Genomic DNA, 113,681 nt, shown 5'->3' on the forward strand with positions numbered 1-113,681 from the left:
AAGGTCACTCCATAAAGGTCATGCCTTATTTTACCTTGCCTTGAAGACCTACCGTTTTTAACCCATGGAAAACACTAGAAGTTTTACAAGGGGAAACTATCCAGTGTTGTAGCTAAAGTAGTTAGTAGAGGGTATTGACGGAAAACAGTAACGATAGAAATCCATCATGGTCTAAGCAACATTCCAACACACGTAGCCTTTACAGCCAACTTTCCTAGGAAATGGTCCCCTGTAAGTGTCACTTTCCAGATGTAGCCCCCTATAAGGATTTACTAAGGGGGGGTGGGGTCAAAGGGGAGAAGGTGGTGAAATTTTCTGGTTGAGGTGGGGAGGAGGGAGCTCTTCCTTTTCGTTGGGTCTAACTTAAGAAGTTAAAGGGCTAATCTGGGGAGCCAAAGGAGTCATAGGTTCCCCTTCTTTTAAGGATGTTTGAGGTGTCCTCAGTATGTAAAGGGGCCAGGGTAGACCTGACTAGATCCCACATAGTAAGGGAAGGAAGGGAAATCTATTTACCTTGTCTATGGCAACATTTCGAGCTCTTTCCAATTCTCTCCCATACTTCTAAATCTAAAGTTCCCCAGTCAGGGAACCACAGGTTGTGTTTAACAACCTCTAACAAACCCTGAAGTTGGTCTTCCATTACAAAGGCCCTGCTCACCTTAAGGAGCGATTTCTCATTTATAGTAGCCCTGTTAGCCTTTAAAAAAAGTTGCTCTAAGGAGCGCCTGGGTGGCTCAGTCCTTAAGCCTCTGACTTCAGCCTCAGGTCAGGATCCCCAGGTCCTGGGATTCAGCCTGCATCGGGCTCCCTGCTGGGGGGCAGGCTGCCTCTCCCTCTCCTACTCCCCTGCTTGTGTTCCCTCTCTCACTGTGTCTCTCTCTGTCAAATAAATAAAATCTTAAGTAATTAAATAAAATTTGCTTTAAAATCTTAATATATGGTCTCTCTTTGAGAGAGAGGTTTTTCCCCATATCTGGAATTCTTAGAAACAGTTTAATTCCATAAAAAATACTCAAGCCTGAAACTTCCCCAAACTCGGCCATGAGCTGATGCCAACTTACTACATGCAGACTTTTCGCTTTTGGGCGATCAGCATGGCATCTGTCGCAAAACGGTCATGTTGGGGTCACCACTTGCTGGGGATGGTCAGCAATCCCTGTTCCGATGGATGGAAGATTACTCCAAACTTTGCTGTGAAAGAGAGAAGGCAAGGGGGTCAACACTCAAAAATGAAGACCAATTATTGTTTTAATTTTAATTTGAAGGTGGCCAGTAATACTCAAAATCAAATACTACTTATAGGGTAATTAATAACTATGAAATGAGTCTGAGAAGGGGTACAAGGCTTGAGGACTAGAACTACAACACTTAGAGTTAAAAAAAAAAACACATGGAGTATTGGTTGCTTGAATAAGCAGTTGAAGCATCTATATTCTTTAAAAGCATTAATTCAGACTTGAGTTGGGTTTTAAAGAATAGTTGGACTGTGGGGAAAGTGAATGGCAATGTGGCCTGTTGCAGTCCAATGACAGCAAGCAGTGCCCAGGCTCAGGGTCTTGTGGACGGGAAAACATTGATAGGTAAGGCGGGGCCAGTCATGGAAGAGCTGTGAATGGAACAATGAAAATGGAGGACTGCAATAGAGCTATTATAGGATTTTAGTGTGGGAGTCACACAAAAAAAGTGAATATTTTCAGATGATTACCATGGCAGTAATTTGCAGGATTGGCTTGAGGGACAAACTCAGTGTGGGAGACAGAAGGCAGTAAAAGAGGAAGGGTCTTGAAAGTGATGTGCATTATCTTTATCATGTTATTTTTCAGATAGAATAAAGCTGTCTGAAGAAGATAGATTGCAAATATTCAGAAAGGTTTCCAAATGACTGTGAAGAATTATAAAGTACTGTTGGGTAAGTCAGAGAGCTCTGTGAAGTTTAAATTAAGTGCCTTGTCTGGATTAATCAGAGACCACCTCCTCAGTTTCCAATAGGACATCCTTGGCTGTGGGAGGATGCAGAGGAAGAGAGGCAATGACGACTGACTAGTATAGTCCTATTTGACTTGTTGAATGGAATAAAGTAGATAATTAAGTAAAATGAGGGCATGTAGGATGACAGATAACTAGTACAACATTCAGCTAATAACTTAGGAGGAATACATTAGGCATTTCACAGCTGTTGCTGCTTTTCCTTTCTTCTTCTTGGCAGGTGGCTTGGTATTGGGAGGAGGGAAGGTTGCAGGGGATACATTACCCTGGTAATAACTACAAACCACATAAAACCTCTTCAAAGAGAATTATTTCTTCAATCAAAAACAAAAGGTCATGGGGTGCCTGGGTGGCTCAGTGGGTTAAAGCCTCTGCCTTCGGGTCAGGTCGTGATCCCAGGGTCCTGGGATCCAGCCCCGCATCGCATCGGGCTCTCTGCTCAGCAGGGAGCCTGCTTTCCCCTCTCTCTCTGCCTGCCTCTCTGCCTACTTGTGATCTCTGTCAAAAAAAAAAAAAAAAGGTCAGTTTTATTCTGTTTGTTTGTTTGTTTGTTTGTTTCTTTAGCGCAAGGTAAGGAGTTACTGCTTCTCTGTTCTTCACCTCTCTCCCCACTCCACCTCCACTACTGGGATCTGGCTCATGGCTTTCTTTCTATTATACACAACCTACCCAATAGAAGCATTCAACTTTAGAACTGTAAGGTGTTTTTGGGGCACCTGGGTGTCTCAGCCATTAAGCGTCTGCCTTTGGCTCAGGTCCTGGGGTGGAGCCCCACATTAGGATCCCTGCTCAGTGGGAAGCTTACTCCTCCCTTTCCCACTCCACCTGTGTTCCGTCTCTGGCTGTCTCTCTCTCCTGTCAAATAAATAAAATCTTAAAAAAAAACAAAAAAAAACAAAAGGACCCATAAGGTGTTTAGAGTCAGCAGAAGAGATCAAGGGCACTCCTACTTTCCATCTCGTCCCCTAGGTTTACAAAGCCTTAAAACCAGAGTCGTAAGTATTTGTCATCAACATGGTGCTTAGCACTCTGCCTTGTATTATGCTATTTTTTCACTTGTTTTCCCAACCTTTTTTTTTTTTTTTTTAAGATTTTTATTTATTTGACAGAGAAACAGTGAGAGAGGGAACACAAGCAGGGGGAGTAAGAGAGGAAGAGGCACACCTCCTGCTGAGCAGGGAGCCCGATGTAGGGCTCCATCCCACGACCTTATGATCCCGACCCAAGCCCAAGGCAGACACTTAAAGACTGAGCCACCCAGGTACCCCTTGTCTTCCCATCCTCAGCAAATTCTGAGTTATCTGACAAAGGGACTGATAATTCTTCCTGTATCTTCTACTTCTACCCCATCCAGCTAAGGAATGAACTGCTTGAAAATAGAAATGGCCTCTTTTTTTTTTTTTTTTTAAATACAGAGAGAGAGATCACAAGTAGGCAGAGAGGCAGGTGGGGGTGGGAGCAGGCTCCCTGCTGAGCAGAGAGCCCGATGTGGGGCTCGATCCCAAGACCCTGAGATCATGACCTGAGCCCAAAGCAGAGGCTTAACCCACTGAGCCACCCAGGTACCCCCGGAAATGGCCTCTTAAGTACTTCTCTTGCATCAAATACAGTGCTGGTTAATAAGTAGGTCATGACAAAGATCATGTGGTAAAACAAATTTCTGGTAAAATGAAAATAAGTAGGTTTCATTAACATTTTATAGATATTTTTATTCTATGAGAACAATGAGTAAGAAAACATGTTAGTGTTGTTAAAAAAACAAAATTCAACTGAGTAAATCTTAAGATCTAATTGACTTCATTCAATGATTCATGAATCGGGCAGCAGCCTATCTAGCATATAAAAAGAAACTCCAGAGAGTTACGGGAAGGAAAGGTTTTCAAAGGCAGAGGAGAGGTGAGATAAGGAAGACATAAATGGGGGGTGGGGGTGGGGAAAGATTATTTCAGGAAAGGTCACCTTCCTGTGGAGGACAAAATAGTCTATTAGGTGGATTACCTCACTGGTGCAGATCAGGAAATTTCAGATGGACTGGTTAAGATTACACTCCTGGGGGAGAATGAAACTGCAATCAGGTTAAATATTAAGTTTCAGTTTGGTAGTGTGGGCTCAGCACAGGTGATTCCATTTGGGGCCTGCTGTCTCTCTCTCTTTTTAAAGATTTTATTTATTTGTCAGAGGGAGAGAGAGCGCACGAGTGAGCACAAGCAGGCAGAGGGAGAGGGAGCAGCAGACTCCCCATTAAGCACGGAGCCCAATGCAGGGCTCTTAAGACCTGAACTGAAAGCAGATGCTTAATCGACTGAACCACCCAGGGACCCCACTTTGTCTCTTTTATGTCTGATTATTTCTGTTTACTTAAGTTAGTAGTTACATTAATTATAGGTCAACCAAGCCTCTGGTCCCTCTGAGTAAATGCTATATATAATATATAATAGAGAAAGTGTGTCCTGAGAAAATAACAATTTCTCCTGATAAATAGAAGTTACTGATTAATACAAATTTCAAACACTCTCTGTAAGGCCTTAGGATATGTAGCAAGCAAGGGAATACAGAGTAGTAAGAATTAGATCCTTCAGGGTGCTTGGGTAGCTCAATTGGTTATTCCTTAATCATCTGCCCTCGGCTCAGGTCCTGATCCCAGAGTTCTATGCTCTATGCTTGGTGGGAGTCTGCTTCTCCCTCTCCCTCTGCTCCTCCCCCTGCTCATGCCTGTGCACACTTGCTCCCACATTCGCTCGCATGCGTCTCTCTTTCTCTCTGGCTTGCTCTCTTTCAAATAAATAAAATTTTAAAAGGAATTAAACTCTGCCATCAAAAAACTTACCATCCAAAACCAGACAAAGCCCAGAGATAGTAAAAGGAAGGAAATAGTAAAGATCAATGTGTTTACAGACGTATAGATGAAAGGAACAGAATAGAAAACCCAGCAATAATCCCACACTTAGATGGTCAATTAGTCTGTGACAAAGGAGGCAAGAATATACAATGGGGAAAAACAATCTCTTCAATAAATGGTGTTAGGAAAACTGGACAGCTACATGCAAAAGAATGAAACTGGACCACTTACACTCTACTTACACAAAAATACACTAAAATGGATTAATGATATAAATGTGAGACTCCTGGAAGAAAATATAGGCAGTAATCTCTTTGACATCAGCTTGAGCAAGGTATTTATGGATAATGTCTCTTCAGAGAAGGGAAACAAAAGCAAAAATAAACTATTGGTAGTAAAATAAGAAAATAAGAAAACTTTTGCACAAAATAAGAAAACTTTTGCACAGCAAAGGAAACCATCAACAAAAGGAAAAGCAATGAATGGGAGGAGATATTTGCAAAACATATATCCAATAAGAAGTTAACATTCAGGGGCGCCTGGGTGGCTCAGTGGGTTAAGGCCTCTGCCTTCGGCTCGGGTCGTGATCCCAGGGTCCTGGGATCGAGCCCCACATTGGGCTCTCTGCTCAGCGGGGAGCCTGCTTCCCTTCCTCTCTCTCTCTGCTCACCTCTCTGCCTACTTGTGATCTCTGCCTGTCAAATAAATAAATAAAATCTTTAAAAAAAAAAGTTAACATTCAAAATATATATAAAGAACTTACACAGCAGCATGCCTTGCTGGCTCAGGCAGTAGAGCAGGTGATCTCAGGGTTATGAGTTCAAACCCTTATTGCTCTAGGAGCACACTTAATTAAAAAAACAAAAAACAGGGGCATCTGGGTGGCTCAGTCAGTTAAGTGTCTGCCTTCAGCTCAGGTCATGATCCCAGGTCCTGGGATCAAGTCCCACATTGGGCTCCCTGCTCAGCAGGGAGTCTGCTACTCCCTTTCCCTCTGCCCCTCCATCCACTCATGCTCTCTGTCTCTCTCTCAAATAAATAAAATCTTAAGAGGAAAAAAAAAAACCCAGGAAACAAAAAACACTTAAATAGCTCAACACTAAAAAGCAAATAATCCAATTAAAAATGGGCAGAGAGGGGCACCTGGGTGGCTCAGTTGTTAAGCGTCTGCCTTCGGCTCCTGTCATGATCCCAGAGTCCTGGGATCAAGCCCTGAATCCGGCTCCCTGCTCCACAGGAGGTCTGCTTCTCCCCCTCCCACTCCCTCTGCTGTGTTCCCTCTCTTGCTGTGTCTCTCTCTGCCAAATAAATAAATAAAATCTTAAAAAAAAAAAAAAAAAGGGCAGAGGACCTAAATAGCTATTTTCCCAAAGACATACAGGTGGCCAACAGACATGAAAAGTTGCCCAACATCACTAATCATCAGGGAAAAGCAAATGAAAAGCACAATGAGATATCACCTCACATCCGTCAGAATGACTAAAATCAAAAACACAAGAAATAAGAAATGTTGCTGGAAATGCGGAGAGAAAAGAACCCTTGTGGCCTGATGGGGGAAATGTAAATTTGGGGAGGGCAGGGAATGTAAATTTTGGGGGCAATCACTGTGGAAAAGAGTATGGGTGTACCTTAAAAAATTAAAAATAGAAATACCATATGATCCAGTGATTCCATCACTGGCTATTTACTCAGAGAAAACAAAAACACTAATGAGAAAAAATATATGCACCTCTGTATTTATTGCAGCATTATTTATAATGGCCAAGATATGGAAGCAACGTAACTGTTCATCAACAGATAAATGGATAAAGATGATATATATCTTTATATACACACAATGGAATATTTCTAAGCCATTAAAAAGAAGGAGATCTTGCCATGTACAACATGCATGGGCCTGGAGGGTATTATACTAAGTGAAATACATCAGACAGAGAAGGCAAATGCCATATGATTTCATTTATATGTGGTATCTAAAAAATAAAACAAAAAAACAGACTTATAAATACAGAGAACTGGTGGTTGCCAGAGGGGGAGAGAATGGGTGGGATAGGTGAAATAAGGAGAAAGGGATTAAGAGGTACAGACTTCCAGTTGTAAAAGACATAAGCCACAAATCTGAAAAGCATAGCATAGTGAATACAGCCTATTATACTATAATAACATTGTATGGTAACTACACTTATCGTGGGTAATGAGCATAGCATAATGTATTAGAAGTGTCGAATCACTAGGTTATACACCTGAAACTAACATAAAATTGTCGACTATACTTCAATAAGCATTGTTTTATAAAAACCTTACCATCCAGGAAGAGAGATGAATGTAATATTAACTATAGAGCTGTGAGGTTCCAATGCAATGTGGCAATTGAGCGAGGCATTAATAATTTGGAGGATGATTACTTGCTCAAAGTTGACAATTTGGAAAATACAGAAAAGCACAAGCAAAAAAAAAAAAAAGCCACATCTAAAGAAAACAAAAAGCACCTGTAATTCTCCTGCAAAGAGAGAACCACTATTAATATTTTGGGGTTTTTTTCACATGCTTTTGTTTTTGCATTTCAAGTTAGCTTAAAAGCAATACATACATATGGCAAAATATATATATATATATATATATCCGTAAAAAAAGGCATACCACTTAAAAAGGTTAAAGATCCGCTCCCCAAAAGTAGGTCGAAATAAATTTCTAGGCCAAGATGGAGTCCTTCCTGCCAGGTATCACGTCGGAAAACCAAACTTTGGCCTTCTTTAAATTCTTCTTGACCGGAAACAGTATATGCTGTCAGCCAATCCCCAAAAGCTACGTCAACGCTGGGCTCCAAATTTATTTCCTTGTTCCTTGACCTTTCTAAATAAGGTCAGATGTGCGACTCCAGCCCTGTTTCTGAGTTGCTGCGTCTACTTCTATGTAAAAGTCGCTGTTGCCCAAACACCCTCTAGTAGAGGGCTCCATTGCTTCTGAGGCACGGTATTCTCCCAATCCGTGATTATTTTCCCTCAAAGGAAGGACATCAAGCTAGTTACGAAATTGTTTTGTCGTTTGACAGGTAATAACTTCGTTGTGAGTCTATCTGCAATTAAAACTGCATTCACATGTCTGTTTACCCCTTAAAATGGTTACAGGTGTAATCACATTATTAGGTGTCCTGCATCTTCCTTTCGTCAACCGCACAAAGGAATCTCTCTCCTTAGAAGAGATGGACCTATTTCTTACTGCGTTCAGGGCTGCTACACCACAAGCGTAGGGACTGGGCAGGTGGTGACCCCAGCCGGCAGGCCATTTTGGGCGGCGGGGTGGTGGTGGGGAGACAGAGGGGTAAGCCAGTTTGGTTGGTATGTAGGGTATCAGCAGGATGACTCGAGGCCAGAGGGTGGGCATAGTATTCCAAACCAGCACTTGAGATTCCCTTTACTTCTTGTACTGGAAAAGAAAAAGGAAGCTGATTTGGGTAAGGAATGGATTGTCTGAAGAAGAGCTTGAGAGGCTGACTGACGAAGGGAGCTGTCCAGGAGGGAGCTGACATTTGAGTCTAGAACTGAGAAGGGACCTAGGTCGGAGAAACTGTAGGGTTGGTCAGTTTTCTGCAGCCTGATCTTCACTGTTCCCTCCCCTCTCTAAGAGAAGTCCTCCCTTTAGCTAAGTCCGGCGGAGGAACCTTTTTTTCCTAGGCCCGGGGGTAGGGCAGGTCCTTGGAGCCGGCTACCTAACAAAATCCTTCAGTCCTTCCCCGCCCCCGCGCCGCGGGAATTCTGAGATCTGGGCGGGCCTTCTGCTAGGCGCTCTAAGGAGCAGGGATAGGGGAATATAGCCGCCAATCAGACCACCCGGATACCCGGATGTGAAGCGGTGCGCGATACAAAGGCGAGTTACCACCCAGCGCTTCGTCAGGTACAGTGACCAATAAGCACTTCTCGGGTGATAAATGACAGGAAAAGTAGCCATTTACAAACTAGTTTCTCTCACGCATGTGGAAATTCTCTTGCTTAGTCTAACCCACTACTGATTGTGATTGGGCAGAATTGTGAAGAGCGGTAGAACTGTCTAATTAGAAGCGGGAGCGAGAAAAGTCGCAGCCAATAGCACGAGTCTCGGGAGCGGGGAGGGGTCTAGGCCTTCGCCTCGGCGGCGGAGGAGACGCGGGGGCCATTTTGTGAAGAGACGAAGACTGAGCTGTGTGGCTGGGTCGTCGACCTCGAGCAGCAGTTGGCTTCTCCACGTAGAACCCGGGAGTAGGAGATTCAGAATCGAATCTCTTCTCCCTTCCCCCTCCTGGTAAGTGGAGGGGGCAGAAGCAGGGCAGGCGCTGGGTTCCTCGGCGAGCGCGAGGGGGTGTGGGAGAGAAGACGAGGGAACCCTACCCTCGGTAGAGTAACCAGGCCTCCATTTATTCTCTTTGCGTTGGGGCGTTAGGTTTTATGCCGGAGAGAGTTTTATAGGCCTCAGCCTTTGCGCAGATTTAACCTAGTGTCCTCTAGGCCACGATCGGAAGGGAAAACGTCCTTTTCCTTTTTCGCCCTTTTTCTGTGTTAACGGCTGCTTTCCTTTCTTTTTCTACGACCATGAGGACTCCGAGAGAGAGATGAAAGGCAAGATCGAGATGCTCACTAATACAGTTGGAAGTTCACGTAGCGCTGATGCCTTCTGTTAAATTTAAAAATTGGGCGGGGGATGGGTAAGGGTTACCAAGTAGATAATTGTACCGCGAGCCTCTAAATTCCGGAGCGTACCGCAGGGCATAAGAGCAGTAAATAAAACAATAGATTTAATATTTTACTGATTACTTTTTATTTTACATCTCTTTGAGCAACGGCGGACCTCGAAGTACTTATTTTCAGTTCTGTTTTTTAAAAATATATTGTAATCTCATTTACATATTAACAGTAATAATTAAAGCTGGCTTACTTTTTATCTGCAGGTTACAAATCACTTGAAATATATAAGTTAGTGGAACTTTGCTTGAGGTAGGTACTACTATCTTTCTCAGGAACTGAGAGGCACAAGAGTGTCGGTTGCCAGGGTCATAATAAATTAGTAGCGGAACTACTAAGGAATTTGACTCTACTACGTTAGTCAAGTGGTTTACGTAGCTGTTGGAATAGTAGGTATTGATAGTACTGTATTTGAATCTTTGCAAGAACCTAATCACGGCAGTCATTCCAGTGAAAACTGGAAATTCCCGAACTGCACTTGGGAAAAATACTTAATTACGAGATTGGCAGTTATTAATTTAACATTCTGATATAAACTTAAAGTTTGACTTTCAGGATATTCTGGCATTGATTTTCTAAAATACCTGTTTAAAAGGTATGTAGTTAACGCATACTTTTTATTAAGAAGGTATTATTGTGCCCACTATTTGCTGAGTCCTGAAGCTTATGAAAAATGTTAAGTTTGTAACAATTGCATAGGTGTTTCTAAGTAGTATCACATTGACTTATCCAAGAAATCGCTTTTTTTTTTTTTTTTTTGGGATACTTGGGGAGGGGAAGATTTCTTTTTCATAGTGTGTTCTCTCCCAAAAACTGTTAGCAAAGTTTAAACCAATACTGCAGGATAAATTCATCCCTTAGGAAACCGAGAGAAGGTAAAAGTACTTTTATATGGAATAGTTAATGCATTTGTCGATTTCCTCACCATGTGGCTAATGTAATAGGGATTAAAAGGTTTGCTCTTCAGAAAAAATATAAACGTGTATATTACATGGGCTTAAAACTAAAGTTTATCACTACAGAACTGTTAGAAATGAGATCAGGGCAGTGATTAGTTAAGATTTAAGTCATAAACATAATAAAAATATGGTTAGTAAATAAAGAGGAATATAAGAAATTATTTAATAACAATTGGTAAAAACTGAAATTAATTGAAGGGCACTGTTCTTTCCTTGACCTGTGAGAAATACGGGTTTCTTGGGAACAACATGTACCAAGGAAACAGCTTCTCTGAGTTACTATCCATCTGGAAAGATTGGACCTCAGAATTAATGTCTGAAACAGTTTTAGAGGTGTTTTCAGATAGGTTTTAATAGCATTTTCACGTCGCTAAGAAGGAAGGATTTAAGGAGGATGACTAAGTTGCAGCTCTTCTGACCTTTTTGTGTTCCCCATGCTGGTTGCAGTGGAATGTTGGTTCCATAGAAAGTTGGTTGCTATTCCTTCTGTAGAGAATTTAAACATTCCTTAAATTTGTGTTTAGGTCTTTAGTGGGTTTCAGCATGCAGTTTTGTTTTGGATGGAATTGCTGTAAGAACAAACAAGGAATGAATCCAGAATAGTTAATCTAATAATAAAGATTATATTAAGTAGTCATTATCTAAGATGTTGACTTGCGAGTGACAGTTGAAAGAATCTTGGCTTAAAAGTTCAGAAAACTGTATTCTCATCTTCTCGCCCCCGTTACTGTATTAGGTAAATCAGCCAACCGTTATGGATTTCAGTTTTATACTTAGATGGGGGTTTAGACATCTTACCTATTTTCTTAATTTCTGCTCAAGTCATTTGTTGTCAGAAGGCTGGAAAGTGTACCGAAAGTTCTATTAAAAGCCGTTTTTATATATTAATGATTGTATTGTCTTAATTAGTCTTGAAGTAGCTGTGATTGTCATGGAGAACATCATTTGCTCATGCTTAATATGTATATTCAGATTAGGCTCAGGGAAGATGATGGTTTTTACATGTTAGATTTATTACAGGATTGACAAGTGAGAACCAGCACTATTGGATGTAGCATAACTGCACGTGTCATCAGATACTAGGAAGTTGGGGCTTAAAGGGTGGGAAAAGGATTATTACAGGGTTTTTTCATTCTCTTGGTGCATTTACTGTAAGTCAGGATGTTCCTGGATCTACGTTATACCACTCTTACCTATGGGATAGAGGCTCCGCATTAACCTCTCATAGTGGTTCTTAAATGTGAACCAACAGTAGAATCGGTAAGGGGAATGAATAGTTAAAATAGATTATTGGGCTGCACCAGCAGAGTTTCTAATTAAGTCTGGTGTGGGCCTCGGAAATTTGCATTTCTAATAAGTGCCACTTGGTGCTGGTTGGCAACCCTCACTTCAAGAATAGTGCTTTAGAAGAAGGGATCCAAACCTCCCAGAGGTTTGACGAAGTATAATTTAGGTATACTGTTAATTGCAAAGCATTTTAATTAGGCACTAAAATTGTTTAGTCTTTTTTATGAGGTGGTAGCTCATCAGTTTAACATAACTTTTTAGAAGACCTCTTCTTAGAAGACCTCTTCGTGACTTTCAGAAACAGATGCTTCTTTTCATATTAATTTCTTGGTGAGCGTTTGTCTTGTGACGTCTGTGCAGAGGATTTATTTGTAGATGAGCCACAAAAGTTACTTAATACACCCTGGAGATTTTGAGTACTGGGTTCAAGCTGTGACTTAAGTAAGAAAATTGAAAGTTTCACCATAACTGGACATCACAAACACTGCTGTAGATACAATACTCAACTATATACCTTTTCTACAACTTTTAATTTTGTACACTTTTTTAAAAGATTTTATTTTTTAAAAGATTTTATTTATTTGATGGAGAGAGACACAACGAGAGAGGCAGCACAAGCAGGGAGAGTGGGAGAGGGAGAAGCAGTCTTCGCACAGAGCAGGGAGTCTGAATGCCAGGTTCTTTCCCAGGACCCCTGGGATCATAATGAGCTGAAGGCAGATGCTTAACAACTGAGCCACCCAGGTGCCCCAAAGATTTTATTTTTAAGAAGTCCCTATGCCCACTGTGGGCCTCAAACCCACAACCCTGAGATAAAGAGTCCCACACTCCTCTAACTGAGCCATCCAGGTACTTGTATAGTTTGTACATTTTAACACATCAATCCAAGTGTAAAACTAATTTGCAGGTTAACACTTAAACTGGTCTGCTACTTGGAAAAAATTTATAGTTAAAATTTTAGAGGTTTAGTACTTGTTCTGTTGATGTAGTCATTCACACATAATTGACTCAAGGAACACTTTTTAATTTTAATTTTTTGAAGGTTTGGTTTGGTTTTTTAAGAGGGATAAGGGCAGAGGGTGTGGGGGAGAATCTTAAACAGGCCCCGTGGCCAACGTAAGGGCTTGAGCTCATCGTGACCTGAGCTGAAATCAAGAGTCAGATGCCTAACCGATAGCTACTCAGGCGCCCCTGACCCCCCTCCCCCACCCGCGCCCTCCCCCACCCACTTTTTGAAGTAAGCTCTACACCTAATGTGGGGCTTGAACTCATGGCTCTGAGATCAAGAGTCACATGCTCTACCAACTGAGCAAGCTAGGTCCCCCTAGTTACTGACATTTGTAAAGGAGATTAAAACCATTTGGCGGAGTATTGAAATGTGAGGGCGATGATTTCCTTATTTTCTCAAAAAACCTATAATCTAATTGCAAATCTTTCAGCTGATGAAATGGCCAATCTATCATGCATGTTATTTTTTAGTGTGGTGGTGTGTGAGATTCTTAGAGTTTGTATCTTGAGATTAGCTACATATACTAGCTTATAAACAGACCACAGAAACAAATGCATTAAGGACCATAATTTTCACTTACTTTATGATATTAAATATTCAGTAACTCTAGTAATCTTTTCTCCTTCATTTGGTTTTTCATTCTGTCACTGGAATGATGAGCTCCTTACTAAATTTTATGATGTGCTCCTTATTTAAACATCTTCCCCTATAGAACCTGTCACGTCTTGTTTTGATGATATACAGGTTTTGAGAATAGATGTCATCTCTAGTATGTATCTTCATGATAGACCATTCCCCTTAATAATTTTGATACTTGACATTTGCTCACTTCTTCATCCCTGTTGGCCTGGTTTTTCTATAATTTCTTTGTCCAAGCTGCTGATTATCAAGATAAATGTTCGTAGATTTTTGTTTTTAAGACCCTTGTGGGAATATAGGCATATATTTAGTAAATTTTTTGTCACCTACTGATAAAGAATTGTGAAGACAGTCACTGGTAGAGGTGATGGTTTTATAGAGGCTTTCCCTTCCCAGTGTAATGTTAATGCTTTACCAAAATGTGTTACATGCAGTGGACAGATATTTCTGTCTTGGGGGTTTAGGGCACAACATTTCTGAGGAACTCTGACTCAATCTGTCCCTTCTCCTTTCACAGGGCAGCAAGGCGAACCCCATCCCTACTCACTGGAGCTCAGCTTTGATTTTTAACCTCCCTTCCCCACCCTTCCAGAACACACACATTCCCATTCCAAAACTGATTTTATAAAGACATTTTAAACATAATGATGCAACTTGGTGTGCACTACTGAAAATTTACAGGTGTTTTTTTTTTAATTGTTTCCAAAACGGGACTTGGATTTAAGATGTAATTTTTAAAATTTCTATTTCTATTTTTTCTGCAGCAGTTGGGTTAGAGGAGGAGGAGCCTTTTAGCCTCTCATAAACTGACCTCTCTACTTCCTCGTGTATTTTTAAGATTGATTGATGATGTGGAAAGGGCTTTGCTTGTCTGCTACTGAGAACTTTACCCTTGCGGTTTTTGTGGAAACTGCTTTTGGAAAAAGAAAAGAAATGAACTTTACTGACTTGACATTTTTGCACCTCCCGTTTTTCTAATCTGGGCTATTTTTATTTTTGTTTTTTTACAGTGAGATTTTTTTGATCTTCAGCTACAGTAAGTTATTCCAATTTTTTTTTTACATTTTTCCTGACTTTCCGCTGATTTCCTTTTTATTGTTGTTACTAGTTACTATTATTATTATTATTATTATTATACTTAATGATGGTGATGATGATGATGATAATGACACTGATGATTTTTAACCGGATTAAAATCGAGTTTTTCTGAATGTTCATAAGAATTTCTCCGGCCTCCTGATTGACTTTGGAGTTTTGCATCTTGGGAGAGAAAGTGAAGGCATTAGCATTTTTAAGTGGATTGATCACATAAACCTTTTCTCTCCCAACCCCACCCTTGCCCTCATCCCCTCCCCCAGGCTCGAAAGAATTTTACTGGCTGTTAAGTCTGTGACCTTATTTTTCCTGATCTTTAACTTAACTGTTTAAGAGCATCTCTGGACGTCTGTATTTTTAATTTTTTATTTTTGTTTTTTTTATTTTTAATCTTTCATTTGTTAAATTTTTAAACTGTGCTGCAATAAAATGTGTGTGGTACTACTTAACACCTATGATGGTGATGGCATTTTCCCAGAAAGCCATTTTCCTCCTGTTACCCTTGAAATCCCATCCTGCTTTTCCTGTACACTACTACCCCTCACAAACCACAAGCTGCAGCAACATGGATGCCCAGCCTGGAACAGCAGCAGCCAGGATGACCTGGAGCCAGGGGGGCCTTCGGAACAGATGCACACCCTTCCCGGGTGATGGTAAGAGGTGTGAGGTCCACTTGGTTTCATTGCAGAGACTAGGAAATACACCCATTTAAGTCTAGTTGATACGGTGTAGGTGATAGCTTTTGGAAATGTTTGGGTTAAGATTTTTTTTTTTTTTTTAATCTCAAGAGATGTTCCCCAAGGGATGCCAGCTCAGTTTTTTAAAAGCTGATGGAATTATGAGGTTGTAACTAACTTGGGCTGACAATTTTTGATAATTGGAAAGAGGAGCTGAAGTTTACATATACTTCAGAATGAAAATGGTTTGTCTTAAATAGCAACAAGACAAGGACATCGTAGGTGGGTTTATTCTTAGATTGTTGCAAATGAGTAAAAATTTTGTTATTCAGAATAAGCTTCCTTGGGTTTGTGACAATAGTTTTTTGATTGTATTCCATTTAGGCTATTCTTACTGAAATTTAACATGAATCAAACCACAAGAAACATCCTGTAATAACTAAAACGCTATTTTCCTGGGAGGATTTTTGTTTTGCTTTGTTCTAAGGATAGGTAGATTCTTAATCTCAAAAAGCAGTGAAACTTTTTTAATCTGTATCCAAATAGGAAAGATACAGAGTTGATCTCTTTTTCAGTGATAACTTGTGGCCCAGCAAATGTTAGGGAATGTGTTCTCTAGAGTAACAAAAGAATGAGGATCTAAAGAACTCAGAATTTAGCAACCTGTAGTATTTTATTTTAAAGATTTATTCATCCATTTTAGAGGGCGGGGGCAAAGGGGGAGAGAGTCCCAAGCGGACTCCACACTTGAGTGCAGGGTTTGCAAGCATAACCTGAAACCAAGAGTTGAATGCCCAGCCAGCTGTGCCACTCAGGCATCCTACAACCTCTAGTATATTACTGACTACAGTGGAATATTGTGGTAACTCACTATAGAATTGCTGTAGTAGATTTCGAGCTGAGGGAAAAAGTAAAATGATCTTTAAAGGCGTATTCAGTGCTGTGTATTGCTAGGATTAATCACATATTTCTGTTTTTCTTGTACTAAAAATAAAATCCAGTTAAAAAGTGAACACTGAAGGCATCCTCAAAACAGAATGGGAGAAAGTGATATAGAATATTCTGAGGTTATCTAGGAGAGGAATGGAAAATTTCTGTTATAGGTCCAAGTATTATTGATGTCCTCTGTTAAATGAAAGCTATTTTTCCTGTTACTCTTCTGTCATTGTGTGGCTCCTGTTCACTGTCAGTCCCTCGTTAATCTTACAAATTCTTGTGGGTCATGTTCTGTTTTGCGGAGATACAAAAAGGTGTGGTAGTTTTTCAGGGACTTAGAACGTTGTGAGGGAGACAGATGAGTAAGACAATGTCATGGTGTGATTAGAGGTAAACATAGAACTTATAGAAGCATGTAAAAATGAGTACCTGAATGACTCTTAAAAGGGCAGGAAGTGCTTCTAAGGGAGAGGGGACTGAACTGAACCTTAGAATTAAGACCAGATTATAAAAATTTAATTTAAAAAGATTTTTATTTATTTATTTACTTGACAGATCATAAGTAGGCAGAGAGGCGGGCAGAGAGAGAGGGGAAACAGGCTCCCTGCTGAACAGAGAGCCTGATGTGGGGCTTGATCCCAGGACTGAGATTATGACGAGGCTTAACCCACTGAGCCACCCAGGCGTCCCTAGATTGTAAAAATTTTAATGCCACGTTAAGGAGGTTGTATTTTATCCAAAAACTGTTGGTGAGTATTGAAAGGTTCTAAACCAAGGGAGTGAGATCAGTTTTCAATTTTGGAAATGTCATTCTCTTGGTGTGGAAATGGAGAACTAAGATTGGAGGTAGGTGATAAGGAACGTCGTAAAATACACAGAAAAATAATGAGCTGGCCTGGTCAAAAGCATTGGTTTTGGAACTAGGGACGAGCTTACAAATGTAGGAGGATTTGGTGGTTCGTGTGATAACGAGGAGCAAGGATTTCAGCATGACTCCCAGGATAGATGTTGGGTAAACAAAGGGAGCAAATTAGGGTAAGACTGGAGAAAGCAGTTTAAACAATTGGTTTTTGAGATGCTCCTGGAACATTTAAGTAGAGATTTTATTCATTAGACATCTGAGTGCTCCCCTGTCCTGTCGGGTATTACAGATCATTGAGAGGAGAAATAGAATGACAAAGAGCACTGTCCAATCTAGAAGGAAAAGAACAGAGTAAGGTTATAGGAAGGGAACCAAATTTAGAATATGGAGGTGGGAGGGGAGGGTACTGCCAGTGAAATGACCTTGAATTGATGTTGAAATTAAGATCCAAAGTGGATTATCCTACTTGAAAGTACAGGTAATGGGGGGAAATCTTGGCCTCAGAGCAAAAATTACTACTGGAGAATAGGCACCAAGGATGCATAGAATAAGACACAGAGTTGGAAAGATAAGGGAAGTGGTTAGCAAGCTTGGTGTACTGGTGGTCCTTGTAGGGTCCTTGTTTAATATCTAGATTGTCTGGGAACAAAAGAAATCCTTTGAAGGACATTGGAGAACGCTTGAGATCCTATTTGGAATTTCCTTCTGTCTGTTGTCTGGGGAATGAGGACAAAGTTTAAGGAAGACACTGAAAGACCTATCTGGGTAGGTCACTATCTTTTAATCCCTCCTAGGCCTGGGGATACTCACCCAGTTTTTTCAAATGAGTTTTGTGTGTGTATTAATGGGCAGATATAATTAGTTTGAAGAGGACAGGTTGATCAGACACTAGGATACTGATTACTTCTCTTAACACCCCATTGGGTAAGACATAATATGATTACTTCCCTGTTTGAAAGGAAAAATGAAGTAGACCCTTCCTTTTGGAAGTAATAATCTGAACACCTTACTGAGTATATGTCCGTCATTGTTAATGTTCTTGTAACTTCTTAATCATCATAACCTTTGTGTATTATCATTAGTGTAATGGAGATGAGAGCACTGAAACACAATTTTAAAAATTTGCTCAAAGTTAGACATACCTAATAAATGGTGACACATGGAGTCAACCCAGGCAGTTAAGTCTACAGATTTTAATTCTTAATCATATTAGATTGACTGTTCTTTACTTGACATAGATCTTCATTTGGAGTACAGTTACCCCTCCCCTGAAAAAAGAAACTGCTTTGGATGACCACAACTTTTTTTTTTTTTCCAAGTTTGTTCTTTCTTATTTATTGGTCAGAGAGAGAGATTGAGCACAAGCAGGCAGAGCGGCAGGCAGAGGCAGAGAGAGAGAGAAGCAGGCTCCCTGCTGAGCAAGGAGCCCAGTGCGGGGCTCCACCTCAGGACCCTGGGATCATGACCTCAGCCAAAAGCAGCGGCCCAACTGACTGAGCCACCCAGGTGTCCCTGGACTTCTAGAAATTTTTTTTTTAAAGATTTTATTTATTTATTTGACAGAGATCACAAGTAGGCAGAGAGAGAGAGGGAAGCAGGCTCCCCGCTGAGCAGAGAGCCTGATTTGGGACTCCATCCCAGGACCCTGAGATTATGACCTGAGCTGAAGGCAGCGGCTTAACCCGCTGAGCCACCCAGGCGCCCTGGACTTACATTTTTAAAGAGTATGCAACTAAATACCATCATTAAAATATTAAATATTTAGTTCTTAATCACTTTAAATGAAAATCGAGAGTCCTAAGTAGTAAATTAGATAGATACAGCTTTGTGGTATAATTTTATAAAATGTTTGGATGTGATCATGTTTCAGGGAAGTAAACACATTTTAAAAGTGAGTTTTAGTTGAAGAAATAACTGTATTTGTGGTTTAAAAAAAAAACACATCCCACAGTGGTGTATTGCCACATCTAGCAGTCTTTTTTTCAGTCCTCTTCACACTCGACCAGTTGGTGTGATTTAACCAGTTGAGCCACTTTGCTCCTTGAAACATTTTTTATATAGTTTTTAGGTTTTTATTTGTTTCTGGCTTATTCTTCCACTCTATTGGAGTACTCTGTGTTCAGTCTTCCCATTTCTCTTTTTACTCAAACTCCCTGTGTTACTTCATTCGGTCAGATGATTTTCTATACCATCTAAGCTAATGATTCTCATGCTTGCATCACCAGACTTAACTTGGAATGACATGACAGTCTGTCTAGTTACCTAGCTGACTGCACCCCTGAATGTGAACTATATCAATTTAAAAGTCCCAGATGGGGCTCCTGCTGTTCTCTCAAACCAGTGTTGCCAGTTGCAGTTAATGAAACTCCGGTTTTTATGTCATATAGTCAGACTTCCGTTAGCTGTCCTTGTCTTTTTTTTCTCCTAGACCTCACCTTCGGGCTTGGTGGAGTATCCTGTCAGGGCTTCCTTTAAAATACAAGTATTGATCACACTGCCATGGCTTGGTCCAGTTTCAAGCTGCAGTTGTCTCTTGTGCATTATTGGGATAGGTTTAGGTTTCTTTTACCCCTTTCCACCGGTGTGTGGTAGCTAGATTGGTCCTGCTCAAATGTAATGTTGGAAAAACGTACTGATTAAAGGATTTGCCGCTTGAAACTCAGTAGCTCCCTATTTTCAGTATTAAAATTCACTGTGATAGGGCACCTGGGTGGCTCAGTGGGTTAAAGCCTCTGCCTTCCGGCTCGGGTCATGATCCCAGGGTCCTGAGATAGAGCCCCGCATTGGGCGTTCTGCTCAGCAGGGAACCTGCTTTCTCCTCTCTCTCTCTCTCTGCCTGCCTCTCTCCCTATTTGTGATCTGTCAAATACATAAATAAAATCTTAAAAAAAAATTCACTGTGATTTAAAAAAATATCCTACATGGTCTGTTGTGCTTCTCCTCCCTTACTAGTTGTATACATACAGTATATTCTGCTCTATCACATTGCCTCCTTACTGAGTCTTGAATGCTAGATGGTCCTTTCTCAGAGCCTTGGAATTTTCTTCCCCAAGACATTCCTAAGTTTAGGTTTCTCATTTCATTTAGGTTCTTAACTCAAAGGTCATGGCCTCACTGATATTTTCCAAACTCACTTAGACCTTCAAGCTTCCACATCCCCACTGGGTACTGTGGTGCTTTTCTCCGGCACACATAGAAGTTTATCATCTGTGTAAAGGTATAGGGAAATATTTTGAAAGATACAGGTAAAACAATATTGTTAGGGTTGGAGGGAAGCTTGCTGTGTGTGTTGAAAACAGCTTTAAGATAGGTTTGGCGGTGGTGGAAGGAATCAGGTTTTCATTTGAGAGCATAGGCTATTGTGCTGCTTATGATGGGGCTGTAGACAACATTTGGAAGAACTTTTATCTTTTTTTTTTTTTTTGAACTTTTATCTTTTTAAAAAAATAACTCTTTCTTGAGTATGCGTGTATAGGCTTTCCAAAAAGTCATTCATATGTACAGCACGTAACATTCAAGTGGAAAAAATTTTTTTTACTTAATGTGAACATAACATAAAATTAGTAGAAATCTGAACATTTAAATAGCTACATATATTGCATTCTTTTCCAGTATTTTACTTAAATAGAACTATTTTGGGCCCTTATGTTTTTCCCATTTTCCCCTTTGATACATAATTGAACAGTCTGACAAATAAAATTTTGTAGATTACCTTGTTTTATTTTTAGATCTGTGTATGCATATATTTGGTGCTGTTTTCATTTTATTGTGAAAAATTCCCAGAGGAGTATAATTTCCATGAAATTGTCCAGCTTTAATAGTCCTTTGGTAATCTTGTTCCATCTGTACCTGGATCTGTCCTCTCAGCTTTGTTATTGAAGCAAATCCTTTATATATTTCATCTGTAGATCTTTCAGTATGTATTTTTGAAAGATAAGGACTTAGAAATAAAATCATTGTCAAAAAAATATTTAAGACCCTAAAATACTACTGTGGGGGCTGAAAAAGGCATTCCCCAATTGTGTTTCATTTTTGTGGGAGTGTTAACAAGGATGGTTGATTTTTGCTTGGTCCTTTCTGGATTTTGAGAAGTTCCTTTATTAGACAGAAGTTTTGTTTTTTTTAATTTGAGAGACTCTTGCCATGTTTATTCTCATTGGTGATAAAATTGAGGTCAGGGTAGCAAAAGATGGGATTCCTCTCTGTATATTTTACTGTTAATACTCAGATTTAGGTATATTCCTATGTTCTAGCTGCTTAGATCTGAGTGATGGAGAATGTTGTAAATTTAAGTTGGATTTCCTTATTAAAATAATTTCTTTACACAAAATAATTTCCTCTACTGGTCCAAGATCTTTTATTTACAATTTAGAAATGTAAAAATTTATGGAAAATTTTTTTCTTTAGTTTGACAATTCGGTGACAAGCCTGATGTCAGTTGATGTAAGATTATTTATAGTCTATTACATTAAATGACTGTGATTATGCATATGATTGGAGAAATGCTAATATATTTTATTTGACAGCTGTGTGTTTCCCCAGATCCCACTGGGGTGTAACACAACAAAAAAGGCATAGTATTATCTTGGTAAATTGTGTGAAAAATCCTGATTTTTCCAAACACATATCTCCATGATAGACTTTAAAAAGCATATTTTGTTGGAACTCAGAGATAATTAAATCTTCTGTCAGTAAGTATTGTTGACCTTTGCTATTCAGAATATGGTCTGTGCTCCAGCAGCAACAACAGCAGCAGCAGCAGCAGCATCATCATCATCATCATCATCTGGAAGCTTCATAGAAATACAGAATTTCAGTGCTCTCTTCTAGAACTGTGCTGGGTACAGTAAAGAGAAACAGGTCTAGACTACTTGCACTCCTTTTTTAATCGCTTGCTTGTGACTTAGAAATTTTAATGGGCTTTTTGGCAAGAGTTTTTGGTGTTTGGGGGGAAAGTTGAGGATCATGGTGTGGCTCCATTTTGTGTAAATTTGAAATAATACAATGTAAAAAGTAACTATTTTATGTGTAAGATTTGAACTAATGAACTCCCCAAATTATAAATGAGGGTGAGAATCAACTAATTTCAAACAGGCAGAATGGGCAAATGGTTATACCACTTAAACTAGTTATTGAAATAAATACATCTGAAATAGATATATTTTGAATTATCACAGCTCTTAGGGAAATGATACATCTCGTATAATATGACCACTCTATTTTTGGTGGTAAATGATAACTGAAGAGAGTAATATTTTAAAAACGTAATTTTGCAGGTCCGTGTAGATGAATTTCTGTATACCTTCCACCTAGATTGCCATAGTTTCATTTTCTTTCATTGTTACTTGCTAAACCATTTGAAGGAAATTCTGCTTTAAGACAGACCCCTAAAAGTTAAAAGCATGAATCTCAAGTATAAGGATAGTGTTCTTACTAGGGGTTTATACAAATTAAATTGGATTCTCAGTCACAAAAGAATTTTAGTTAATACTAGAAATAGTAAGTCCTTCTTGTATCTTTACTTATTTTTTAAAGATTTTATTTATTTATTTGACAGAGATCACAAGTACGCAGAGCAACAGGCAGAGAGACGGGGGGAAGCAGGCTCCCCACCAAGCAGAGAGCCCAGTGTGGGGCTCTATCCCAGGACCCTGAGATCATGACCTGAGCCGAAGGCAGAGGCTTAACCCACTGAGCCACCCAGGCGCCCTTCTTTTTACTTACTATTTTTGTATATTGCATATGTTCTTGATGTTTTAGTTCCCAGCTGAGATTTATTGACCTTACTGAAGTAATTTTGAAATGTTGATCTTAATTCTTTCCCTGTAAAAAGGGGAAAGAATTTTTTTTAAGATTTTGAGAGAGCATGAGCAAGCAAGGAGGAAACAAGTGGGAGGAGGGGCTGAGGGAGAGAGAGGCAAACTCCCTGCTGCTGAGAGAGTGTCTCTCCCAGGGTCAAGATCTGAGCCTAAGGCAGACCCTTAAATGACTGAGCCGCCCCAGGTGCTCCATAAATATTTCTAATGCTTGTTTGATACTTGAAGATTTGGGGACCTCTTGTTTTAAAATGGCTTAAAATGTTCCCAAAGTAAGTCGATGTTTGTCAAGGGGAGTTATCTATTCTATAGATATAGAATATCTATAGATATTGCTGCTCTGGTTAAGAATATGATAGGCTTATTTCCAACAACATGAATGGAACTAGAGGGTATTACACAGAGCGAAGTAAGTCAGTCAGAGAAAGACAATTATCATCATATGATCTCCCTGATAGAAGAAATTTGAGAGACAGAGTGGGAGGTTTGGAGGGTAGGGAAGGAAAAAACGGAACAAAATGGGATGGGGCGGGAGACAAACCGTAAGAGACTCTTAGTCTCACAAAAACAAAACGGGGGGGTTGCTGGGGGGGGTATGGAGAGGATGGTTGGGTTATGGACATTGGGGAGGATATGTGATAAGGTGAGTGCTGTGAAGTGTGTAAGCCTGACGATTCACAGACCTGTACCCCTGGGGCAAATAATAACATGTTAGTAAAAATAATTAAAAATTTAAAAATATGATAGGCTTCTAAAATGCTGGATTTTTTTTTTTTTAAGATTTTATTTTTCTTTTTGACAGATTGTGAGAGAGCACAAGCAGAGGGGGAGGGAGTCCAGTGCGATGCAGGGCTGGATTCCAGAACTCTGGGGTCATAACCTGAGCCAAAGGCAGGCACTTAATCACCCAGGCACCACTCCCCCTTTTTAATTTTCATGTAATTTTTGCGTGCAGTTTGGGGCTCTCCCCAACAAGATCGAGAGTCATGTAACCCAGGCAGCCAGCGGCCCCCCTCCTTTTAAGTCTGGTAGAACACTCTGAAGCACACAAATAACATTTTTCTTTTTTTTTTTTTTAATATTTTATTTATTTATTTGACAGAGATCACAGTAGGCAGAGGGGCAGGTAGAGAGAGGGGGAAGCAGGCTCCCTGCTGAGCAGAGAGCCCAATGCGGGGCTTGATCCCAGCACCCTGAGATCATGACCTGAGCTGAAGGCAAAGGCTTAACCGTTACTCTGAACCACCCAGGCACCCCAACAAATAACATTTTTTAATAATGACAGTTGATTATGAAGGTTGAGACTAGAGAATTGTCTTGTATTTGTTGGGACTAACAATGAGAGGCCCCAAATTTAGAAACACAATATCCAGTGGAAAATTGGTCTAGAGATGCCCATTTTCTTGAGTTTACAGTTTTGAATTGCTCTGGTGGAAGGGAAGCACTCAACCTTTCCAACTTCTGTTTAGGGAGTTACAGAAATCTTTGCTGATTGTAGGCCAAGTGGTGTATCACAATCATTAAATCTCTAGCATTAAGCTATCTTTGCAAAATAAAATTATGAAAGCAGTATGGTTTGAGGAAAATTACTTAAAAATGTAAAAATACTACTGCATCCTGAGATAGCTTACACATAATTTAAATAACAGTTGACAGTTAAACAGCACGGGTTTGAACTTTATGAGTCCACTTAGGTGGGTTTTTAAAGATCAAATACAGTACAGTAAAGTATATTTTCCTAATGATTTTAACAATTTTTGTTGTTGTAAGAATGTAGTATATAATCTACAAAATATGTATTAACTGTTACTGGTAAAGTTTCTGGGGAGTCAAGTTACATGTGGGTTTATTTTTGGTGGCACAGTGGGGAGGTTAGTGCCCATAGCTCCTTATGTTGTTCAGGGGTCAGCTATATACTATGTATGTTGCTTAACATCTTGAACATCTCTCAGTGTCAATACATTGTCATTTTTTTTTTTAAGATTTTTATTTATTTATTTGACAGACAGATCACAAGTAGGCAGAGAGGCAGGCAGAGAGAGAAGGGAGGAAGCAGGCTCCCTGCTGAGCAGAGAGCGGGATGTGGGGCTCGATCCCAGGACGATGGGATCATGACCTGAGCCGAAGGCAGCGGCTTTAACCACTGAGCCACCCAGGCGCCCCAATACATTGTCATTTTAAAATAATTGTTGCTGCTTGTATTCAGTTGGATTGATGCACTGAAGTTGATTTAGCCAGTCCCATATAGAAGTCCAATTACTGTGAAAGTATGGTACCAATTTGTAGAAATAATATGTAAAAGTTACTATTTTAATTTAAAATGTTTATCCTTGTTTGGTAAGTGAAGTATTATAATTGGTTTAATTTGTATTTCTGTTACAGTGATGTTGAATTCTTAAAAACTCTGTGGATCTTTAGTATTATTTGCGAATAACCTGTATGCATCCGTGGCCCTTTTTTTTGTTGTTGGTATTTACCAGTAATAGTAAATGATGTAGTAATAGCAGCAGCTGCAGCAGCAATACTTGATATGTGCCAGGCACCATGTCAGTGTTTTCTGTACTTCATTTATGCCTGTGAGACAATTACTGTCAATGATACTTATTTTACAGTTGGAGAGTCTGGTTTTTGAAGGGATTGGCTTCCCAGAGGGTAGTGTACACTGTTCAGAGGGGTTGAGCTTAAAATTGAAACAAGTCTGCTTGACCCCAAAGTCTCAGCTCTTAAATCATTAGGTTGTATTACTATTTTCATGCATTTTTGTATACATTATTAAGAACTTGAATTGTGAACATTTGTATTGCAGACATCAAGGGTTTTTTTGTTTTTGTCTTCGTGTTTTTGTCTTTCAGTTTTTTGTTTTTGTACTTTAGTGTGGTGATGTGTTGAAAAAAAATTTTTTAAAGTTTTTTTTTAATTTATTTGGCAGAGATCACAAGTAGGCAGAGAGGCAGGCAGCAGGGCGGGGGGAGCAGGTTCCTCGCTGAGCAGAGAGCCCGATGTGGGGCTCGATCCCAGGACCCTGGGATCATGACCTGAGCTGAAGGCAGAGGCTTTAACCCACTGAGCCACCCAGGCGCCCCGAATTTTTATGTTCTATTTAGGAAGTTCGCATTAGTCACAATTTTAGGCAAAGTTTGGTCATGGTGGGTATGGGTTGAATTTGTGGGGGTAGGTATTTTCCTTTGTGGTTTAAAATTATTTTTTTGAAAAAGGCTTTACCTAAATTTTGTTTTGCAGTTTTTTGAGTTACTAACTCGGGTCCTGCTCAAAACTAAACCAGAGTAGGGCTTTTCAGTATAGAGGAAATAAGCAAAAGGACTTACCAGTTGGGACTGACTTTGTTGGTTGTCATTGTTTTGAAACTAGTACATAACATGAAAACAATTTTGAAGGAAAATTGGATTAAACTTTAAAATGAGGGCAAGACTCAGTATGGTGAACAAATCAGTGAAGAATACATAATTGTAAGAGGTTGTTAATAAAATACTTAACAAAATCAAAATTTGAAACTTCTTCAGGCTGGAACTAGGTAGAGGATGAAATGGTATCTGAAATGTAAAGCTCTGTACTAAATGTAAAGAAAACTAACAAAGTTGTCCCAGTATGGGAAGTTAGCATTATATTAATAAATGTTTAAGAATTAGGGGTTTTACTTAGTGAATTCTGCATGTGTTGACAATGCGAAAGTTATCAGAAACAGTAGCATCTGAATAGCATCCAGAGTGTGTTCCATTCTTGAAAGAGCAACCAAATTTGGACTCGTACTGTGTTCAAAGGGACATTGACAGATTAAATTGTATTTGTTACAAGGCACCAGTTTTATTTTCATGGAAGATGGCGAGGATAGGGAGTAGTTTGAATAAGATAATTTAGGTTAAGAAGAAAATTAATTTTAATGGTAATGAATGGGCATTGAAGGAGGGAACTAAAGGAAGAAATTCATTAAAAGGCAGTTAAGTTTTAGAATTGAATAACATGAATTCCTTGATTTTGGTGGCAGTTCTCAAGAGGCTAGATTATCGTTTTTTTTTAAGATTTTATTTATTTGACAGAGATAAAGAGCGAGAGAAGGAACACAAACAGCGGGAGAGGGAGAAGCAGGCTTCCTGCTGAGCAGGTAGCCTGATGATGGGCTCCATTCCAGGACCCTAGGATCATGACCTGCGCCAAAGGCATACGCTTTCAATGACTGAGCCATCCAGGCGCCCCAAGAGGCTAGATTATTAGTGAGCAAGGATGTTGTAAGGGGATTTTAACATCCTTTGAAGAACTGCAGAGTGGTTGAACTACTTGATTTGGTTTTTCCCTCTTTAAGATTCTGGGAATTTTTTTTTTTTTGAGATTTTATTTATTTATTTGACATCACACAGAAGGGTTTGGAAAAGCAGGTTCAGTGAGCAGGGAGCCCAATGTGGGGCTCGATCCCACAACCCTGGGATCATGACCTGAGCCAAAGGCAGATGCTTAATGACTGAGCCATCCAGGTGCCCCTCTGCGAATATTTTCTTAAAGACCTTCACTTTAAAATTTTTGTCGGGGCACCTGGGTGGCTCAGTGGGTTTAAAAGCCTCTGTCTTCGGCTCGGGTCATGATCCCAGAATCCTGGGATCCAGCCCCGCATCAGGCTCTCTGCTCAGTTGGAGAGCCTGCTTCCTCCTCCCTCTCTCTGCCTGCCTCTCTGCCTACTTGTAATCTCTCTCTCTCTCTGTCAAATAAACAAAATCTTAAAAAAAAATTTCTTTTTGTCATTATATTACCCATTTATACTTGGGTAGGAACAGTCTTCTATAAAAATGCTTATTAAGAGATCCTTGAAGGAAATGCATATACAAAACAATATTTTTCTTGAGCACTATTTAATATTTTGGTGTTTTGGTTCATCTCTATCTTATACCTGTACACCTGTATTTTTTAAAAATTTTTTTTTTTAAGATTTTTTATTATTTGACAGATCACAAGTAGGCAGAGAGGCAGGCAGAGAGAGAGGAGGAAGCAGGCTCCCCGCTGAGCAGAGAGCCCGATGTGGGGCTCGATCCCAGGACGCTGGGATCATGACCCGAGCCGAAGGCAGAGGCTTAAACCACTGAGCCACCCAGGCGCCCCCTGTACACCTGTATTTTTGATGAATTTTTAGCAGTATGGAGTCTTTACCATATGTAGTTTTAGAGCGTGTTATAAACATTCTTCACTTCGTTTTCTACAATATGTTTTAAGTGGTTATGTAGTGTTTTTTATTAAAAGGGATTTACAGAGTTTACAGATGCTCAAGAGTTTTCTGTTTCAATTCCAAACATAGGATAACCTGAAATTTAACATTGCCAGTTGCTTAATTAATGCAAGTATGTAGGCCCAGCCGTTGTTTGGCACTTTTTAAGAATTTTCAAAGGAACCTAGAGAAATACGTACTGGTTTACTTCTCGTTTGTTTACTTAGTTATAGCAGTGGGAGTGCCATATCTTTTCACCCCATTGGACGATCATTCTTAAATTAGCAAATCTGATAGAAAGTAAGATATACTGGTGTATATCTTTTTTCTGTGTGTTGTTACAGGAGCTTTAAAAAACTTTGGAATAGGTAATACTACATATGTAAAATAAACCGTCCATGTTCCAGCCTTTTTGTTCTGGTAGCTGCTGTGTAGATTACTATGTTTGCTCTCCATATGTGTGGTGTGGTTTTGCCCTTGAATAGTTTCAGGCATGATATTTCACTTAAGAACTTGATGCTTGCATCTCCTCTAAGAATAAAGATAATCTATATTAACGAAATTACCAAGCCAGTGAAATTTAGTAACACTGATTCAATATTCTCTTGTATACAGTCCATGATAAAATTCCGTCACCAAAAAAATGTTTGCAATCAGTTCAGTCAAGGTTCAAAGGTTCACACATTGCTTTCTTAATCTAGAAAAGGTTTCTACTTTGTATGCATTTTTCCCTATGTGCAGGTTCAGATATTTTACCAAGGATATTGCACAGGTGATGTGTTTTTCTTATTTTTGTCACACCAGGAGGCATGTAATGTCAGATCAGTTGGTTTAAGTGGTGGCATTTATGTTTCCGTTTCAAAAGTACATTTTTTCCCTTTATAGTCAGTATTTTGGGTAATATTTTGAGATCATATAAATCTTGTTTTCTGCCCTTGTTGGGGAGAAAAGCTTGATGCTTTCCCTCAGTGATTTTAGCATACATCGACAGTTATCTGAATTACCATTTTTCTTTTATTTTTTTATTTTTAAAGATTTTATTATTTGACAGACACAGCAAGAGCAGGAACACAAGCAGGGGGAGTGGGAGAGGGAGAAGCAGGCTTCCCACTGAGCAGGGATTCAAATGTGGGGCTCCATCCAAGGATCCTGGGATCACAACCTGAGCTGAAGACAGACACTGAACGACTGAGCCACCCAGGGGCCCCTGTCTAAATTACCTCTTAAATTAAAATTTTTGGCGTTTATGATCTATTTGTTTTGCATTTCCTGACTGTTTTTTCCTGTTCGTATTTGTTGGGACTGTTGCACATTTTCTGTTGTTCAGATTTTGGCAACTGTGTATGTAATTTTTTACATTTAAGTTTTGATCCATCTATAATTTATTTTGGTTACTGAATTACTTTTTTTTTTAAAGATTTATTTATTTGTTTGACAGATCACAAGTAGGCAGAGAGGCAGGCAGAGAGAGGGGAAAGGAAGCAGGCTCGCTGCTGGGCAGAGAGCCCGACGTGGGGCTCGATCCCAGGACCCTGGGACCATGACCTGAGCCAAAGGCAGAGGCTTTAACCCACTGAGCCACCCAGGTGCCCCACTGAATTACATTTTTTGAGAGTTTCTTTGGTTTTTAATAGTTATGGGCTACCATTTATTGAACTATTTATTTTTCTCTGTAATTTGTAGTATCTTGAATATTCTCTTAGTTTTAATTCTTAGGCATAGTAGTTAGAATAGCTTATCAAAAAAATGACCAGCTTTGGGGGAACCTGGTTCAGTTGGCTAAGTGTCAGACTCTTGATCTCACCTCAGGTCTTGATCTTGGGATCATTAATTCAAGGCCTGTGTTGGTATCCACGCTGGGTGTGGAACCTACCTAGAAGAATAAATAAGTAAAAATAAAAATGGCCCACTTAGGTTTTTGTGTCCTGAAAATGTCCTTAAAAGTACCATCATATGCTGTTTGCTCAGTGTTAGTATTCTTGACCTTGAGATCATACCTGTTTTGAAGAACAAAGAGTTTTGGGTGTGGAGCAGATTAAAGTACACTGTTTTTGCAGACACATGGACAGTTCATTGTTAGCTAGAGGGAAATAATTGATGGAATGCACTAAAGATAACAGGTAGAGAACAAATGAGGGCCAGATAGAGTAATGTGAATGTAAATGGGCAAAATAGGAACTTAAGTTTGTTAAAGACAAGTAACTTAGTTCAGTAGAAGGGGAATTTTATAGTGTCCAAAAGGTACTGAAACTTTGACAGATTGTGAAAGGCAGTATGAAAGAAAACTAGCTTATCTTTAAAAAAAATTGCCAACTCGTTGCTGCCATCTAGTGATACTTTGCTTTCTGAATTCACAGAAAGTTGGGAAGTAACAGTCATTTGGTAGTTGAATTTGATTCACATTGAATGTATAGGCTAGTTAGGGGTAGAAATAAAAATTCTGAGGTAGATTTCTGCGTTTTCTTGTCTGAGGCAGGTTATTTCCCTTGTGTTCTATTAGTATGATTTTGACATTTCATAAGCCATACAGATGTGTTTGATTTTTTTTCTTTCTGGGCTAATAGATAATGTGATATGAGTAAGTATAACTGTGAGTAGCCTAGGTGAATAGGGTGAGCAGGTAGAGCATTGGCTGAAATTTCAGTAGAAACATCTTTGGCTTATTACCTGTTTTCTCTGATGGTTTTTTTGTTTGTAGTAAATGTGCCTAAATATAATGAACACAGTCTGAATAGTGGCACTGTTTTGTCAAATACTTGTCTTTTCAATCCATTTCCACTAAAGGTGGAGTTACACTGCTCTGCAAATAAAGGCAAGGAAGCTAAAGGCTTAATTCTAGTTATAAATTGATTTTGGCCCCATCAAAACGTAGTTTTGGACTATTTGAGTTCTGTACCACTCGTAATTATCAAGTAGTGCAGTTTGCCTCTCCCACCTTACTGCACCTTTTTCCAGCAGAATTTACGTGATATTTAATGCTAACTTAAGAGAAACAGTGTACTTGTTACAGTTCCCAACCTTTAGCTAGATTGAAAATCCAAGATAGGTTTGTCTCAAGAGGGCAAAGAATCAGGATAGCATGATCTTCAGAATGAACAGTTAAAAATAAAATTTTGAGAGGTTTGCTTGCATTCCGAGCAGATGTAGATTTTGTTTTATTTATTTCTTGGTTTTAGGATGTAAATAGAATGGCAGAAATGGAAATAGAAACATTTCTTTAAAAAAAACCAAAAACTGTCAGAATGAACAAGCAGAGGGAGAAGTAGGCTCCCTGCTGAGCAAGGAGCCCACTGTGGGATTTAATCCCGGATGACTCGATCTGAAGGCAGACACTTAACCACCTCAGCCACCCAGGCACCCTGAAAATCTCTTGGTTTTGCTTTAACATAAAGTCTGTGATTAGATGCATAGATCCTTTGGTCTAATAAGGCAATAAAGGTAACTGAGTATTCTTAGTTTTGATTTCTTAACCAGATATAAGACATGCGTTAGCGATCCTTTGGTGGTAAAAATCACGGGATAAGGGGCGCATGGGTGGCTTAGTTAAGTGTCCAGCTATTTAGTTCAGTTCAAATCTTGATGTCAGGGTCATGAGTTCATGCCCCATGTTTTTTAAAAAGGTGGGATGAAAATATATGTATATATAAATATAAAATACATAGTATAGCACCTGTGTCCGTATGTACCTAGGGACTACAGTTTTGAGTGCTACCACCCAAATAACCTTAAGGAAAATGTTGATTTCATTCCATTTTATTTTATTGTGTTCAGATTCTGCTTTTCTGGAAACCAGATCCACTTAATCATCGGTAGTGAATTAAATGGGAAGCACAGTTTCCATGGAACATAATATTTCAGAAATCTACCCTCCTTTTTTTTTTTAAAAAGATTTATACTGGGTTTTTTGTTTTGTTTTATTTTTGAGAGAGAGAGAGAATGAGTTGGGGAGGGCCAGTGGGAGAGGGAGACACAGAATTTCTAGTAGACTGAACACCCAGTGTGGAGCCAGACATGGGGCTAGATTTCACAATCCTGAGATCATGACCTGAGCTGAAATCAAAGAGTCGGAAGCCTAACTGACTGAGCCACCCATGTGCCCCAGAAATTTACTCTCTTGATATTACTCTTGGAAAACAATTTTAGGAAAGAAATTTTTTTTTTATTCTGTGTACTTTTCTTTACTTGGATATTTAAAAAGAATGAATTTGACTCCCCCCCCGGGTATCTGGCTGGCTCAGTTGATAGAAAAGGCGACTTGATCTCTGGGCTGAGTTGAGGTCCCACATTGGGTATAGAGATTACGTACACACATAATTACATAAACCTTTAGAAAAGGGTTTTTCTTTTTTTTTTTTAAAGTTTTTTTTTTTAATTTATTTGTCAGAGAGAGCGAGCGAGCACAGGTAGAGGCAGAGGGAGAAGCAGGCACCCCACCAAGCAAGGAGCCCGATGTGGGACTCGATCCCAGGACGCTGGGATCATGACCTGAGCCGAAGGCAACTGCTTAACCAACTGAGCCGCCCAGGCGTCCCTAGAAAAGGGTTTTTCTATTAACACCTGAAACTAATATAACACTGTATATTAACTGGAATTAACAAAAACTTTAAAACATTTTCTCTGAGAAAACGTTAAAAAGGATGTGACTGGACTAATTTCATCTGTGAGGAAATTTGGAGTATTTAGAATGTGCCAGAAATGTCCGGTTGTGGAATTTATAAACTGATTGATAAGGATTAACCAAATTTTAAACTGCAAACATTTTTTTAAGGATTTGTCTGTTTTAGAGACAGCTTGCTTATGCATGCACAGGGAGAGGGGGAAGAGAGAGAATCCTAAGCTCCGAGTCAGGGGAGTCTATCCCACAAGGTCATGACCAGAGCTGAAACTGAGTCAGACACTCAACCAGCTAAGCCACCCAGGCACCCATTGACTTAAAACATTTAATCATAATTCCCACATTATTGAAAGTGATTTGCAGTTATTTATTTTTTTATATAGTAATCTTTACTCACAACCTGGAGCTCAGACTCACAACCCTGAGATCAAGACTCATATGTTCTTCTTACTGAGGCAGCTGGGTGCCCCTAAGTGATTTGTGGATAAAGACTGCAGTTGTTGGTAGTAAGAATACCAAATTATTAAAAATTAAAAATGAGTTTAGAATGTAATATGCTGCAGCGCTATGTAAGGTAAAAAGCAAAAAATAAAGTATGTGGAATTGTACTGAGAGTATGAAATTGTGGAAAATCCAGACTGGGAAACTTCAGGTCAAATACCCTGTATTTTCCAAGCAATAAATTTGAATTTAAAGGGGTGCCTAAAAATAAAAAAAAAAAAAAAAAAAAAAAAATAAAGGGGTGCCTAGGTGGCTCAGTTGGTTAAGTGTCTGCCTTCGGCTCAGGTGGTGATCTCCCGGTTCTTGGATGGAGCCCCACATCTGACTCCCTGCTCAGCGGGGAGACTCCCTCTGCCCTTCGCACCCACTTGCACTCTCACACAAATAATAAAATTTTTTAAAGTGGTGACTACAAAGAATAGTAGTTACTTTGGGGGTTTGGAAAGGTTTAAAGAATGGTATGCTGCACTGGGGCTCTGAGTTAGTTTTGAGATTGTGGAGACTAAGCCACTCTGGCATCTTGAGACATTTTTGTTACAGTACCTTGTACTCATGTATTCTTGGAGCAGGGAAAAAAACCCTTCCTGTTTCAACTGCTTTTCTTAAAATTGGCTCCCTTGGCTTTCCACTAAATGGGTATTTGGGGATTCTTCCATTTCTAGGTCTTTCTGGTTCTCCTGCAGTGGTAGATAACCATGCACATGTGGGTTGTTGGCTTCCCTTTTACCAGCTTGCATTATGGCATTTTGATTGGGGTACCTGGGCACCCAAGTTTATCTAGTTGCTTTTATGTGGGGATTCAGAAAGGTTCAAAAACTATGATGATGTTGTTTTGTTCTGGGAAATCCAGGGGTTCCCCCCTGCCTTACTTTCTTTGCATTTAGGATACTGACTATTTTATATCCACCCCCCCCACCCCCCAAAAAAAACCAGATTTCAGAGGTAGGGTGAAATGTGACCTGAGTTCATTTGGTGTAAAATTTGGGGAAATATGTTCCCTCTTCGGGGCGCCTGGGTGGCTCATTGGGTTGGGGCCTCTGCCTTCGGCTCGGGTCATGATCCCAGGGTCCTGGGGTCGAGCCCCGCGTCGGGCTCTCTGTTCGGCTGGGAGACTGCTTTCCTCCTCTGTCTGCTTGCCTCTCTACCTACCTGTGATCTCTGTCTGTCAAATAAATAAATAAAATCTTCAAAAAAAAATGTTCCCTCTTCAATAGTTTTTTTTTTTTTTAACGATTTTTAAAATTTATTTGACAGACAGAGATCACAAGTAGGTAGAGGCAGGCAGAGAGGGAAGAGGAAGCAGGCTCCCTGCTGAGCAGAGAGCCCGATGGGGGGGCTCGATCCCAGGGTTCTGGGATCATGACCCGAGCCGAAGGCAGAGGCTTTAACCCACTGAGCCACCCAGGCGTCCCCCTCTTCAATAGTTTTTAAACAGTGGTATCATTAAAAATAATCATCCTCATTAAACTGTGAGGAATTCTGCTCTTCATGTTTTTTCTCGTAAGTAGCCTTGGTACCTAGTACTTTCCAGATACTCAGTAAATGTCCAGTGAAAAAATGTATTAATTTGTAGTAGTTTATTCTTTAGAAGATGTGTTCCTTGGAACAGGATTAATGGACCTTTGTGGGTTCACTCGTCTTTATTGTTGCTCATACCTTGATTAAATCCTTAGTATGTGCATTAAATCCTTTAGCCAAGCTTTTGAGGTTGAGGTCATTATTACTTTTCTGTTAACTCAGGATTCTTATAGCAAATTTAGTAACCACATACAATTGGAGAAAATAGATAAAATTATATACTTAAATTCAGAGATGGCACCTTTTTACTTGTGTATCTGGATGTTTCTTTATCAGCCTTTCCAAATGGAGTTCCATGGGTGTTAATCCTTAATATCCTAAGGCATTCTTTATATGTAATAAATTGTCTGCTTCTAGATTGGTTCTAGCTATGTACCATCTTTGTAAAAAGTGAGAAGATAATCATTTAAATCCACTTCTGTTCTGTGGTTCCAAGGAGTGTATTTGAAGGGGACATTACTGTCAGTTTGTTTTACACTCTTGTTCAGTATGCTGATGGCATGTAGGAAGAACCATTCTCTTCCCCAACAGGTAATTGCTAATTAAATCTAGGAAGATTTTTCCTTTTAGTTACTATTGTTTACTGTAATATGTAGAATATGTTTATTTTTTGTGAAAATAATTGTAGAAAACTGGCTTGAGTTCTCCCCTCTTAGAATAATAGCAAACCTTAATAACCAGCAGTAATATTTGAAACCAGTTAGTCCTTTCAGTAGGTTTCTGTTTTTGGTGTTCTGAGGAGGCTTTCTGGGACTTGGAGTTGAAAGAGTGTTGGTGACTCTGTGCCATTGTTTGGTAAATTCTTATTGCTTAGTCTAAGAAAAATTAACTATTGTTTATAAAGCTATAATTCAGAAACCAAAATCAAGTAAAGACTTTAATTTTCGAAAGGCTAGGAGGGAAAAGTGGTTGTTAACAGCTTTAAAAATCAGTACTACTTGTGAAATGAGTAGTATTTTAAGGATCAGAATATTAGTGATCTATATAAATGATGTTATGCTACCTGTTTTGTTACACACATATATGTATATATAGAAAATATTTTTACGTAATCCATGAACTAGTTTGTCATTCTTCTGGGGATTGGAAAAATAGCGTACTAGATACTCATCTGATGTGAGTTTCAAAGGGATGAATGGAAAATAAATTAATCTTAAGAATGGTACTCTGAATCTAATGTGGGACCATCTTAAACTGTTTTAAGTTTGGTAGTTGGAGTGGGAAGGGGCAACAGATACAAACCCTAAAAGAATGTCAAAATGTTTCTACTTGAAAAAACCTAAGGTGATAGAACATGAATCTCCTTGTAATTATAATGTGACTGAACCTTCATATACATTTTTTTTAAAAAAGATAATTTTTGTTTTGAAACAGTTTGAGGAAAGTTGTACTCTTCTTAGTTCTCCTGGTCCTCTCTTGATTCATGCAGTGTTCTATGTGCTAGTTTTATCATCATCACCATCTAGTATTACAAATATCCCATCTGTATTTTCTAGATCATCACATAAAAAGTAGATCGAGTCATTGCATTCTATAAAATGATGTATTGTTACTTAAGATATCTCTGGCATATTATGAATCATTTAATGTACCTGGAAATAAATATTTCCAGAGTGAATGATTTGGGTCTCTATATTGCCTTAGTATAATAAAGTTAATTATATTTGAAGGGCAGAGGGTCTATTGTCCACATTTATCTAGCTAAAGAATGGTTTATGGGCAGAAATTGGAGTTTTGTATATCTTTGGAATAGGTGAGACTCATTTTAATAACAGCAATGTGTAAGAAGGTGGATTTCTTGATATATGGCAGGAAATGGTTAGGTTAGTATGACAAGGAAGATTAAAATTATGAGAAGTTCATAGTAGAGAGCTTAAGGTATTCTAATTTACTTGAGGACTTAAGAACAGAGAGGGCTCACTTGAATAATGCCCTTAATTGTATTGCTAGTTGTCTTTGAAGAGCACCCCCCCCCACCCCACAGTCCCTTGAAATGATAGTCTGGCACTGCTGGAATAGACTAGGGACGATGGAACTGAATTTGTATAAGGGTGCATATATTCAGGAGCTCTCCTCTCTAAAATAGTAATATACTTTCCTCTGTGAGAGCCGTTTAAGCTGAGTGATAGTCTAGTCACAGTGTTCAAAATAGTAGAAAGTTTTATCAAGGAGTATTTTGGTTCTAATCTCTTTTTTTAACCTGAATGCATTTTTTTTTCCATCCAGTTTTTCACCTTTGTGAGGAACCTTAACATCAAAGAAAATGGCCAGCAATGTTACCAACAAGACAGATCCTCGCTCCATGAACTCCCGTGTATTCATTGGGAATCTTAATACTCTTGTGGTCAAGAAATCTGATGTGGAGGCGATCTTCTCGAAATACGGCAAAATTGTGGGTTGCTCTGTTCATAAGGGCTTTGCCTTTGTTCAGTATGTTAATGAGAGAAATGCCCGGGCTGCTGTGGCAGGAGAGGATGGCAGAATGATTGCTGGCCAGGTTTTAGGTAAGATCTGGATTGGATTTCTTCGTTGACTGTTTAATTCAGATATGAGTTTTTCTGTTCATGCTTCTGTTTTTCTCCCTTTCCATTAAGCTAAGTTGAAAAAAATGTTAAGTTTATAGTTGTAATTGGCTAAATAAGGACTTCACTCCTTTCTGTGTAGCAGAGACTGGATAACCAGTTGGTGGTCTTGAATAAGGTCAGGAGAATAGGAATGACATTACATAAGGTACAGTGGCTGCCCTAAATAGCTGTCCTTCCGCTCACAGTAGAATGGGCAAAGTCAATATAGCTTAGTCACTCCTGGGCTGTGGAGTCAGATTGCTTGGCACAGCTGTGTTTTGGACAGTCTACATAACTTGGCTGAGCCTTCTCATCCATTAAAATGGAGGTATAGTATGTCAGTCTATTACCTGTTCTCTTCCCCACCCCCCCCCACGACCAAAGATTATTTATTTGGCAGAGAGACTCAGGGAGAGTGGGAGAGGGAGAAGCAGGCTTCGTGTGGAACAGGAAGCCCAATGCTGGGCTCCATCCCAGGACCCTAGGATCATGACCAGAGCCGAAGGCAGACACGTAAACCACTGAGCCACCCAGGCACCTCCAGTCTGTTATCTGTTCTTACCTGAGATAATAGTACTTAGATGTTACCAAGAATTTGGATTAATTAGGATGTTTCATGAGAAGCTTCTAGTGTAAGTCCAGCATGTTACGCTCAATAAAAGGTGCTTAATGTTCATGTGTTTTAGCATTAACAGTACAAACTGGTTTTGTTTTTGGTCTCAGTTTCACCAGTAAGGGGTCTCCTGATCTACCATGTTCAAATATTTGAGAATGAGGTCTGAGCTTAGAGTACATAAGATGTTCCTGATGGTTGTAGAATTTAATCTCCATGAATAATTTTGACTGCTTATCCATTGCTAAGATTTGCTGTCAGAATCATAGTTAATTTTATATAGCTTATTTTTTTTTTAAGATTTTATTTATTTATTTGACAGAGATCACAAGCAGGCAGAGAGAGGGGGGAGCAGGCTCCCTGCTGAGCAGAGAGCCCGATGTGGGGCTCCATCCCAGGACTCTGGGATCATGACCTAAGCCAAAGGCAGAGGCTTTAACCCACTGAGCCACCCAGGCACCCCTATATAGCTTATATTTTTCTGTGTGTGAATATTAGGGAAGCTGAAGGGTTTGTAAGACAAAAGTCTGTTTCTTTTGTCCTTTATGAATAAAAGGGAATAAGCACACACAGACATCTTGAGTGCCACAGAATGGCTAGTTCCATTGTTGATAATGTATTGTTTAGCGGTTAAACAAAATTACCTGCTTTAGATTTATAATGTTTACAGTAATTCATAATTACATGAGACTTTTTAGGGGCGCCTGGGTGGCTCAGTCGTTTAAGTGTCCACCTTGCCTGTGGCTCAGATGATCGAGCCCTGCTTGTGTCCCTTTCTTTACTGTGTGTCTCTCTCTCTGTCAAATAAATAAAAAGACTTAGTTTTCTGAAGATTCCTGTGGTGGCTTATTTAAATTTTCATATTGTTTTCAACATTATCAAGAGTTTGTATTCAGGTTGTTGTTGTTGTTTTTTTAGTTTTTTCTTTTTAAAGATTTTATTTATTTATTTGACAGAGATCACAAGTAGGCAGAGAGGCAGGCAGAGAGAGAGGAGGAAGCAGGTTCCCTGCCGAGCAGGGAGCCCGATGCAGAGCTCGATCCCAGGACCCTGAGATCAGGACCTGAGCCGAAGGCAGAGGCTTTAACCCACTGAGCCACCCAGGCGCGCACTTGTTTTTTTGTTTTTTTAAATGCATAGTGTTCAAGTTGAATTCCACCTTAAATGTTTTATTTTCTACCTGGCTTTCTCTCTTCAGGATGCTGTGAATTTTTTTCCCCTTAAGTGTTTCCATGTTGGTGTTTCCTTACAGTACTACACAGAACTTAAAGCATTTCATAATGATTGTAGCATTTAATAAATACTTCCTATATAACATGATTTATTGTAAAGTTTCAACTGTTTTTGTTACTGTTTTTAAATAAGTGACAGCTCCATTCTTGGAGTAAACAGCATTATTCTTAATATCAGGAGCAGCTCTCTTTTTTTAAAGATGTTATTTTAAAGTTTTAGTTTTTAATTTTTTTTATTTGACACAGCACGAGAAGGGGGAGCAGCAGGGAGAGGGAGAAGTAGGCTTCCAGCTGAGCAGGGAGCCAGATGTAGGGCTCTATTCCAGGACCTTGGGATCATGATCTGAGTTGAAGGCAGACGCTTAACTGACTGAGTCACCCAGGCACCTTCTTTTTTTATTTTAGAGAGGGGTGGGGCTGGAGAGAAAGGGGGAAAATCTCAAGTAGACTCCCCACCTGAGCACAGAGCCTGATGGCCTTTGGGGCTTCATCTCACAACCCTGAGATCATAACCTGAGCCAAAACCAGCAGTTGGATGCTTAACCGACTGAGCCACCCAGCTTTTTAGACTGTTTTGAATGTTTGGTTACTGTTTCTCAGTGGCTCTTTTCGTAAAGAGCTCTCTCATTCTAGAATAAAAGTATTTTGTAATTTGTAAACACTTCTTAAATGCTAACTATTTTTAAAAATCCCAACCATACCTCATTGGGATGGAAAAATATTTTAAGTTAGAGAACCTTGTAAACCTTGACATTGAAGATCCATGGAATAGTTGTAATTGGAGAATACATAAGAAATTTTCATACCTATTTGTCCTATATCCAAAGTACAAGAAAACACATGTGTAAAACTTTGGCATCTGTAAAATGGCTACATCATAAAATGAAGTCAGGGTTTTTCATGATACTTTTTTTTTTTTTTTAACTGTCTTGGAAATTTACTAACACAAAAGTAGAGAAATTTAGTGAGTTTGTAAGTACATCTCATCTTGTTAAATGCCAATATTTAATCATGTTTTCATCTATTTTATTGGTTTTCTTTTAAATTTCGTTAGAATAATTCTGACTTCATATATCCAGCAGATAAGAACTTTAAACAAAATGTAAACCACACTGCTCTTATCACATAAACACAATAATTCCTTAATACCATTCAATCCATGTTTAGATTTCTTTATTATTTCAGACTTTTTTTAATAACTTGCTTTATTCAGATCAAGATCCAGTCCATGTCCACATATGCATTTGATTAATTGCCCCTTAGATGTCTTGAAGTTTTGAGTTTCCCCATCCCTTCCTTTCCTATTTAAAAAATTTGTGACCTTTAATTTGTTACTGATTTGATTATTTGTTCATTTAATTTGTTCTTCTCTACCTCTGTTTTGTGTAATACTGCCAGATCTAGAGCAGCACTGTCCAGTAGAAATGTAAATGTGTATACTTCAAACACATCTGAATTCAGACTTGTGGCTAGCAGCTCACTATATTGGACGTGCAGATCTAGAAGCTTGATTCAATTCAGATTCCATTTATTTTTGGTGAAAACGTTATGTGAATAATGTTAATGTATTTTATATTATATCACACCTTAACATGGTTGCCCATTTTTAGTACTGTTAAGGATAATTTGTGGGTTCAGGTTTTACATCTTGATCCACCTGTGATAGTTTGCCATCAATTTTCCACCTTACTGGTGATGATCCTTTGATGATCATTGATGAGGTGTTTTATAAGGGGTTGCAAAAGAGTAGATTTCTAATTTCCTTCTGCTTAACTTTTCTGAAAGGAACAACTCATTAATATTTGCTTTTTCTGAAATACCATTCATGTTGGAAAGACCAGATAAATTTTTTTCAAAAACTCTTCAATATTTTAGCTTGAGGGGCGGGCAGCAAAGCATGGCTTATTGAGCGATAGCAAAGTGATAGTACAAAGCTCCCAAGGAGGGAAGGGACCCTGAAGAGGTTCCCCAAGTGTGTGTTTTTTTGTTTGTTTTTTTTGAAGTTCTACAAGCTCTACACCCAACATGGGTCTTGAACTCAAAACCCCTAGATCAAGAGTCGCATGCTGTACAGACTGAGCCAGACAGGTGCCTCCATGATGTTAATATTTCTAATAATTTAAATTGGTGTGTGTTAATACATTACTTATCCTTCTTTAGAGCTCAGAATATTTCATCTGCGACCAGTGTATCTTGTGTCCTTGAGACCTTTGTTTTTTGTTTTTTTTTTTAAGATTTTATTTACTTGACAGAAATCACAAGTAGGCAAAGAGGCAGGTGGGGGGAGGGGGAGAGCAGGCTCCTAACCAGGTAGAGAGCCCAATGCAGGGTTCGATCCCAGGACCCTGAGATAATGACCAGAGCTGAAGGCAGAAACCCAACCCACTGAGCAACCCAGGCTCCCTGAGATCTTAGTTTTATAATAATTTCATTGCATCCTTGCTTTCTGGCATCACAAGATACTCCAAGTCTTCTGATGTATTTCTTGACCTAAACCTATTTGCCACTTAGTAAAATAATGGGAATTACCTGGAAGCCACAGTCTGTACACCAGGGAGTGTTAATTACTGATTTTTAATAGTTTTTGTCTAGTTTCAGTAAGCAGAATAGGAAGCACTTTTTTTAAGAAAACAAAACAATTTTACATGTGCTTAGTCCCACAGTTTCAAAATAACCACGCCTGTTTGGTTTTTTACAAAAATTAAGATTACTAAGTACTTTTTTAGATTTGAGATATCCTTTTCTGGATATTGACTCAGTACTACAGTTTAGGACACATGGAATAATTCTTCTGTAAGATTGTGTAATCAGGGCACTTAGGTGGCTCAGTTGGTTGAGCATCTGCCCAGGGTCCTGGGGTCCAGTCAGGCATCTGGCTTTCTGCTTAGCAGGAGTCTGCTTTTCCCTCTCACTACTCCCTGCTCATTCTCTTGTCTCTCAAATAGATAAATAAATTATCTTCAGGAAAAGGTGGGGGAGGTTGTGATCAACTTGATATATAATCTCGTTCTGTTTTTATTTTAGAATTGCGTTGTTTTTTCTGTTTAGTTTTTGTTTTGTTTTTTTTTTTAAAGAGAAGGAGGTAGAGGTGAGGAAAACTGTCTGGAACCTACTCAGATAAAAACAAGTCAACTGTAAAGGCAAGGTTGTTCTTAACATTAGGTGCTAAAAATTGGAAATGATTTAGTGAACCAGAAACTCTTCAGATTCTTCATTAATGTAATGATGTTCGGCAGATAGTGTACTAAAAGTCTTTTTCAGTTGGTCATTTGATGAACTAAGTTTTGGAGAGCTGGTTTTTGAGAAATGGAATCTTGTTAGAATAAGGAAGAGGGGGCGCCTGGGTGGCTCAGTGGGTTAAAGCCTCTGCCTTCAGCTCAGGTCATGATCTCAGGGTCCTGGGATTGAGCCCCACATCGGGCTCTCTGCTCAGCGGGAAGCCTGCTTCTCCCTCTCTCTCTCTGCCTGCCTCTCTGCCTACTTGTGATCTCTGTCTGTCAAAAAAATAAATAAAATCTAAAAAAAAAAAAAAAAGAAGAAGGAAGAAATCGTGAATTCTTTTGTTTGGTTGTAGGACTATAGCTGGTCATGTTGGAATAGGTGTTTTTACGTTTATGGAACCTAGGACTTTGTCTTTGTTCCCTTAATTCCCTTTTCTTGGTTTGTGTGTGTATGTGTGTGTCTGTGCGCACACAGAGACACGTGCACGCACAAATGTGTATGTAAAAGTTATTGAGCAATTGGCTGAATAGTATTCCTAAACTATTATTCAGCTTTTTTTTTTTTAAATTTTATTTATTTATTTGATAGAGATCACAAGTAGGCAGAGAGAGAGGAAGGGAAGCAGGCAGGCTCCTTGCTGAACAGAGAGCCCGACGTGGGGCTTCAATCCCAGGACCCCAGGATGACCTGAGCCAAAGGCAGAGGCTTTAACCCACTGAGCCACCCAGGCGCCCCTATTATTCAACTTTTACAGCTGATCCTATTTATAAGGAGAATGAAAATTCACTTTTGGGGATAATTTAAGGGTATCCTACTCATAATAATTCGTGAATTGCTATGTATTTTATATCTCTGAGGTCATTCATTCATTCCTAATATATGCTCTTAGTGGTGAGAGTTTCATTTTATTGGGAACTGAGGGTAGAAGGTACTAAAGACAAATGATCATGTCTTATATATAATAAGTGTATATATGTCTTATACATAATGAATACCTTTTTGTTACAGAACAGAGGACAAAGGATTGAAAAATTAAGTCCTAGCCTTGTAAAAATTCATGAGCCCTTTTTACATAAGAAAAGATGGGACATCATGTTCAGTCTTTCTTGATTTATATACTACTTACACATCTTAAAACTGTAGTTTAAGATGCTACACTACCCCTACAGGATTGTCGTTAAAGTTTTTGTCTTTATTTTTCTTTTTTCAGATATTAATCTGGCTGCAGAGCCAAAAGTGAACCGAGGAAAAGCAGGTGTGAAACGATCTGCAGCGGAGATGTACGGGTCAGTACCAGAACACCCTTCTCCGTCCCCTCTACTCAGGTCCGGAACTTTATTATTTATAACTGCATTGTGTCCATCAGTGGGCATCTTCTCTATCTGTTTTCTGGATGTGGGGAGGGTTAACTATAGTATGTTTTATCTGTGTAAAAATGATGCTTTATTAATTTTGTATTAGTATACCTCCTTTTCGCCCATTTCCCAGAGAATTGTTAGAATTCCCTGAGATTTTTTTATTTACTAAAGAGCAGTTTGGTATTTTTAACATACAGTGAAATCTTTGGAGAGGAGTTGTTTAGTTTGTAAGAATTGGGAAATATGAAAGGGAAGGAGAAAAGCATAAGAATATTTGGTTTACTGTTGTACTTTTCAGTGTTCTTATATTAGTGTTATGTTTTATGTTGGAATTGTAGCAGATCTGTGCCTAAATTTGCAAATTAGCTGCTGCATGTCCAGTGGCTTCTAAGATGATTGGAATTTTAGTGATTTGTTGCTTAAATGATTGGGAATTATTCCATGCTAATCTCTTGATCTGTTTGTTATGGTTGGTTTTGCATGGTTTTTTGTTTTTGTTTTTCCCATCTGCTATTGTGAATTTATATCAACAGCTCCAAATTAATCCTCTTTGGTATTTATTTTTCAGCTCCTCTTTTGACTTGGACTATGACTTTCAACGAGATTATTATGACAGGTATGTTAAAGGTGTTTTGTCTTGTCTAACCATTTATTTTTTTTTCTGATGTATAATGAACATTCTCTTATAATGAACAACAAAGATGTTTTCGAGGTACCCCCTTTATAAACATAATGGAAAATACCATCCTGCAAATGGTCAGGGGTAGGCTAGGGTGGGTGACATTTCTGTTGATTGCAAAGAGTCAGTTTATATATTGTCAGGGCATACAGGAACACGTCTAGTATTTTGTTTGCGTTTGTATGCCAACTAAAAGTAAGGACTGACTTGTCAAATGATAAAATAGGACTTAAGTAGCATTTCCATGTTCTCTTCATTAATTCCTTATTGTATACTTGCCATTGGGCTTTGCATTGTAGGGCATTACAGCAAAACTACTTAAAAAAAGATCCTAAGTCTCTATTGAGCAAACCAACTAATACAAAATAGGATACAATAAGCATACATAAATGAATTAAAAATGTAAATTGCTCTAGGGGTTATAAAGTGTTGAAGACTTGCAGATTGGCGGTGGTGGTTAACACCATTCTAGAAGGCAAGGTGGTTGGAACAGTGGTTGATACGTGTCTGTGCGTGTGCACGCATGCACGCACGCACCTTCAGAAGAGCATTAGTATTCGTTGAGAAATAAAATCAGGAAGGTGTGTGGATAGGGCTACGTTATGGATGGTTATGAATTATAGATTTACACATGATAATAGGAACTAGTTACTGGGGAATGACAATACACAGAAGATACTAGTATTATATTGGCATTCGGATAACATTAATCTTAATGAACATTAAGGAGATACTAAGTTTATTTGGTTTCCTGCTTTTTAAATAATGCATTATATGGAAGTATATGGAGTGTACTCCTACACTGGACTTAACCTAGTATGAATTTTCCTTTGCTCTTTTTCATTTTAGGTTTTCAGTATTCCAGCCATTAGTATGGTGTTAATATATATAAGAGTTTCAGTTAGATCAATTTCTGCTTTGGAAATAAAAGTAATAGCTTTCTTGATTAGGGAATTTTTTCCCAAAAGAAAAATTTTTGAACTGAGTGGATTAGTCATGCCAAGGGATTTGGGTAATGAAATCAGGTCGGTCAGTAAAAACTATGAGTAAAGACCTGAACATAAATACTTTCTGTATATTTTTTGTGTTTGAGACAGATATGGACTGCAGCAAGCTAGTCATTAATAGGCCAAAAAAATAAGACTAGAAAAATAGTTTGGGCCTGCATTGTTAAGGTCTTTGAATGCCATATTAAGGTTGTGTGATTTGAGTATTCTTCATGCATCATAAGAATGGTTATTTCATTTGTCCTTAGAGATTTCTTCACATTTTTGTGTCTATTAGTCTGAATACATATCTTGAAAACTATGCTGATTCTCATATTTTGAAAATATTAAGGTATTTAAAAACTGAGAACAGATCTGGGCATCTCTTTGCTAATGAAAATGTGATCATTGGGTGAGTGACTGGAAGCTCCTGAAACTTACGTTTATCTGAGGCAACTGCCCTTTACGCTCAACTCTCTGCTTAGGAAAATACTCAGTGCTCAGCTGTAGCTCTAAGAATCCTTGTACACATGGTCTAGGTAGATTCTTGAGTGTTGGTACATATATATATATATTTTTTAAAGCTTCTGAAGAAATTCGATGTCAGAGTCAAGAATCAATCATTAATAAGGGATGAGGAAGTAGTTTTATTTCTGTAATTCTTATCCTATTTCGTTGTCCATGGCTCCCTTTAGAAAAATTGTAGTACATTTATATATATTTATACACAATAGAAATAATTTGGGGGTGTACCTTGAACTGGAATGGAAGAAACCTCCTGTTTTAAATTGAGTGTATAGAGATTTTTAACATGTACAATCCTACCTTTTTCATGAGAAGAGCCATCTAAAGTTTCAGTTGTCCTGTTGAGGCAGCAAAACTTAACAACCATCCCTACCATCATCCCACTATTAGTTCAGAAAAGATTGTTTTTGAGTCAGGACTTATCAAAGGGTTAACTGAAAAGAGATGTAAACAGGAAGAAATAGTGAAGAAATTTTAGATATTTGCAGAAATACCTTCAAATTTCTTGCCACTGCTCTTTGATCCTAAAAGTTGGTGGCAGTGCCACTACTGGCCTTACTCTTGAGTTTTTCAAAAAGAGGAAAGTGAATACCTTTAGTTAGTCTGATGGTATTGCTTGATTTTATGGAGGGTCAGTGATAAGTAATGTCTTTCTCCTTCCATTCTAATCTCAGCCAATAGAAAGAGACTTTTTATTTTTTTTAAGATTTTTACTTTTTATTTGACAAGTAGGCAGAGAGGCAGGCAGAGAGAAGGGGGGGAAGCAGGCTCCCTGCTGAGCAGAGAGCCAGATGCGAGGCTCAGTCCTAGGACCCTGAGATCATGACCTGAGCCGAAGGCAGAGACTTAACCCATTGAGCCCCCCAGGCGCCCCTAGAAAGACACTTGTGATAACCAAGCAACCTGGCAGTAGTGGGTAAAGAACCGATTCAAGTGTATCACTGAGGTCTATAGTAGGAAAATGAACATACTTAGTTAAAAATAAAACTAAATCAGGAAAATTGCATTAGTTTCTGCTTAGAAGTCATTCTAAACATACTTTATTTGCAAGGTTAAGACTTTTACTGTCTTAGTTGCTAACATAGTGATCCTAAATCAACTGTGTTGGATTCCTTATTAAAACAGAATGGAACATTGGCTCTAAGATGAGCTGAAAGCTCTGGGTCTTCCTGTGTAAATGGTGTTAAATCAGTATCTGCCTAATCCCTTCAGTCATACCCTTAAGAACAAAGAATTCACATAAATGTTTCAAGACATAAATTTGGCATTTCTTTAGGGTTTTGTTGTTGTGTTTTTATTTTTGTTTGTTTTAGATTTTATTAGCCTGCATGAGCTGGGGAAGGAGGAGAAGCAGCAGACTCCTGCTGAGCATGGAGCCTGATGCAGCATGATGACTGGCTCCATCCCAGGACCCAGGTCATTACCTGAGCCAAAGTGAGACACTTGACTGACTGAGCCACCCAGGAACCCCTAGATCATTTCATTATTATCTAGCTTTCTTCTACTTATTCTTATGGTAGAGAGGCAGCTGATACGGAACGTGGAAAAGAACAATTGAATCTGAAGACCTCAAAGTTAGCAAAGAAGCTTATGACCAAAGTCATGTAATCACGGTTTTCTTATCTCTAAAATGGAAATAATGCCTACTAAGAGAGTGGCTATGAAGACTAAAGGAAACATGAAAGATAAATTACATTATAAGGGCGTCTGGTGGCTCAGTGGGTTAAGCGTCTGCCTTCACCTCAGGTCATGATCTGAGGTCCTGGGATCACGCTTCATGTTCGGTTTCTGCCCCTTCCCCCCTACTTGTGCTGTCTGTCTCTCAAATAAATAGAATCTTTAAAAACATTTTCTTGAAAATTGCATTATAAATATAACCACCCCCAAATGTTACAACTATTTACAACCAATGAAGACAATGAGGATTCATTCCTATTTATTATCAAGATCTTCATATTTCTTACATGTTAAATTCGCTGGAAGTTATACTTCTGATTTTATTAATCCTATTAACACTGGTGTATATCATTTTGTTGACACGTACCAAAATGAAGGGACTTGTGGATACCCCACCAGTTCTCTTTGCAGAAAACTAACCTGTAGCATAACTGAAGTTCTTTATGTGTGACAGCAGTCTTACCAGCTAATGTGTAGTGAAATGAACAATGGTTAGTGTTTGTTTTCTAGACACCTTAATTTTTTTTTAAGATTTTATATGTTTATTTAACAGAGATTGCAAGTAGGCAGAGAGGCAGGTTGGTGTGGGGGGAGCAGGCTCCCTGCGGAGCAGAGAGCCCTATATGGGGGCCTCAGTCACAGGACCCTGGGATGATGACCTGAGTGGAAGGCAGAGGCTTTAACCCATTGAGCCACCCAGGTGCCCCAGCTTAATTATTTTTTTTAGTGTCTTCTAAAATATCTCAATTTAAATATATATAAAAGAGAACAGTGTAAGGGCACCTAGGTGGCTCAGTCAGTTAAGCATCTGACTCTTCATTTTGGCTCAGATACTGATCTCAGTGTTCTGAGATTGAGTCCCTGCTTGGGCTTCACACTGGGTGTGAAGCCTGCCTAAGATTCTCTCACTTGCACCCCCCACCCCCCTTTGCAAAAAAAAGAATAGTGCAGAGTAAAAGATGAAAAGACTGCTTTTATAAACATAATCCCAGTACCATTTATACTTAAAATAATATTTCTTAATCTCATCTGTTTTCCACAGATTTGATTCTGTGGGTTACATTTTTGTGTATTTTAGCATGTTTCTCTGCCACCTGTATTTTCTCTGATCTGCTAGATAGATTTGCAGGCTTGATGAGATTTCAGGATCTGTTTTCTTTTTTTTCCCTTTCCATTAGGGATGAGGGAACAGGGCTTAAGGGAAACAAGAGCAGAATACTTCATAAAGGCATTATGCATTTTAGTCATCATTAGTCTGATTTTTGACAGAAATTTTAAGGATGCAGGAAGCTTTGGGTATTTTATAAGGAGAAACACTTTAGATATCGGGAAGTAGGTAATTAACTGTTCTTTTAGGAGAATTAGAATGACTTGTATTTTTGTTTGGGGATGAGTGGGCATTTCTGATCAAGTCCCAAGGATTGTAAATACTTTACCTTTAAAACTGGAGGATGATTGGGGTGCCTGAGTGGCTCAGTGGGTTAAAGCCTCTGCCTTCAGCTCAGGTCATGATCCCAGGGTCCTGGGACTGAGGCCCCACATCGGGCTCTCTGCTCAGCAGGGAGCCTGCTTCCCCCTCTCTCTCTGCCTGCCTCTGCCTGCTTGTGATTTCTGTCTGACAAATAAATAAGTAAAATTGAAAAAACAAAACAAAACACTGGAGGGTAATCTAATGTTAAGACTTAAACAAGTCACTTATATTTATATGTTGTCTACTGAGAGGACAATGGTATCAGATTCTGTAGCTTTATGCTACATCCTGCACTGATTTTAATTCAGGGTATGGGTGGAAAATTTAAAACTGTTACCTGTGATCATTTAAGATTACCATAGTTTGTGGGTTTCTTTCTTTCTTTTTTTTTTTTTTTTAAGATTTTATTTATTTATTTGAGAGAAAAAGAGAGCAAGAGAGGAAGAAGCAGACTTCCCTGCCGAGCAAGGAGCCCAGTATGGGACTCTGATCCTCGGACTCCAGGATCATGACCTGAGTCAAAGGCAGTCACTTAACAAACTGAGCCACCCAGGTGCCAAAATTACCATAGTTTGAGAGGATTCTCAGTACATGTTGTACCAGGAATGGTGCTGTTCTTCCAAAATTAAATAAATGTATTTGTTAATATCTTAGCATTATTACAGTGACCAGATTTTGCATTTTAATGATGGAAAAGTCCAAATGATTATTACTAGGTTTTTTCCATAAGTTACTTTTTTCACTGATTACCTGAATTTAGGCCTGTCTTTTGTTTTTGTTCTTAAGGCCATTCCTAATTTTAGAGTTGTTAGAAGTTTTGGGGATGAATTTTAATAATTGCTGATATATGTGGAACTACCATTTTAGGTATATTCATATCTGACAGACATACGGTCTCTCTGTTTCACATATACTGTAAACTAAGATTCATTAATCAAAACATTTTATTCTGATAAGATATAGCCCCAAAAGTAGTTTTTTGTTCAGTGATGACTATTCATGGACATCTATGTATAAAACCAGGGGATTTGCATAAGTCATGTCTGTGTGTGACAACATTACTGTTTGTTGATGTTGAAAGTGAAAACTTGAAAGCTTCTGACAGAGATCCAATTTCAGTTGTCCTATTGAGAATCTTGTTGCTTCTAGGAACATTGTTGCTAAAAGACTTCTTGTGTGAGCAGTTGCCTTGAAATGCTTAAAGTGATTTCTTTTTCCAAATCCTTAAAATTTATTTCTAATTTATTTACAGTCTCTTTGCGCATTGAGTTTTAGTCATTCACTTTTGAAATGATGGATCATTAGAAAGCTGTATGTGCTCTTGTGCCAGAAGTATTGTAATAAAAATATTTAGCACATTGCGGGAGAGACACGGGCATTAAAGCTCTGGGTTTTTTTGTTGTTGTTGTTGTTTTGTTTTTGTTTTTTTTTGAGGGATCTTAACCTTTAAAGCAAAATTGAAAGTTCTTAAGTATGCTGACATATGCATGGTATACAAGTGTTTAGTATTTGTGGCAATATTTATATAAACATTTAGGGTCTCTTTTAAGTATAAAACTATCCATTTTTAGAAAAATACTGAAATGTTATGGGTTGTTTTTTTTTTAAGATTTTATTTATTTATTTGATAGATCACAAGTAGGCAGAGAGGCAGGCAGAGAGAGGGGGAAGCAGGCTTCCCGCTGAGCAGAGAGCCTGATGCGGGGCTCGATCCCAGGACCCTGAGATCCTGACCTGAGCTGAAGGCAGAGGCTTAACCCTCTGAGCCACCCAGGCGTCCCAGTGCTGTGGGTTTTAATCAGTTATGGTCCCACTTTTCTTTCCCTTACAAGGTAACCCGTGAAGTTGTTCTGAAATTACATAATGATAATGGTCGCATAAATTTGTGTACACATTCAAAGGGTTTATTATGTGGTATGTGAATCATATGTCAGTTTAAATTAAAAAAACTGTGCTCAGCTGTGGACAGGCAAGTAATTCTTAGTCATTCTTCTATTGAGAACTTGGGAGCACAGGAAACATAAGTGTCTAGTTACTAGATTTGACAGTAGGCAATAATATGAAAGCTTAGACATGATAAACACCTGATAAACAGATGATGGTTCAAAAAGATCCTGATTTTGGGACGCCTGGGTGGCTCAGTCGATTAAGTGGCTGCCTTCGGCTCCGGTCATGATCCCAGCGTCTTGGGGTCGAGTCCCACATCGGGCTCCTTGCTGGGCAGGGAACCCGCTTCTCCCTCTGCTTCTGCCTGCCAGTTCACCTGCCTATGCATGCTCGCTCTCTCTTACAAATAAATAAAAAAATTTTTTTTTTAAGATTTTATTTATTTATTTGACAGATCACAAGTACGCAGAGAGGCAGGCAGAGAGGAAGGGAAGCAGGTTCCCTGCTGAGCAGAGAGCCGGATCCCAGGACCCTGAGATCATGACCTAAGCCAAAGGCAGAGGCTTTAACCCACTGAGCCACCCAGGCGCCCCAAATGAATAAAAAATCTTTAAAAATAAGTGACTGGACTGTAAAAATTCTTCCTTTAGAGCTTTTTCAGAGTGCTGTTAACTATTCCATATCTAAGTAAATATGCCAGCGCACCATGAATATAAAGAATAGAATACATCAACTCACATAACCAGATACAGTATGTGTATGACAAGCTGTATCTTATCTAATGAAGAAACTGTTGTATCAAGCACTGTATGATAACAGTGAAGAACTTGATGTGGAATTAATATCCTATCGGCTGTTATGTTCCCTTTATTGTACAGGATTGTGTCATAGGAGAATGAGTCATGTTTTCTTTTGTGGAGCTCTGAGCTCTTGTAAGATTTAAAGAGCCCCTAGGTAGTTTCACAAAGTGCTATATTTCAACTTGCTTTTGATACTAAGGAGGAGGTTTTGCCACAGATAGGATAGAGGTACAGTATTGTTAATACATCTGGTTGTATTTGGGGTAGCATCCAGCTGTAATTGGAAAAGAGTGTTGGTTGGGTGCCTGGGTGGCTCAGTTGGTTAAGCATCTGCCTTCAGCTCAGGTTGTGATCCTAGGGTCCTGGGATCAAGCCCCATATCAGACTCCCTACTCAGTGGGGAGCCTGCTTCTCCCGCTCACTCTGCCCCTCCCCCTGCTTGTGCGTGCTCTCTCTCTCTCTGTCAAATGAATAAATAAAATCTTTTAAAAAAGAGGAAAGATTGTTGGTTGTAAAGGGCTTTGTGTATGGCATGTTAGGCATATGTCCCATAGGCAGATATAACTTAGAAACTGCTTCATGGCTAGAAAAGAGAAATTGGAAGGAAAAAAGATGTATTAAGTAGTTAACATTGTAAATGTTGGAATGGAGAGTAGGTACAGGAATTTCTGAGGTAGACTGATCTTGGTGTAAATTACTGAGTTATTAGGAGAGTAAGTGTTTTGTAGGGAGAACATTATGTGGTATAGCTTAGATTTTTTTTTTCATCTTTCATGACTAAGATCATACTAGTAAAGGTTACATGAAAGGGAGTTTTAGAGGGTTTGAGTTGTTTGAAGTTTGGGGAAAAATGTTGATGCTTCTCTTACATCTCTTTTCTAGGAAGGTATCCTGGTAGACAGTGGAGAAAAGTAGTTGAGGTGAAGTACAGTGGTGGAGAGCTAGCTCTCCATTGAAATGCAAGACAAGTGAAAGAGGCTAGCCATCCTACTAAACTACTATTTAAGCACTTACTTTGTTCTAGGCCCACAAAGTTTTAGGTTTTGGATTAATTACATAAACAGTGAGTATAGATTGAAGCTCCTCCCCCCCTCATGTTACTGGACTTAGTGGGGCTCTCATCTTGTCCTCCTCTTTCCATTTTTCTGATATTCCTGAGTAGCAGTGGACCTGAAGGAAAAACCCATGAAGTATTTAGGTTTTGAAGAATTGGGTGAGACCCATCTGCTTGGAAAGGCACGTGATTCAGATCAGCAGGGTTCTTAGCTACTTGCCTTTGTAGGTGTCATTTTAAGCATAAGGTGAAATTTTGCATTTGCTCTGAGCCCCTCTTTATTTTTTGCATTGAAATCTGATGATTGCTAGGAGGATTTAATTGAGGGCATGTTTAGTACAAATATACTTTCAATATAAACCTGGTTATTATTGACTTAAAATTTTGACACCACATTCTTTATTTCACTTAGCATTCATTTTGGGCTGTTTAGTGTGTGTCCGTGTCCCTGTACTCTTCTTAAGTAGGTAGGAGATACTTCTTTCCTGGGGAAGCATTTGAACCCTCAGCTATTCACAGCCAAGTAATAATCATTCTTCTGTCAAGGACTTGGGAGTGCAGGAGACATTAAGTGTCTAATTACTAGGTTTGACAGTAGGCTATAGTATGAAAGCTGAGACAGGATAAACACCTGATAAGCAAATGATGATATAAAAAAACTCTTGAGAATCTGCTGTATGATTCTGAATTAAATGCTGTTCTGGTTATAACCTAATGCAAAGATAGCCTCTGCTTTTTTAAGTCCTACTTCAGGATACTCTTAATTCAGATAAATTTTGTCATTCCCCTTGACATTAATGTGTGTTTTTTTAATATATATTTTAATTAACTTTATTGGGGGCACCTGGACGGCTCAGTTGGTTGGGCCACTGCCTTCGGCTCAAGTTGTGATCCCGGGGTCCCAGGATTGAGTCCCACAGCGGGCTCCCAGCTCCGCAGGGAGTCTGCCTCTCCCCTCTAACTCCCTCTCATGCTCTCTCTCACTCTCTCTCAAGTAAATTTAAAAAAATTAATTTCATTGAGAGAGATATTTTATATATATATACATATGTATTTTTAGAAGATTTTATTTGAGAGAGCATGGCATGGGGAGAGGAAGAGGGAGAAGCAGACTCCCTGCTGAGCATGGAGCCGTATGTGGGGTTGAGCCAAAGATGTTTAAATGACTGAGCCAGCCAGACACCCCTATAAAATTCTGTGTGTGTGTGTGTGTGTGTTTAAGGATTTTATTTATTAGGGAGCACAAGCTAGTGGTGGGTGAGGAGGGGAGAGGGAGAAGCAGACTCCCCACTGAGTGGGGATCCTGACCCAGGCTTGATCCCAGAACCCTGAGATCACAACTCAAGCAGAAAGCAGACACCTAACCAACTGGGCCACCCAGGTGCCCCTAAAATTCATTTTAAAATATAAAGTTCAATTAGTACATTTAGAGTTGTGTGGTCGTGACCACCGTGTTCTAATTTTAGAACATTCCCCCCCAAATAAATACTTCACTTGTTAACAGTCATTCTCTATTATTCTATCTCCAGACCTAGCAACTACTAACCACATTCTATTTGTAGTTTTGCCTATTTTGGACATTTCATACCAGTGGATTCACACAGTATTTGTCTTTTATGACTGATTTCTTCCACTTAATACTTTTTTTAAGTTTTCTTGGTTATTATTTATTCATGAGAGAGACAGAAGCAGGCAAAGCAGGGAACCCAATATGGGATTCAAGCCAGATACTTAACCGACTGAGCCATTCAGGCGCCCTTTCATTTAATACTTAATGGTTCATCCATGTTGTACCATTTGTTTATACTTCATTCCCCCCCCCCTTTTTTAAAGATTTTATTTATTTGAGAAAGTGCATGAGCAGGGAGAGGACAGGGACTCCAGTGCAGATCCCAGAAATGCAGGATCATGACCTCAGCTGGAGGCAGAGGCTTAACTGACTGAACCACCCAGCAGTATAATTGCTGGATTATATTCCATTGCATGGATGATACCATGGATAAATGTGGTTTATCCATTCATCAGTTGGTGGATATTGGAGGTGTTTTCACATTTTGAATGATGTTACTATATAGACATTTGTATACACATTTTTGCATAGACCTATGTTTTCATTCCTCTTGCGTATACTAATATGAATAGAATTGTTGGGCCTTAACAGTATTTCCAGGTTTAACCTGAGGTACTGCCATACTGTCTTTCAGAGCAGTTGTACCATTTTATATTCCTGTCAGCCATGTATGAGGATTCTACTTCTCCACATCCTTGCCAACATTTGTTGTGTTACTATTTGTTCTTGTTATTTAACTATACTAGTTTGAGAGTGAACAGTGTTAACTCCTTGTGGTTTTGATTGGCATTTTCTTAAAAACTAGTGATTTTGAGCAGCACCTGGCTAACTCAGTCGAAAAAACACGGAAGTCTTGATCTCAGTTGTGAGTTCAAGCTCCACATTGGATGTAGAGATTACTAAAAAAAAAAAAACACTTTGTGTATTTGTGTGTTTATTAGATACTTGTTTATTTTTGGAGAAATGTATTCAGATCCTTTGCTCATTTTTGTATTGGGCTTTCTTGTTGAATGTAAGTCTTTGTATGTTATAAATACAAGTCTTTGGATATAATATCTGATACTGACATTTTTGAGGTTTATTACTGTTTTCCGTTTCTTATAGTTCTGCCTTGAGGTCATGGGAGATAATGTTAACTGTTGCTTTATACTAAGGACCATTTACTAGTTTATAAAGATTATGGTTTTATTATAGATTGAAGAATCACAGAATTCTAAGTTTTTGGAAATTACATATAGGCAGTAGGTATCTGTGGAAATAACAAAATAGAACATTTGTCCAGTAGAACTTTCTGTGGTGATAGAAATATTCTGTATTTATGTGGCTAATGTATGGTAGACATTAGTCACATATGGCTGTTATGATTAAAATGTGGCTAACGTGGGCGCTGGGTGGCTCAGTGGGTTAAGCCTCTGCTTTTAGCTCAGGTCACGATCTCAGGGTCCTCTTAATAGAGGCCAGCTTCAACCTGCTCTCTGCTCAGCAGGGAGCGCCCCCCCCCCCCCCCCGCTTGTGATCTCTCTCTTCTCTGTCAAATAAATAAATAAATAAAATCTTTATTTTGAAAATGTGGCTAATGTGAGTGAGGAACTGAGATTTTATTTTTTTAAAGATTTTATTTATTTGTCAGAGAGAGAGAGTACAGGCAGGCAGAGGGAGAAGCAGGCTCCCTGTGGAGCAAGGAGCCAGATACGGGACTGGATCTCAAGACGCAGTGATCATGAACTGAGCCTAAGGCAGCCACTTAACCACTGAGCCCCCCAGGCATCCCAGGAACTTAGATTTTAATTTAAATAGCCACATGTGGCTAATGATTACTCAGTGTGACACTGCAGATCTAGAAATTGGCAAAGTTAAGCCTGGGTCACATGAATTTTGAGTAGTTTTTAGTAGGAGAATTGTAGTGACCGAAGACTTCTCTTCAGGCGGGAAGTTGGAGAACTCAGCCTGCAGTTTCGGAACCAAGTTGACAAGGAATATTGATGGGTTATCCAAGATTTAGAAATGTAATGTGGGCGGGTGGGTTGGGGATCGCCTGGGTGGCTCAGATGGTTAAGCGTCTGCCTTCAGCTCCAGGTCCTGGGATTGAGCCCATGTCCTGCTCCCCTGCTAGTGCTCTCTGTCCGTCCCTCTCTCAAATTAATAAATAAAATCTTTCTTTTTAAAATATTTTATTTATTTATTTGACAGATCACAAGCAGGCCGAGAGGCAGGTGGGGATAGGGGAAGCAGGCCCTTCGCTGAGCAGAGAGCCCCATGCGGGGCTCAATCCCAGGACCCTGGGATCTTGACCTGAGCTGAAGGCAGAAGCTTTAACTCACTGAGCCACACAGGCACCCCTAAATAAAATCTTTTTTAAGAAAATGTATGGGGTGGGGCGCCTGGGTGGCTCAGTGGGTTAAAGCCTCTGCCTTCGGCTCAGGTCATGGTCTCAGGGTCCTGGGATCGAGCCCCGCATCGGGCTCCCTGCTCAGTGGGGAACCTGCTTCCCTTCCTCTCTCTCTGCCTGCCTCTCTGTCTACTTGTGATCTCTGTCTGTCAAATAAATTAAAAAAAAAAAAAAAAGAAAGAAAATGTATGGGGTTTATTGGTGACTTTGACAGTGCTAGGTTTTGATGATACTGGTTGGGACAGAAACACAACAAAATGATTTCAAGAATGGAAAGATTAAAAAAAATTGAATACCTTTTTACATAACAGCAGAATTTACTCTCTACAGTTTTAACATAGTATAAACAAGGTGTACAGTATCAACCAGTATAATCAAGGTAGAGATCCTTCCATACTCCCAAAAATTTACCATGAAGCACTTTTCTATCAACTTCTCTGCCCTAGCCCCTGGCAGCCACAAATCTGTGTTCTCAAACAACTACTTAAAAGAAATTTCTTTGGAAGCTAAAGAAGTGTACTCTTCTCGCCTGGGATGGGTTTACATGTTCTTAACATGTGGTCCGTAAACAATATTCTCAATAAATACTCTTTTAAATTTTGGCTTTATAAAAAAATGGCACCACACTGACAGTTTTTAAGACACTAGCTTTGGAAAAGACCCAGAGTGACATTGGGGAGTATATATATGTTAACATTATAACAAATGAATAAGGTTATAATTTTTGGGAAATTGTGTCTGTTAAAGATTGTCACCTTAATGTGAGGCTTGATAAAAGCAGAAGCAAAGATTATTTTTTTTGTACATAGTCTTGAATCTATTACTGTTCCCGAATGGATTGATCAAAGCATTCCCCATTTTATTGCTCCGATTATTTTTGTTTAGAAAATTTTCAGGTGAATTTTCTAGTTGTCTTTCCTGGAAACACCTGATATTGTGTTAACATAGCTTGTCAGATGAGTCTGTCAAGACAAATTAGTGTATTTTCTGAAGACTCTTGGACTCTTGTTACATTGTAGCTTTTATTTTTCTGAATACATATAATTGGGTGCATCTTAAAATGAGTGGGTGTAATTAATCCCCCCCCCAGAGTTGCGAATAAATCAGTGAGGCAATTTTCATTTGTACATACTGAAATTACAAATGTTACTGAGTTTTCAAAAATACCCCTAAATACTAAACCCATGATTCTTTATTAAAGATTATAGAACCATTTATTCGTTGGCAACATGTTGGCAACATTCGTTCTACATAGACAGGGGCTGCTAATTCCTTCTTTTTGTAAACAGGAATGCATGTGGTGTTCCCAGCCTTGATCATTATTCTTTGGGTAATGTTCTTAAACCTACAACTGTGGTTAGGTAATCTTTGTTTTTCCTCTAGTTACAAAATTGTTTTTTCTTTAAAATTTAATAGCTTCAGTGCCACTATACACTGAATGAACTTTTGCAGCATACTGACTTGTCCTTTAGTCCCTTTATCATTAAAGTGAGCAGGGCTTGCTGTTTTTCAGTCATACATAGATCATTTATATTCTTAATGGACCATTGGATAAAGGCAATGCAAAGAAAGTTAAGGAACATAAAGTACAACTATGCAAATTTATATTGGTAATTGGCACTCTATCCATATATTGCATTGACAAAGCAATTCTAAGTTCACATTTCTGTTCAGTTCGGCTTCTACCAAGAAGACTCACCAAGGCAGCATTTTGCTTGTGGAAAAATACCTGCAAATAAGGTTTGATTGTCTTACTTCAGAAATAAAACACAAATCATAAAAACTTAGCTAGTTGATTATTTTGAAGCACAACAGGCATTTTGGCAATGTGAAAACAGGTTTTTTTGGGCATCCGTTTTTTACATGACAGAGTTTCATATTTGCATTTTTTAAAAAAGATTTTATTTATTTATTTGACAGAGAGAGATCACAAGTAGGCAGAGAGGCAGACAGAGAGCCGGATGCGGGCCTCCATCCCAGGACCCTGAGATCACCTGAGCCAAAGGCGGAGCCTTAACCCACTGAGCCACCCAGGCGCCCCTCATATTTATTTACATTTTGATGCAAACCTGAATCAAACATTACACAGGCATTTAAACCCCCCCCCCATTTATTATATAAATAAATAAATAGAAACTTAAATCATTAGGATGAACTTAAAAATTCTGTAACTTTTTAGTTAAGTATTTGCATGTTAAAATGAACTTTATACCATAATCTTTAATCATGCATTTAAGGTAATTTCATTGTGTTACTTTTACATAAGAAAGCAAATGACATGGGGCGCCTGGGTGGCTCAGTGGGTTAAAAACAAATGACGTGATTTTAAAAGTCTGAGGGGTTGTACTATGTATAGTCCAGTGAAAAAGGTCCTGGTAGTTTTACAAGATAATGGAAAATAGTTACCTAATCATTCAAATATGGTTTCATAAAAGCTTTTATAAAGAATGGGAAAGAACTATCCAGAAACAATATTTTTTAATGTTCAAAGACCGGTTACTAAAGGCCTTGATTATTGAATAGTTATGTAAGGAGTGTTCTGAAGGTTTACCCTGGATGGTATGGTGGGATACCTGTAGTTGAAGTTGTAGATTGTCACAGAGTGAGCACACTGTTAAGAACCAAACTTAAAACAGTTACAGTAGCAGAAGGGCTTCCTTCACGCAGGCTTTAGTTCCAACTCTTTAAATGAATTGTTAGTGCATTGGTGGCTTGAGTTTGAGGTGAGTATCTCATCAACTGGGAGTTTATTTAACTAGTAATTATTGGAACTAGGATGCTGTTCATTGGCTTTTAAACTCTGTACGTAATTTTCGTTATTGTATCACGTGGTTTTCTCTAGATGTATCCCACAGAATACACTTTACGGATAGATTCTGTTCATCTCACTTTCCTAAAATCATTCTTTCGAATCTCGTGGATTTGTTTATATTTTTCTCTGTACTTCTTTAAAGCACATTTTAGGATGCCTGGCTGGTTCAGTCAGTAGAGTATGTGACTCTTAGGGTGGTGAATTCGAGCCTCGTGTGTGGCTTAGAGTGTACTTAAAATCAGTTGTGGGTTGTTTTTTTTTTTTTTTTAATCACGTTTCTGAGAAGTGACTCATTTTAAATTGGTCTTTTTCCTGCATCAGTGATTTTTTATCTTTATTGTGAATAGATAAATTCCTGTAATTTTAGCAATTTCAGAGATAGATCTTCACACATTCTAAAGCCAAACAGCATGGTGGTAGCCTGTAAAATCAGTCCTTCTAGGAAAATCAATCATAAGCAGGGAGAAACATCATCTTGAAATTTCATTGTAGATTTTTAAAAAATGAAGCAGAAGAAAATACTTCCTGACACTTGAATGAAATTATAATGGGATCGCATATTTAAACTGAATTTGATAAATCAGTATTACACAGGGAGGAGGCAGTATTTTTTTTTTTTAAAGATTTTATTTATTTGTCAGAGAGAGAGAGTACACACAAGCAGGCAGAGAGGCAGGCGGAGAGAGAGGAGGAAGCAGGCTCCCTGCCGAGCAAGGAGCCTGATGCGGGGCTTGATCCCAGGACCCCAGGATCATGACCTGAGCCGAGGGCAGTGGCTTAACCAACTGAGCCACCCAGGCGTCCCAGGAGGCAGTATTCTTTTTTTTTTTTTTTTTTTTTTTTTTAAGATTTTATTTATTTTTTCAACAGAGAGAGATCACAGGTAGGCGGAGAGGCAGACAGAGAGAGAGAGGAGGAAGCAGGCTCCCCGCCAAGGAGAGAGCCCGATGCGGGGCTCGATCCCAGGACCCTGGGACCACGACCTGAGCCGAAGGCAGAGGCTTTAACCCTCTGAGCCACCCAGGGGCCCCAAGGAGGCAGTATTCTTACTAGATTGCTCTTACCTATAAATTATATCACTTTGTAGCTTTTATTTTTTTTAATTAATTTATTTTAATAAACATACAATGTATTTTTATACCCAGGGGTACAGGTCTGTGAATCGCCAGGTTTACACATTACACAGCACTCATCATAGCACATACCCTCCCCAATGTCCCCATATCCCCACTGTAGCTTTTATTTTTTTATGATTTTATTTAAGAGTACACAAGTGTGGGGGGAGGAGCAGAGGGAGAGGGAAAAGCAGACTCCCTGCTGAGCCTAGAGGGTGTCATGACCCTGAGATGGATATCTGTGCTGAAAGTCAGATGTTTAACTTACTGAGCCATTTTTTTCTAAGATTTTCGTGGGCCTAGACTATCTGACAGTTGGTTTCCAGAACTACTGTTTCCTATTTGATAATTAATATGCCTAAAATTATTTTTAATCCTTCTAAAATTTTTTTTTAAAGATGTTAATTTATTTATTTGACAGACAGAGATCACAAGTAGGCAGAGAGGCAGGCAGAGAGAGAGGAAGGGAAGCAGGCTCCCTGGTGAGCAGAGAGCCTGACTCGGGGCTCGATCCCAGGACCCTGAGATCATGACCTGAGCGGAGGGCAGAGGGTTTAACCCACTGAGCCACCCAGGTGCCCCACAAACTGCATTTCTTGCCTCGTTTTCATTGTGACAGTTTAGCTACATCAGGTGAAATTGTATGGTTCAAAAGGAAGTTCCAGTGCCCACAAGTACAGGGAATCTCAAATGGCAGGATCATTAGTTTAGAGACTGCCAGTGCCAGTGAATGGATTGGTTGGGAAGGGGTAGTTTATATCTTTTTTTATTATTATTTTTAAAATATTTTATTTATTTATTTGACAGAGATCACAAGTAGGCAGAGAGAGAGGAGGAAGCAGGCTCCCTGCCGAGCAGAGAGCCTGATGTGGGGCTCAATCCCAGGACCCTGGGATCATGACCTGAGCCGAAGGCAGAGGCTTTAACCCACTGAGCCACCCAGGCGCCCTAGTTTATATCTTTGAATCCAACGGGATTAGGTCACGAGATGTTTCATGCCCCAGATTTGGATAACTCACCTTCATTTACCACCAGAAATTGCTTTTAAAATAACATCACCTAGCACAAAGAAGAGTGGTTTCTGAATTATTTTATATTTTATGTTACAGTTTTTGAATTATTATACTGTGGGAAATTAATGGGCCAAAAGAAGAAAAGCTTTATGTAATGAAAGTAGTGGTGATAATAAAACATTACTCTAAGTATCTTGTTTGTGTTAATTCCCATAAACCATTCCAAACTGACAAATTAACAACTCACTTAAAATTTGTCTGCTACAGGACTTTTGGTTGGCTTAGTTGGTTAAGCATCTGCCTTCAGTTCATGTCATTGGGATTGAGTCTCACATCAGTCTCCTTGCTCATCAGGGATCCTGCTTCTCCCTCTTGGCCGGTGCTTGCTCTCTCTTTGGCAAATAAAATCTTTTTTTTTTTTTTTTATTTAAGATTTTATTTATTTATTTGACAGAGATCATAGGTAGGCAGAGAGAGAGGAAGGGAAGCAGGGTCCCTGCTGAGCAGAGAGCCGGATGTGGGGCTCAATCCCAGGAAATAAATATTGGGTGGTCTTGACTAAAAACTGCTTAAGTGAAAATTACTAACTAGTACGCTCATTTGTTTGGCAGTGTACCACGTGTTCCTTCTTAGTTTAGGAAAATGTTCCTGTCATAGCTACTTCTGGGAAAAAATAAGCTACTGCTATATTAAAGTAGGATGGAAACGTTTTAGATTAAGTTGGGTTGAGAAAGATAATTATCACTACCTGGAGGATTGGAGACTTAAAAACTCAGAGATTAGTCACTGATGAGATGTCTTGGAGACTAGTTATATATATGAATTACAAAATTTTAAGGCTTTATAATATATCACTTTAGGCAGAGCAGCAGTTCTTAGGTAATTTTTGTAGACTAATACCTGGGCCTTGGAATTAGTTACTAAAAAGGTACAGAACAAAATTGAAGGATTTTTTTTTTTCCCAGTGGTAGATCTTACCTTCTTGTGCTGCCAGTCTCTTGTAAAAATAATACAGAATGTAGAGGTTTTCTAGAACTGTCATCCATGTAAGAAGTTTTTTTGTAACACTTTGAATTTTTTCTTTACAAATAAGAAAGTCAATACCAAGCCATCATTTTGAGGTATATCTTTAGCAGTCACTGGGATACTCCTCCAGAGGAAGCAGCAGTTAAGCAACCAGTGATGATTTTTGAGAGCTGAATGTGTGCTGGGCAGTGGATTCAGGCACTAGTGAATAACCAAAACAGACAGTATTCCTCATCCTGCTGGAATTGGAACTATGAGTGCATCCTCTGCTTAAATGTTGTTAGAATGGATTATGGCTTTTTATACACCACCAACACATGTGAATAGCTCTTAGTACCAACTATCCATTCTATATGGTTCAATTCAGTATCACTACTAATAGTAATAATTTATTTCTGTACTCACAATAATTTCTATATAGTAATTTATATTTATTTACTTCCATACTCACCAAATACGTACATACTCACTCTGTATATTCTATACATTATTTATTTATTTCTATACTCACCAAATTTAGCTCGCCATAAATAACCATTGTTCGCAGATTCCATTAATTGCAATCCCTTTTTCTGAGTACTTTATTTGGAATTGTTTTCTAAGTTTTATTTATTTATGAATTATTGTAGCGTATATAGAGTAAAATTAAAAAATACATATGTAGTCTATTCATTGTACAAAGTAATACTTACTAATACTGCCAGAGTACAGAGGAACTTTGCTGTCCATCCCTTAAGGCCAACCATCATTGGATATGCATGTGTGTATGTAGTATTTTCTTGAAGTAGCAGCTGTATTGAAAACAGTAGAGAAGGAAGGCTTTTACTGGACCTTGTAATAAAATTAGCAAAAAGATACAAATTGATAGACAATGAATATTAATTTATTATTTTATAAGGTCACTGATGGAGCTTGCTGACTTAATTTTAGTTGTGAAGGAAGTCTGTTTTCCTTTTATCCAATAGGATGTATAGTTACCCAGCACGTGTTCCTCCTCCTCCTCCTATTGCTCGGGCTGTAGTTCCTTCAAAACGCCAGCGTGTATCAGGAAACACCTCACGAAGAGGCAAAAGTGGCTTCAATTCTAAGAGTGGACAGCGAGGATCTTCTTCCAAGTCTGGAAAGTGTATGTATTATTATTGCAGTTTTATGATTCTGCTACTTGTGTGTTGTTGAAATAGGGAAATTAATGCAGTTAGTAATGTTCAGGTTTTATAATAATGGCTTTGTGTAATCAAAATAATGGAAGAGAAGATAGTAGTGATTTAAGGGGCCAGTTAAAGTATTCGACTTTAGGGAGCTAGTAAGTGCTTAAAAATTTACAAAGTTTATAAGTCAAGTCAAACAGTTACAGAAAGTGCTTTTAAATATAATTGAGATCTTCAGTGGGCCTACAGAAGTAAGAATACTGTTGCTACGGGAGTAGGCACATTAGATTCAGTTTTTAGCTACCAACTAAGTGATTGCCATGACTGGGACAGTATGATCCTGGCTCCATTTCTCCCCTAGGATCCCCTCTGGCTATTGCCGTGTGGTTTAGTTGGAAATGTGTTCGGCATCTGGTAACTTCTGGTAGAGTTGATCCTAATACAGAGTTCTGTTTGTATTAAAGTGAAAGGTGATGACCTTCAGACCATTAAGAAGGAGTTGACCCAGATAAAACAAAAAGTGGATTCTCTACTGGAAAGCCTGGAAAAAATTGAGAAAGAACAGAGCAAACAAGGAGGTAAATGGCTTTGCAGCTTGTTGGGTGTAAACTTGGGTTAGTTACCGAAGATAGTTGAAGGTATATGTTGGAATAGTGGGGTATAAAGCAGTTGAATATGAAACTTGGGGAATTTGAATTGGGAAGGGCATTTGTGTGGGAGGATTTAGATTTGTGCTGCAGTTCTGTGATCATTAATGGGGATTGTCTACATCCTGTGGACATTACTTGCCCCTAGACAGACTTGTCCTTCTCATCCCCAGTAGAGATGAAGAATGATAAGTCAGAAGAGGAGCAGAGCAGCAGCTCCCTGAAGAAAGATGAGACTAATGTGAAGATGGAGTCTGAGGGGGGTGCAGATGACTCTGCTGAGGAGGGGGACCTACTGGATGATGATGATAATGAAGATCGGGGGGATGACCAGGTGAAAACCACGGGAAAGGAAAGAAAGAGGTGGTGGAGGGGGGAGCAGGGACACATGGAGTGCCTCTAACTCCATCCTATTTGTGTCTGTTTCTCACAGCTGGAGTTGATCAAGGATGATGAAAAAGAGGCTGAGGAAGGAGAGGATGACAGAGACAGCGCCAATGGCGAGGATGACTCTTAAGCACATAGTGGGGTTTAGAAATCTTGTCCCATTATTTCTTTACCTAGGCGCTTGTCTAAGATCAAAATTTTCACCAGATCCTCTCCCCTAGTATCTTCTTCAGCACATGCTCACTGTTCTCCCCATCCTTGTCCTTCCCATGTTCATTAATTCATATTGCCCTGCGCCTAGTCCCATTTTCACTTCCTTTGATGCTCCTAGTAGTTATGTTAAGTCTTACCCTGTAATTTTTGCTTTTAATTTTGATACCTCTTTATGACTTAACAATAAAAAGGATGTGTGGTTTTTATCAACTGTCTCCAAAATAATCTCTTGTTATGCAGGGAGTACAGTTCTTTCCATTCATACATGAGCTCAGTAGTTGCTTCCCTAACTGCAAAGGCAATCGCATTAGTTGAGTAGCACCTGAGAGCAGCTTTGAGTTAGAGGTATGTGTGTTATACCCCACATAAGAGTGCTATGTGGGGCTGTTCAACACAAATGTAACAATGTATTTTTGTGAATGAGAGTTGGCATGTCAAATGCATCCTCTAGAAAAATAATTAGTGTAATAGTCTTAAGGTTTGTTTTCTAAAGTTGATACTGTGGGTTATTTTTGTGAACAGCCTGATGTTTGGGACCCTTTTTTCTCAAAATAAACAAGTCCTTATTAAACCAGGAGTTTGGAGAAAAAAAAAAAACCTGGTTTTTTATTTTTGTATTTTATAATTGTTTACTTCAAATTCTTTGTTTCACAGCGGCCTCCACAAAAACCCTAGAATGTACTAAGTATATTTTTCTTTGAGTCATAGTCTTCGCTCATATGAACATACACTACTCAAATGATGTGTCATTGGGGTGGGTATTGCTTTGATGTGGAGTGGAGATTCTTGTGCAGAATGGCTTTTCTATCCTAATGAAAAGGTTTGGGAACAATATTAAGAGATTTCATTAATGTTTTGTGGTCCATTTGGCACCCTTTTTGAGATTTTTGTTGTGTGCTCAATCGTTTTGTCCTTAAATAGAAGAGGTTCAAACATGTCAGGATTTTAGGAAAATTTGAAACAACTGGAGAATGAACCTCTGTTACTTTCATTTTATCCTTTTAATTGCTATTTAGAGTCGCAGTTACTTTTGGATTCTGAGTCTGTGCCTCCAAGTTCCTAAGAATAGAAAAGCTCGCTCTTCCGTGCTCTGCTATAGTTTATACCTTCCCAGGTGACTGAGAACATTTACTTTCAATTAGTTTAATCCATATAAATAATTTTTGTACCTTTCTCCTGTGTGATTAATTTCAGTGGTTTTTGTTATGTTTTGTTTTTTGGGGTTTTTTTGGTCATGATACTAATTAGCACCTAGACCTCTACAGATAGGTTTATTAAACAGCTTCTAGATTTGTTATGCTTGCCTAACTAATCCTGAAAGGTCTGGATTATGTTTTTATACTTGTTTCCAGCAGAGCAGGATAAGAACATGGCTAGTTTGGACTATTACCATTCACACAAACCTTGGATTCCCCAGAAAGTTGCTGTTTCATAGCGTGCAACAAAGGCATTTATATCCAACCTACCGTGGGCAGAAATCCTGTCCTATTTATTAAGATCTCAAAAAATCATTGTATATAACACATGACAAAGCAGAATAGAAGGAAGAGGCTAAACTTGGACCCCACATCCATAGTACAAAAGTAGCTTTTGTGGGTTAATTTGGTCAAAAATACTTCTACCCCCCACTTTGTTTTCTGATCTTACATGATTTCATGTTACACAAACTCACTTTAAGCACATAATCCCCAAAATAAGCTGGATGCTTAGGAGAAAGGGTTAAGGTTCCAAGATGTTAATAAAACCTATTTAAGAGCATAATGTTAGTTATCAGCAACTAAAAGATGCTGGACCAGTTAAGCCATGCATAAAAGGGTCTACACTTTTAATTTCATGTGAAACCAAGTATTGAAAGAAACTGTGGAAAGTTAAAGATACGGTCATGTGCTCTTCAAAAATGTATACACACACGCAAGGTTATTGATAAAATGCCGACATTTCTAGTTTGTCTTGATGGGGAAGAGTAATTTCACACTGTATGTCTCAGGCTATTAGGAGTTAAATTTCCTCGTGGAAGTAAAAGAACAATACTATAAGATTTCTGTAATCACAGATTATACTCTTAATACTTTGAAATTCAGAATCCTAGGCCAAAGGAAACGTGACTGAAGTAGCATGTAGTTCTGTATCTTGCAAGCTGATGAAATGCAGATACTACAATTTTTTTTTTTTTAAAGAGACCGTTGTCTAATAAAGGCTTATAGTCATTGTTAACATCATTTAACTCTGGGCCCCAGGAGAAGAGATTGGAATAGGTTCAATAGAAATAGAGGCTGAGAAGGCATGGGCTCTGTGGTTTAGCAGTGGGTTGGCAGAGCAGGTGAGGTTGAAAAGCTTGACAGTTTGAGAGACAGCTAATTCTTTAGAGGAAATTCTGAGTAACTGGACAATCTCAAAAGAGCAGACCTTAAGCTATTTAGTAGAAATAAGATTTATCACAGTAAAATACGGTGATGACTTTGTTGGGTATTAAAAATTTCAGAATAATGGTTTATCCAATATGCCCAGGAAATACAAGAAAATAACCTGGAAGCTTTTAAAGACTGCACTGTCCAGCCAGGATTGGATGAATCAAGTGGATGAATTAAATCCCTTCGGAACATTTCTGATGCTACATAATTTTTAATGGGGAGACTTCTGTGGCATTCCCTGGCAAAGGTACTTTTCTACTTTTGCTATTTCACTAGTGAAAGGAGCTAAATTAAAGCTGTTGGATTGAAATGGATGACAAATTTGGAACGCTTGAAAAAGAGGGTTCCCAATAGATTTCAGATGTCACCCCAACATCTGAAACCTATGAGGGTTAGTAGTGCTAGTCAGTACATGTTTTAAAGTCTCATAACAGACAGAACTAGGTGTAAGAGAATGGGAAAATGCAAACAAGAACAATAGAATTATGGTAAATTGGAAAGGAGTCAAATGAGTATTGAGAATGTAATGGAAGGAAGGGTAGATCAAAAATAAGCATCATTAAAGCCATACAGTAACTATAAAATACCAGTAAAGGAATCTGGTGAATAACTTAGCAGCAGTATGTTGATTCAAAAGTGTAAGTAGCTAGGGGAAGCAAAGCCTTGCAGGTATGATATGCAAAGTAAAGAAGTGGAACTGCCGAGACTATACTTCGCAAACGTGGTTTTAGGTAACCTGGATGATACAGTGGGATGGGTTGTGGAAGTAGTTGGGAAATAGGGAAATAGCTAGGTATTTATTTTTAGGAGAGTGAGAAAACAGCATCATTGATTGTGGCCTTGGAGAATAAAGAATTTAGCCATAGAAGTTGATCTTTTTATTTAACTTGAGGAAAATTTACCTGTACTACTGTCAAAATGGGGTTTGAGTTTCTATACCCTAGTTCAGATCACACCGACCAAGGAAATACATTTCAGTTGAGTTTTAGATGGATAAGGAAAAAATACAGTGATACCTTGAAGACAGTTAAAAATAGTACACAGATCTGACAGAAATGGGAGTGACCAGTAAACAAGCTACATATGATATGAATAGAATGGGCTGGTAAGTAACGGTAGTGACTCATTTGCTTTATCAATGCTGTTTATCTCATAGAGAACAGGTACCATTTATATTGTGTTATTTGATGAATAAGGGGCTCTCTCGGAGAATTTCTAGTGCTTAGAAAGACCTTGGGGTAAAGCAAAAATTGGGCCAGCTAAATAGTACAGAAAAGGCTAGATTTAGATGTAAACCTGACTGGGATGACAGAATTCCAAATGTTAGAGAGGAGAATAAATTAGGAGTGTTGGAAAATTACACATTTGAATTTCTGTTAATCAAATTAATCCTAATCAGGAAGGCCTCAAAAGAACATGTGGTTGCATTAGTAACTTTGAAATTAATTTAAAAAAAAAATACTCCTATTACGAAAAATGGGGCCTGTGTAGAGAGTTGGAGTGGTGGACTTCTCCCCAACCTTAAGTCAGAACTACAATAGAAGGGATAGCGTAATGGGGTGAATGCAAAAAAAGAAAAAAAAGCTGCTTTATAGGAGTAGAAGCCCAAGATTTTTATGTGTCACACAAAGGAGAAGTTGAGGGAAATAAAAATGTTCCTGAAGATTTAACAAAAATTTGCTTGTGCAAAATGACTCTTAAGATTTTCTCAAACCTAAAGTTATTAAAAATAATTTAGTATGTAAAATGAGTTGTCAGGTGGATCTCAACTTAAGTTGTACATTAGAATTACCAAGGGAACTTTTAAAATCTTGACATCCAGGTGTGCACTCCAGACCAATTAAATCTCTGCAGTTGGGTCTCTTGACAATAACTTTGTTTTAAGGGGAACCCCTGCACCAAGAGGCAAAAAGTGCCCTTTCCAAGGTGAATAAGGTAGAAGGGAGCAATTAGGACTTTCAGAGAAGGTGTCTTGAGTGACTGCCTAATAAGTTAGTAAAGAATGTTCATGTCATATGTTAAGTGGTTTAAGACAAGTCCTTACAGTAAGAAAAAGCATAGTGGCTATGCTTTATTTAAAATGAGAGCATCTGGTGAAAGGGTGAGCCTGTACCTCCCTTGAAATCTATGGCCAAAGTATAGAAAGCACTGATGGGGAGGTGTCTGGGTAGGGTTAAAGGGTGAGAAAAGCTTTAAAAGAGAGAAAGTCTTTGTTCTCTGAGGTTATAAGAAAACGTGTTAAAGAAAACCCAACATTATCCATCCACCACTCTTAAACTATTACACTCTCCAATAGAACTTCCTGTGATGGAAGTATTTCGTCATGCATTGACTAATATGCTAGCCCTGTCGCTGCTGAGCCCTTGAAATGGGGCTAGTGTGACTGAGTAATTGGATTTTTCAATTTTGTTTTTAATCTGAATAATGTGGCTATCTTACTGGATAGTGTAGTGCTACAAAATGAGCAGTTTCTAAAAAGTACAGATACTGATAAGCTAGCTGTATGTAACTTAGGTGAACAAATGTGACTTTACGAGTTGTTTTGTGTCCTGAGTTCATGGAAAGTAAGTGTTTCTAGGCCCTAGACCTCAACATCAGACTTCTTAGAACATCCCTAGACTAACATTGAATACTTGACTAGTAGGACATCTACAACTACAGGCATAGTCTGTGTTACCCTCATTTAGCAGTGTTTCTTGGAAAATAATTTTTTTTTTTTAATAAAATCTTAAGTCGGAACCCATCTTGTCAGTGGGTGTCCAAGGCTCAAGGCAGATACAGGTTGTAGATGCGTCCAAGAATGCTGCTGGGCAAGCGTTCAGGATAAAATCTTAAGTTGATTTTCACACAACCCTATTACATATGTATGGAAGTAATTCCTAAGTTTCAAAGGGTGTCAAAGTGCCTTGTAGAAAGCCCCATAGATAATAAATGGTAGAGCCAACATTGCAACCTGTGATCTGGCTTAACCATTAGATTCTGGACCTAAGGAGAAGAAATGGTATCTTGGTATCTTTGAGCTTACATCCTGAACCCCCAAAAATGATACAACTATCTCCAAAGCATAATAGACTAGGGTCCCAGCACCTTCTCTTAAATTCAACACAAGGAAAAATAACCTTACCATTTTTCTCTTGATTCTATACACTGAATACTAGAGTGGTTCATAAGACTTTAACATTTGGAAACACATCTTGAAAAACACCTGGCTAAGAGCAGAAACTGCTGGGTTATGCAGCATCGTTGAGCTTTAGAAATGAAGAGGCTAGACTTTCCCATCTTTTTTCCTTAGCTGTTTCCAGGGAACCCAGGGGTGCTGTTACAAACCATTTCTTGTATCACAAACTTTCCAAATACCTTGTAAAAATCATCATCTGTCAGGACAATAATAGTCTGATACACAACTTCGACCCTGTACCATGATGCCTGCTTGGTCCGTTAGAAGAAGCACCTGGAAATGTCATTACGAGAGCGTCCTAAAAAGGATTTGGTCTTTCCCAAAAGGATTTATTAATGTTAAAGGGGCACAGGTTGTCACTTTTGCAGACCCACACAAGCTGCAATAACAAGTTTCTGGTATGAATGTGGGACTTCAGTGACTCAACTTCATGCATTTACTGCTTGGTGAAGAATTTTAGTAGTTCCCATCCAAACTTAGAAATCTTCCTATGGACTATAAAGTCTTGGGGTCTGATACATTTTTTGCCTATTTTGCCTTGCCTTAAAGGATACTTGCTTTACAGAGGTATGAATGAGATCCTTAAAGCTTCTCCTGGCCCACTTGGGGGATATTACCCACCCCGGGCTTGTAGTGGAGCCAACAGGTTGGCTAGATGGTTAGAGCCAGCTGCCTGCCCAGCCTCACTCAGTATTCCTCTCCCTACTCAAGAACCTGGAATACTCCATTTTAGTTTTCTCAACCAGCCAAACCTGTGCTTCCCAGGACTTTATATGGACTCCGCAAAGTTCTGTAGCAGCATCTAGGTCATTCATAAAGTGCCAGAAGCTGCTGGGGTTTAGTTGCCAGGAAGTCACCTGCTTAACTGCTAGAAATGCTGCAGTGGTCTGCTCTGTCTTGGGCAATAGGAGGAGCAGCCCTTAGCAGAATCTACTGGGGTGGGGTGGGGGGATTGCAGCCACATCCTAAGTTGCCCACTGTTAACCTGACCATCTATGGGGATGGCTTCAGTGTTTGCGGTCAGTGTTTTCATTCCCTCAGCTGATGATTTATTCCCCTGGTGGGACCCAGCACCTGCCTGGGTACATGCCCAGGTCCCTGCTATTTCCCTTTCAGCCTGTGGATGAGGCACATGGCAGTACGACTCCTCTGAAGTTTATTCTGTCTTGTCCTCTTAAGCACATAACCTAAGGATATACATCTCCCCTTCAAAATAATCAACTCTCCAGCACAGTCCCTCACTTGGCCAAATAGTCTTTACGCAAATGACTGGAATATTTATTTTCTCTAGATCTCTACAGACCTTGGGAGCCTTGATTATAGCTTTGGTGTATCTGAGGCCTCCTGCCTGACCCGCATACACTTCTTTTTCTTTTTGCCTTCCTCGCAAAGCCCTTTGGATGTCCGTGGTTCCATAGCCATGTTTCCCTCCACCCCGCCCTCTTTTTTGCAACTTTTTGGCACTCCTCAGCCCTCTCATTGAGGAATATTTATACTTAACAGCTTCAGAATATCCTAGGCACAATTCAGTTGCAACATAACCACACATCATTTTTCCTAAGAAGTAATATGTTAGTGAAACAAGAACAACCACCAAGTTTAACATAATCCATACTCCTGTATCTAGCTGATGTAAACACTTGATTATATTTGCTTTGTTCAGAAAGAAAAATGACATGCCATTTTTATAGCACTGTTAAAGCTCTTGGGCCTCCTAAAATGTGTGTCCAGTCATTTTTATTTTCTCCCAGTCTTCACTGGCACCATTCCAGTCCAAGTTACCATCCCCTTGCTCCTGGTTTACTACAGTACTCTCCTGTATACCCACACCCACTTGGATCCTTTTCCAATCACTTCTCCACACAATAGCCTTCCTGATCTTTTCAAAACACATATAATTATGGCACTTCTTGGTTTAAAAGCCCTTCTGGCTTTCCTTGTCTTAAGATAATGACAAAACCTCTTACCGCAGTGCACATGGCATCCAGTCTTTCCTTGCCTATCTGTCCAGCCTCTCTACCATATGCTCCTCACTTTCCTTGTTTGAAATTTTTTGTGCCTCTCACTACCCATGCTCACTCCCTCCACCTTTGTCCATTTGGTTCCATAGTGAACTTTGGTTCACCCTTAAGAGTTCAGCTCAAGTGTTGCTACCTCCAGGAATCCTCCCTCACCTGCCTTTCTTAAGTGGGCAAGTAGCTATCCCAGAACTAGGAATCTCCTCTTTTGTAGCACTAATTACAGTCACAGTCAGCAATCTGAATGATTACTTAATATGTTTTTCTTAGTAGAGTGGAACTCAGAACGGGAGCCACATCAATCACTGTTTACCAATATTATCCTAAGTGTTTCAGAGTGTCTGAAACATCAAAATATGTTGAATGAATGGGTGGGGAAGGGAAAGGAAAAAGTAGGGGAGGGTCAGCCCTGGATGAGGCAGTCTTGGAAACAGCCTGAATGCTCAGCAAGGCTGAAGATGCATTCTTGCAGGGGAACTTCAGTGCTCCTGCTTTCACTGTAATATTTCACAGTTCTCTCCCAATGCCTCCAACAAATCCCAAGTAATCCATGTTTGATTGCCAAGGATGAGTTAGTGCATTATCCAAAAAGGATGGATGTGCTCATTGACATTAATCTTACTCGGGGCACCAGGGTGGCTCAGACAGTTAAGCAACTGCCTTTAGCTCGGGTCGTGATCCTGGGGTCCTGGGATCAAGCCCTGTGTTGGGCTCCCTGTTCAGCAGGGAGTCTGCTTTCCCTTACCCCGCCCACCACACCCCTCTCTCGCTCGTGCTCGCTCATTCTCTCAAATAAATAGATAAAATCTCTTTAAAAAAAAGAAAAAAATTAACCTCTTTCAATACCTATAAGTCCAATTTCCCTTACAAAGCCTACTCTCCCTTTAGTGGGCAGTTCTACCCCTCAACACCTCCACTCTTTACTTTTTAAAATTAAAGTATACATATATACTATAAAATGCATGCATTTTAAGCATACAGCTTCATGAAAACTTAAGAATGAATATGGCTGCATAAACCACCTCTCTGATAGAATATGGAGAATTACTAGCATCCCAGAAACAACCTTCGTGCCCCTTCCAGCCATTACCCCCCTTGGTAACCACTACTCTGACCTCCGTCACCATAGATAGGTGTCCTCTGTTTGTGAACTATACGTAGATGGAATAGTGATATTGATGTTTGGGCTCACCCTGGGAGAAACACTTGGATGTAGTTTATTTGGGGAATGATACCAAGAGACAGGACTTGTGAGGAAGTGGAAGAGTGAGACACTTAAGAAAAAGCCAATATAAAGGTGTGTTATTGGGATTGGGTACATAATGCTTCTCAGAGTTTTCTAAGGATTGGGGCACAGGAGGCTGGAGTGTTTGTCCACTGCCTCCCGTTCCCCACTGACTGAGGGATGCCACAAGGAGGTTCAATTCCCTACAGTTTTGGGCTATAACTGATCTTCATCGGCTCTGTCAGCATCGAAGGACATTTAGATTGTTTTTGGTTTGAGATAATATTCCCATGAACATTCTTGTACATGTCTTTTGAGAACGCATCTGTACACATTTCTGTTGGGTATGTATATAGCTGGGTGGAACTGGGCCTAGGGTATGTGTATTTTCAGCTTTAATAGATATTGCCAAACAGCTCTCCAAAGTGATAGTACTAATTTATATTTTCATTAGCTGTAAATGAAATTTTTAGTTGCTTCACATCCTTATCAGCACTTGGTATTGTCCTTAAAATTTTAGTTTTTTTTAATTAGTGTGTTTGAGTGCCTCACTTTGCTCTTCAGTAAACTTTTATTGTATAATTTACATACAGAAAAGTCCACAAATCACGTGTACAGCTTACTTTTTGCACACTGAACACACTCACAAAAATTAGCAAGAAAATCAAGGATTGGAGAATCACCAGCACTGCAGAAGTCCCTCGCATGCATGCCCTCTTCCAGCCACTTACACCACCATCCCAAGGACATCTATTATCCTGACACCATAGATTCTTTCTGCCTGTTTTTGAACTTCAAATAAGTGATATATTATGTAGTTTTTTATGTCTAGCTTCTTTGATTCAGCGTTGTCTTTCAGTTCATCTATATTGTTGCATGTTGCAGTTTGTTCATTCATACTATTGTATAGTATTACATTATACAGATATACTGCGATTTATTCATTCTGTGAATAGGCATTTAGACTGTTTTCAGTTTTGGCTATTATGAATAAAGCTGCTATGAACATTCTAGAGCATGTCTTTTTTTGCACAAATGTGTCTGCTGGGTGTAAATCTAAGAATGAAATCACTGGAATAAAGAGTATTATCTCATACAGGAATAAAGAGTATATTCCTTGCGTACCTGCTGTTTTCCAATCTTAGCTATTCTGGTAGGTATCCTAGTGGTGTCAACTTTAAAAACTTTTTTTCTTAAGGGCTGCCTGGGTGGCTCAATTGATTAAATCTCTGTCTGGATTTCGGTTCAGGTCATGATCTCAGGGTTGTGGGATTGAGCCCCACATCAGGCTTCACGCTTAGCAGGGAATCTGCTTGAGATTCTCTCTCTCTCCCTCTCCCTCTGGACTTCCCACCCCACCCCTGCTCATGCTCTCTCCCCCTAAAATAAATAATCTTCAAAACAGATTTTAAGAATTTTTTCTTAGAAGTTTTTCTTCCTGGGACACCTGGGTGGCTCAGTCAGCTAAGCATCTGCCTTTGACTTGGGTCATGATCCCAAGGTTCTGGGATTGAGCCCTGCATTGGGCTCTTTGCTCAGCAGGAAGCCTGCTTCTCCTTCTGCCTGCTGCTCCCCCTGTTTGAGCTCTCTATCTCTCTGACACGCAAAATCTTTAAAAAAAAGTTTTTATCTTTCCACTTTTAAAAATCAGCTTCTAAGAGCACTTGGCTGGCTCACTCAGAAGAACATACGGCTTCATCTCAGGATTATGAGTTCGAGCCCCACGTTGGGTATAGAGATAAATAAATGACTTACATAAATAAAACGTAAAAAAAAAAAAAAAAAAAAAACTTCAATGGTGCTAGGGTGGCTCAGTCACTTAAGCATCTGCTTTTGGTTCAAATCATGATCCCAGGGTCCTGGGATCAAGCCCTGCTTCTGGCTGCTTGCTCAGCGGGAAGCCTGTTGCTCCCTCTCCCTCTGCCTGCCACTCCCCTTCTTGTGTGCTCGCTCGCTTTTTCTCTCTCTCTCTCTGATAAATAGATAAAATCTTTAAAAAAAAATAAATAAGCTGCTAATGTTGGAGTAACATTAGATTTTCAGAAAAGTTGCAAAGACAGTACAGAGTATGTAAGTGAAGAACCACTGAATTCTACTGAAACCAATATTGCATTGAATGTTAACTAGAATTTAAAATTTTAAAAATAAATAAATAAATGTAAACCTCGTCATTAAAAAACAAAAAACAGTACAGAGAGCTCCCCATATGCCCATCCTCCAGTTCCCCTTAATATTAACAACATCTTAATGCTACCATGGTACATTTGTCAAAACTAAAGAATCAACTCCAGACCTAGGGCGCCTGGGTGGATCAGTCAGTTGGGCCTCTGACTCTTGTTTTCAGCTCATGTCATGATCTCAGGGTCCTGAAATTGAGCCCTGTGTCAGGCTCCACACTGGGCATGGAGCCTGCTTGAATTTCTCTCTCCCTTCTGCCCCTCCCCTGTGTTCACATTCTCTCTCATGCATGCTCTCTCTCTCAAAAAACTCCAGAACTTACTCAGATTTCAGCAGTTACTACATTCACTCATGTTTGTTTCTGCACAATTTTATCACATGTATAAATTCATGTAACTATCACCACACTCAATATACGGAAGTGTGCCATTACACCCAAAAAACCCTTATACTATTTATTGTCATACTATGTCCCCCATCCTCCTACAGCTGTTCCTAACTCTTGAAATCACTAATCTGTTCTTCATTACTATAATTTTGCTGTTTCAAGAAGTTATAAAAATGACATCACATAGTATGTAACCTTTTGAGACTAGCTGCCCCTCCACACACACACACAGAGCACAATGCCCTTGAATCCCACCCAAGTTGTTACATGTAACAATAGTTCATTCCTTTTTGTTGCTGTGGATGTACTAGTTTATTTAACCATTCATCTGTTGAAGGACATTTGGGATGTTTCCAGTTTGGGGCTATTACAAATAAAGTTGCTATGAATATTTGTGTATCAGTTTTCGAGGACGTATGTTTTCATTTCTCTGGGATAAATGCCCAGGAAGGAGTGTGGTGATTGGTGAGTAGCAAGGTAAGTGTATATTTAATTTTATGAGAAATTGCCAAACCATTTACCAGAGTTGCTGTGTTATTTTACATTCCCACCAACAAGAACAAGAAATCCAGTTTCTCTGCATTCTTGGCAAGATTTGAGATCATCACTAGTTACTTTTTTTCTAATGTAATCTCCACACCCAGTGTGGGGATCAAACCTCAAACTTAAACCCTGAGATCAAGAGTCACATGCTCCACTGACTGAGCCACCCAGGCGCCCCAAGATTTTTTTTTTTTTAAGATTTTATTTATTTATTTGACAGAAATCACAAGTAGGCAGAGAGGCAGGCAGAGTGAGAGGGGGAAGCAGGCTCGCCGCTGAGTAGGGAGCCCAATGCAGGACTCGATTCCAGGACCCCAGGATCATGACCAGAGCCAAAGGCAGAGGCTTTAACCCACTGAACCACCCAGGCACCCCGATGCTGCAAGATTATGACTAATTTTTATTTTCACTTTTTTAATAGGTATGAAAGTGGGATTTTGTTTTTGTTTGCTTGTTTGCATTTCCCTAATGGCCAGTGATACCATCTTTTCACGTGGTTATCTGCCACTTGGTGAACTATCCATGCCTTCTATCCATGTTATAATTGGATTTGTTTTTTATTTTATTTTTTTTAGGTAATCTCTTTGGCGAACATGGGGCTTGAACTTATGACCCCGAGATCAAGAGATGCATGCTCTATTGACTGACCTAGCCAAGTGTCCCTATAATTGGATTTTTTCTTTTTAATGCTGAATCTTGAGGGGTTTCACCATATTGGGTGTAGAGCTTACATAAATCAAACAAAACAAAAACAAACAGACAAAAAAACCTGAGTTTTAAGAGTTCCTTATATATTCTAGATACAGATCCTTTGTCAAATAGTGTGCAAATATTTCCTCTCATTTGTATCTTGTCTTTTCATGTTTAACAGATCTTTTGTGAGTGTTTAATTTTGATTAGGTCCAATTTATCAATTTTTGTCTTTTATGGATCATGCTTTTAGTGTCATTTCTATTAACTCTTTACCAAGAACTGGGTCCTGATGGTTTTCTCCTATTTTTTTTCTCTCATAAGGTTTTTTATGTAAATTCAGTTTGCCAACATATAGTACCTTATTAGTTTCAGATGTAGAGTTAAATAATTTATCAGTTGTGTATAACATGCAGTGCTCATGACATCATATGCCCTCCTTAATGCCTATTACCAGTTACCCATCCCCCATTCACCTCCTCTCCGGCAACCCTCAGTTTGTTTCCTATAGGAAACTCTCATGGTTTGTCTCTCTGATGACTTCTCATTCAGTTGTCCATTCCTTCCCCTATGATCATTTGTGCTGTTTCTTATATTCCACATGAGTGAATATACCAGGTGGTAATTGTCTTTCTCTGATTGACTTATTTCCGCTCAGCATAATACCCTCCAGTTCCACCCACTTCAGTGTAAATGGTAAGTATTCATCCTTTTTGATGGCTGAGTAATAATATCCCATTGTGTGTGTGTTTATCACATCTTCTTGATCCATTCATATGTTGATGGATATCTTGGCTCTTTCCATAGTTTGGTTATTGTGGACATTGCTGCTATAAACATTGGGGTGCAGGTGCTACTTCGGATCATTACATTTTTGTCTTTGGGGTAAATACCTAGTAGTGCAATTGCTGGGTTGTAGGGTAGCTCTATTTTTAACTTCTTAAGGAACCTCCATACGGTTTTCCAGAGTGACTGTACCAGTTTGCATTCCCACCAACAGTGTAAGAGGGTTCTTTCTCCACATTTATTGTTTCCTGACTTGTTAATTTTAGCCATTCTGACTGGTATGAAGTGATACCTCATTGTGGTTTTGATTTGTACTTCCCTGATGCCAAGTGATGTTGAGCATTTTTTTCATGTGTCTGTTGGCCATTTGTATCTCTTCTTTGGAGAAATGTCTGTTCATGTGGTCTGCTCATTTCTTGACTGGATTATTTGTTTTCTTGGGTGTTGAGTTTGATAAGTTCTTTATAGATCTTGGATACTAGTAGCCCTTTATCTGATACATCATTTGCAAATATCTTCTCCCATTCCATAGGCTGCCTTTTAGTTTTGTTGGTTGTTTCCTTTGATATGCAAAAGCTTTCTGTCTTGATGAAGTCCCAGTAGTTCATTTTTGCTTTTGTTTCCTTGCCTCTGTAGATGTGTCTAGCAACAAGTTGCTCTGGCCGAGGTCAAAGAGGTTGCTACCTGTATTCTACTCTAGGATTTTGATGGATTTCTATCTCACATTTAGGTCTTTTATCCATTTTGAGTCTATTTTTGTGTGTGGTGTAAGAGAATGGTTCAGTTTCATTCTTCTGCATGTGACTGTCCAATTTTCCCAACACCATTTGTTGAAGAGACTGTCTCTCTTCCATTAGACATTCTTTACTGCTTTGTCGAAGATTAGTTGACCATAGAGTTGAGGGTGCATTTCTGGGTTCTCTTCTGATAAGTTTTATAGTCATCTTTTACATCTATAAGCCATTAAAAAAATTTTTTTGTATAAAATGTAGGGTTTAGATTGAGAGCATTTGTGTGTGTGTGTGTGTGTGTGTGTGTGTGTGTGTGTGTGTGTGTGTGTTTATTTGTTTTTACCTATGGCTGTTCAATTGCTCCAGCACCATTTGTTGAAAAGACTATCCTACCAGTGAATTGCTTTCACACCTTTGTCAAAAGTTGGTTGGGCCTACTTATGTGAATTCTATTTTAGGGTTTTCTATTTTGTTCCGTTGAGCAATGTATTTATCCACCTATCTATACCATATTTTTGTTAACTGTAACAATATAGTCTTAAAATTGGGTAGAATGATTCTTTCTACTTTATTCTTTTATTTTTATGTCTTGATTTTGTATCTTGCAACCTCACTGCACTCTCTTATTCTAAGAGTTTTTTGTTGTTTTTTTTTTTTTAAGATTTATTTGTTTATTTTTTTGACAGAGAGAGATCACAAGTAGGCAGATAGGCAGGCAAAGAGAGAGAGAGAGGGAAGCAGGCTCCCCACCGAGCAGAGAGCCTGATGTGGGACTCGATCCCAGGACCCCGAGATCATGACCCGAGCCAAAGGCAGTGGCTCAACCCACTGAGCCACCCAGGCGCCCCTTCTAAGAGTTTTGTTGATTGCTTGGTTGGTAGCTGCACCGAGAAAGGGATTTTCTCAATTCATTGAGAATACATTTGTAGACTCATCTGCCTAGATAGTCACATCAACTGCAAAAAGGAATACTTATAGTTCTTCCTTTCCAATACGTATTCTTTTTGTTTCCTTTTTGTGCATTCTTCCACTGGCTAGGATTTCCAGTACAATGATGTACAAGGGTGGTAAGAGCAGATATCCTTGCTTTGTTCCATTTTTAAAGGGAAAAATATGCAGTCTTCTACCATAAGTACGATGTTAGCGGCAAGTTTTATCAGTTTAGGATAATTTTCCATTTCCCTCTACTTTTAACTTGCTGAGAGGTTGGTTTGTTTGTTTTTTTCCCCATGATTCAGTGTTGAATTTTGTTAAGTGCTTTTTGTACATCAGTTGGTGTTATTGTGTGACTTTCTTACTTTCTTCTTTAGCCTGTTAATATGGTGTATTCTATTGACTGCTTTCCAAATGTTGAACGAAACTCGCATCCCAGAAACAAACCCACTTAGTCATGGTACATAATTCTTTCTATATGCCTCGTTAGATTCTACATGCTCATATTTTATTGCAGACTTTTGTGTCTATATTCATGAGACTTTTTTTTTTTTTCTTAGTATGGTCTTGTTCTGGTTTTTGGTTTGGTTTGATTAGTATCATGGTTTGGAAAGGTTCCTTCTATTTTCTTGAAGAGATTATGTAGAGTTGGTGTAGTTCTTTTTTTAAACATTTGGTAGAATTATCCACTGAAACCATCTAGACTTAGAGATTTATTTTTAAGGATTTTTAAAATAAGTAACTCAGTTACTTTTCTATTTTGTATTGAGTGATTTTAGTAGTGTTTTATTTTTTAGGAATTCATCGATCATATCAAAGTTGTTGAACTTATGTGGGTAGAGTTGTTTCACCTATGCTCTATTTATTTTTTTCCCTATGCTGTTATTATTCTTTTAATGTCTGTGGGCTCTGTAGTGAGATCTACTGTTTCATTTTTGATATTAGTAAGTTGTGTCTTCTTTTTTTTTTTTCTTTGTCAGTCCTGCTGGAGGTTTATCAAGATTGTTGATCTGTTCAAAGAGCCACATTTTGTTCAGTTTTTTTCTATTTTTCTATTCTCAATTTCATTTTTTCTGCTGTTATCTTTATTATTCCCCTTCTTCTGCTTGCTTTGGGCTTGTTTTGCTCTTTTTGTGGGTTCATAAGATATAAGCACTTAATGCTATAAATTTTTTTTTTCGTGTTGCTTTAGCTGTGTCCCACAAACTTTGATATGTTGTAATTTAATTTTTATTCAGTTCAGTGTGATTTTGATTCCCTTTAACTTTTTTTCCTCCATAAGTTATTTAGATTTGTGTTGTTGAAAGTTCAAGTGTTTGCTTATTTTCCTATGTCCTATTCTGTTATTGATTTCTTTTTTTTTTTAAAGATTTTATTTATTTATTTGAGAGAGAGAGACAGCAAGAGAGGCAACACAAGCAGGGGGAGTGGGAGAGGGAGAAGCAGGCTTCCCACTGATCAGGCAGCCCGATGCTGGGCTCAATCCCAGGACCCTGGGGTCATAACCTGAGCCAAAGGCAGTCGCTTAACAACTGAGCCACACAGGCACCCCTGTTATTGATTTCTAGTTTGTTGCCATTATGATCAGAAGACATATTCTGTATTATTTCAAAAAAGGTTTTATTTATTTATTTATTTATTTATTTGAGAGAGAGAGAGAGAGCACAAGCAGGGGAAGGGCAGGGAGAAGCACATGCTTCACTGAGCAGGGAGCCTGACTGAGGCTTGATCCTAGGACCCCAAGATCATGACCTGAGCTGAAGACAGCCACTTAACTGGCTAAGCCAGGAAGGTGCCCTGGATTTCAGAATTTTTATAACTCAATGACTTTTGTGTGCCTACCTTCCTCATCCCTCCTTTTTATTCCATAGTGGTTATCCCATACCTGTCCTTTCATTATATGTTATGAGTGTAGAAGCCAGATATAACTTGTGTGTTTGGCTCATCAGTCTTATGATTGAGTGGAATTGTACTGGAGAAATGCCATGTAACTCTACCTAATGAGTTTCATCCATACCTACCTAGTTTAGATGATGTGATCATGGACTTGAGCTGACACTGTGATGGAATGTGACTATTGAGGACGTTGGGAAGGCGTATTTTACATATAAGGTGGACATGAATCGTTGAGGTCCAGGGGGCAAACTGTGATAGCCAGTCTTCAAGATGGCCCCAAGACTTTCACCTCCTGGTATTGATACCCTTGCGTAGTCCACTCCCACAGTGAATAGGGCTGACCTATGTCACAATAGGATACTGTGGAAATTGTATTATGTCACTTCTCAGGACTATAAGATAATAAATGTTTATTGATTTAAACTACTAAATTATGGGAGAATTTATTCTATAGCAATAGAACACTAATCCAGTGACCAATTAATTTACTTAAATATTATGAACTTGGAGTCTCTGGGTGGCTCAGTTGGTTAAATGTCTGACTCTTGGTTTCCACTCAGGTCATGATCTCAGGGTCATGAGATCAAGCCCTGTGTTGGATTTCAGAGCTGAGCATGGAGTTTGCTTGAGATTCTCTCCACCTCTCCCGCTGGCCCTCCTGCTCATGCTTGCTCTCTCTCTCTAAAATAAATAAATCTTTTTAAAGATATATCAATATGAACTCATGAGTTTAAGCATATTTGATAGACTTAAATATCACTGTTAAATATTTAAGGATAGCTACTAGTAGAAATAGAAGAATCAGTAGAAGGGGAAAAAAACCACATTGAAAAACAAAGAAAATTTAATCCAAAAGGAAATGAAAATAGTGTCAGAGACTGGGAGAGGGAAGCAAATTGGAAAAAATAGGATAAATGGAAAAGTCAAGTGAATTGTAAAAATAAATTCAATATATATTAAAGCTCCCCTGAATTGTAAAAAAAAAAAAAAAAAGGCCAGAAATCAAAACCAAACCCCCGAATCTTACCAACAAAAAAGCAGAGATGCTCTGATTGGCTAAAAGAGAAAATTCCAGATATATGATCTTTACAAAAGCCACACCTAAAACTTGGGGTGTTTGTTCTCAAAATGATTTTAATGAGTAACAAGCTAACAGACTACGCATAGGGATGCAAACTCCTTCACCATCAATAAAGGAAATGAGAGACTAACTGAGCAACAATACCTCCACAGAGAAGACACAGCAGCACTCCAGCAATGGGGCCATTATCCCTGGCTTTCAGATCTCCACTAAGGTATTCAGCTGTCAAGGATGGGGTGGGGATCTTGTCCCATTCTTCACCAAGTTGCTTTTCACAATGTTTATTTGATTTTTGCCTAGTCCATACCAGATTTTCTATCTAATAAAGCTTCAAAACATTCCTGAATGTTTACTGTGTGACAAGGTACATCTGAAATCAGTTTTTTTGGCATATTGTCATCCTAGAAAGACCGAGAATTCAGGTCTGCTTGGAGAAATTCTGCAAACATAATGGCACAGAAAAGTTGAAAATAAAAGGTTAAGAGTAAAGGGATGGAAAGAGATCTACCATGCTAATAGTATTCAATAAAACTGTAGGGACAGTATTACTATCAGAAAAAGTGTATTTCAGGGGCGCCTGGGTGGCTCAGTGGGTTAAAGCCTCTGCCTTCAGCTTAGGTCATGATCCCAGCATCCTGGGATGGAGCCCCACATCAGGCTCTCTGCTCCGCAGGGAAGCTGCTTTCCCCGCTCTCTCTCTGCCTGCCTCTTTGCCTACTTGTGATCTCTGTCTGTCAAATAAATAAATAAAATCTTAAAAAAAAATAAAGAAAAAGTGTATTTCAGAGCAAGAAGTATCAGTAGGCATAAAGAAAGTAATTTTGTGCTGATAAGTGAGTAAATTTATCAAGAGGACATAACAATATGTTCATATTTTTTGCCTAATAAAGGAACTTCAAAATACCTCAAGCAAAAAGTAGAGAACTATAGGGAGAAATAAACAAACTCACAATTACAGTTAGAGATTCATAATACTCCCCCTTCAATACTTTATAGAACAAGCAAGCAGAATATCAGAAAGGATATAGTAGACTTGAACAACAGTATCAAGCAACTTGACCTAATTGGTGATTATGGAGCACTCTACCCAAGAACAGCAGAATATACATTCTTTTTAAGTGAACATGGAGCATTCACCAAAAGGGAACATATTCTGGGCCATAAAACAAGTTTCAATAAATTCACAAGCATTCAAGTCATACCAAGTGTGTTCTTTGACCACATGCTATTAAATTAGAAATCAAGAACAGAAAGATCCCTAGGAAATCCCCAAATCTTTGGAAACTACGTATATAGCTTTAATTTTACTATGATCTTGGGCAGGGAGGTCCTAGGTGTACATTGGCTAACTGGAATACAAGAAAAGCAAAGCTACAAAAATGTGGTTTTCCAGTGGAGAAAAATACAAATAATAATTATGTAAGAGTTCAGTTTAGGGTTAAGGGAGAGCAGTCCTTTGGGGCGAATGATGAGCATACTGACTGAGATCTCGTGTGGACCCCTTCTCTCCATTCCCAGGTTCCTAGTCACCTTATTATTCCTCAGGATAGACGCTCTTGGAGATGCTACTAACTTTGCAAACACATTAATGGGTCTACCTGGGGCCAATTATGCTCACTTCCTCAGCTGCCTCCTACAATCTCATCAGTGAACACATCGTCGTCCCCAGCTATGAGTTGCTGGGCTGCCCAGGGGAAGGGATGTCTCTCCCCACCCTTGAGATCAGCTGCGAGGACGTCTTGGGGAGTAGGAGCTGCTTTCCTCCCATCACCACGTGAGAGGTTAAAGTCTCTGATCTCCAGATTCAGTCTACGGACCCAAAGAATCTGGCTTTGTCTTTATTGTTTTTCTACTGAAGGCTTGTGTTCTGATCTCCAGAGCAAGAGCTTTGCCATCAAGTCGTATGCTTTACTAGAATTAAATGATTGCTTAAGAACATGTCAAGCAACTTTGAAGGAGGAAGTTCTCTGGTGTCTGATTATCATGAGGTAATATTCAGATTTCTGGAGATTGTTGACTATTGATACACATTCAGGAAGGAAGAGAATGGCTGGGACAACCATCCTACTCATGGGCTGATTTTCCAGGACATGGAGAATTCCAGCACGTTAGAAACGGATATTTATATGTGGCTCAGGAAGATCTGTCTGCTCCCACAGGTACCCCATGGTTTAGTGTTTCTCAAAGTGTGGCTCAGAGATGCCCTGTTTCATCACCAGATTTGGGGGCCCAGCTATAGACCTACTAGATCAAATTTTCTGAGTTTGGGACCAGGAATCTGCACAAATAACAACCTTCTCCGATGAACCCTGGGCAGGACACCTTAATGCTTGAGAACCATTGTTTGGGGTCACTGTTGCTCAATGAGACTCACTAGCTGCTTCCTTCGGCTGCCTTCTCTCTCTCTGTGCACCTACTCTGCCATCCCAGGGAGGAGAGCGAGGAGGCAGCTGTAAATAAAGCCCCATGACTACTTCTCCCTCACCTACAGGCCCCAGGCACTGGTTCTCACTCCTAGACACTAATCCATTTCCATGTGAAAAGACCACCCTTAAGTTTTCTTCCTAGTTTTCATTCACGGGTACAAACTGTAGCCAACAGAAATGATGGTTATTTCGGTGTCCTTTAGAAAACTGATGGAGATGTCAATTTCTTCACCATCCGTTGCTTGGCTTACTCTCTGTACTCTGATTCTGAGTTTAGTGCAGATCAGAGAAGAAAGATGTGAGGGGAAAGTGGAGGGAAAGAAAGAGTGGATTTAAAGCAAATAATGAACCTGGAGCTTCTGATCAGCTACCCGCTGTATTCCCTACCACCCTATCCTGTCCCATCCCACCTCCCCACCTCACCTACACTATTCTGATCATTGACTGCATTCCCACTTTCCTCAGCTTTTCTATTATTTTCATAAGAGAGAGACTTGCAGGTCAGTTACCCACACCAAAACAGTCTATTGAAGGGAGATGTGAAGCTGGGTCTCAAGAAGTCCTACTCCACTCTTAACGATTTCTCAGCTTCCTTGAAGTTCCTGTAAGTTACTCCAACCTGGGATTTTTACAGTCATTTCTCTGAAGGCCTTGTAATTTGCATTGAAGTTGGGTTGGCCTTTGAAACCAATGGAGCTAATGACATTTGCAACCCAAATCTAGGGCTGCCCATACCCCTACGATAATGGGGTTTATTATAAACTAACAGCTATTAGTTTAAGAATGGCTGAATGCGGGGCACCTGGACGTCTCAGTCGGTTAAGTATCTGACTCCTGATTTTTGGCTCAGGTCATGATCTCAGGATCGTGAGATCGAGCCCCGCATCGGACTCTGCACTCAGTGCTCAGTGCGGTGTCCGCCTTGCATCTTCTCTGGCTCCCTCTGTCCTTCCTGCTGTGCTCACGCATGCTCTCTCTCTCTCCCTCCTTTAAATAAGTAAGTAAGAAAGTAAATTAATTAATTAGTTTAAAAAATCATTTATTTGACAGACAGATCACAAGTAGGCAGAGAGGCAGACGGAGAGAGAGGAGGAAGCAGGCTCCCCGCTGATCAGAGAGCCCTATGCGGGGCTTGATCCCAGGACGCTGAGATCATGACCTGAGCCCAAGGCAGAGGCTTTAACTCACTGAGCCACCCAGGCGCCCCAATAAATAATTTTTTAAAAAAATGGCTGAATGTTACATCTCAGTGACGTCAAATAAATCACAGAGTTATGCTTCATGTGCTTTAAAATAAGTTACCAAGGCTCTTTGTTCAAATTTTCCCTCTTCAAGTGTCTAAACTTTAGTGGATCATGTGACCTCTTCAGGCACTATTACAATGTTTTCTTCTTGTCACCATTTACAGTGCTCTACCAGTAGCCGGAGTACCTTGATTATCTACTCAACAGTCAAGTTTAGTTATCTATATCTTTTGAGTCTTCTCTTGCCTTGGTGGTTTGATGATTCCAGAAACTCTGCAAGTGGGATAAATTAGAAACTTCGCTCAATGCACCTCTCCTCTCCCAAATCCTCCCAACATCACCCACAGCTGTGTCATTCACTTATACTCCTCAGGGCAGGACAAAGGGGCTCACTTCTGCACTCTTCCACCCTACCCAATCACATCTGCTGGCTTCAAAGTCTTTGCAACTGTGGGTCCTCACCAAAGAGCATGGAGTGCTTAACTGACTCCAGAACCCAGAGGTAATTCAGAAACATGGGCAGCAGAGCAGCCAATGGAGTGGAAAAGAGTATGGTGTTTGGATGGTGTATCCATGCCTTGTTCATTCTCCCAACAGGAAAGGCATTTATAAAGCCTCAGTCCTGGGGGGGAGCTGTTCCTTTCCCTCTGGCCCCAATGACCTTCGAGTTCAGGGTGATCCTGTTCCCTGGAAATGACTCAAGACTGTGAAGGATGCTTCCAAGAGCAAGGTCTCGGCTTGTACTTCATGCTCTACACCGTCCCCATCTCTCCACATCCCAAACCCTCGTCACTGTTAAAATTCACAGTGGTGCTTAACTTGTGCCAAGTTCAGAGGCCATTTTAGAGCTGAGCCAATAATCGCCTTCAACTCCTCTAGAACATTCAGGATCCTCTGAAGTTGTTCAGTCACTGTTGCTCACACACGTCTCTGTCTGTGTTTGATGGTGCGTTGCTTGCCAAATTTTGTCGTCGTTTCATTTTATTAATCATAGTTAATTATGTGCTAGGTCTGTCTCTCCAATGAGAATAATCAAAGCTAACATTCTTTGAGCTTTCTTAACACGCCAGGCTTTGTTCACATGCTTTTACGTGGATTAACTCATTGAATACTTACAACAATCTTTTGAGATTAGTGCTATTTTCCCTATTGTACAGATGAGAAAACTGAAACTCAGAGAGGTTAAATAACATTCTCACACTAACACAGCTAGTTAGTGGTGAGGTCCCGGCTTGGAACCTTGACAGTCTGATGCCAGAACCTGTGTGCTTTAACACAAAATACAGTGTCCCTAGAATGTAAGCTTCCTAAAGACACACTTTTGAATTTCCGAACCTCAGCATATGGAAGGCCGTCAACAAATATTTCCCAAGTAACTGTTTCATTATTTAGAGCGGCTTAAGGTCGCAGAGAGACCAAACTATGTATATTTCTTTTCTGTTTTTGCTACTGCTCTAGTAATGCTTATAAACCAACCACACAACCAAGTAGAGAAGACCTTCTCTGTGAAAGAGTCCTACCTACAAAGGACTTCCACAGTGAGACCAACCTTCAGATTGCTGCCCTTGGCTAAAGCAGAACCAAATCCAGTGAGAGCCCCTGGGTGTTCCCCCTCATTTGGGGTGGTCCCCTCACTCCTCATGCCAGGGCACTGGAGAAATATGGAAGGGGCAAACCTGAGCCAAGAGATTGCGTTCGAACTCTTGGGCCTCACCAGAGACCCCCAGCTCCAGAAGCTGCTCTTCACCGTGTTCCTAGGCATGCACACCACCACTGTGCTGGGGAATCTGACCATGTTCCTCCTGATCCACGTGAGTGCTCTGCACACACCCACGTACTCCCTCCTGAAGAGCCTCTCCTTCTTGGACTTCTGCTACTCCTCCACGGTTGTCCCGCAGACCCTGGTGAACTTCCCAGCCAAGAGGAAGGTGATCTCTTATCTTGGCTGCATGGCCCAGATGTTCTTCTATGAGGGTTTCGCCACCAATGAGTGCTATCCCATTGCCACCTTGGCCTATGACTGCTATGCCGCCATTTGTAACCCCTGCTCTACCCACTCACCAAGCCTCCTGAGATCTGTGTCTCTTTGATCGTGGGCTTCTATGGTGCAGGGTTTCTCATTTCTCTTATCCATACAAGCTGTATCTTTGGTCTGAAATTCTGTGCTGCTCACAGGGTCACTCACTTCTGTGCTGGACCACCTGTCTTGTGCGGACACCACACTGTGTGAGATCCTGCTCTTCAATTTTGCTGGTTTCAATCTTTTGAGCTGCACCCTCACCATCTTGGTCTCCTCCTCTTAATCCTCATTTCCTCTTGAGAATGAACTCAGTCCATGGCAGGTTCAAGGCCTTTTCCACCCGCGCTTCCCACCTCACTGCTGTTTGCCTCTTCTATGGTACAACACTTGTTATGTACCTGCGCCCCAGGTCCAGCTACTCATTGACCCAAGACCGCACAGTTGCTGTGATCTACACAGTGATAATCCCAATGCTGAACCCCCTTATTTATTCCTTGAGAAACAAGAATGTGAAGGAAGCTTTAAGAAAGGTTTGGAGCAGGAAAATAATGGAATAATGGAATACCACATATCTTTAGAAAGCCAAAGGAGGGGCACCCGGGTGGCTCAGTCAGTTAAGCATCTGCCTTTGGCTCAGGTCATGATCCCAGGGCCCCGGGATTGAGACTCACCTTGGGGGGTCCCTGCTCAGTGGGGAGTCTGCTTCTCCCTCTGCCTCAGCCACCCCTCTACCCCAAATAAGTGTCCTCCCTCTCTCTCAAATAAATAAAATCTGAAAGAGAGAAAGAAAGAAAGAAAGAAAGAAAGAAAGAAAGAAAGAGCCAGCCAGCCAAGGAAACTTTAACTTATGTGGTGCCCACCCGAACACATTTCCATGCTCCTCCCTGTGAATAAGCGGCATACACCCTGGTCGCTGGTGCTTCTACAACCACCTGCCACGGAAAGAATTGGTGGTATCATAGAGAAGAACTAACCAGAACTGAGAAGGGAGTGTCTGCTTGTTGCAGAATTTGACCTATTGGCAAGGTTTAGCTATGCCTTTGTTCAGATGCTTCACTTGTATTTCCACGCTTGTGAATACTTTATTTTTAGAAGCTGACGTTTATATTCTTCATAATAAAGTCTCTCCTTGACTAAGTTGAAGACTTTGACTGCTTGGGGGAAATCCTCCCCTTCTGTACAGTGTCCTCTTTGTAAAAACCGACTCCCTGATTGTCTGATTGTTTGAATGATACTGTAACAACGTTAGAAGTTCACATGATGCTTTATTGTCTTTGTGGATCTTCCCCCCAACCCCGCTCCCCCCTCCCAGCAAAATAGCCACTTGGTCGCTTTCAAATTGGATCAACTTGAGCAACTTACTTAACTTTTCTGAGTCACAGACCTTTCCCCTTTTAACTGGTGTGAGTTTTAAATTAAGTGTTCAATTAAATATTGCAGGTAAATCATTCAGTACACGGTCCGCCTTTGTATGCTTCCTCTCCTTTTCCTTTCTAGCAGACCCGCAGACCCAAAGTGAGAGAGAGGACCTGATTTGCCTTTCTCAAAGGCTAGCTCTCTCTGCTAGCATTCTATTCTTGCTAACTTGTAAGTTGTGATTGAATTGAGTTAAACCTATTTATTTATTTATTTTTTTATGTATTTGAGTGGGGAGGTGTGGTGGAGAAGCAGAGGGAGAAGGATAAGCAGACTCTCTGCTGAGCACAGAGCCTGACTGGAGCCCAGTCTCATGACCCTGAGATCATGACCTGAGCCAAAACCTAGAGTTGGGTGTTTAACAGACTGAGTCACCCAGGTGGCCCTAAATGAAATCTTTTTAAATAAGAAGGATCATTTAGAGGGAGCTCAATCAAACACGATGTTCCTGGGAATCTCTGTACCCACTGATAAATGTGAAGAAAATAAACCAGGCTTGCTTGGCTAGTCCCCTCACTGGGGAGACCTGCCTCAGCCCAGTGCATCCATCTGGCGCTGACTGGGTTGGCAAAGTCTCCCCAGCTCTGCAGTTTAGGTTCATAAAACCATTTTCCCACAGATGCAATCCATGGACTCTGATCCGGCCTTTAATGGTTTCCCATCTTAATATATTTTATCTTTTCTCTGAAGTGTTCAGAGTTAGGAGGCAAGATGTTGCTGTATATCGACACACCCTCAACAGAGATCTGGATGCCGAACTTGTTCTTGAATTTTAGTGGAAACGTGGCCTTTTATTTGTGAACTTTACTGTTAGTCTTTCACACTAAATAACATTGATCGTGTTTAAGAATAGTGATTTCTTTTTAGTGCTAGCCAGAGATTTTGTTAGAAGCAGCGTAGTATAGATGCTAAGGATTTGGGCTTGGGAGACCCCCTGCTTTGTCTCACATCCTAGCTTCAACATTTCCAATATGCGTGACATCAATTCACCTCTCCAAGTTTCAGTTTTCTCTTTTGTAAAATAGGAAAAGTAATAATTGTAGCAATACAGTTGTTGCTAGGAGAATTGAGTTGATGCAGGCAAAGCACTTAGAAGGGTGCCTGGTTCAGAGCAAGCACTTAATAAACATGAGCTCCTATTATTGGAAATGGCTACTGACTTTGAGCAAATGCCTTTCAGTTACTCTTGATATAATCATGTGATCTTCCTCCTTTATTTGTTCCTGTGCTGAATTGGAGACACATATTTCCTAATGTTAAGCCATTCATATTTCCTGGAATTCTACCTAGTGATGAAATGATTTTCTTTTAATAGATGGTTGGATTTGATTTGCAAAGATTTTATTTAGACTCTTGGCATCTATATTCAAAGATAAAGTTAGACTGTTGTCTTTTTGTGTTATCTTTATTATGTTTTAGTATTAAGAGTAAACTAGTCTTGGGTACCCGGGTGGTTCAGTCAGTTAAACGTCTGTCTTCCGCTCAGGTCATGGTGTCCGGGTCCTGAGACTGAGCCCCGCACTGGGCTCCCTGCTCAGTATAGAGTCTGCTTCTTCCTTTCCCAGTTCCCCTGTTTGTGTTGTCTGTCTCGCTGTGTCTCTGTCAAATAAACAAATCTTTTAAAAAAAGAAGAGTTAACCAGGCTTGTAAAATGTATCGAAGATCTTTCTTCTTTGCCTGTAGTGTGGAATAATTTAAGTAAGATGGAAATATCTGTTCTTTAAAAAATGCTGTATACTGGGGCACCTGGGTGGCTTGGTGGGTTAAAGCCTCTGCCTTGAGCTCAGGTCATGATCTCAGGGTCCTAAGATCAAGCCCCGCATCAGGCCCTCTGCTCAGCAGGGAGCCTGCTTCCTCCTCTCTCTGCCTGCCTCTCTGCCTACTTGTGATCTCTCTCTCTCTGTGTCAAATAAATAAATAAATAAATAAATCTTTAAAAAAATAAAAAAAATTAAAATGCTGTATATTTTGTGGTGCCTGGATGGCTTAGTCAGTTAAGGTCTTGGTTTCAGCTCAGGTCTCTCTATCTCAGGGTCATGAGTTCAAGCCCCACACTGGGCTTCACGCTGGGCATTGAGCATATTTAAAAAAAAGTAAAATAAATAAAAATTATCTATACTTAGCTATAAAACCAACTGAGACTGATGCTTTCTTAAAAGGTAGATCATTAATTAGCTTTCTTATTTCTTATATGATTATTGGTTTCATTTCCTTTTTTTCCCCCTGTTTATTAAGTCAACTTGATCATTTGTATTTTATTTTATTTATTTTTTTTAAAGATCTTATTTATTTGTTCGTCAGAGAGAGAGAGAGAGCACAAGCAGGCAAAGTGGCAGGCAGAGGCAGAGAGAGAAGCAGGCTCCCCCCGGGGAAAGGAGCCCGATGCGGGACTCGATCCCAGGACCCTGGGATCATGACCTGAGCCAAAGGCAGCGGCTTAACCGACTGAGCCACCCAGGCATCCCGATCATTTGTATTTTATTCAAAAATTATTTCCTTCCGGGACGCCTGGGTGGCTCAGTCATTTAAGCATCTGCCTTGGGCTCAGGTCATGATCCTCCCTCTCCCTCTGCCTGCCGCTCCCCCCGTTTGTGCTCATGCTCTCTCTCTCTCTGTCAAATAAATAAATAAAATCTTCAAAAAAATTATTTCCTTCTTCTAGTTTTTCAAGATTATTGCCATGAGTTGCACATAATAATCTCTTATAATTTTTGTACTTGTTCTCTAGATCAGTACCATCGACACTGACTCCTCTAGGTCTCTCCAGATAGTTTCTTCCATATTTAGGACAATGTAAAAAAGAAATCCTCTTCCATAAAACGAGAGAGATGCAGTAAGTGGTCTGGAAGGTATTAGGTTTTCTTTAGTGTCTTTTATTAAGACTTTATGAATTTGTTCATAATTTCTACATATCTAGAGACCTCATATTTTTGCATATCTATGTAATATATAGTGTTTTTAAAAATAACATTATCTGGATATTTTTTGCTTGTATACAGAAGTAAAATTGCCTTTTATATATTTCCTTTTTTGTCCAAACACACTGCTACACTTTCTCTATCAATGCCAAATTTTATCTGTAGACTGGGAGGGGTTTTCATGTAGGGAATATTATCTTTTTCCTTTCCAATCCTTATACTTAAAATAATTTTTTTCTTGCTTGACTGCACTGATTTGGAATTTCAACCTAATACTGAATAGAAATAGTAAAGAAAGACTTTTCTGTGTGTCGGGAATCTGGGCATGGCTCCTCTGGGTCCTCAGCTTCAGGATCTCATAAGGCTGCAGTCAAGGTGTCAGCCAGGACTGGGTCTCATCTGAGGCTCAGCTGGGGAAGGACACACTTTCAAGCCAACATCCTTGTTGTTAGGAGTCAGTTCCTTGTGCTTGGAGCTGCCAGCCAGAGGCCGTACCCAGTTCCTTGACATGTGGGCCTCTCTGTAGGGCAGTTTACTTCATGAAATCTAACAAGAGTGAGGGTCGGTAGAGTCTGTAGCAAGATGGAAGTCACAGTTGTATTTAACATAGTCATAGAAATGATATCCATCACTTTTGTTGTATCCTGTTTTCTAGAAAGTCTCGGGCTCCGTTCATACTCCAAGGGCAATGGACTACACATCGGTGTGAATATCAGGAAGCAAGGGATGATTGGGAAGTGTTTTAGAATCTGTCACTGCCTCCTACTCCAGATCCCCAGTTCCTATTTTCAGGGGGGCAGCTCCTCTTACCTGTTCCTTGCAAACCCAACCAGAAATATTCTATGCATCTATGGGAAGTTACACCTCCAACACACACTCAAAAATGGTAATATTGTATATACGGTGCTCAGCATCCAGATTTTCACATTTAACTATATGTATGTTTTAAAAACTAGTCTCTCTTAGTAGTTATAGATCTTGTGTTCTTTTTTATGATTGTATGTTCTTGCATTGTTTGGACAGACCATCATTTATTTTACCAGCTCCTCCTTTCATGGATATTTAGGTTGTTACAAACCTTTTACAAACAATGCTGGAAGCTATGTGGCAATTCCTGACCAGAAAGTATATACATTTTAAGTTTTGATAGTTATTGACAAATAGCCTTCCTAAAAAGCTGAAGAACCAGTTTATAGTGCTGAATTAGAGTGCCCGTTTCCATTCACAGTTTATGCTCTAGAAATACTGATCTATTTGTATATCCCAGAGTATACCACACTTCCTTAAGCTTTTTCTCTTGGTCTCATGCTTGTACTCTGCCTATACCATTTTCCTCCCATTCTTCAAGTTCTCTGCTCAAATGTCATCTTTCTGTGAAACCTCCTTTTGCCAAGGATCTTGTGTTCCCAATAACCTTGTGCGTATCTTTATTAAGGGATGTGATTATTTTGATTTGCAATATTATAATTATAATAGAATCAATTTCTCTTCTTTTCCACTAGAAAGTAGGAATAATTTCTTTTCATTTTTATTTCCAGCACATAAAACCATGCTTGGCTTATAACCACACAAGTATTTGTTGAGTTAATTAAGATGAATCTTAATTGGCAATGTATTCCAGATCCCTTCCCAAGGTGCTAATTATTGCATTGATGACAGGAAATCAGCCTTCTGTAAGTTGTACAATTTGGGGGTTAAAAATATCTCCAGGCCAACCCCTCCTCTCAATAACAATGCAGTAATCTCCACCAGTAACTGCAGGAACTTGTAAAGAACCAGAATACACCAGAAACCATTCAGATGGCAAATTAGCTCAGGTTGTGGCTCCTTCCTGGAAAATCAGTCCTGGGGAGAATATAAGAAGTTAAGAAGTAAGTAAGAAAGCGGAGTAAGTAAGTAAGTAAGTAAGAAGTAAGAAGAAAGTGGAGAATCCAGGATTGAACCACCATAACCACTCTCTCTGTGAGAAGCTCCTGGGGAAACCAGTCTGTCTTGAACTGGAATATGTGGGAAGAGATGGGAGAAGATGGGGTTCAGGTGTGGAGAATACAGAGTCAGCAGGCTATACTCTGGGAAGAGGGTAGCAGTGAGAGAGTAGGTGGAGAAAAGCTTCCTAAGGTTCTGCTCTCGAGTACAAACATCCAGATTATAAAATAAAGTACAGAGAGGAAAAGTACAGCATAGGGAACATAGTCAATAATATGGTAATAGAGTTGTATGGTGACTACACTTATCGTGGTGAGTACTGAGTAATGTATAGGCTTGTTGACTCATTCTGTCGTACACCTGAAACTAATATAACATCGTATGTCAGCTATACTTAATAATAAATTTGAAAATATTCACTTGTGGTGGTGCCTGGGGGCCTCAGTCGGTTAAGCGTCTGCCTTCGGCTCAGATCAGGATCCCAGGGTCCTGGGATCAAGCCCTGCATCAGGCTCTCTGCTTGGCAGGGAGTGTGCTTCTCCCTCTCCTCCCCATTCATGCTCTCTCTTGCTCTCTTTCGCTCTCAAATAAATGAAATATTTTTTTAAAAAAGTTCTGCTCTTGCCTTTCTGTAGAGTTGCTTTGGGACAGTCATTCCTGCCCCTTCACCGTAAAACAAGTGACCGCATCCTAGACCCTTGGGGATGGTACCCACACAAGAGTTGTATCTAACAGATGCACAGTACTCCAAGATTTTATTCGTTATTCCGTGGATCCTCTCTACCAGAGCTGCGTACCAGTTTGCCTCCAAATTCACTGCCACAGTTCTATTTCCTCAAATTGTTTCTGTTTCTTTCTATTTATTTATTTGTTTGCTTGTTTCTTTGTTTACTTTTAAAGTAGGCTCCACACTCAACGTGGAGCCCAACATGGGACTTAAATTCATGACCCTGAGACCAAGACCTGAGCTGAGATCAAGAATTGGACCCTTCATCGACTGAGCCACCAAGGCACCCCTCTTTTTCTGTTTAAATAAGCCAGTTACTTTCTGCTGTTTGTAACTATTAACCTTGACCTTTAGTGGAAACAAGCCTGGAAGAAAGGAAAGGGTCAGGAGGTTATTATAATAAATCTGATGAGAGGTGATGTCGGTATGGGTGAGAATGTTGGAGGAGTAAGAGGTTACTGGGGGGCGCCTGGGTGGCTCAGTGGGTCAAAGCCTCTGCCTTCGGCTCGGGTTTTGATCTCAGGGTCCTGGCATTGAGGCCTGCATCGGGCTGTCTGCTCAGCAAGGAGCCTGCTTCCTCCCCCCTCTCTGCCTGCCTCTCTGCCTACTTGTGATCTCTGTCTGTCAAATAAATAAATAAAATCTTAAAAAAAAGAGAGGTTATTGGATTGGAGATATATTTTGGATATAAAGGAGCAGAACTTTCTAAAGGACTGGATAAGGAAGAGGAGGAAAATAAAGTAGTTGAGGATGACTCCTAGGTTTTTGGCCAGCACACTTGTGTGTCTGACTGGTAGTGCCATTAATTGAAACAGGAAAAACTGAGGGAGAAGGTTATTTTTAAGGGTGGAAATTAGAAGTTCTGCTTTGGTCATGCTCCACTCCAGATTCCTGTTAGACATCCAAGTGGAGATGATATATGAGTTTGGGCTTTCATACAGGGACATGGCTGGAGCTACAAACCTATAAGATCTGCAGCAAACAGAGTATTTAAAGTCATAGGACTGGTGCTCCTAGGTGGCTCAGTCAGTTAAGCATCTGACTCATGGTTTCAGCTCAGGGCATGATCTCAGGGTCATGGGATCAAGCCCTGTGTTGGGCTCCACATTCAGCCTAGAATCTGCTTGTGATCCTTTCTCCCTCTGCTCCTCCCCCCACTCATGCTCTTTCTCTCTCTCTCTCCAAATAAATTTTAAAAAAAATCTTAAAAAAAAAAATAAGGTCATAGAGGGCACCTGGATGGCTCAGTTGGTTAAGCAACTGCCTTCAGCTCAGGTCATGATCCTGGAGTCCCAGGATCGAGTCCCTCATCTGGCTCCCTGCTTGGCGGGGTGTCTGCTTCTCCCTCTGACCCTCTCCCTTCTCATGCTCTCTCTCATTCTCTCTCTCTATCAAATAAATAAATAAAATCTAAAAGAAAAAAAAAAGAATCTTGTTAAAAAAAAAAGAAAATTATCTTCTAAAAAAAATAAGGTCATAGGACTGGATGCGACCGTTAGGAATATTATATATATATATAATTGACCACAAAATGAAGCCTGAGGCAACTGATATTTAGATGTTGGGAAGAAAAGGGGATTCAGCAAAGGAAATGAGAAAGAAGCAGCCGATGAAATACAAAGAAACTGGGAGAATGGGGAGTCTCTGATGCCAGAAGAAAGCACTGTTCCAAAAGGAGGGAGAGATTTGTATGTCAACATGCTGCTAAGAGTTCAGTAAGCTGAACAGAAAATTTATTGTGAGTTATGAACAGATAAAAGTAATCAGTGAACTTGGCAAGGGCATTTTCATACAGCAGTGTGGAGAAAAGCCTGGGATTTGCTTCCCTTTTCCCTCCCTCCAACGTTCTCTTTCTTCTTGCCTGGAACCTAGATAAAATGGCTGAAACAATCATAGCCATACTGTGTCATGAGGTGAACTCGAAGATTTTATTTATTTATTTGACAGACAGAGATCACAACTAGGCAGAGAGAGAGGGAGGAAGCAGGCTCCCTGCTGAGCAGAGAGCCTGATGTGGGGTTCAATCCCAGGACCCTGAGATCATGACCTGAGGTGAAGGCAGAGGCTTTAACCCACTGAGCCACCTGGGTGCCCCATGAGGTGAATTTGAGAATGGAAGCTTTGTGCTAAAGATGGCAGAGCAGGAAGTCAAAGGGTGCCTGGGTCCCTAATGACAACAAGGAACCATAATATCTTCCTCTGAGCGTCCTTCACATAAAAGAAAACAAACCCTTATATACATGACTCTAATTTGGATATTTCTTTTTTTTTTTAAAGATTTTATTTATTTATTTGAGAGAGAAAGGAAGAGGGAGCATAAGCAGGGGATGGGGCAGAGGGGGAAGCAGACTCCCCACTGAGCAGGGAGCCCCATGCAGGGCTTGATCACAGGACGCCTAACCAACTGAGCCATCCAGATGTCCCCTAATTTGAGTTTTCCGTTATGTGTGACTAAAACTAAATCACATTGACATAGGAGAGCAAAGAAAAGAGGCAGTGTGCTGACAGAAACAAAAGTTTTCTTTTCAGGGTGTATGTGTGTGTGTGTGTGTGTGTGTGTGTTTAAAGATGGGAGGTACTATAACATATTGGTGCGAATAATTATTTAGAGGAAGAAATCGATGATGCGGAAGAGAGACGGTATAATACAGGAGTAAAGCATGTGAGGAAGGAAAAGGGACTGGAGTCCAGTACACCAATGAGGGAATTGGCTTTCGATGGTAGTGAGAATAGTTCATCCATCATAAGGAGCGAAGGCAGACAGGTACAGGCCCAGGTAACTTGGTAGCTTTGGTGAGGAAGAAGAAGTAGTTTTCAACCAGGCTCTTCTATTTTCTCAATGCAATATGAAGTGAGTCATGAAATTAATTACAGTTTATGTGTAAGCTGGGGATAATAATAGTGTAGCTTCCAAGGGTTAATCTGCATGGATGTAGATTACGCACGGTACATAGGCCATGGCTAGGTTTACTGCACTGAAATCTCTGGGAGACCTAATTGCACAACAAGAAACTTGCAAGTAGCTAAGTTATAGGAAATGCTGCCTGTGGATTTCATGACTGGGTTATATTTTTACGGCACAGGATGAATACATGAACCTAGAACTCAGGTGTTAGTTGGGGCAACAGACGTTCTCTCCCAGGGTTCAAAATGAAAGAAAGGTCTACTGTTCTTGGCTGAGGTCACTGAACTCTGGGTGCAGCCCCATGAGAAACAAGGGAAGGATTGGAAAGCTGCTTCAACTTTGTCCTCATTCTCGAAGTCTTCATTCTCTCATCCTCCAAGTCCTTGAACTTTGGCCAACCCTTGTAGTCTGTCCTAGCCTAAGTGGTCACTTTGGAATTTATATTATCATCTGAGTTGACGTAGTTTGCTGGAGAAAATAAGTGGCTGAAAGAGTGCACTAAATCAGTTATGCCTTTTATCAACCCTCCCTTTTGGTTCTTGTACAATTCTCTCATGCTTAGAGGTCATACAGAAAAATGTCTTGCTGGGGGCGCCTGGGTGACTCAGTCAGTTACAAGGCCGACTCTTGATTTTGGCTCAGGTCATGATCTCAGGGTCGTGGGATCGAACCCTGTGTTGGGCTCCATGCTCAGTGGGGAGCCTGCTTCAGAGTCTCCCTCTCCTTCTGACCCTCCCTCCCCACCTCGTGCATGCTCTATGGCTCTCTCAAAAAAAAAAAAAGAAAAAAAAAAGAAAAAAAAGGGTCATGCCGAATGTGAGAATCCTTATGACAATGTCAGTAGTATGGCAGTCTAGCCAACTCAGACTTGCAGTTGACTGGAAATTCCATCTCACCTGAATGACCCTTCCTACCTAATATTAGATGGAAACCTGCCACCAGGTTAGCTTTGACTTACTGGTATCTTTTGTACTTTCTGGAGTCACACAGGTGTTTGTATATGGTCATCAGTTTCATTTCTGCAAGTTTTCTTTTCAAGCTAAACAACCAGTAAACCAGTGTTTTTCAACGTGTGGTTAGCAAAAGCTTCAGAGTCAACTTTTCAGCTTAAAAAAAAAGAGAGAGAGAGAAAAAAGAAAAAGAAAATTCCTGATTCCTATTGTCTAAAAACTGAATCAGTATCTCTTGGGGGAAAGCCCCAGAATTTGCACTTTTAATTAATTGATTGAAGGGTTCCCATGCACCCTCATGTTTTAGAACCATTGCCCCAAACTCCATGAGTCAAGGGACTGTGCTACTCTTGTTCACCTCCATAGTCCCCACACCCGGCACAATACCTGCAATGTAGCGCTCAACAATGATTGAATGAAGGAAGGAAGGAATGAATTATGGCAAGCAGCCTTGATAATTCCTTCAGACACCATATTCCCTTTACCTTAGGTCAGGCACTGGATTTCAAACATTTTGATTTCAGGATCCCAAAGAGCTTGCCTTTAGAAAATCCTAGAAAACACAAGACTGTACAAACACATTTTTTATTAGGTATTAAAGTTGATGTCATTGGGGTGCCTGGGTGGCTCAGTCGGTTAAGCATCTGCCTTTGGCTCAGTTCACCACCTCAGGGTCTTGGGATAGTGCCCCACACTGGGCTCCCTGCTCAGCAAGGAGTCTGCTCCCTCTGCCTCTGCTCCTTCCCCCACCCCCTCAGCTCTGCTCTCAATTTCTCTCTCTCAAATAAATTAAATAAAACCTCTCTCAAAAAAATAAATAAAATAAATAAATAAAAAATAAAAATTAAAAGAAAGTTGACATCATTGCACTTCTTATAGCCTCTAGAAACTCTGTATACTCTTTTTTTTTTTTTTTAAAGATTTTATTTATTTATTTGACAGACAGAGATCATAGTAGGCAGACAGGCAGGCAGAGAGAGAGGGGGAAGCAGACTCCCCACTGAGCAGAGAGCCCCATGTGGTGCTTGATCCCAGGACCCTGAGATCATGACCTGAGCCGAAGGCAGAGGCTTAACCCACTGAGCCACTCAGGTGCCCCGAAACTCTGTATACTCTTAAGAGAGTGAGAAAAAAATCTTAGTGTTATCACAGAAATAGTTTTAACCTCCTGGACTTCCCGAAAAGCCTACCCTTTAGTGAACCACTGCTGGACGGGATGTTTTGGCCATGGGACTGGTAAAACACCACTATTAAGTGCATGAACTCTAGAGTAAGGACGACTGGGTATGAATTGGCTCTTTCACTCACTAGCTGCGTGACATTAATGTGTGACACTACGTGACCTTCCTGTGCTTCCTTCTCCTTCTCTGTAAAACAGGAACAACAGTGCCTGCTTCTTAGGGATGTTGTGAGAATTCGGTGAGTTGAAACACCGTAAGCGCTTAGGACAGCCTCAAGCACACAGTAAGCAGGACAAAGGTACACGTAAATGTTGTTATTAGATGAAGGTATCCTTAGCAGTAGGAGTTGTCCTAGTATAAATGCTACATGATTGCTCATAACTGCTATGTTCTCAGGCCGCTTCGAATGCTTTCTCACGGACAAAAACCGCACTTACAGCCCATCTGACCTGCAACCCAGTGGTCAGCTGTTGTCAGAGGTCATGGGTTTGGACGACAGTTTACTAACTCCTTCTTTGACTTCTTTTTAAATCCCCGGGTGCTGTTTGTCACATACTGTTGCAAAAGCAATTTCTAGTCTCTACCGCTGAGTATGATTTGGTTGTGTCCTCATTTTCTTTGCTTGGCTTTCTCTTTTAGAAAAAGGTACTTCTCCCTTACAATAATAATGTTTTTGAGTCTGTTAGTTAGCTCTATGAGAGTTTTTTTTTCTTTCTTTCTAAGCTCATGCTCATCTCTGAATATTCTCTTCCTTTTTCCTTTTAATAGTTTCGAGATTCTTTGGTGTTATTTCCCTTTAAAACTTTATCTTTCAGAGTGCCTGTGTGGCTCAGTGGGTTAAGCCTCTGCCTTCAGCTTCGGGCCCTGATCTCAGGATCCTGGGATAGAGCCCCAGAGCCCCCACATCTGGGCTCTCTGCTCAGTGGGGAGCCTGCTTCCCCTCCTCTCTCTCTGCCTGCCTTTCTGCCTGCTTATGATCTCTGTCAAATAAATAAAATCTTTAAAAAACAAAGAAACAAACAAAAAAACTTTATCTTTCATTTTTCCTCACCTAAAGTTTCATTTAACAAGCAAGGAGAGTTTTTGGCTCAGTATAAGGAAAACTTTGAAAAATGTATTTAAAACCCAGATTATGAAGGTAATATGTATTCACTGGAGGAATTCTGAAAATGTATGTATGTATGTATGTATGTATTTTTGTGTTCAATTAGCCAACATACAGTACACCATTAGTTTCTGACACAGTGTTCAATGATTCATTATTTCTGTATAATACCCAGTGCTGAAAATCTATTTCTAAAAAAGTAAATAAAGTTCACCTATAAGCACTCCACTGAAATAACACCATTAATATGTTGGCATATGTACTTCCAAAAAGTTTTTTTTTTGGCAATAGGTGTATTTTTATAATAAGTGGGACCATTTAAATATACTATTTTGGTTTGATAGTATATAAATATGTGATTAACACTCCTCTATGTTATTATATACTAATTCTACAGTATTTTTAAAAAGACTTTTATTTATTCATTTACTTGTCATAGAGAGAGAGAGAGGGAGAGAGTGCCCACAAGCAGGGGGAGTGGGGCAGACAGAGGGAGGAGCAGGAAGCCCGACTTGGAACTCTGTCCTAGGACCCTGGGATCATGACCGATGCTGAAGGCAGACGCTTAACCGACTGAGCCATCCAGGCTGTAGCCAACAGCCTACAATATGTTTTTTTTTTTTAAAGATTTTATTTATTTATTTGAGAGAGAGAGAGAGAGAGAGAAAGAGAGCATGAGAGGGAAGAGGTCAGAGGGAGAAGCAGACTCCCCGCCAAGCAGGGAGCCCGATATGGGACTCGATCCTGGGACTCCAGGATCATGACCTGAGCCGAAGGCAGTCGCCTGACCAACTGAGCCACCCAGGCGCCCCCTACAATATGTTTTTAAAAAGACTCAAGTAACCCAAGATAACTTGGATAGAAAAATTAGACCATTAGTGCTAAATGGCCATCAATAGACAACCAGAGTAATTTGATATTTATCCTTCCACACTTTTTTTCTATGCATGTACTTTTAGAAAAACAAAACCAACTATACCTTCTATTTTGTAATGTACTTGTTTTTATTGTGGTAAAATTCACATAACATACAATTTACCATTTTAACTATTTTAAAGTGTTCAATTCAGTGGCATTTAGTACTTTTACAATGTTGTGCAACCATCCCCACTATTTAGTTCCAGAACATTTTCACCGTTAACAAAAGGAAACCCCATAGCCATTAAGTGGTCACTCCCATTCTCTCCTTTCCCCAGCTCCTGGCAACCATTAATAAGCTGTTTCTAAGGATTTGCCTATCACTGCACATTTCAAATAAATGGAATCATACAATATGTGGCATTTTGTGTTGGCTTCTTTCATTTAGCATAACATTTTCTGGGTTCATCCATGTTGTGGAATAAGAAATATTCCATTACACAGATATATACCACATTTTGTCCATTTATTAGTTGATGGACACTTTTTGGCTACTGCAAATAGTACTGCTAATTTTTTGGTTGAACATCTGTTTTCTGTGTACCAATGAGTGGAATTGCTGGATTATATGGTATTTTATATGTTTAACGTATTGAGAAACCACCAAGCTATTTTCCATAGAGGCATTTTCTGTTCGTACCAGCAGTACATAAGAGCTCCAATTTCTTCACATTCTTGCAAACACTTGCTGCTTTCCATTTATTGTTGTTTTATCGCTATTCCAGTAGGTGGGAAGTGATAAAGTGACATCCTACTGTGGTTTTGAATTGGATTTCCCTAATGACTAATGATGCTCAACCTCATTTTCATGCAGTTATTACTTGGAAATCCTCTTTGGAGAAATGTTTATCCAAGTCTTTTACCTATTGTTTAATTGGATGCAATGTGCTTTTTTTCTTTTTCTTTTTTTTTTTTTAATTAGAAATACATCATGGGTGGGGTGCTGGGGTGCCGGGGTGGCTCAGTTGGTTAAGTGGCTGCCTTCGGCTCAGGTCATGATCCCAGGGTCCTGGGATGGAGCCCCACACCGGGCTCCCTGCTTGGCAAGTAGTCTGCTTCTCCCTCTCCCTCTGCTGCTCCCCCTGCTTGTGTTCTCTCTGTCAAATAAATAAATAAAATCTTAAAAAAAAAAAAAGAAAGAAATACAGCAGGGGCATTTTTACTCTTTATCATTTTTGTACCAGTGTAATGTAGTATATTTCATTCCATAGGTTTATTACACGTTAGAAATCAATTAACTTACCATTAGATATTTATTTATTTATTTATTTATTTATTTATTAAAGATTTTATTTATTTATTTGACATACAGAGATCACAAGTGGGCAGAGAGGCAGGCGGGGTGGGGGGGTGGGAAGCAGACTCGCAGCTGAGCGGAGAGCCCATGCAGGGTTCGATCCCAGGACCCCGGGATAATGACCTGAGCCGAAGGCAGAGGCTTCAACACATTCAGCCACCCAGGCACCCCACCATTAGATATTTAGACTGTTTGCACTTTTAAACTTTTTAATTAATGCTATAGTGAACATTTCAATAGGTGACTCCTTACACATGTCCAAGAGTATTCCTGAGAAAAACTCCTTGAAACAGAATTGCTCAGCCAAGGGTAGGCAATTCTTAATCTGCAGATAAAACGTGGTAACTTGCTTTCCATTCTGGTTTTACAAACCTACCAGAGGCATTAGAAGGTGTCTATTTCCTTGCATATTTATCAACAATGGGTTATATGGATGTAATAATGTTAATAACGTGATTGGCACAAAATGGCATCTTACTGTTTTAAATCTCATTGATTTAACTACTATACGTATAAATACTCTTTCATAGATTTATTGGCCATTCAAATTTATTTGTTTCTTTTTGGTAAATTGGTTGTTTTGTCTTTATCAATTTTTAAGTTCTTTTCAATATTAATACTATTAATCTTTTAGCTATAAGTCACTTTTTGTTATTCTCCCTTCATTTCTTTTTCTTTTTTTAAAGATTTATCTATTTATTTGAGAGGCAGAGAAACAGAGAGAGAGCAGGGGGAAGGGACAGAGGGGGAGGGAGAGAAAATCTCCAGCAGACTGCCTGCTGAGCACAGAGCCTGATGCAGGGCTTGATCCCAAGACCCCAAGATCACGACCTGAGCCAAAGGCAGATGCTTAACCAGGTGAGCCACCCAGGTGCCCCATCTTTTTCAAATTTTTAAAAAGTAAGTTCTACACCCAATATGGGGCTTTAACTCAAGACTCTAAGATCAAGAATCTTATGTTCAGGAAACTAAGCCAGCCAGGCATGACTACTCGAGCTCTATTTTTCACTCTATTCTGTTCCATTCATCTATCTGTCTGTTCCGATGCCAATATCATGCTATCTTAATTTCTTATCTTTCTAATATACATTAATAGCTGATAGAGCCAGTCTCACCTTATTACTCTTGTTAGAGGTTCTTTCTCTTTCTTTTTCTTCCTTACTTCCCTCCTCTCCTCCCTCCCTCTTTTCCTTCCTTCCTTCCTTTCTTTCCTTATCATTGGTTATTCTTCCAGATGCACTTTACAGTAACTATTGAGAACAAGGTGAAAAACTCCAAGTAGCAGCTGTAGAAACTGAGAGCTGCCAGTAATAGTATTATAGTGCAGCCTCCAAGATCTTGTTGCAGTTTGCAACCATGAATTTGTTGTGGCAGAAGTTGCCATATTTGAATGATTTTTTCCAGTGGCACCGTTATTGTTAATGTTTTAGCAGACTGAATGAGGCAGAATACTGCACGGGACTTTGTATGTTGAGTAGAATATCTTCTAAGGTTCCTTCTGGGGTATCTGGGTGGCTCCATGGGTTGTGCCACCGCCCTGGGTGGCTCAGTGGGTTGAGCATCTGCCTTCGGATCAGGTCATGATTCCAGTGTCCTGAGAGTGAGCCCCGTTATGGGTTCCTTGCTTGGTGACGAGTATGCTTCTCCCTCTCCCTCTGCATCCCTGCTTCTGCTCGTGCACCCTCTCTCTCTGTGTCAAATAAATAAAATCTTTAAAAAAATTAACAGGAGAAGAGGCATACAAATTTTGATATTAGTATTTTAAATTTTATGGGGTGCCTGGGTAGCTCAGTCAGTTAAGCATCTGCCTTTGACTCAGGTCATGAAGGCAAGGTATTGGGATCGCGGCCTGCATTGGGCTCCCTACTCAGTCTGCTTCTCCCTCTCTCTCTTCCTGCTCATGCCCTCTCTCTTTCTCTCTTAAATAAATAAATAAATAAATAAGGGGTGCCTCGGTGACTCAGTTGGTTATGCACCTGTCTGCCTTTGGCTCCAGTCATGATCTCAGGGTCCTGGTATCAAGTCCGCATCAGGCTCCCTGGTCAGTAGGAAGCCTGCTTCTCCCTCCCTCTCTGCCTGCCGCTCCCCCTGTGTGTGCTCTCTCTCTCTGACAAATAAATAAATAAAATCTTAAATTAAAAAAAAAATAAAATATTTAAAAAACACAATAAAAAAATAAATAACATGGACCTGATCTTATAGGTGATGGGAGCCACTGAAGGGGTTTTAAGCAGGGAAGACATGTGGTCACATTTTCACGGCTACGTGCAAGACTGTATCACAGAAGTACAAGTCTGGAGGCATAGAAAGTGTTTCGGAAGCTTTTCCTGTGGCCTAGGTGAAGGACAGTGAGGGCCTGATGTGGGCAGTGGTGGTGGAGGAAGAGAATCTATAGAACATGGTGATCATTTGGCTACAGGAAATGAGGGAGAAGAGCTTAGCATCCAGCTTATGTGACCAAGTAGAAATACCAGTTAAGAAAGAAAATTCAGGGGGAAAAAAAGAGAAAATTCAGAAGGGGGGAAAAATCAGAAGGGGGTGTAAGAGGCAGACAATGAGGGTAGGATTTCAGGCTTGGGATGTGCCCTATGGTTCATGTAGTTCTTTATAGGTCTCCTTCAATATAAGACTCTTGGAGAAGTTAGATATTAAGTTCATGAAATCTCTATTACCCTCTGAGGGATTGGTTTTCAAGGAGGAGGCTATTTTGCTTCCCAGGGGACATTTCACAATATCTGAAACATTTTTCATTGTCACAACTCGGGGGAGGGGTGCTATTGGTATCTAGTGGTTAGAGGTCAGGGCTACTGTAAAGCATTCCACATTTCCCAAGACAGCCTTTCACAACAAAGAGTTATCTGGCCCAAAAGTCAGTAGTACCACGGTTGATAAACTCTGTTCCAGGGACTAGAGGAGTACTTGACACCTTACTTGACAACTGTGCCCAGGGCCAGTCATTCTGATGAGAGGGTATGGATGGGTCAATTAAGAAACATCATCCCTGCTGAAAAGCCAAATCCTACTGTTGGAAAAGAAATTAAAAGTCTTCTAATCTGATTATTCAGCTGATATTTGAATAGTTACTTCAATAATCTATCAGTGCAGAGGTACATCGAACACTTCTAACATATTCAGAGGTTGAGAGCCAAGTTCAAAGGAGCTCATTAAAAAAAAAGATTTTCGTTTATTTATTTGTCGGGGTGGGGGGCAGACAGCATGAGCCGGCAGAGAGAGAAGCAGGCTCCCCGCTGAGCAAGGAGCCTGATGAGAGACTTGATCCCAGGACCCTGGATCATGACCTGAGTCAAAGGCAGATGCCCAACCAACTGAGCCACCCAGTCTTCCCAAAGCAGCTCATGTTTAAAAAGTGTTCAGTTTTTTCTCTTTTTTTGATCTAAAATTGGACTCTCTGTAAAAAGTAACCACTGGACCCAGCTTTGCTTCTTAGGTTCACAAAGAACAGTTTCTCTTCATCATAATTAACTTTTGAGATTTATAAAGACATCAATCCTGTTTCTCCTAGGCCATGACTTCAAGTCCTCTAGTTTTATCTAAACTGTAAATGTGGGTGTATAGCATTTTCTTTATACATAAAGGAAACAAATAATTATAAAGAAGCAAAACAAATTAAATTATATCTTGGGGACTTAGGGGAAAACTTCAAACAAGAAAACTTTATTTAAAAAAAGAAAAGAGGGGCGCCTGGGTGGCTCAGTGGGTTGGGGCCTCTGCCTTCGGCTCGGGTGTGGTCCCAGGGTCCTGGGATCGAGCCCCGTGTCGGGCTCTCTGCTCCGCGGGAAGCCTGTTTCCCTTCCTTTCTCTCTGCCTGTCTCCCTGACTACTTGTGATCTCTCTCTCTCTGTCAAATAAATAAATAAAATCTTAAAAAAAAAAAAAAAGAAAAGAAAAGAAAGAAAACTTTATAAAGGCAAGGAAGAACAGCCAAGTTGTCAACAAACACAAGCAGGGGGAGTGAGAGGGAGAGGCAGACTTCCCGCTGAGCAGGGAGCTGGATGTGGGACTCCATCTCAGGATCCTGGGATCATGACCTGAGCTGCAGGCAGATGCTTAAGGACTGAACCACCCAGGTGCCCCAACATCTGAATTTTAAAGAGAAGTAATACACACAGGTTTAGTAGCAAGTTATTCCCAGCTTGAGGCCCTATGAAATTATATAAGGAGGCCCTCCCTCCCGAATTTTTAAAAAAATATTTTATTTATTTATTTATTTATTTGAGAGAGAGGGAGAGCATGTGCACGCGTGCAGAAGGAGTGGGGCAGGCAGAAGGAGAGGGAGAAATAGACCCCTCACTGAGCAGGGAGCCTGATGCGGGGCTCAATCCTAGGATCCTGGGATCATGACCTCAGCTGAAGACAGGTGCTTAACTGAACCACCCAGGTGCCCCCACCTACCCAATTTTTATGCAGGGAAAAGCTAGTTAAAATAAGCATCAAGGATGGTGGTTTCTCCTCCTCTTCCTCTTCCCTCCTCCTCCTCCTCCTCTTCTGGAGTTAGGGGTAAGGGGTAATGTCCATAAAAAGGTGAATGTATGGAAAGTATATGGGAGGGGCTAACAACTTAGGGACAATTCTATAAATTTGCTTTGGCAACTAGGTTTTTAATACAGTATTGCAATGGAAAAAAAAAACAAACGCCAACTAAAAATGTTTTCTGCCTTCCCCTTTCTCGGAGTCCCTGCTCAGTCACCAGTAACCCAGATTCCCGGTACTCGAGAGACCCACCTCCCAGCAGTACAGTCCACAGATCTTGCGGTGTTTATAGGATACACTGCCTCACTGGGAGCACACTGCCACTGTCCTGCTCAACCCATCAACCAAATACTGAACTTGAGGGCGCCTGGGTGGCTCATTCAGTTAATCATCTAACTTCGGCTCAGGTCATGATCCCAGGGTCCTGGAATCCAGCCCGGGATGGGACTTCCTGCTCAGCAGGGAGCCTGCTTCTCCCTCTGTGTATGCCCCCCCATTCATGCGCGCTCTCTCTCTCTCTCTCAAATAAATGAATAAAATCTTTAAAAAACCAAAACCAAAACCAAAAATCAAACTTGAAGAAGCAGTGGACTGGGCGAGCCAAGATAAAGGCCGTGAACACAAAGCAACCCAAAATGGGCCTACACAAGAAAAAGGAATCCAGGAGTCCACCAACGTAATCTCTTCTCGCTGAGCTGAAGAACATCCCAGGCCTGGGTGGCACTGGCAGGGCGCTGCAGAGCATTTGTCAGGCCAAGCAGGCTCGGATTACTCCTGGGTGGCTGACGGTGAGTCAAGCCCGGGCCTGCACAACAGACTGAGGCCCACGAGGGGGACGCGGAGGGGCCGGCGCCTCCCACCTGCCCACCGCGGGAAGCTTCCGCGCCACGCCGTGTGTGCCTCGGTCCTGGTGCACCCACCGCAGGGGAGGCATTTGGGGCGCGGGCCGCAGCGTGCAGAGGTTCTCCCACTGAACCACGGCCACACGCCATTACCTTGCGGGAAGGCCCTTTGTGAGACCTCGACCTTGGCAGCGCAGAGGCCACGAGATGGCAGCAGAGGACACAGCCCAGGACAGAAACCCTGAGCCATTTGCAAAAGCAGATCTCTTCCTGAGAGAGAGATGGTCCGTTGCCTATAATCGTGTATTCAAGGCCAGAATAAATGACTGAATTTCAAAGAAACGAGGGCAAAATTCGTCAACATGGAGAATTTCCCAGCCGCCACAGAATTCAGCTGCACTTGAAGCCACGTATGAATCGGATATTCCCCAGTGCTTAAAGCAAGGGATATGGGTCAAGGACTTGAAAAACTGACGTCAGCAGGAACCTTGTCACAGTCACTTCTTTATGTGAAGTTCCAATCGGCTGTAATTCAAGTAAAATATGAGTGACTTCCACAGAGGCTGCCAAACTGATGAAGGGACAGATAAGGGTGGTTGCTGGGAAGCATTGTGGAGACCACGCTGCTTTCAAGGAGCAGCCAGGGACGCTGGTGATAGGCAGGGGTGGGGGCAGATAATGAAGATCACAGGACATCTCAGACAACCTTCACTTCACAACTGGATAATGCATAGGGAAGGGGCATTAGTGGCACTGGAACTTAATCTCTGATCTTCTGACTTGTCATCTAATTATCTAATGGTCCTTCCATTACAAGTCCCACCCCACCCCAACACCCAGTTGTTACAACCTAAAATATCTCAAGACATCACCAGATAACCCCTAGTGGGCAAAATGCCCCCTCTCTAAGAATCAATGCCATGGAGCGATATTGATTAAAAAGGAAAAAAAAAAGGTTAAGAATGTAATGTTGGGGTGCCTGGGTGGCTCAGTGGGTTGTGGCCTCTGCCTTCGGCTCAGGTCATGATCCCAGGGTCCTGGGATCGAGCCGCATTGGGCTCTCTGCTCAGTAGGGAGCCTGCTTCCCTACCTCTCTCTCTGCTTGCATCTCTGCCTGCTTGTGTCTCTGTCTGTCAAATGGATAAATAAAATCTTAAAAAAAAAAAAAAAGAACGTAATGTTAAATCTCTCCAAAACTCTTGAATTTCAGGAGAGGCCTCAAAGGCCTGCAAGAAGTATTGCACATCCAAAGCCTGAATTCCCATCGTATGTTTGAATAAGGAAGAGACTATAACTGAAGGACAACAGGCTGGATCTGGTCCATGGTTTAAGAAAAATTTGTTCTCAACATTTTAAAATCAGAAGAGTTCTCATTTAAAACGTCTGAATTTCTGAGACCTCTGAGTGGCTCAGTCAGTTAGGTGTCTGCCTTCAGCTCAGATTATGGTCTTGGGATCCTGGGATTGAGCCACATGGGACTCCCTGCTCAGTGGGGGAAGTCTCTTCTCCCTCTCCCTGTCTCCATTCCCTGCTGATCTCATGCTCTTTCTCTCTCTCAAACGAATAAAATCTTTTAAAAATAAACAAATAATTTTTTAAAAAGTCAGAACTTCTGACTTGTCTAGGAAAATTGGAACTATGCCAATACCAGGTCCACAGTTCCACATGGCAATAATTGGGTGGAGTTGAGTGGGGGTAAAGTCTTGAAGTCGAATGTGTGTGCTCTAGTTTCCCACGGTTCCCACCAATCTCTGTTACATCATACCCAATCTGTTTCACTCATTTACACTACTCCTCATCTCTGCAGGCAATTTATTTTCAACCTCTGAAGTGCTTTATAGTTTCAAAGTATTTTCCCATGTGTGATTTTATTTTAGCCTTGGTACTCCAGTAAAGTACAGAGAATAAATACTATGATTATAATCTCCATGTAAGCAAAATGTACTTCAGAGAGTTTGACTTCCTCAAACCTACAAAACAAAACCAGAATCTAAATTTCCCAACTCCTAGTCCTATTATTTTTTAGGGAAAAGTTTCTTTCTTTTTTTTTTTTTTAAAGATTTTATTTATTTATTTGAGAGAGAGAGAGCGCGCACACACACACATATGAGCAGGGGGAGGGGCAGAGGAAGAGGGAGAGGTGGACTCCCCACTGAGCAGGGAGCCTGATGCAAGGGTCAATCTTAGGACCTTGGGATCATGACTTGAGCCAAAAGCATACACCCAACCGACTGAGCCACCCAGGTGCCCCCGAAAAAGTTTCTATTAACAACTTCATTTAGTGGTTCAGGAAAAACTAAAGTTAAGGTATATATGGGCATAACTGCTGGAAAAGATGAGTTTCAACTGCCAAACTTTTCAAGAATCACCACAAATGGTTAACATTTTTTCTTTTAATATTTCTGCTTCCCTTCCTCTAGGCATTTGAAAAGAATACCCTTGTAGCTGTCTTGCAGTTGGGTGTGGCTGTATGACTTGCTTTGGCCAATGAAAGTGCTATGTGTCCTGTTGAGGCAAAAGCATGTAAGAGCTCATGAACAATTCATGCTTACTTCACACATGGGGTGGGGACTGTAAGCCTCTTGGTGACTTAGGTAGGATCTCAAAATGGTGGCGCTCCACCAGCTTGGGTTCCTGAACAACTTATAATGAACAGAGTCCACTGCCGGACTACTCTATAGACTTGTACTGTGAGACCAGTCTTTGTGGTGTAAAGCCATTAAGATTTGGGCATTGTTAGGGGGCGTGGATGGCTCAGTAGGTACAGCCAGTAGGTACAGCATGTGACTCAATCTCGAGAGTTGTGGGTTCAACCCCCATGTGGGCCACAGAGCTTACTTAAGGGGAAAAAAAAAAGATTTGGGCATTGTTACCAAAGCATAGCCTAACCTAACCTGACTGATAAGGTTCATTTGTAGGGTCACTGAACTTCTCCAAGAACTAGAATACAATTCCTAGATTTCTGATCATATCACTATAAGCTGTTGATCCTATATAGAAGACAGAGTGAACTGTTTATTTTTTTACCCCCGTTTCCTCATCCACCACCAACTTCCCACTTCGAAGAAAATTATTTTCAGAGTCTTGCACACATAAGCTCTGCATTATTCGAGCAGTTAGACTGGGAGGAGAAGGGGAAGGCCCAGATCTTGTTTTCTCCATCCAAGAGCCTAATTCCAGAACTGTCTCCACCCACTAGTACTCACACAACCTTGTCATAGGGCGACTATTACCACTCCCAAGGTGTCACAAACAGGAGCTCTGCCGCTGGCACCACTGCAATGTCAGGGCAAGGCAGCCAGGCCGCGCTCTTTCCTCACTGATGCCTGGGCTTGGCTAAGTCCGGAGAAGCAGCATTCTCTAGGGAAAGAAGCCTTCTCAAGTGGGAACAAAAATGAGTGTGAGGCGCACACCCATCCTGGGCCCTGTGTGAATTTGGGGTGAGTTCTCTTAGTACTCCAGCCGTGGTCAATTTCTAGTTTCTCTAGCGGCTAGTAAGCTGCCCGGCTGGTGCTACTGGGTCTCCCAGTTTCCCTGGGCTTTTCTAAAGCCCACTCGAGCTTGTCATCTTTGCACACGTGCAAAGGTCAGAAACAGTGGGGGTTGAGCCCAACCAGAACTTCAGGACCAGACCGCAGCCGGGATCAAAGGTCCGCGGGGCAGCCTAGAGGCTGAGCCTGCGCAGTCCCGCTCCCGCCTTGGGAGAGAAAGGGTGGCGGCAACGCGGTCTCGTAACACCGGCGTGCTCCAAGAGGCGGGAAAGTGTTAGCTCGGGTCGCCGCGTCCCTTCCTCTTCCTGCCCCGTCCATCCGTCTGCCCAAGGAGCCTGTCCTCGTTCGGCACCTGGGCCCCGAGGGAGGGGGACGAGAAGGGCCCCGGGCTTCTGACTCATCATCTCCAACCCCTTTCTCGCGCGCGCTCCAAGTCTCAGGACTTTGGATTTGGGCTCTGTGGGAGGGGGCGCAGCGACACCATTTGGGAAACCCAGCTCTGCCGAGGGCCAGCCCCAGCCCCTGCCCGTCCCCGAAGCTGCCAGAGGGAAGCCTGTGGACCCACAGTCAGCGATCAGATGCCGTTGGTGGGGCGGCGGCGCCCCTGCACAGGATAACCCGCCTGGCGCCTCCCCGCACGCGGGGCCAGTGGTCG

At 40.1% G+C, this 113,681-nt stretch overlaps 2 protein-coding genes across 17 annotated transcripts; both read left to right on the forward strand.

The window, feature by feature from the left end:
• Positions 1 to 8,958: 8,958 nt before the first annotated feature.
• On the forward strand, positions 8,959 to 65,317 carry HNRNPC (heterogeneous nuclear ribonucleoprotein C). 16 transcript variants are annotated; one of them, XM_080807591.1, is made up of 10 exons: positions 8,959 to 9,103; positions 9,747 to 9,792; positions 14,445 to 14,470; positions 36,950 to 37,227; positions 43,565 to 43,640; positions 44,281 to 44,328; positions 63,682 to 63,842; positions 64,329 to 64,442; positions 64,688 to 64,845; positions 64,945 to 65,317. In XM_080807591.1, exons 4-10 carry the CDS (start codon positions 36,987 to 36,989, stop codon positions 65,026 to 65,028), a joined length of 882 nt encoding a protein of 293 aa, XP_080663717.1. In that variant the 5' UTR covers positions 8,959 to 9,103; positions 9,747 to 9,792; positions 14,445 to 14,470; positions 36,950 to 36,986; the 3' UTR covers positions 65,029 to 65,317. The 16 variants fall into 16 exon arrangements, with proteins under 16 accessions (XP_080663717.1, XP_080663726.1, XP_080663719.1 ...); XM_080807593.1 differs by having other exon boundaries at positions 8,964 to 9,103; positions 43,565 to 43,679; positions 64,685 to 64,845; XM_080807598.1 differs by having other exon boundaries at positions 8,964 to 9,103; positions 43,565 to 43,679.
• Positions 65,318 to 88,500: 23,183 nt separating this feature from the next.
• Positions 88,501 to 89,416, forward strand: OR5AU1 (olfactory receptor family 5 subfamily AU member 1; the record flags this gene model as incomplete). Its single annotated transcript, XM_080808449.1, is given in 4 exon segments — positions 88,501 to 88,882; positions 88,885 to 89,050; positions 89,052 to 89,135; positions 89,137 to 89,416. Coding segments are annotated over 4 exon segments (912 nt in total).
• Between the last annotated feature and the right edge of the window lie 24,265 nt (positions 89,417 to 113,681).

This window comes from Martes martes (assembly GCF_963455335.1).
Source record: "Martes martes genome assembly, chromosome: 7".
Taxonomy (NCBI): Eukaryota; Metazoa; Chordata; class Mammalia; order Carnivora; family Mustelidae; genus Martes; species Martes martes.

Bases quoted from the DNA above. Each gene is read 5' to 3' on its own strand.
- HNRNPC (XM_080807593.1), top strand. From the start codon at position 36,987: ATGGCCAGCAATGTTACCAACAAGACAGATCCTCGCTCCATGAACTCC. The intron at 43,680-44,280 runs GTCCGGAACTTT...TTTATTTTTCAG, and splicing joins TCTCCGTCCCCTCTACTCAG to CTCCTCTTTTGACTTGGACT. The intron at 64,846-64,944 runs GTGAAAACCACG...TGTTTCTCACAG, and splicing joins AAGATCGGGGGGATGACCAG to CTGGAGTTGATCAAGGATGA.